The 144179-nt window shown below is 39.8% G+C and overlaps 1 protein-coding gene and 1 long non-coding RNA gene across 2 annotated transcripts; one reads left to right on the plus strand and one right to left on the minus strand.

Moving 5' to 3' along the window:
• Window positions 1-28639: 28639 nt before the first annotated feature.
• LOC144589165 (uncharacterized) lies at window positions 28640-36885 on the minus strand. Its single transcript, XR_013545105.1, has 2 exons — window positions 36674-36885; window positions 28640-35375 (listed from the first exon to the last, which is right to left on the minus strand). It is a non-coding gene; the product is annotated as an uncharacterized LOC144589165 (long non-coding RNA).
• A 34-nt stretch (window positions 36886-36919) lies between these two features.
• NGF (nerve growth factor) lies at window positions 36920-99618 on the plus strand. Its single transcript, XM_072997143.2, has 2 exons — window positions 36920-37421; window positions 98719-99618. The coding sequence occupies exon 2, from the start codon at window positions 98731-98733 to the stop codon at window positions 99460-99462; it is 732 nt and encodes a 243-aa protein (XP_072853244.2). The 5' UTR covers window positions 36920-37421; window positions 98719-98730; the 3' UTR covers window positions 99463-99618.
• Window positions 99619-144179: the final 44561 nt, after the last annotated feature.

The raw sequence follows: 144179 nt of genomic DNA on the forward strand, positions 1-144179 counted from the left end.
GGCATGAACTAACTTATACCATGTGACACTAGCATATTCAGCTACGGAGTAGCACAGGGGCAAAGTTGTTTTCCTTTGTTTGGTTTGGTTGTTCATGGGTGAGCACCTCAGTAAGACCCAGCCAATGTGCACTCCATTAGGGCCTAGCCAGTTATTTCTGGTGGCAATATTCTGTTTGGCATTCAGACAATGTTTTTTGTAGGTCAGAGTTTGAGCCAGAGTGACGCCCAAATACTTTGGGGTTGGACAATGTTCCAAACCTTGCCTTCCCAGCTTTCTTGCAGCTTCCTCTCCGCTTCTCTGTTCTTTAAGACCTATGTTTTAAAAGGGTTTGGTTTTACCTGGTTGTTTTTATAATGTAAGGAAATATCTTCTAATGCAGAGGTTGGTTGGTGCTCTATGGCCTCAAAGTTTTCCACTGGATTGTCAAAGCAAGATTATCAGCATAGATGAAATTCCTGGAGTATGGGATTATTGCTTGATCATTTATGTAAATATTAAAAAATAATGATACTGGACACTTCCCTATGGGAGAGTCCAAGAAATCAATTCCCTTTGATTTCTCCAGTGTTTGTCCCTCCCTTGAAATTCAACAATGGATCTTTGGTTTTGAAGTGGAACAGTGAGAATTTCTGTTAGTACATGATCTTTAGAAAGGAGCTAGAATTTTTTGAGCAGCAATTGATGATGGAGAGTATCATATGCCGCTGTAAGATCAACAAATGTTACTCCAGTTATTTTATGTGATTCAAAACTGTCTTCTATATGCTGGTTTAGATTTAAATGCTTGCCAGTTCTAAAGCCTGCCTGTTTGAAATTAGAAAAGTTTCAAATTTAGGGGCTAAACAATTTAATATCATTTGTTTAAACATTTTGTATACTGTAAGTGGTATGGTAGGGAAATTAGCCTGTAGCTTTTGGGATCTGATCGTTCTTTACCTGGTTCCTATATAGCAATTATTTTCATCTTCTGCCACATATTTTGAATTTGTTTGCTCAAGCAACAGTTATTAAAGAGTTGAAGGAGCCATTCCATTGTGTTTTGCCTAACATGTTTAATTTGCTCAATCCGGATTCATCAAGTATCGCTGCTTTGCCATACCTACATCTTCTTATGGCTTCCTCTAGTTCTGCTAATATGAAGGCAACAGAAAGTTCATTGGATTCACTCTGTAGATCTCTTTGATTTTTTTTTTTTATTATACATTGTTTGATCTTCCCCATCAGGAGCAGTTGGTGTGCTATTTGGTTGGGGGTTATATTTGCATACAGTGTCCTTTTGTTTCGATTGTTGTTCAGTCTTTTCAGAAGTCTTCAAGTTTTCTAGCAGCTTATTGCCATGCCAAGCTCTTTTATGGACTCTATATTGCAAAGAGTTTGTTTGTTTGTTTGTTTGTTTGTTTGTTTGTTTCTGCAAGGGCCAAGACCAAATTTCTCCCAGCATTTATTGCACATTCAGTAAAAGGATTTTCTTCAATGTGTGAAATATAATCTAAGTTATTGGACACGTGTTTCCGGAGTGAGACCTGGGATGTAATTGGCCTGCCACCCTCTTGGAATGGAGGTATGAGAACATTCCAAAATGGAAGTTTCAAATTTATCATAATTCTCTGACTGAGGGGCAAATTTGAAGCACAGCTAGATCTGGCATGGTCAACTTTTTCCAGTTGGCTCTCTGAAACTATTTCTCCTACAGAATGATATAGACTGAAGTCAGATGGCTGAGTAGATTCTGACACAGAACATGTCAGTACTGACTGCTTGGGACTGGATCACCTCTGTTCTCAATGTACTGCTGAGTTATAGGCTAACAAAACCTAGATCTGGATTGTAGCCTTTCTGCAACCTTCCACTGTTAAATGAACTGGATAGTTTAGATTCAGATATAAAGCACATTTAATGAGATCCAGCCCATTTTATAATGGCTTCATCATTGTGTTCATAGCCCCAAATGTTCCTATGGCTACATTATTGTGTAATATATGGGGGAGATAGAAGGACCCTCCCTAAAGAGTGGAAAGCATTGCTAGTACACTCAAGTGTATCCTGGGCAACTATTTTGCATCCAGCTAATCCATCTTGTCCAGAAACATTGCACTGTAAACCTTCATGTGATATGGATTTTAGCCATGACATTGCATGACCTTTTCTAAAGATTTCTACCACCACCAGAGGATTGCTGAAATTATTCTAACTACATAGATATCAATTGGAGCACATGGCTGTATTAGAAGTGTGACTACTGTGTTTACTAGAGATGGACACAAACCTGAAAAATGCTGATTGATGATAGTTTGCAGTTTGAGGATAGTCACGAACCGTGAACCACCATGAAACAGCTGGAAAACCAATTCAATTCACAGTTTGGTTTTTGGTTCATGCTCAGTATGGGGGGCCTACCTGCTTCTGTCATGCCACTTCATCGCCACCACAATACTGCCAACGCCAAAATGATGAGGAGTCCAGGCAATGCTTCTGCACTGACCCCTGCTGATCACCCTGATCAACTGGGTGAGGAGCACATGCACAGAAGGCAGCAACTGGCTTCCCTTCTAGGAGCCCAGGGCTGCCTGTGTGCACATGCCTAATCCCCAACTGATTGCCTTGATCACCTGGACTATGGGCACATGCACGGAAGCAACAGGCCTGGCTCCTCGAAGGGAAGCTGGCTCACTTTCTCTGATGATGGCAACAAAGGTGAAGGTGGCAGAGGTGATGGAACCAGGTAAGGAGACAACAGTGAAAAGGGGGCGAGTGGGCATTCATTTTGCCAAAGCAAAATGAAGTGCAAAGGGGGAAAAATTAGACGTTTTGTTTTGTTTTGTCAAAACAGGATCCCTGAATTGGGTTGCAAACTGAACCATGAACCAGCCCGTTTCATAGTTTTTTCTGGTTTGTAGTTCAGTTCATGCCAATCTCTAACGCTCATTATATGTATGAATTAAGTTGTAATTGCCAAAGACGAGAAAAACTACCTTTTTCAGACAACGGCTCCTTGAATCCCCATCCACATTAGCCATTCCTAGTCCAAAAAAGTAAATTTTCTTATCTTCTTGCTTGGAGCAACTCTGAGGCAGAATTGCCATCAGGGCATTGTTTTGTACTACCATCTCACTATCTTGGGCTACCACTTATTTCACTTCATAGGCAAAAGTGATGTTTTAATTATAGACGAGTCAGAGATATTTACAGAGGTCACTTAGTCCAAGTACAAAGAAGGATTTTGGAATAGTTAAAAATGGTCCTAACACAAGATCTTCAATCAGTTTCTAGTTTTCAGATTACTCAATTTGGCTGGAACGTGGTCAGTATCAAATTTCATTTAGCAAAATACTTGACTTTTTGTCATTACATTAAGCACTTACTCTGCTTTTTAGCAAATCTGTGCAGAATTTTGATGCATGGCACAGATGTTCACACATTTATTCCTATGTCTTCTCTATGGTTTCCCCACCCCCACCCCAAGGTTTGCTTTCCTCTCCTGACAGCAAATGCCATACATGAGGTCACGGCATAAAAGAAGTATTCTACTTGGATTAATTTCCCAGATATCTCTTTGCCAATTTAAACAAACTGTCTAGCTCGGTTTCTGATCTGCACTAGCTCCATCTAGGGCTCTGCCCACATGGGAGCTTGCCAAGCAGCCAGTTTTTTTACTCAACTGTAATTTTGGGAAACAGTCCATAAATAGGAGGTACTAGGATGGACAGGGTCTGTACAATAGACTTCCATGAGAACTGTGCTACCTGTGTGACTCCATCAAATTGCCCTCACTTGCCCTTAGGCTAGCCATTAGTACTGCTGGCATTTGGTCTGCATGAAGCAAGTGTTCTGAACAGAGGCAGGGGAGTTTTTTTCTGGACTACACACCAAGGAAACCCAAGAAAACATGGACAGAATTAAGCATCTAAATGCTTGCACTTCCCAAAAACACTATCCATATGGGTTTGTGGTTCTAGATAAGGTAATGTTGTTCTGTACCATCACATTGCTTCCAACTTATCGTGCCCTATTAATTAGCAATCTCCAAGAGATCCTATTATCAGCAGTCTTGCTCAGGTCTTGCAAACACAGGTCATGGCTTCCTGTATTGACCTTGTTCCTTTACTGATCATGTCCTTGCATGATATGCCTGTAGAACAGGGGTCTCCAAACTTTTCAGTATGAGGGCCACAAGAGAGAAGTCTGGGGAAGGGTAGGAGCTTCGTTGTTTCCCCATGGCGGATACGCTGAGGGAGAGAGTTTGTGTGCATTAGGGCAGGGGACAAGCAAGAGACCAATCCTGTTGCCAGGTACTGTTAGGGAAGGCAGAGAGGCGGGGGCAGGGTGGGAAACGTCCTAGAATTGGGAAGACTCACCATTTTGGTGAGACGTCCCGCTTCGTGAGTCATCAAAAGTTCACAACTCACAAAACACAAAGTTGCCCCCATAAATTTGTGGGGGGGTTATTAAGAAAACACCTCCCCCCTGCAGCCACCACCACCCCATGCTGCCACCCCCACCCCCGCTGACACCCCTTATCGTAATTGTCACCACCGCTGCTGAGGTCTCCATCAGGCCTCCGCAGCTACAGCGTGTGAAAAGGGAAACTGCCTGCCCTTTGCAAAGATGGTGGCTGCAGCTTCATTTAGGGTAGGGAAGCTGCAGCTGCCTTCTTTGCAGAGGGCAGCCTGGACTCCCTTAAGGCAGGCTAAGGGAATGACGAAGGTTCTAGAAAATGATTGAAGGTTCTAGATGAAGGTTCTAGAAAAGGGCTGGGGGTGACCTCATTCTGTTCTATTTTCTCTTTTACTGACCAAGGGTTACTGTGACCATCCTTGCACCAGCGACTCCCACACCATTGGCTTTGTATTTCCTGCCTGCATATTCTCTGCTGGCAAAATTAAGACCATTTTATTCTTTCCTAGATAGTTCCAGAAAAGGGTGGGAAAATCTAATTTTTGCTTAAATTTGCAGACAATGCTGGGTTGTGGACAGTAAGAAATGCCAGATAAACAACCAGTACAAAATACATTATAACAAGATAAGTTTATACTCTTGAAATCCACCTGAAACAAAACGTCTTAATCAAATCAGCTGGATTTCTGTTTAAAAAAACTATTAACCCAGAAGGAGACAGGGCAGGAGGAGTCTGTGTTGATGTGATTATGACCCTGAAATGATCAGTAGATAGAATAAACTGTTTATTGCAATCCTTTAAATAGTTTTGGCCTTTTGAGCATATTATTATAGCAGAGGACAGCACATGCATTTTCATATGAATTTCTATTCACTTCTATAAACATAGGTTGGAGTCCAAACAGTCTGACAAGCATGCCTAAAACACTTCTGCTTTGCACAGAAGGTTTTCCCTGGGTTTGCCAATTTTCTTATTTTCCTGCTCCTTCTCCAGCTTCTTTTGATATATTGGATGCAGTTCTGGACAGGAGTATAGCAGGAACTGAAAGAAATCCTTATGTGCATAAGGAAGGTATTAGTAAATTAATGGACCCTTAATTATTACTGCATCGTTATTTTTTTAACTCATAATCTATTGTGCTTTTAATGTCACTTGTTTCAACATTGTGAGCCGCCTCAAGTGTTGTCACCAGGAGAAAGGCAGTGTACAAATAATATGAAATAAATAAAAATAAACAAATAAGGTAAGATCCAATATTAGATCCCATCCATAGGCTGAAATCTTGCTTAGTATTGAACTAGAATAGGCCCATTGAATCAGTGGAGATTTGGTGATTCAACTCCTCCATAAAGTCTATTAATTTGATAGGCCTACCATAGTTGCTACTCACTTTAGCAACCAGAGTAGACCCATTTGAAACAGTAGAACTTAGAAAGGAGTTGACACACCAAATCCCCACTGAATCAATGGGCCTTGTGAACCTGGTGCAACTTACTACACTAAGCAACAGGATTTCAGAGACGGTGAGTTAAATTCGTCTCAGATGAAGGATGTTGTACATTTAAAGAGGGAGCAAGTGTGGTGTGTAGTGAACAGAGTGTTGGACCAGAACTCAGAAGACCTATTCAGAAAGAAAAACTTATTAGGAGTGGCAGTGGTAAGCTATTCCATGAACACTGAGATTACCTCAAAAATCCTTTTAGTGCTGACATAATTTGGAAGCAACCCGATGGCGTATAACAATGTTTAAAGTACATATTCTGACTTTCGAAGCAATTAGTGAGTGGTCTTCAATCTTTGAGTCTCAAAATGTATTTGGACTTCAACTCCCAGAATGTCTGACCATTGGCCATACTGACTAGACATGCAGGAAACTGAAGTCCAACACCATCTGGAGGGCCAAAACTTGAGAACCATTGCTCTAAATTGTTTGTTCTTTGGATATTTAAAGCCTAGATCCTCCAATATGAATCTGCCTGCAGTATACACTGCACTCATCAAAAGATGTCTTGCTTTATTCCAACCAAAGGGCAAAGAGTAGGAGTGTGAGCCTTTGTCAGAATCTGAAAAACTTCCTTTTTTGGACTACAATATCCATATTTCCCTAGCAAGGTAATTCTTGATATTGTAAGTAGGACCCCTATATCCACAGGGGATCAGTTCCAAACCCCCCATTATTCAAAAACCTATAAATAATAATGAACACTCCACACAGCATGGCCTCTGGTGCCCTCTAGTAGCCAGTTCTGGTAACTATATTTTAGAAATAATATTTCTGGGATTTTTCTTTTAATATTTTCAATATTTTCCAACCACAGATAAGTGAAATCAAAAAACACTGACTGATGTCATGAATGTGTGTGTGTGTCCTACAAAACAATGGTCATGTTGGTTGGGATATTCTGTTGTCATCCAAAAATATTTTGCACTCTTTGACTGAAGTCCTGGAATATAATCAATCCCCCATAAGGTCAGTGAACATCTCTTTGAACATTTTATTTTATAAAGGCATTTTATCAGGATGCCTTTTGATGCAAAATATTGACTATGTTATTATTTTTATTGGGTTTTTAAATTATTGTTTGTCACTTCCAGGGTCTCCCTTGTGGATAGGCAGGATATTAGTTTTCAAAAAGTTTTTTTAATTGAATCTATTCTTTTTTTAAAAAATGCAAGAGCATCTAAGCCTATAGCAAGCCTCTTATTTATCTAGACTGAAATCCATGTTCCCATGACTAAAAGACAAGGGTCATAATGGAGCTTTTATTAGTGTTTGGAAGATATTTTGAGAGAAGTAATTAAATTATTCCTGAAGTTGCTATTAATGTTTCCCAGATTTATTGTAGATGAAGGACTTCTATGTCTTTGAATGCATCTTGTCAGGTCTAGTTTGAGACACTTTTATTGCTTGTTGCGCAAAAGGTTTGTCCTGAAAAGTAAGTGGCCTAACAGAATGCAAGGCACACATTTGAAATTATGCTTTGCTTAATAGCAAAAATTCTGGACGCGGCAGAAATGGATAAATTATCAGAATGGCTAGATCCAACAAGAAAGATGAACCATGAGGGTTGTTGGCATACATTTTATGACTGGCTCAGAAACAGAATGCAAATTAATTGAAAGCCTATGATCAATTTAGAAATAGAATGTATATCATAACTAAGTTGTATCAGGAACTTATGTATCTATGAAATGTAACAGATGATAATGAGTATTTTAAAATGTTTATGTTGATTTTCACCCCCTGTTTATCCTATGTCCCTTTTCTCTCATCCCTACACCCAACCCTTAAAATAAAATAATTAAAAGAAGAAGATGATGAAAGAAACAGTGCTAGTATAATTGCTGGTATCACAAACACATGATTTTTTGTAACTAAGATCAACTAATGCATTTTCAGTGTAGATATTCTCAGTTTGCCTATTAGGGCTTTTCTGATTTCAGAGGTAGATAGAATCAGTCTGATTTTAAAATCTTTGGATGAGGTGGTCTATGACCAACAGCTTGTTCTGATAGCCTTGTTGATAGTCTTGTGGAATGTGAAGGAACATGGGCATCAGCTTCTACATTGGTTGCTTCCACATTGCTTTTCATATTTTCCTTATTTTCACTTGCCAAAATATTATCACAAGATAACTAGTTTGTCCCTCACATTTTTAATCCACAGCTTGCCAGCATGTCATGGAAATATGTGTGTCTTCCTCATCTAGGTTTTTGTTTTGTTTTGTTTTGTAAAGTCTGAAAACAATTAAAAGGAAAAATTGACTGTGGGGGGCTAAAACATTGAGTTGAAATTGAATTATCATTATGTACTTTTGGCTCTTGGTTTGTTTGTCTATAAACAGAAGGGTAGAAATTGAACCTATTGCCCAGAGAACTATTTTCCAGATAATCTAGAAAGAAGTACAAATGTGAGCCGTTGCCATACATTCACACAACTAGATTACTGAATTCATTTTAACTGCTCTGACAAAAAGACACTGGTGTTTTTAAAACTATCGGTAAATTTGTGTTCAGACAGAATGATGGGCTAGAATTCCCTGACCTGGATTGCAAAGATGTGACATTCTTTATCCTAATTCCCCTTTTTCCTGCTCTTTCTACAGCCTCTGTTTCCTACATCTTGAAGGGAGAGCACTGAAAAGGCTGAAAGTGAAAACAGTTTAGCAATCAAAGCAAACCATTACAGTGGTGCCTCGCATAGCGAGGTTAATCCGTTCCGGATTAACCTTCGCTATGCTGAAGCATCGCTGAACGGGGCAGGGATTTCCATTAAACATGGTTTAATGCGTTCCAAATGGGCCAAATACTCACCGTTCAGCGATGCTTCAGGATGGGCGGCAGCCATTTTCGCGCCCTCGCCTCGCTTAACGAGGGCGCGAAAAGCTGCGCGCGGCCATTTTGGGCCATTTCCAGGCTTCCGGTGGCCATTTTGGCCGCCGAACAGCTGATCGTCGGGGGTCGTTTTGCGAAGATCGGTAAGCGAAACGCTTACCGGTCTTCGCAAAGCGAATTTTCCCCTATTGGAAAAACGCTGAGCGATCGCATTAGCGATCCGAAAAAACGGATCGCTATGCGATTTCATCGTTATACGATGCACTCATTAAGCGAGGCACCACTGTACTTGCAAGTTTCTCTTAACATCAGCCTCCCCCTTTGTCTTTGCTTCTACCCCTATTATGGCTATGCATTTAACAGTGCATACCCTGTCCCAGGATGAAGAAAAGAAAAGAAGAAGAAAAAGGTTGCTGCTCTTCCATATTGTCTATACCCTTTTCCTTTTGTGGCATCTTATTGGAACCCCTCTTTTTCTCTGTCTCTGTGGGGCTTTGCCATATATCTAGCCACATATGCTGCCTGATGATGTACAATTCAGGAGTTCAGGGGAGGATGATTTCCCCCATGACCACACCTCAGAACAATGAAGCTAATGACTTGACTAGATAGGGAATTTATATTTGCTTGAATACTTGATAAAGCCAGCAAAAAAATCTTTCATGTGTTTGTTTTTCCTCTAGGTTTTTCTTCTTAGGGCTAATTTTGAATACATCTGTCAATGTATGAATGTTTCACCAGGATGCACTACAAGAAAGTCAAATTCAAGAGTTTTGGGGCCAGGATTCTGTGGTGGACTTCCACTGGGAGAACAATGGAATCCTCCCCCCCCCCAACAGAAGATTTAAAAATATAGATATATAGCACAATGCACATTTAAACAGTAAACATAAAGTGTAAGAATCTCTAATCATCGAACAATAAACAAAGATAATCTAAATGCAAAAAAGAAAAAAAGCCTAAGGCTCAACATAGAAGCAATCTTGTATATTTGAACAATTCTTCTGATGAGATCCTATTCACAACATCCCTTTTAAAATTCATTTTCTGTTCCTTTACTGCAGGATTTTTACTTTCCACCAATTATAAAATAAATTCCAGCTTAAATAAAAAGATAATTATTCTTGTCCCTTTAGCCTCCTAGTTAATCTATCCATTTCTGCACTTTCTAGTATTTTTTTAATGATCATATCATTATTTGGTGGACTTTCATCTTTCCAAACCTGTGCCCATAATAACCAAGCTGCTGTCAAAACATGTAGTATTAAATAATAGCTTTCTATATCTACAGTATTTGGAAGTAATCCTAACAAAAATATTTCCAGTTTTAATTATACTTCCTGTTTTGACATTTGCTTAATGTGGATTTTAGACCAATAATTTTTGGCTCTATCACAAGAACAAGAACAATGGAATCTGTAGTGGAACCAGGAGGTTAATCCTGGCCACCATACTGTAGTTCCCTAAGTGCCTCTAAAACTGGCTTTGGAGGGATGCGAACACTTCCAGACTTGTTGTTGTTTTGTTTTTGTTTGTTTTTTGTTTTATTTTTGGAAACACAGAGACTGCGGGAGGAGAAAAAAGTTCTGTGGTGGCTACTAGTCATAGATGGCTTTTGACCAGACCATGGGTGCCCCCCTGCAGAATACATAAGCCACCTAAGCTATCAGCACAATACTGAGATAGTACTTTTGCACTTGATACTGAGAACTAGCCCTGCAAGAGATGAGATTGCCAGACTCAGGATCTGTCAAAGAGAAAAAAATTCTCATTCTTCTGGTAAGGAAAACCATTGAATGAGACCAGGGAATATGATGTTGGCTTTGTGGTTATAAATACTCCGCTGAGATCCATTGCTCCACCTAATGCGGGTAATGAAAGAATCCTGTCCCTGAAGCTCCACTCATCAGCGGGACCACTCACCCTCATTAGTGCATATGCACCAACACTGTCATCTACAACAGAAGTCAAAGACATATTCTCTGACGATCTGGCATCTGCTATCAAAAAAGTCCCTGAGAGAGAGAGCTGCTGTTCATTCTCGGAGACTTTCATGCTAGAGTTGGTGCTGATCACAATTTTTGGCCCACTTCTCTAGGCTGTTTTGGCATTGAAAAGATGAATGAAAATGGCCAACGACTCGCTGGAGTTTTGCTGTTATTGTGGTCTTTGTGTCAGCAACATGTTGTTTAGTACAACGCTTCAACACAGTTTCCTGGAGACATCCAACATCCAAGCATTAGCATCAGCTCGATTTGATCCTCACTAGGCACTGTAGCCTTCCTAATATTATGATCACATGCAGTTATCAGGGTGCTGATTGCACTAATGATCACTTTCTGATGGGTAGTAGAGGAAAACTGTGAACAAAGAGATTGTACCACATGAAAAAGGAAGGAAGACCACATATTGACATCAGCAAAACTCGCAATCAAAGAAAAGTGGAGGAATTTGCCCAAGTGTTTGAGGAAACCCTTCCAGGCCGAGCTGATGCAAATCCACCTGAACAATGGAAACATTTCAAGAACACTGTTTATAACACCACCTTGTACACATTTGGCAAGAAGACCAAAAAGACGGCCGACTGGTTTGAAGCCCATTCGGAGGAGCTCAGGCCAGCCATTGAGGAAGAGGAAAGCTTTAGCAGCATACAAAGCCTGTCCTAGTGAGTACAACTTGCAGGCTCTTCAAGTTGCTCATAGAAAAGTTCAACAGACCACCAGGAGATGTTCTAACGATTGTTGGCTTCAGCTGTGCTTTCAGATACAGATAGCAGTATCTGATGTTACACAGGTAACATCAAGGGAATGTATGATGGTATCAAGCAGGCTTTAGTACCAATACAAAAGAAATCTTCTCCTTTGAAGACTGCTACAGGTGTGATCATCCAGGACCGAATACAGCAGATGGAATGCTGGGTGCAGCACTACTCTGAGCTATATTCTAAAGAGAATGCAGTAACCGAAGAGGCATGAAATAACATTGAGTGCCTGCCTGTCTTGGAAGAGTTAGACAGTGAACCAACTTTAGAAGAAATAAAAGTGTCCTTGGATTCCCTTGTCTCCAGCAAGGCACCTGGGTAGGAAAACATCCCTGTTGAAGTGCTTAAGTGCTGTAAATAGATCATCACCACTGAGCTGTATGAAATCTTTTCTCTCTGCTGGAGGGAAGGTGGCGTACCACAGGACATGAAGGATGCAAACATCATCACGTTGTATAAGAACAAAAGAGACAGGGGTGACTGCAATAACTACTGTGGCATCTCTCTTCTCAGTGTTATAGGGAAGCTGCTTGCCCATGTTCTGCTGCAGAGACTCCAGATGCTTGCAGACAGCGTTTATCCAAAATCACAGTGTGGATTTCGAGCTAATAGATCCACCACTGACATAGTATTTTCCCTCAGACAGTTTGGGAACTTTTTAGCTGTCATGCTGAAGCACATCTTTGGAACTGCAACAGAATATGTCTATCTCCAGACTAGAATAAATGGAAAGCTCTTTAATCTCTCTAGATTGAGAGCAAAGACAAAAGTCCAGCTGAAATGCATGTGGGACTTCCTGTTTGCCAGTGATGCAGCTGTTGTTGCCCATTCTGCTGAAGAGCTCCAACAACTTATGAATTGTTTTAGTAAGGCCTACCAAGACTTTGTATTAACAATCAGCCTGAAGAAAACACAAGTCATGGGCCAGGGCATGGATTCAGTTTCCTCTATTACCATCTCCACTCAAGAATTGGAGGTTGCTCATGACTTTGGGTACCTTGGCTCAACTACCTCTGATATTCTGTCCCTATCAAGCTGGATAAATGCACTGGCAAAGCAGCTACCATGTTTTCTAAACTCTCAAAGAGAGTATGCTTAATAAGAAGCTGATGGCATATACCAAGATAGAGCCTGTGTCCTGAATACACTTCTGTACTGCAGTGGGTCCTGGACCCTTTGTGCATGGCAGGAGAGGAAGCTGAACACGTTCCATATGCGTTGTCTCCAATGCATTTTTTGTATCACCTGGCAGGACAAAGTTCCAAATAAAGTAGTCCTAGAATGAGCTGGAATTTTTAGCACGTATACGTTACTGAAACAGTGACGTCTACATTGGCTCAGGCATGTCATGAGAATGGCTGACGGCTGGATTCCAAAAGATCTCCTGTATGGAGAATTAGTGCAGGGAAAGTGCCCCAGAGGGAGACCACAGCTGCGATACAGGGATATCTGCAAGCGGGATCTGAAAGCCTTAGGAATGGACCTCAACAGATAGGAAACCTTGACATCTGAGTATTCAGCCTGAAGGCAGGCAGTGTATCATGGCCTCTCCCAATTTGAAGAGACACTTGTTCAGCAGGCCAAGGCGAAAAGGCAATCCCGAAAGCAGCAAAATCAGGGAGCTGGACAGGGGACAGATTGTATTTGTCTTCAGTGTGGAAGGGATTGTCGCTCTCAAATTGGCCTTCTCAGCCACACTAGACATTTTCCAAATCCTCTATTCAGAGCATGTTACCATAGTCTCTTGAGACTGAAGGATGCTTACCTAAAAACTGAGATACAAATGTGGTCTTGTTGTTATTGTTTTGAAGTAATGCCAATGTGCATTTTAAAAATATGGAAAATGTTGAAAGCTTAAGTTCAGGCATCACAGTTACATTATTGCACTCATACTTGTTGAGAAGTAGCCCTGACAATTGCTTTATGTTTGGGTGAGAAGGAGTTCGCTTCTGGGATTTTCCCTTGTGTGGTGTCACTTTGTGAATGGTAGTGAGCACAATTTTATCTTCCTGGGCTCCATGATTACTTCAGATGGAGACAGCAGCCCTGAAATTAAAAGGCGCCTTCTTCTTGGGAGGAAAGCGATGACAAATCTTGACAGCATCTTGAAAAGCAGAGACATCACCTTGCCAACAAAAGTCCGAATAGTCAAAGCTATGGTTTTTCCTGTCGTGATGTATGGAAGTGAGAGCTGGACCATAAAGAAAGCAGACCGCCGAAGAATTGATGCCTTTGAATTGTGGTGCTGGAGGAGGCTCTTGAGAATCCCCTGGACTGCAAGGAGAACAAACCTATCAGTTCTAAAGGAAATCAACCCTGAAGGCTCACTTGAAGGACAGATCCTGAAGCTGAGGCTCCAGTACTTTGGCCATCTCATGAGAAGAAAAGAGTCCTTGGAAAAAACCTTGATGTTAGGAAGGTGTGATGGCAAGAGGAGAAGGGGACGACCAAGGATGAGATGGCTGGACAGTGTCTGCGAAGCAACCAACATGAACCTGACACAACTCCGGGAGGCAGTAGAAGACAGGAGGGCCTGGCGTGCTCTGGTCCATGGGGTCACGAAGAGTCGGACACGACTAAACGACTAAACACACACACACAAGAGGGTATCCCGTAGACCATCTTGACTGCTGTCATTGCTGTTGTCAACATTCAGACTGCCCTTTGCTATGTAAAGCTTGGCATCATTTTCCCAGCTGGCAACACAGGCCCAATACAGTGGTGCCCTACATAGCGTCGATAATCCGTTCCGGATAAATCGTCGCTATCCGGAAACGTCGCTATACAGGGCAAAAGACCCCATAGGAACGCATTAAATCCTGTTTAATGCATTCCTATGGGGGGAAACTCACCGTTATCCGAAGATCCTCCATAGGGCTGCCATTTTCGCCACCTCGGTAAGCAAGGAATCAGTGTGAAAACGCTGCGCGTGGCCATTTTGTTGATGCGGTGTCCATTTTGGAACCGCTGATCAGCTGTTTTAAAACATCGCAATGCGAAGATCGGTAAGAGAAACGCTTACTGATCATCGCAATGCGATTTTTGCCCATTAGAATCATCGCAATGCGATCACTTTTGTGGTCGCTAAATCTGCATCGCTATGCGGATTCGTCGTTAAACGGGGTGCTCGTTATGCGAGGCACCACTCTATTGTGCAGCAATATTGGACCATTTCCTGGCGTTCTGAAATGTGAATATAGAAATACAGTATCCTGCATTCATAAACCAGATTTAAAAAAAAAAATGAATTAATGCTGAAGCTACAGGAAAAAAAGAGCTATGTAGATAAAGCTCTCCACATGATATTAGGCCCACTTCAGCAGAAGGGTTACATGAGTACCTTCTTCATATATCACCCTTTTCCTCGTGTACCCTGTACCAATACACATTTATAATTTATGGTATATTACATATAAAGACAGAGATGGAATGGTGGCTTCCAGCACCTTGGTTTTATAAAATATTCAAGTGTCCATCATGTAGTCCTAGAGCTGCAAATATAAATGAAGTTCAGGGCCAGCCCAAGGCACCTAAGGTAGAGCAGCAAATTCTTCTCCCCACCCCCCAAAAAAGTGCATAGCATTCAAGGACAGTCAAGTTACTCTGCCACTTCAGGCAGAAAATCCCAGAGTGCAAATCTTGTTTTTGAACTGTATATCCCAGGATCCATTACTCATGTGATGTAGGATGTTTGGGAACCCATAATTTAAAAAAGAGAGGAACTTTTCCAAACTCTGGACACAAGTGTGTCTCCTTGATAGTAAAGATGGAAGAAGCCAACACACTCTGCCTAATTGTAGAGTATGTTGTGGTTTGTGATTCACAGGCAGACTTGCCAACCACAGGGGACAGCATAAGAAAAGTGGTTCCATGGCATGGCTATGTGAGTGTTTCAGATGGTCCTGGATTCATATGGAGGTACAGTGAGATATATACCAACAAACTGTGATACAGACATTTGGATGCAGACATGTGTGAATCCCTTGTAAAGAGCCTCATGGTGCAGTGGTTAAATTGCTGTACTGCAGCCAAAACTGTGCTCACGACCTGGGGTTCAATCCCAGGTAGCCGGCTCAAGGTTGACTCAGCATTCTATCCTTCTGAGGTCGGTAAAATGAGTACCCAGCTTGCTGGGGGGGGGGGCAATGTGTAGCCTGCATAACTGGCTTGTAAAATGCCCAGAGAGTGCTTGAAGCACTATGGGACGGTATATAAGCAGCACGCTTTGCTTTGCTTTTTGCTTTGCTTTTAAAAGACCCCCTCCCCAATCCTCCAAGTGTCCAGTGCTTACATAATTATGTTAAAACAAAGTCACAGTATGTTTCAGCAAACAACCATAGCAGACATATATAACCCATCAATTAACTGTTAAATTTAATCTACCTTGACTAACTTTGAAAAAATGTACCAAATGCGTAGTTTTCTACATAGAAAACAAACAAAACTATCCAGAATCCATTACTGCTGGTCTTGTCTGACATGGCTGAATTATGCAAAGTGCCAGCTAGAAATATCAAAGCATATTAGAAGTTTTAACTAATACAATGTGTTTAAAAGGAATTTGCTTTCTTTGGAGCAGGAATGTCCCCATAAAAAGGCATGATCTGTGTTACATGGCACACAGTCCAGTGATTTGAAAGCTGTACTACACATGTCCTGAAATAAACTCTGCTTTCCTGTAAACCAAACAAGTTGGGATTCATCCATAGAATGTAGAGTACATTTTGGAAAGATAAAGCTATGTGCAACTAACCTGAGTTTTGATTCATAATGTTCATTTAACTTCTTCCTCACTAAAGACAGCCTAATAGAAATGAAAAACTATATTCTCTACCTCATCCTATTTTTCAGAGTATTCAAGCATCAAACTAAATGGTTCAGGCATCTGGTTGCAGAGCCAGATATTGGGAGTTTGGTTCCCTGCTGTGCCTTCTTGACAGAAGCTGGACTTGATGATCCATAGGATCCTTTACAGCTCTACAGATCTAAGACGATGATTATGATTATGTTCTTCCTGTCTTCACTATTATGAAGCACACTGGAAATGGTTTGACTGCGTCTTAAAATGTTTTACATGATGAAATGGTAGATCTCCATAAATTTGGGGCTATTATTTATATAGAGATTATTTCAACAGTAGATAAAAAACGAGACTATCACGCAATCATACAAAATCCTGTTCTTATGAAACAATTCCTTCTCCTAAGAAAACACTGATGCTTCAGGAAAGAACCAGAAAATATCCACACATTTTCTCATTCTATTCTCTCTCTCTCTCTCTCTCTCTCTCTCTCTCTCTCTCTCTCTCTCTCTCTCTCTCTCTCTCTCTCTCTCTCACACACACACACACACACACACACACACACACACACACACACACACACACACACACACACACACACACACACACACACACACACACACACACACACACACACACAGAGGGAGTGGAGGAGAGAGGGAGGGAGGGAAAGAGTCAGCTGCTGTGGGATTTTTTATCATTATTATTATTATTATTATTATTATTATTATTATTAGTAGTAGTAGTAGTAGTAGTAGTAGTAGTAGTAGTAGTAGTTGTTGTTGTTGTTGTTGTTGTTGTTGTTGTTGTTGTTGTTGTTGTTGTTGTTGTTTTATAGGCCTCATTTCTCCCAACAAGGGACCCAAAGCTGCTCACAACATTAAAATTCACACCATTTAAAAACAAAATAAGTTACATATAAAAGATAAATTAAACAATTTATTGTTTTACATTTATTGAATTAATGTATTCTCAAAGGCTTTCACAGCTGGGATATGATAGTTGTGGGTTTTTTGGGCTCTTTGGCCATGCTCTGAACACTGCCAAAGAGCCCGAAAAACCCACAACAACCATTATTAAATTCAATTTATCAGTCCTTTGTAAAACCAAACATGTTAGCAAATTTTTAAAAAGTCTTATATTTTGCACAAACCCCTTGTATTTATTCTTTTAAAAACCCTTATATATGAACATAATAAAAAGGTTTTGCACAAAACACAACTGCATCCTTCTTAACGGTGAGCACAAAATAAGCAAAATTTTACTTCCATGCTCCATAGAAATGCACTACAACTAACCATTTCCAGAAGGGTGTACATTTTTCTTTTTTGATTATACGTAACTCCCAGAATTCTCCAGGTAGCATAGTACAGCATAAATACACACACACACACACACACACACAAAGAGAGAGAGAGAGATTATAGTATACTGAATGTGTACCCATGCACCTCTTCCTAAAAGTTATCAAAAACTGTTTATTATCATGGATTAAACATAAACCCACTTGTGGTTTCCTAGTTGTATTAAATCATTGGACTCACTCTGTTGGATTCCAACTGCAGGGAGGATCAGCAGCAAGGAAGTGTAAATTGTTCATTGTGGGGCCTGAGATAATTATTAGACATCAACAATGCTCCTTTGGAGGTACAAACTAAGAAAAAGGATTAAACAAATTACTGTATATTTGAGAATGCCAAGATATTGAACTACTCTACCCATTAACTACTCTAACCATCATAAGACATCAATAATAACATTCTCCATGTCATAATCTAAAAGCAATAAAGATGGAGGGTGAAAAACACGGGACAAAAGGACAACGTTGGTAATGTCCCAACTGGTGACAAGATTTAACATCAGGAAACAATTTCAACCATCCTAACAACAGTAAGGAGCTGGCTGCATAGCTCAGTGGTTTAGCTACCTGACTGTGGAGCTGGGATATCTGGGAGTTGCAGTCCAAGAACACTTGGGTTACCCAAGGTTGAGAACTACTGTTTTAGAGCACTGGTTCTTAACCTTGGGTTACTCAGGAGTTTTGGACTGCAACTCCCAGAAGCCTTCACCACCTGCTGTGCTGACTGAGGTTTCTGGGAGTTGCAGTTCAAAAACACCTGAGTAACAAAGGTTAAGAACCACTGTTTTAGAGGAAGAGTCAGCCTCTGTAGCCATGGGCAGCTTCACAGTCCCAGAATAAGGGAATGGTAAACCACGTCTGAATATTCTCTACCTAAGTATTTGATGGCACGCAAGTACAGTATTATTATTAACAATAGGAAGAAGGTAAATGGGAAGCTATTGCACTGCAGCTCATCTTGTACAATTCAATGACAGTCTGGATAAGGATTTTGAGATATTAATATATATACATTTGTAAACATTTGTTAACTGCCAGCAGTGTGTGAAATATATAAAGCACCAAGAAAGAAATGTAACCTATTATTTATCAGAACACTTGCATCTGGAAGCATCCTGTAACTCTGAACAATTAAATAGCAACGGGGATGTGTTTAACATGTAACTGCACCAGCAGATGCTGCGTAGAGAAATAATGAAAGCAGAACATGAAGTAGTTTTTTTCAGTGAATGGGGAAAAAATTGAACGTTTCTAACATCCATTTACAGGATTTATATAAAACCTTTAATATTGCACTAAAGCCTGGATCACATATATAAACAAGGTTTTGTTGCTGCCGCTGCCATTGCCTTTCTTTTGTTGGACTAAACAGCAGCAATGTAACTAACTGTCTAACATAATGGTACTCTACTTTGGGTCCCAAGATGTTCTTCGATTAAAACTCCCAGAAGCATTCATCACAAGCTGTGCTGGCCAGGATTTCTGGGAATTGTAGTCTAAGAACATCTAGGGACTCAAGATTGGGAAGAACTGGTCCAAGGCAAAAACTGCTGTTTAGGACAGCTTCTACATTGGCATCTGTCATACAGCATAGATGCCCATTGTTTGCATGTGAGATAAATCAGGCCTAATTATTTTTCTGTGTGACAAAGTCATATTCTGAAATCGCCAAAAGAAGCTTTTAGTTGGCAGTGATTTGCTGCTGTCATTCCTATTGTGCATGCCAAGTTGCACAAAAGGGCTTCAGGCAATGATTGTTGGTGGAGATGTAATCTCTTGTTTCAGCTCCTTACAGCTCTCTTGCTGGGGCGGAGATACACGGCACATTTTGTTTCACTTCCCACTTGTAAACAAAGTCTAATGTTTTAGACTGCCAAGTATCTTGCTGCAGAGCCAGAGGTTGTACTTCCCTGACAGGGGCTGGACTCGATGATCCATAGGGTCCCTTCTAGCTCTGCAGTTCTAAGATGATGATGATGATAGCCAAATAATAAATAATTACTGAAGTCCTGGATGCCACATGAAAGATGAACCCACCTCCTTTTAGTCTCTGAGATGAGAACTACTCGCTTGGATGATCATCTTGAAGGAATAGACTTTGCTCGTGGGCTTCTTATAGATTTCCAACTTTAATTAAAATAACATTTTGATAACGAAATTGCTCTGTGCAGAGAATGCACAGCAGAACAACAGCTGTCATGATTAGCCTGCCAGAGACTTGCATAACAGAATGCTAATGAGAGGAACTAAACTCATGGTGAATATCAAAATGAGGGGAATTGTGAGTAACATTTGGAAAAGTTATTCTCTACTGTCTTTAATTCTAACACTAACTAGGGAACCACGGTGTCTGACTTTTGAGATGCTGACCTTCACCTTACTTAAATCATGGACAAAGAATTAAAAATGTATTCAGAAGATCTTACTACTTAGGGCTTGATCAGAGTGGCATTTGCCATACTGTTTGGTGCACTGCAGGGACAGCTACTACAGATTGGTTTGCTTTCCCCCCCCCTCCCCAGCAATTACACAACATAATCGATAGAGTGGACCACTTTTTCCCCAGATCACTCCTAGGTGTATATTTATGAGACACTATCAGGGTCTTTTATCTTTTTGGTATGGGTTGTTATACTTTAATTTGGTCTGCTCCCAACATGTGCAATAACTGTGAACAGAGCAAAAGCAAGTCTTCCAGGTGTCAAAGCCGCCAAGGCTCCTCCCAGTGTTGCTTTCCAGTATTGTGAAGTGGCTTAATAAAACTAGCCACTTCAGGATATCAGCAAACTGAACACTTCCCTGCTCTTCTATAGAGGGGCAAAGGAAGTGAAATTAATTAAATTTTGCATCTGCTAGATCATCACTGATTATTTTTTTAAAATATTTTCTTTGCATTTGTGTGAAGTGCCAATCCAAACCATGGCTATGGGCAGTTTCTCAATTAGCACTACACACAAAGCAAAGAAAAATATATACCTTTGACAGGTCTCAAAGTCAACCTAGGGAATTGTTCATTGCAATTCAGTGAATAAGTTGTAACAGGATCAGGATTTAGAGAGCAACATGTTACAAAGGAGCACAGCTGAGTTAATTGAGGCAGCTGTGTGACAACCAATTTGATTGGTTCATCCAAGAATAAAACTAGCCAAGCTTACAGAGACAAACTGTTTGGGTAGTTTGGATAGTTGGGTAGTTTGGGTAGTTGGGTTGTTGGATAGTGTTTGGTTGTTGTGTTGCTGGTGATTGTGTTGCTGAGAACTGTATTTACTGCATCGCTGGATGAAGACTTGCCATATTGCAAGGAGAAGATCCTGGAAGAAGACTATCTCTGTGGTGAGAGGAGAAGACTTCGTGGATGCTGGACTATTTATATTGGTAACAATCTTTGGTTATTGAAAACTGTAATTTACCATTGCTAACTGAAGAACTACTGTGAATGACCAGGACTGTATAAAGACCAAGAGAAGCTGTATTTACCCCTGTATATATGGACTTTAATGTAAATAATACTTTCAACACTACAACAGTGTCTGTTTGGTTTAATCTCTGAGCAGTTCACTTCACCATTACGCCCCCTGGCGTAGTCTGGTAACGCAGCACCTCTGTCAATTGGTTATGGGCCCAGACAGCGCACCAGACTGCATCCAGGTATAAATTTAAGAAGTTATTGAAGAAACTGCTGAACAGAGAGAGCCAAAGTAGTGTGGCTACAGTCTGTGGTAAAGATGGCCAACGAAATGTCTATGGCTGGACTGTGCATAAAAAAGTTGAATGGGGAGAATTATGCAACTTGGCAGCAGAAGGTTCAGTTGCTATTACAAAAGGAAGCATTGTGGGACATTGTTGAAAATCCCCCAGCAGTCCTAAATGAGAGGAAAAAGAAACTAAATGCAAAAGCTCTGGCTATTATTGGGTTAACTCTAGAAGACCGTCTTCTTATCCACCTGAGAGGCCAAAACTCAGCAAAGAAGGCATGGGAGGATTTAAGGAGACTCTTCGTAAGAGATAACGTTGGAAGCCAGATTCAAATTGCCAGAAAACTTTTCCGAACTAGACTGCAAGCTGGAGGGTGTATGCTTCAACATTTAGAGGCAATGAAGTCAATGTTGATGGATTTAAGGGAAAAGAACATCACATTTACAGAAATACAAGAAGCATTTATTATCCTGTCTTCATTAGATGAGTCATATGATCAGCTGGTGACCAATTTAGAAATTCTTCCTCAAGCAGAGCTAACAGTAATTAATATAACTAGCAAACTGTTGGAAGAAGAACAAAAGAGAAAAGATAACAAACAGCTCCGAGACTCCAAACTCACTAATCACCGTGATAAGCTGAAGGAAAGTGAGGAGGAGGGGGACACAGCTGCAAGCATTCATTCTGGAAAACGCTGTTTTTCCTGTGGCTCAAGAAAACATCTGATGAAAGACTGTAAATTTAAGAAAGGAAAAGAAAAACAAACCAGACGCAAGAGAGAAACACTAAGCCTGACTGAGGAGATTTATAACTCTGAACAGGGAGAAGAGTGGATTGTCGACTCTGGAGCAACTGCCAGCATGTGTAAGAGCAAACAGCTAATATTTAACTACCAACCTGTATCCAACCAACAAGTATGCTTAGCAAATGGTGTTAGTGCTAAGGTACTGGGAAAAGGTAAAGTGAAATTACCTTATATTGCTAGACCAATAGATGTTTTACATATTCCAAATTTGAAGCATAATTTACTTTCTGTGAGTTCATTAGCAAAGAATGGGTTTGTTAGCACTTTCTATGAGGAGAAATGTATAATAACTAGCAAGAACAATGAAAAATTGAATTGCTATGCTAGAAATAATTTATATAGACTAAACTGTACTAAGGCTAACAATGTCTATGAAAACAAATGTATACACAAAGATTGTATTCATTTATGGCATCAAAGGCTAGGACATGCAAACTACAAAACATTGAGAAAAACAATTGAAAACTCAGTAGGAGTTAATTTAAAGCAATGCAATGAATATGTGAATTGTCAAGCTTGCCAATTAGCCAAAAGTAAGAAAGCTCCTATAATGAAACATAGTGATGTACAAGTGAAAAATATATTAGATTTGGTGTCAGTTGATGTAATTGGACCCAAAAGTGCATCATTAGGAGGAGCCAGATACATTCTCTCTATCCAAGACCAAAAGTCCAGGTTTGGATACTGCTATCTCATGAAGGATAAAAGTGCAGTACATGTAGAGTTTGAAAAATGGCTCAAATTTGTAGAGCGCAAAACAGGGAAAAAGGTTAAGGTGGTACAAACTGACAATGGAACAGAGTTTACAAATGCCAAATTTCAAGCAATATTAAAGAAAAATGGTATTACTCACAGGAGAGCCGCTCCCTATACACCTACTCAGAATGCCTTTATTGAAAGAAGGGGCCAAACTCTGCAGAATATGGCTGAGGCAATGATTAGGGGGAGTAATCTATCAGAGAAATATTGGGGGAAAGCTACACTTTGTGCGAATTTTTATATTAATATCCTTTGGCACAGTGGAATAAACAACATACCCTACACAGTTTGGACTGGGAGAAAACCAAATTTAAAATTTTTACATGTATTTGGATCTCCTGCTTGGGTTCACATCCCAAAAGAAATAAGGAGAAAGGGAGAGAAGAAAGCCAGGTTGATGTATTTTCTTGGATACCAACAAAATAGGAGAGCATTTAGGTTTGGGTTGCCAAATACCAACAAACTTGTAATAAGTAGCAGTGCTTCTTTCAATGAGCACAGTAACTGGGACAAAATATGTAAACCCCCAGAAACAATAATTAAATTGCATGAAAGGAATGAAAGTAGTGAAGATAGTGCAGATGAAAGTGACTCTCAACCAGAGCAAGAAATTAAAAGAGAGGTAGAACCTGAGGAAATGCAAACTGATAAAGAAATTCCATCCAACTCAGAAAGGAGGGAAACTCTAGAGGAGGACAGAGAATTACCTAGGAGGTCTAGCAGAGAGAGAAAAACTCCTGACAGGTACAAGCCTGAGACCTATTATTGTCTCAATGTGGCTGAACCAGAGACATATAATGACATATGTAATATGCCTGAGAAAGAACAAATAAAATGGAAAGAGGCAATGGATAAGGAGTTAAATTCATTAAAACAACTGAAAGTCTATGAGGAGGTAAAACTGCCTGAAAAATCAAAAGTAATTGGTTCCAGATGGGTATTTAAAAGAAAGGTGGATGCCGATGGTAATGTGAGGTATAGAGCAAGGTTAGTGGCAAAAGGGTATGCACAAACTTCAAACGACTATGATCAAGTTTTTGCACCGGCTCTAAGACCAGAGACATTGAGATTTGCTTTAACCTATGCAGCCAAGCATAATCTCATGACCAGGCATGTTGATATAGAAACAGCCTATTTATATGCTGACCTGAAACACACCATTTATATGGAAATTCCACCAGGAATTGAAAATGAAGGTAAATGTTGGATATTGAAAAAAAGTCTATATGGTCTCAGACAAAGTGGCCATGAATGGAACCAACACTTAACTAAAACTTTAAAGGATAATGGTTTTGTGCAAGGAAAGGCTGACCCTTGTTTATTTATAAATGAGAGAACACAAGCTATAGTGTTAGTATTTGTGGACGATTTAGCCATATTTACCAAGGATAAGAAAGAGGCTGAAGTAATAATCCAAATGTTAAAGAAACATTACAAATTGAGAGATTTGGGAGAAATAAGTAACTACTTGGGAGTAGAAATAGAAAGAAGCGAGAAAGGATTTAAAATAGCCCAAAAGAGCAAAATATTAAAACTCCTAAAACAATATAAAATGGAGGATTGTAAAGGTGCAGCAACTCCAATGAACATAGAGTTCGAGAAAGAAGATATGAATGGCCCTGAATGTGATATTGATGTATATAGATCACTGGTAGGCAGCTTACTATATTTAAGCAGATGGTCAAGGCCAGACATCTCTGTAGCTGTAAACCTGCTATCTAGGAATGTGAGCAAGCCGAATGAAAGGCACATGCAATCAGCAAAAAGAGTACTTAGGTATTTAAAGGAGGCACAAAATAAAAAGCTAAATTTAGAACCAGTGGGAGAACTGTCTGTTACTGCTTATGCCGATGCTAATTATGGTAGTGATTTAACAACCAGAAGATCAACATCAGGCATGACTGTGCATTTGGGAGGAAGTTTGATAAGCTGGAAGACAGCTAGACAGAAATTTATATCGTTGTCTTCTGCCGAATCTGAGTATGCAGCATTATCTGAATTGTGTACAGATCTAGTATTCTATAAACAATTAGCACAAGATCTGGGTGTGAATATAAAATCACAAATAAAGGTTTTTGAAGATAATCAAGCTGTCATACAGATGGCAAACTCACCAAATGTAAAAGGCAGATCTAAACACACAGATATCAGGTACCAAAATGTAAAGCAAAGTATAGAAAATGGGTTAATTGAACTGGTATACTGTGGAACAGAAAATAATAAAGCTGATTGTTTAACAAAAGTATTGGGGCCAACTAAACATGACAAAGCATGTGAAATGTTGGGAATGATATAATGTGTATGTGGATGAAAAAAGGAACTCTGTATATGTTCAAGGCAATGTACTATGTAAGATACATATGTTACAGAATTGCTATAAACAATTGGAGGAGATTGACAGGTCTCAAAGTCAACCTAGGGAATTGTTCATTGCAATTCAGTGAATAAGTTGTAACAGGATCAGGATTTAGAGAGCAACATGTTACAAAGGAGCACAGCTGAGTTAATTGAGGCAGCTGTGTGACAACCAATTTGATTGGTTCATCCAAGAATAAAACTAGCCAAGCTTACAGAGACAAACTGTTTGGGTAGTTTGGATAGTTGGGTAGTTTGGGTAGTTGGGTTGTTGGATAGTGTTTGGTTGTTGTGTTGCTGGTGATTGTGTTGCTGAGAACTGTATTTACTGCATCGCTGGATGAAGACTTGCCATATTGCAAGGAGAAGATCCTGGAAGAAGACTATCTCTGTGGTGAGAGGAGAAGACTTCGTGGATGCTGGACTATTTATATTGGTAACAATCTTTGGTTATTGAAAACTGTAATTTACCATTGCTAACTGAAGAACTACTGTGAATGACCAGGACTGTATAAAGACCAAGAGAAGCTGTATTTACCCCTGTATATATGGACTTTAATGTAAATAATACTTTCAACACTACAACAGTGTCTGTTTGGTTTAATCTCTGAGCAGTTCACTTCACCATTACGCCCCCTGGCGTAGTCTGGTAACGCAGCACCTCTGTCAACCTTTAATTTAATCTAAGTGATTCAGCACACTAGCAATGGTTACCAGAGCCAAAAAAATAATTTCACTTTATTTCACCTTATTTTCATTTTATTTCACACAGCAGCGGAAGAAGTGTTCAGTTTCCTGATATCCTGAAGAGTATATCGTTTAACCATTTCACAATTCCAGAATTGTTTGAGGTTATTTGGACATAAGACTCACACGAAATGGCATATCACTCCTCCTCTAACATTTAGTCTGCACCAGCCCACACCAAAAGGTGTAGTGTGGTCATGCCCTTAGTTTATAGTAGAACACCTTCACTATCCAAGGATATAAGCGCTGTTTTGAAATACAGTGAAAACATGGGATCATCTGCCTATCTCTGCCAGCATCCTGCTGTTTAGTTTCCAGTTTCACAGCATGGTTCATGGTTTAAATAGATTTTGCTGCTCCAGCCACTACTAGTAGTTAACAGCCAGTAGCTGAGTGATAAACTATTGCTGCTGACAAGGACCTATATGGCTTCAGGCCTTTCAGAAGTACAATTGTCATAGGTCAGGTCACTGGATACTTTGCTGGCTAATTATTTTGAGACTGTTCCAATTAAGAAGAGTCAATCCCCTCCCCCCATTTTTATCTTGCATGCTCTAAAAACAAGGTTACTTACTTTCATGGCATCAACAGTTTGAAAGCAAATATGAATGGCATATCATATAACTTTAGTACAGTTTTCCTCCGCTAAGTAGGATGCCTCACCCTGCAAAAGTTACTGAATATATGCATCTTTCTTTGTACCTTCCATTTAAGTTCAAATGGTGGTGGCCTGATTCATCCAGTCTCGGTGTTTCCTAGCATGGCTTTGTCTGGATCAAGTAAGGGAGAATCAATGTTCTGATTGTGCCCCAGTTTGTCTGGGTGCATATTGATCTTCATGGAGATTCACATGGCAGAAATAGATAAGACAGGGGAATGAATTCTGTTGCAATTTAAATAATGAGTTGGTCGATATGACCTATTTATTTGTAATGTGAGAACTGATACTTAACTTTTCAGTTACTAATTTTAACCATGAAACAAAATTAATGGGAAAAAATAAATGATCACTCAAGGAAAGAAAACTGGAAAGGAAAGGACCATTGCCACATCAGTGCAACCACACCTTTTTCTTACACTAAATACAGATTTTTTTAAGTTACAGAATTTACCAAGTCAGATCAAAAATTACCTCAGAGTGCCTGAAGACCTGTGGATGGAGGCTTGTAACACTGTACAGCAGGCAGCAACAAAACCATCCCAAAGAAAAGGAAATGCAAGAAAGCAAAGTTGCTGTCCAACGAGGCCTTACAAATAGCAGAGAAGAGAAGGGAAGGGAAACTAAATGCAGGGAAGATAGGGAAAGTTACAGAAAATTGAATGCAGACTTCCAAAGAACAGCAAGGAGAGAGAGGAGGGCCTTCTTAAACAAACAGTGCAAATAAATAGAGGAAAATAATAGAAAGGGAAAAGACAGAGATCTGTATATTGTCCCCCTGCTTATTTAACTTATATGCAGAATACATTATGCGAAAGGCTAGACTGGAGAAATCCCAAACCGGAATTAAGATTTCCAGGAGAAATATCAGTAACCTCAGATATGCAGATGATACCACTCTGATGGAAAAAAGTGAGGAGGAATTAAAGAACCTCTTAATGAGGGTCAACGAGGAGAGCACAAAAAATGGTCTGAAGCTCAACATAAAAAAACTAAGATCATGGCTACTGGTCCCGTCACCTCCTGGAAAATAGAAGGGGAAGATATGGATACAATGACAGATTTTACTTTCTTGGCTTCCAAAGCAATGACAAACCTAGATGGCATCTGAAAAAGCAGAGATATCACCTTGCCAACAAAGGTCCGCATAGTCAAAGCTATGGTTTTTCCAGTAATGATGTATGGAAGTGAGAGCTGGACCATAAAGAAGGCTGACCACTGAAGAATTGATGCTTTTGAATTGTGGTGCTGGAGGAGACTCTTGAGAGTCCCCTGGACTGCAGGGAGAACAAACCTATCCATTTTTAAAGGAAATCAACCCTGAGTGCTCACTGGAAGGACAGATCCTGAAACTGAGGCTCCAGTACTTTGGCCATCTCATGAGAAAAGAAGACTCCCTGGAAAAGACCCTGATGTTGGGAAAGTGTGAAGGCAAGAGGAGGAGATTGCAAAGGATGAGAGGGTTGGACAGTGTCATCGAAGCTACCAACATAAATTTGACCAAACTCCGGGAGGCAGTGGATGACAAGAGGGCCTGGCGGACTCTGGTCCATGGGGATATGAAGAGTTGGGCACAACTTAATGACTAAACAACAAGAAGTTTTGATTTGCAGTGCTTTTGGACAGTAAAGGGGGAGAGGGGTAGTCAATGGATGGTCCTCCTGGGAAAGATGGCTCCCAGAATTTCCAAAGCTACCCATCCTGGTATATGGGATTGTATAACACCTCGGAGACCCAGGACTAACTAGGCATCTTGTTCAAACATACAGATGATGGTGAAGTAGGGTTCTCTGCTTAGCAATGTGTAACCCAAATCCTCTACGATCCCTATCTGGTCTCATTTCTAACTCCCTATACATACATACTTACATTTATTGTACTTATTTGTTACATTTGTATCTCAAATGTATCTTACAGAAAGATACATTTGTATGCTTTTTTGAGAAGCCCAAGCAGTGCATAGATGTGGAAGATCTGAAGATATTCTTAAGTACATCGATTTGGATTTTACTAATTATGGAAATAGAAAGTGATGGGATATTGAATGTTACTTATTATCATGTAATGATCTAGTTTTCATTCTGCTGAAAAATTGCTGAGAATGCAGATAGTGGATACAGTGAATAAAGGAAACTAGTGTTCAAACTGCTAATTCATATTAGCAGTATTACGCAATTCCCAACTGTGGGCAAGAAGACATCTTAGTTCACTGCTGATGTTACATACTACATATAGTTATACTTTTCTAAAGCAGGGTAAGTTTCACATGGAAGAAGAAGTATATTATATGTGCTGCATGTTACATTAGATGCAAATACTCTTTCTATTCCTAAATTATGCAGTTGCTCATGGCACCTCGCATCATATCATAGCTTGCATTTCACTTTATTCAATATATCTCTCCATTGCTACTTATCAACGTTTCATAAGAGCTGTAGTATCTGTGAGAAAAAGAATCTTTGTGCCAGGTACTTTATTTTCCTTTCAACATGGCCTCCTCCCTACTCTTCTGAAGTCAAAATGCATAGCTATCCACCAAGGCCAAAGTCCAGCAACAATCCAGAGGAAAGCCAACAAGGCTGAAGCCAGCCAAGTTATTTTGGCATCTGAAGCAGAAAATCCTGTGAGCATTTCTCCCTGCTCTTGGCAGTCAAAAATACAATAATAAAAGAATAAATAACTAATAATTTACTGGCCTTTTATAACAGACAAAATCTGCTGCCTGAGATTGTCATCTCATTCTGTTTGATATTATGGTCAGTTCTGACTTGTATCATACTCCAGATTAGATAGAATGCACCTCTCTCTCTCTCCCCTCCCCCTTCTCTTTTTTCTAAACAGATAAGGACTCTGTGTAGGAAAACTCTAAATCTGTGAAGGAGTTGCTAGTTGTATACTATGGGCAAACAGATTGGCAATCAGGCATTTAATGCATTTTATCTAAGAAATGACGACAGTCTACTTTATTTCCCTCCAACTCAAACAGTGCAAGCTAAGATTCAGTCACTAGGTGCAATTACAAATCAGCATCTTCATACTTATAGGTTGGTCTTGTTGTTTAGTTGTTAAGTTGTGTCCGACTCTTCGTGACCCCATGGACCAGAGCACGCTAGGCCATCCTGTCTTCCACTGCCTCCCAGAGCTGTGTCAAATTCATGTTGGTTGCTTTGATGACACTGTCCAACCATCTCATCCTCTGTCGTCCCCTTCTCCTCTTGCCTTCACACTTTCCCAACATCAGGGTCTTTTCTAGGGAGTCTTCTCTTCTCATGAGATGGTCAAAGTATTGGAGCCTCAGCTTCAGGATCTGTCCTTCCACTGAGCACTCAGGGTTAATTTCCTTTAGAATGGATAGTTTGGTTCTCCTTGCAGTCCAGGGGACTCTCAAGAGTCTCCTCCAGCACCACAGTTCAAAAACATAAATTCTTCAGTGGTCAGCCTTCTTTATGGTCCAGCTCTCACTTCCATACATCGCTACTGGAAATAGCTTTGTATATGCAGAACTTTGTTGACAAGGTGATGTCTCTGTTGTTTAAGATGCTGTCTAGGTTAGTCATCGCTTTCCTCCCAAGAAGCAGGCATCTTTTAATTTCGTGGCTGCTGTCACCATCTGCAGTGATCATGGAGCCCAGGAAAGTAAAATGTGTCACTACCTCCATATCTTCCTCTTCTATTTGCCAGGAGCTTTTTTTTTTAATGTTGAGCTTCAGACCATTTTTGTGCTCACTCTTTCACCCTCATTAAGAGGTTCTTTAATTCCTCACTTTCTGCCGTCAGAGTGGTATCATCTGCATATCTGAGGTTGTTCTGGCAATCTTAATTCCTGCTTGGTTTTCATCCAGTCCAGCCTTTCGCATGACGTATTCTGCATATGAGTTAAATAAGCAGGGAGACAATATGCAGCCTTGTCGTATTCTTTTCCCAATTTTGAACCAATCAGTTGTTCCATATCCAGTTCTAATTGTTGCTTCCTGTCCCACATAGAGATTTCTCAGGTCCAATTTGCATGAGACTCCATTCTGGAACTCTCTTCCTGTGGAGGTGCAACTGGCCCCCACTGTCCTGATCGTCCACAAGCAAATTAAAACCTGGCTTTTTACCCAGGCCTTCCCAAGTACCACCCTTTCATAAAATTATGCTGGCCTGTTGTCTGCCATCCTATGTCCCAGACAGGTGATTTTATAGGGATGCGGGGTAGGGTTTGTTTGTTTTCTTTTAATATGTTTTAAACAGTTTATATGGTTTTAATAATATTTTCTAAGCTGCCCAGAGTAGTGGCATGTTCACTAAATGGGCAGCGTATAAACAAACAAACAAACAAATAAATTTCAGAAAATTCCATTTGGATGATTTTACTGGCAGTGGTGATTTTCAAACAATAGAGACTGCTCACAGCATCCAATGGCCCCAAGAAGCTTCCTCAGGACAAAAGGAATCTCAAGGGAGTCTTGGAGGTTTAAGGGATGGGGGGGATAGGAAACTGAATTCCCCCCCCCAAAAAATGGCTGTGACTGATGACATCCTCAGCCTTACATGATGTAAAATCCTGCAACAGGATTTCAGCCACTGTACTTGATTTCATTTAGCTTCCCCCAAAAAAACAGTTAACAATTAACATAAGAAAACTTAGACAAGAACAAACTGTGCTTTGTCCTTCTTGCAAGCATATCATTTGAGCAGATTTTTTTAAAAAAATCCTAAAATTACTTTAATCATCCCCTTTCTTGAAAAGCAAAGTAATTTTAAATGGATTTTTAACTGTAATATTTCAGCTCTGCATATAATAAGAACATCCTTGCACCATACATAATACAGGCACTAAGAGGACAGGAAGAAGCTACCAGCTGTTTTTCTCAGATGACTTCAGATCACCTTTAAAAATGGCAGTCCACTTGGAATTCAACTCAAACCTTGCAGCAAGCTACAAAAATGTCCCCCAAGATGTGAATCAAGGTATAGTTACTGTGAATGTGGAGTCTAGAAATTTACGGTACAGCATTTGATGCTTCTACACAAACAAGAACAGAGAAAAGCAATCCTGGAAAGAATTTGACTCCATACTACAAGCGTGGTTGCACTACACATTTTAATGAGAATATCATGAGATCAGCCATTTGGTTTCAACCTTTTTGGTTAGGATAACTAACACAGAATTCACCTGTTTTCGCAGCTGCCACACACTGTGTCAGCATTGTGACATTGTCAACTTTGTTTTAGCAAACTTGTTACTACTGCACTGACTGTTGTCTAGCTGCACAAGAACAAGAATATATGTGTACGTACCCACAATTATGTTTATGATAATAATCAATAGTTTAGCCTTTTGCATTTCTGAACCCAGAGTTTCTTTAATAACCTAATTCAGGATTTTTTGAACAAAGAATCCTTAGTTATTATTCAAGTAATTTGTTGATTACAGTATTTCAAATTTTTTTCAGTTTCCTACTGAATCCTCATTTTCGTATGTTATCCATGAATGCACACTTAATTCATTGTAACTTCAATTCAATTCACAACTCTTTGTTTCTGGTGTTCCTTGGCCACTTATTTTCTAATTCTTTAATCAGTTATCAGTCTTCAAGAATCCTGGTCTGGGGAATGGACTTGTCCACAAAAGCTCACGCTAAAATATAGAAGTAAATACTTACTAACTGCTTTTTAAAGCCATGCCAAAGGAAGGGATGGAAGGGAGGGAAATGGAAGGCCAGAGGAGGGGAAACCTTGTTTCTGACAAGTGCAAATACAGCCACTCTTCCTTAAAGATATGGACGCTGTAATTAATCACAGGGGATTATTTCTGACTCCATCCACCAGCAGTGTGGACACATTTTAGTAAATGGATTCCTCCCTCTTGTAAGGCTGCACACAGCCATGGATCTTTCCCAGAGTGTTGGAAGACCCTGGGACAGATTTGGAAGCACATGAAGGGGACTGTGCGTACAATAGGGGAAGCGGATGGAGCCCACAGATTGCCAGGCCTAGCACTGTATCTTAAGGCTTTAAAGCAGTTAGTGAAACAAAAAAAAGATACTAGAAACATATAACAAAATGAAGCATAAATTGCCATTATGCTCTCTAACATTATGCAGATACATTTTTTATTTCTTCTAGATTCTGAGAACTCTCCTGATATCCTTCACACAGACATTAAACATCTGTCCAGCTGTCTAGCAGTGTTTGTAAACCAACCAGCATATATTTGTCTCTTATATCTGTTCAGATTAGCAAAAATTTGAGTGTATATGCAATTCATACTTTAAGCAAGAACATATTCTGAAAACAGGTAGTTTACCTTTGGTTGGCTGGCTAGACAGCTCAGTGGTTTCGGTATCTGACTATGGAGCCAGACATTGGGAGTTCGATTACCCACTGAGTCTCCTGGGGAAGAGCCAGCCTGCGTGGCTTTGGGCAAGCTAAACAGCCCCAGAGTGCCCCCAGAAGAAGGGAATAGTAAACCACTGCTGAGTATTGTCTTCATGGAAAAGGGTCACCATAAGTCAAAATTATATACTACAGTTCCATGAAATTTAGGTAAGAAGGGAAAATGTGCTTGCTGGGAATCCTTTTCTAAAGAATTCTGAATGAGCATTGCTCTAAAAGTTGAAATGGGGGTTGATTCTAATCTTACCAGGAATACTAATCTGTTTATCAGTGTATTGTTATACATGTCTACTCAGGTTAAAGTCCATTGAGTTCAACAGGGCACATTTCCAGGTATGTTAATAATGCAGTTACTGTTTTAAATTTTGTGCAGAGTAAAGTAAGTGGCATATTCTTGCAACAGTGCTCTCTAATGGATGGAATCAGAAATGTTCCGTCGTGTCAGATATGCTTAGGATGCCTGACTAAGGCATGTTTGCTCTAAAGCAGCTGAACAAAATGATCTGGGTCTATTGAAAGAACTCTTACAATCATGCATTCTATTTTTGCATGATTGCCATTTTGTGGAATAGTTGGCATAGAAAACTGCCATGGATCTTAGCCTTGACACAAATTCAGTACTATCTGGAATCTGGATTCAACTTCCTACATGGTTGAGAGCAATCTCAAAGTATATTTAGAGTGGTGTGATGGTTGGAATATAATGATTAGAGTGTTGGGTTGGGAGTTGAGACATCTGGGTTCAAATTCCCACTCAGCCAAGTATCTCAAACATAGGCTGACCTACCTACCTCACAGGGCTGTGAGGGTAAAGTGGGGAGGAGAAAAACAGAGAAAAAATTGGAAGAAAATAGGACATACATGTAACGAACAAACATAAACAAATGTACTAGTATCATGCCAATTTGGGACCTATCAACACTGCCATGGGTAGTGCAATCTCATACAGAAAGCCACTCTAACCACATGGAGTGGATCAACTGGAAGCAGATTATTCCAAAAAATGTTTAAATGAGGTCTAAAAGACACTCACTGGTCAAATCTCTCTTGTGCAGCTAAACAAATGGTGTAACACTTGGAAGCAAATTGCACCAAATCAAGAAATCACCATAAACGTTATCAGTTCCATGCCGAGTCATATACTGTAACTCAGCAATTTGGGACAATTTACCTCCAAAAGTTATTGTGTTTGTGCTACACTAGTGAATTAGGTGAGAGTTGGAAGGGGCCCTATGGATCATCAAGTCCAGCACCTGTCAAGGAGGCACAGTGGGTAACTGAATTTGCAACCTCTGACTCCGCATCCAGATACCTAAGCCACTCAGCTATCCAGCAGTCTATATTCTATGAAAAGATGGTGCCAGCTTTACAAAGTTTGCTTTTTTCTTGCCTTTTTTTTTTTGGGGGGGGGGAGTCAGATTCACAAACCTTTCAGTGCCTGCTGTTACTATTCGTTCTATATTTTAATCCAGGGTTTGAAGGAATTATTTATTACTTTGTTATTGATAAATTATGCAGTTCAGTATTGCTTATAGTACACACAGTTATTAAGATTTGGGAGACAGCTGATATACTGTAGCATAACAGGTTTATTCTGGCATATCTTTATATTTCTCCACTTTCTCTGGTGCCTAAAGTAAATTTAATTTTTAGAATAAAAATTAGATGTTTAGTTTACATTGTAACTTTATGAACAACCTTCACTGATCAAAATAAAGGTCCACTTATTTCACCATACCATTCAGAATTTCTAAATTGGACATTTGTATATTTTGACTAGTTAATTGTGATTAATAATTTGTGAATAATAATTTATAAATTTGAAGTTTGTATCTTTTGGCTAGTTAATTCTGATTACTGATTTGTCCACCTCTTCCAATTTTCCTTTAGCAAACCTGTTACTGCTGCATTCAGTGTAGGGGACACAATATAGAATTCCTGCATTCCAAAAGTAATTTATTATAATTATTTGCAATTTAGCATTTCCACTTCTGTATCCACAGTCTCTTTTGGTAATTCAGCATTCATCAGCAAAGATTCTTCAGTTTCCACTTGCTTAATTTGCTGATAGCCATAACCATCGCTGTCCAAGACTTTCAGCCAGAAAATGGCAATGGAATCCTTCCAGGAGGAAGAGCAGTGCAATCTGCTGCTCCTGCCATTCTCCTGCCAACAACGGCCACTTCTTTACCTAAGGATTAGGCTGTTTGATGATTAGTTCAGATTTTCAGTTTCCTTGAAAATCTGATTGTTTGTATGTATATAAAGCCACTTCATCAATTAGATTTCTCTGGATCGCCAGGCAAATACCAGGGGAGCTGTACCAGAGGTGGAGAAAAAAGCCGGCTGTGAGCTAGTTCAGAGCAAAGTTAGCCCACCCAACTCCAAGAGCAAGGCCAGGGGAATGCTCTGTGGATACCTGCACTTGAACCCATCATGCTATTTGGGGCAAGGCAAGGAGTGGCATACTATTGCCGTTCTCTGTGACCTGTGTTGCTGCACAAGCAGCAGCACAGCAATTAGAAAAACCCTCCCTGTGAGCTGGTTCTGAGCCTTTCACAACCCATATATTTATTATAGGGCCTGGGAAAACCCCTGGCATCTCATCTGTGATGTATTCAAGTCCAAACAGGAATGCCAGCAAATTTACTGGATGCATTTTGCCCCCTGCCCATCTCTGTGTTGTGACATTACTTGGTTAACCTGCTTTACTCTAAGACTTGCCTCCTTATTCAAAGTCTCTCTCTCTCTCTGCCCATTTTCAAGACCAGCAGGACCAGAAATAGAGTCCAATTCTTTCTGGCCTATACTTCTCCTAGGATATTGCAAGGGGCTTCCCTCGCTCTCTGATTCCAGCCCAAAATCTCAGAGAAAGGGTTGTTTCTGAATTTCCAATTCCATTCTGCCCTTTTTGCCACTTACACCCCTGCTGCCTTGCCTCATTTCCCTCATGCCCAGGGCTTGTCACCTTCTTTCCTCTCCTTCCCTCCTTCCCTCCTTCCCTCCTTCCCTCCTTCCTTCCTTCCTTCCTTCCTTCCTTCCTTCCTTCCTTCCTTCCTTCCTTCTCTAGACAGCCACCTGTGAGGAGTGATTTAAGCTATGGCTCTTCTTGTTTCGGTGGAAGGTGAGACTCGATGACCATGGGGAGGGGTACCATCCAACTTTGCACTTCTAGGATTCTGCCACTCTCAAACCACTGCGCGCCTGCATACTTTCTGTGGCAACCCGCACCTCAGCAGGACTTTGCACAGAGCGCAGGAAGGGAGGAGGCTGGCAGGGAAGGAACGCAAGCTCGGGAGGGGAGGTGAAGGTGGACCAACAACTGGGCGCTCTCCTCCCGGAGGCGTTTGTTCTCCTGCTTCAGGCAGCAGCAGAGTTGAGGCTATAACTGGATACGCGTTGCGCGTGAATTCACTCCTTTCTTTGGACGGGGATTTATTGCTTTTGCAAAATCGCCTTTTTCCTTATACTGGCTCTCCTATAATACGTCCCGACAGTTGTTTTGTAACTTGCTCGAGGGCCGTGCACTGGTAATGGACTGCCTTTGCCGGGCAATTGGACGGGGCACTTTCTGAAGCGAATTAACTGACCACTCTCGGTCTCTCCGGCTACGAACCTGCATCTGCTCGTCATCCTGATTCAATGCTTCCACCGCGATCGGTGCACCACAACCACCCCCGAATCGCCCGCTGGCTCTCCCCACACACACACACACACACACACCGCCCACGCCGTCGGCCTCCCCTTATGTATGGGGAGTGGACTGGAGGTGGTGGTAGGAGGGGCTGCTTCTGGCGGCTGGCTCGGGTGCGCGCCGTCGAACCGCCTCCTCTCAGAAGTCGGGAAGGCCCCCGAGGGCGCTCGCCTCCGTTGCTCTTCACCCGCCGCCGGCTTCGCGAGTTGAGCGGCGCGTGCCTCCCGGGAGCCATTCCGAGGGGCCGCGAGTTGCAGGGCGGCCTCCGACGGCCACTTTCCCCGGCGCGCGTTCCTCGGGAGTCAGTCAGCGCCCTTCCCGTCAACGTCGGTGCGAGTCTGTGCAGGTTCCCCGGGAGCGGGTCATGTGGCGCTAGGACCCAGGCGGAGCGCGAGCCGAGCGCCGCAAGAGAGAGAGAGAGAGTCTCCCTTGCGAGCGAGCCAGTCAGTCAGTCAGTCAGTCAGTGCAGCTCCGGCGGAGTTGAGGGAGAGCGCTGTGAATGAGGCTGCGGCGCGCGCGGGAAGTGGATGGCTCGCGTGCGTCGGGAAAGCGGCCACGGAGCAAGGCGCTCGAGGATTCCCTGCAGCCCGGGCGACGGCGCCTATAGCGGCACCAGCAGCGGTAACTCCTAGGAGGTCTCTCTCCACCTGCCCGCGGCCGCAGCGCTGAGGTGAGTGAGCCAAACTCTGGCCACAGCAGGACGCCAGGGAGGGGCGGGAGTTCGCGCGCGCCCTCGCGCGGGGGGGGGGGGGGAGAGAACTTTGAGTGCCAAGCACGGTGCAGCTGTGCCCTGGCATGAAGCTCCAGGCTGCAGCATTTCCGCCTCGGGGACTGTTATCATCCGCTTTTTTGGGCACCAGCAAACTCCGAAGCCCGTGGTTTTATCAAGAGTCCTTGTCTGTGGAAGCAGAAAGTCCAGTCTCAGGGGAACGTCTCGGGCTGGCATTGCAGCATGCATTTTCCTCATGCAATTCGTCGTTTTTTTCCCCCAACCCACATTTTATACAACCTTATGAAACTACATATGGATGGCATTCTGGTGTGAATCAGGGCCAGAGCTGGGCTCCCCCTTCCCCATCCCTACAGCCACGAACTCCCCACAGTTTGCCTCGCAGAGATGGAAACTGATGGTGCTCATTGATTTATGTGAGGTGATTAAGCTGTAGCTTTTGAAGGGAAGCACCAGACAGGCGCGGGGAGAGCGCGCGCGCAGATGAGAGGGGCTGTCTTGTGTTTGTAGGCTGCTGGGAGTTTATGTACTTGTTTCTTCCTCCTCTTAACTTGCCAGCATTCCCGTGTCTGCTCAGAAACTTGTGAGGAGAAATCAAAGTCTAAGGAGGAGTGTGTTTGCTTGTCAGGCTGGTTTTTCCAAATTGTTGCAACTTAGGAAGGTTGCAGGCATCGCCGTGTATTAGCTTAAAACCTTCTGTGGGTAAGCTAGAGTTCTGCGTGGGCCTGCTAATGCCTCCTGTGATGCAGTGTAATGTCTCCTGTGTTAGTGAACATTGCACTGAGATCTTCTTTTTCCAAACTGTTCTTGACAGCTTCACTTTCTCTGATGACTTATCACTTGGTTCTAGGGATATCCTCCCTGTAGGGTTCTTTGAGGAACAATTGTGTTATTAAATAACACACTCATGTGATGCTAGCGTAGTACAGAGCTATGCTGTATTATCAAATGGGAAACATGTTGTTGTGGTCCATGAAACTACTGTCTGGAAAAGGGACTGGACAGAAACTCTTATCTCTCTTCCATGACAAAAGCATGATACGGTACAAGAGCCAGATTAATTGGATGAGTTGCATGCTCAGGCAAAGAGGATCCTTAAAGTTGAGGGTCTGAATCATTGCATAGCAATCTCAGGAACATCTGGAGACATTGTTCAGCAGTACAGTCACTTTCAAAGGAGTATGTGAAGTTGGGATAATGACTGAGAAATGCAGGGAACTCACCCTAGAGGGACAGAGTCAGTTTCATAGTAGAAGTCCTGATGTCTGACTATATTGCTCATTACTTTCTCCAAGCATTAGGTAAGCAAGAAGTTAACAGTTTTGCTTACAAGCATCTTTGTTCTTCTTCTAGGTGAGTTGTTTTCCTGTACATTTTTTCCTGTTCAATGTCAGTTTACATTGGTTTGCTGCACATTAAAATTGTGTGTATTCATTTACATGGATTCCAAGGGAAGTGGGGTTGGTTTTAAGAGTCGGTACAGAGTTTTGTTAGTTCTATTTATTTTCATTTGACACAGTGAAATCATGTTGTAATTGTTTAAAAGAGAAAAAAAATCTTTTTTTGCCCAAATGTCATGAAATGGAGCATATACATAGATTCTGTCACATAAAGTTCATGTAACATGGGGAGTGTGTATCTGTCCCAGACATTGCTGAAAGATTGCTGTAAAAGAGAGAGGTCACTATCCCTCATGCCATTTAAAGCAATGGTGACCTCTGCTGGCAATTTGCATCAAACAAATACATGATATATAATCTGATAAAGCTGAATTGTTCCTCATCGATGTAATAGCCTTCTTTAAAGTGGATTACAAAACCCAAGCAAACCTACAGAGAAATAAGCTGTATTTATGATAATGCAGTTTGCTTCAGAGTGCACAGACATAGGATTAGGCTATGGGGAAAAAAGCCAGATGTGTGCTTTACTTTTGTATCGAGTTGTGAGTGAGATTACACACAGATCCGATTTTTCTCTTTTACTGTGTCTGCCAAAAACTTGTGTGATTCTGTCATCGAAGTGGAAGAGTAATTTTAATAATAAAATAGATTTTCAGAGGGAAAATCGTTCCACATGAATATCTGGCATTTCAGATGGAAATAGTTGTCTTTGTTATAGGTTAGACATTAAACAATTTGTGGTCTGGTTTTAATTCACCTATAGAAATGTTCTGGTTTATGTGCATTTTTCTGTTTTTGGCCTTTGCACAACTACGTAGAAACAAAAGAGATAGATATACAATTGTCACAGGTAGATAAAAGAGAACTAACTTTCTCTTGTGTGTGCATGCAGCTGCTTTGAAGTTAATAATGCTTGCCCAGTCATTTGCTTTTGTCCTGCTGATCAAGTGGAACTTGAGTGGAAAAAGTAGACCACCCATAAGATTCTAAGTTGTGGTCTATGGAACTGATAGATAGCCAGTAAGCAAGAATGTTAACCACAACAACGTATTTGAGAACATAAAGGAGATCTGTATGCATGTAAATAAGTAAAAACTATATATCAAAATTATTTTTTGTCTACCACTATGACAATTTACTCTTGGCTAAGAATGTGAAATCTGGATTTGATAAAAACAGCTGTGCTTAGAACATTAGTTTCTGAGTAATAAAAAAAACTGCCAAATAGTGCTATGAAAGATATTTTGCTAAAGCTGTATTCAAATGGTGGTGTCCTTAGTACTGAGGAAGCTAAACTGTGTTGTTAAACTGGAATCAATAGACTGAAGGATTGGCACGTGTGAAGTATGTAAGGAAGAAATATTTCAACCATTTATTGTTTTTTTTTAAAAAAAGAAAACTACAGTATGCCCTAAGCTAATTACTATTATTACACTTGTTCTTTAAATCATATGAACTAGCAGGATCAACATACAGGTCAGCATCCAATCCCTGTCAGATAAAAAGTATCAGATGTAATGAGAAATTATGATTATTTGATTATAAAAAACATACCACAGAGAGCCTTTTTATGCATGATTCCACTTCCCAGCCTTCTTGCAAGAAAAGAATTGATGTATAAAGTTTCTGATTTCAGCTTTGAACAAATCACTGTTCTCATTATCTCCATATTTAGGAGAATGTAGTTTGATCTGACCATAGTTTAAACAAACCAGGATCAAAGTATGGTTTCATATCCTTTAGAAAAAACCTACTGTATTTGCCGTATAAGACTACTTTTTTTGCCCTGAAAAACATGCCTCCAAGTGGGGGGTCATCTTATACGCCGGGTGCACTTCAGTTGAGATAGACATAGCTGCCCATAGTGGCCTTCCAATGCTCGTTCGGTGCCCATAGTAGCCTCCCGATGCCTGCCCACCTCATTCTACATACCGCTCAGTATCACATGGTATCCAGTGCAGCTGCGGCGAGCATCAGCAGTGAGACAGGGTGCCAGCCTTTTCAACGTGACCGGCCTGTTCTGCTTAGTGGGAAGCAGTGGTGCTCCGCCCCACCCCCTTGTCTATGCAGAGCTCACACATGTGCACTTGCACACTAGTGCTGGTCACAGGGAGATGCAGGGGCGGGCCAGAGGCGCTGCGGTCGTGCTGCGGCTGTACAATGGTGACAATGAATAGCACCTTTTATTTGGTGTGTGGAAGGTGTGCGGAAGAGGGGGTAGTCTTATACGGTGAGTATATAACAAACTCTATATTTTGAGTGGAAATGTTGGGGGTCGTCTTATACGCCCAGTCGTCTTATACGCCGGCAAATAGTACCTGTTAAAACACACGCTAGTTTTTTGTATTTCATTGTAATAGGAAACTAGAGTTTCTTTGAAAGAGTAAGTAGAAATCTTACACCCTCCCATCCTCATATGAAAGGGAGGGCCAACAGAAATCTGAAGTCAGCTGCAGTATGTTTTCATAATAGTGGACCTCATTTCCTCATTACATTTGCATGAGATATACAGCTAGAATGAAAGTATGCTTAGCAAGCAGAACGCCTAACTGTGGTTATTATAAGTGATGTGCCCTACTTAGGTGTGGAGTGTAACAACAATTTTACATTGAAGTTACAATAAATGCTTGTATTATGGTTGTTGTTTAATCATATTAAAATTCAGTTTATCAGTTCTTTGAAAGAGATTAAAGCTCTTGATTTTTATTGGAAGCTTAATATCATTAGCTACTTATCCAAGATCCTTGTACGGTGTAAGCTTACTCATAGGAGACATAAAATGACATATCCATATATACAGTTTCATATTAAGTAGTGTTACGTTGTCATTTAGGTCAGTTGTTCTGAACTCGGTACCTAGCTGATTGTACTACAGCTCCAAGAATCCTCAAGACAGCATAGCTGAGGCGTTGCATCTGAGATACTGGAAGGCACAAGTTTTAAGAAGTCTGATCTTGATCAATATCTGCATGACAGACTCTAGAAACCGATTATGCTAGAGTTATCTGCTTCAGCTACTAGGAATCATTTAGAAAGAAGTATATATCCAATACTGCTTCATTTCTATTTATTAGTTTACTGAGTGGCTCCAACCCTCTTGAGTTTTAGGAGGCAACTGAAGACCTGGTTGTTCTCCCAAGCCTTTCTATAGTCCACCTGCAATTAAGTAAAATTATGAATCCCTCTTGACTGTCTGCCTACCATTAACTTTTTTGCGTTTTATGTGGTTCCTTCAGTTAAGATTTGGAACCTTTCTTTCTCTTGTTGTTGTTTTTATTCTTGCTGCTATTGATTATGACTTTGTTATTCTTGTTAGCCACTCAGAGTACAGCCTAGCTACTAACTGAATGGGATAAACAAACAAAGAAAGAAATATTCATGTCTGCATTTACCCGTATTTTTCGCTCCATAAGACGCACCTTTCCATAAGATGCACCAATTTTTTAGGAGAAGAAAACAGGAAAATATAATCTGTTTTCTTTGCTCCATAAGACGCACAGACTTTCCACACCCCTGTTTTGTGGGAAAAAAGTGAGTCTTATGGTGCAAAAAATACAGTATATGATGACCTTCTAATATTCATGAAGATTTGCAATGAAAATAAAATAAGGATAATAACAATAAAAGTAGTAAAATAAACGCTAAAATGGAATCTGTGTTGCTTTAAAGACCAAAGCCAGTATCCTGTTATCTAAATGCAGAGCAGAAAGTCAAACACGTATGCCCCCTGCTTCACCCTCAGCTGCAGAAGACTTCCTGTCACATGACCAATTGAAGTGATCAATCTCATGATAAATATGCACACAAGAAGAAGCCTGCTAAAGTTGGCTGCTTACTTCATTGCTCTCCCACTCTGCACTTGAAAAACAGGATACTAGCCTAAAGTTTTTATTATAGCACTAGTTAGAATGATAAGTATATATTGTACCTGGGGCAGAGGGTAGGTTTGCACTCAAATAAAGCTGTAAGGAAAATATATACAGAAGGCATAGACAGTGACAATTACATTATTATCACTGTCCACTCACAAAATGTTTATTAATAATACAGAATATTCTGAGATTAGGTAAATCAAGCAGCACATATACTGTAACTAAAAAAAGTAATCCCATTTCAGAATTTTGGTGAGCAATTGGACTTTTAAGTTGAATCTCAGCAGCTTATCAAATAACAGCTCTCAGCCATAGTACAGTACTTTCTATCAAGAAGGTCAAAATCAGCATCTTGAAACAAAATGACAGGCAGCAAAGCTGGTACAGAGCTGGTTTTATATAGTTTCATTGATTGACTGCTGTCACAAATTTGGAAACTGTATTTGAAATCCATGGATTCATTGAAACTGTTTTCAAGGGAAAGATCACATAGAACACATTACAGTAATGTATTCTAATGATGACAGGAGCATGAAAAACTGAGACCAGGTCTAGATGATTTAAGAAGAAATGGTACCAAACAAATGGTGCCATCTATAACTATTACATACTCCAAGAAAAAGGAGAATCACAACTCACATTCTGACTTTTTTCCCAGTTTTGTTCTATCTTCCATTTTCTAAACTTCGCTGACATTCTTTTTCTTTTTGGAACTTCTAGTGGAAAGTATTAACACCACTTCCAAAAGATTCAGAAACACTTCCAAACATTTTAGGGGAAAGTGTGTGGGTTACTGTAAAGGCTTTCTGCCTTCTAGACTGATATGGTTGTGTAGAAATCTTTTTCTGTGGCAATATTCGTTTTACTTTAACGAACACAGCTTGGCACTGCGTTCTGCTTCACATGAAGGTGTGATGAGGACCAGAGAGGAGTTTAAGAATTTCAGTCTTCATTGGAAAGACAATAGACACAGTTTAGATCAAATACTGTATTGGAGTTCTGTTTTTGTGATACCCGATGTATCTCTTTTTTGCACACTCAAGCAGTTTATCAAAAAATTTGACTCAAAGGACTCATCGGAAAGTTACCATTGTATGAATATATTTGTTTGTCTTTCTCACTCTGATCAGAATTTCATTATTCTCAATCTACTACAATTAATGGGTCTGCTGTGAGTGTTCACTTTAGATAGCTTGGTGTCCAATCCTCTGTTGTATTACTAGACCATTTATCTATAGTGTTTATTCGTATGGAAAGATGACAAGCAATTATTCTTTTTTTGCTATTATTTTTAATAGAAAGCTCAATGCTGCCAAACATCCACCAAAACTCTAAACATTAAACTGACAACTTTTTTTTATTTGCCAACTTTTGAATTGGCTCTTGTTCTATTGTCTTAAATAGCAAAACCACCATATCCATGAAGCAACCATCTCATTTAAATGAAGTCCTTAGCTGTGTACAGAGAACATGGCAACTACTCAGAACAAGAGTTTTCTATATGCTACTCAGTAAGAAGCAGGAATTGACATTTCTCAGGAGGAGATAGTAGAAATTGAAATGTATCAGCATGATTCAAGGATGGGATTGTAATCTGGTTGTCTTTGTTCCGTGGTATCTGCCATCCAGTCTGCAGACTATCTGTAATGATACACATGCACATTGCAGATTGAAGTGTCCCCAGCCTCTACAGCTACACACCTCTATCAGAAGCGTGAAATTCTACAGGTTCATTTTTGTTACATTTCTTAGAATCCCATCAGCATTCTTATCCCATATTACTGATTTTGTGCATATTTTAGTATGAATTTTTGTATGCTTTTCTAAAAATGGTAGCATTTCTTTCCATTTTTCTCCCTTTGATTAAAGTATTCTTGTTTACATTTTAGAAACTTTCACCACTATCCTGTTGCATATCTCCATCTGCACAACAGGAGTTATGTCACCACCTATGATTTATTGCCATTAATTAAAGTGTCCCTTTTTTAATTTCAGGATGTGGACGATTCACACACAATAATACAAAGTTATGCATGCACCAAAATTGGAAAAGGAGCCACAGACAGTGACATTGCTCCCATTGTGCAGGCAGAACTATGTGACAGGATGCTGTTTATGCATGTTTTTCTTTGCCTAAATGCATCACAAACCTTTAAAGTGTACAGATTTCAGAGGCAAGAAATGCTTCACTCCCTCACCAATCTTGAAAGGTAATTTAAAAGGGAAATGTTAACCCGGCTAATTTATTTACCAATAAATACATTTATTGGTTCAGAAACAAACCACATCACTGATTTCTGCTTATGCCGGTAATACCATTCATTGGCAAGATATCCTCATTTAAAAATGGAATCTGTTTCATAGTTCCCTATGTAAATCTGTTTTTGTTACATTATGTTTCTTCGCACCACATTCATTTTTGGCCCTTTGAAATTAGTGGGACCTACTTCACAGTACTCATCCTTGAAATCAAGCTTAATGTTTATCTTATCTTGTCTTATGAAAGACTCAATGATTAAATTGTGTCCATGCTTGGAATCAGACTAACCAAACCAGATTTGAGGCTAGGAGGAAACTTCATGATTTAATAAAATTGTCTGCGTAGGCATGTATAATCTTGTCTTATCAATTTTCATATCATATAAATGTAAAGGCCATAATATCAAGATACAATTAAAGTGTTCATTTTCCCTACATATTAATTTTCTTAGATACCATAAGGTCTTCCCTATACTTTTGTAGAACTGAAAAGTTTACTTCAGCTGATAAAAGTAGTTAATTCATTCATAAAATTATTGCATTTCTAGATTGTGTGATTTATCACTGGATGATTTGTAATCTGCATTTAGCATGTTTTGAGATTAACTACAGAGAAGAAAGATGTTCTTCTCATTCTAGGGGACTGGAATGCTAAATTAGGGAGTAGAGATAAAAGGAACAACAGGAAAATTTGGCCTTGGCATTCAGAACGAAGCAGGGCAAAGGCTAATAGAGATTTGTCAAGAAAACAAGCTGGTCATCACAAACACTCTTTTCCAACAATACAAGAGGCAACTCTACACATGGACATCACCAAATGGGTAATACCAAAATCAGATTGATTATATTCTCTGGACCCAAATATGGAGAAGCTCTATACAGTCAGCAAAAACAAGACCTGGAGCTGATTGTGGCTCTGATCATCAGCTTCTTATAGCAAAACCCAAGCTTAAACTAAAGAAAGTTGGAAGAACCACCAGGGTAGTCAGGTATAATCTAAACCAAATCCCTTATGAATACTCAGTGGAAGTGAAGAACAGATTTAAGGAACTAGATTTGGTGGACAGAGTGCCTGAAGAACTGTGGATTGAGGCTCATAACATTGTACAGCAAGCAGCAACAAAAACCATCCCAAAGAAAAGGAAATGCGAGAAAGCAAAGTGGCTGTCCAATGAGGCCTTAGAATTAGCAGAAAAGAGAAGGGAAACAAAATCAAGGGGGATAGGGAAAGCTATAGAAAATTGAATGCAGACATCCAAAAAATGGCAAGGAGAGACAAAAGGGCGTTCTTAAATGAACAGTTCAAAGATATACAGGAAAATAATAGAAAGGGAAAAACCAGAGATCTATTCAAGAAAATCTGAACTATTAAAGAAATCTTTTGTGCAAAGAGGAACATGATAAAGGACAAAAATAGTGGGGACCTAACAGAAGCAGAAGACATCAAGAAGACGTGGCAAGAATACACAAAGGAATTATACCAGAAAGATCTGGATGTCCTGGACAACCCAGATAGTGTGGTTGCTGACCTTGAGCAAGACATCCTGGAGAGTGAAGTCAAGTGGGCCTTAGAAAGCATGGCTAACAACAAGGCCAGTGGAGGTGATGGCATTCCAGTTGAACTATTTAAAATCTTAAAAGATGACACTCTTATGCTACTACACTCAATATGCCAGCAAGTTTGGAAAACTCAGCAGTGGCCAGAGGATTGGAAGAGATCAGTCTACATCCCATTCCAAATGAAGGGCAGTGGAAAAGAACACTCCAACTATCGTACAATTGCACTAATTTCACACACTAGCAAAGTTATGCTCAAAATCCTACAAGGTAGGCTTCAGCAGTATGTGGACAGAGAATTCCCAGAAGTACAAGCTGAATTTCAAAGGGGCAGAGGAAGTAAAGACCAAATTGCTAACGTGCTAGATTATGGAGAAAGCTGGAGAGTTCCAGAAAAACATCTAGTTTCATTGACTATGCAAAAGCCTTTGACTGTGTGGACCACAGCAAACTATGGCAAGTTCTTAAGGAAATGGTAATGCCTGACCACCTTATCTGTCTCCTGAGAAACCTATATGTGGGACAGGAAGCAACAGTTAGAACTGGATATGGAACTACTGATTGGTTCAAAATTGGGAAAGGAGTACGACAAGGCTATACAGTGGTGCCTCGCATAGCGAGGTTAATCCGTTCCGGATTAACCTTCGCTATGCTGAAGCATCGCTGAACGGGGCAGCGATTTCTATTGGAACGCATTAAACATCGTTTAATGCGTTCCAAATAGGCCAAATACTCACCGTTCAGCGAAGCTTCAGGATGGCCGGCAGCCATTTTCGCGCCCTCGCCTCGCTTAACGAGGGCGCGAAAACGCTGCGCGCGGCCATTTTAGGCCATTTCCTGGCTTCCGGCGGCCATTTTGGCCGCCGAACAGCTGATCGTCGGGGGTCGTTTTGCGAAGATCGGTAAGCGAAACGCTTACCAGTCTTCGCAAAGCGAATTTTTCCCTATGGGAACAACGTTGTGCGATCACATTAGCGATCCGAAAAAACGGATCGCTATGCGATTTAATCGTTATACGGTGCGCTCGTTAAGCGAGGCACCACTGTATATTGTCTCCGTGCTTATTTAACTTAAATGCAGAATACATCATGCGAAAGGCTGGACTGTAGGAATCCCAAGCCGCATTTAAGATTGCCACAAGAAATATCAACAACTTCAGATATGCAGATGATACCACTCTGATGGCAGAAAGTGAGGAGGAATTAAACAACCTCTTAATGAGGGTGAAAGAGGAGAGCACAAAAAATGGTCTGAAGCTCAACATAAAAAAAACACCAGGGTAATGGCCACTGGTCCCATCACCTCCTGGCAAATAGAAGGGGAAGATATGGAGGCAGTAACAGATTTTACTTTCTTGGATTCCATGATCACTGCAGATGGTGACAGCAGCCACAAAATTAAAAGACTCCTGCTTCTTGGGAGAAAAGCCATGATAAACCTAGACAGCATCTTAAAAAGCAGAGACATCGCCTTGCCAACAAAGGTCCGTATAGTCAAAGCTATGGTTTTTCCTGTTGTGATGTATGGAAGTGAGAGCTGGACCATAGAGAAGGCTCACTGCCGAAGAATTGATGCTTTTGAATTGTGGTGCTGGAGGAGACTCTTGAGAGTCCCCTGGACTGCAAAGAGAAGAAACTTATCAATTCTAAAGGCAATCAACCCTAAGTGTTCACTGGAAGGACAGATCCTGAAGCTGAGGCTCCAGTACTTTGGCCATCTCATGAGAAGTGAAGACTCCTTGGAAAAGACCTTGATGCTGGGAAAGTGTGAAGGCAAGAGGAGACAGGGACAACAGAGGATGAGATGGTTGGACAGTGTCATTGAAGCTACCATCATGAATTTGACTAAACTCCAGGAGGCAGTGTTAGACAGGAAGGTCTGTCGTGTTCTGGTCCATGGGGTCATGAAGAGTCGGACACGACTTAACGACTAAATGACAACAAGAGAGAAGATTAATATCCTTTTCTCTGGAGAGTGAAATGAAAGTCACGAGGTGTAACTATGAATGTTTGATTGTAGGCAGTCATGGACATAATATATCTTTATATTTATGTCTTTTACTGGTTATAAATGAGAAAACACATTAAAATTCTGGAATAATTTTACACTGTGTTAAGCAAAATCAAGAAGTGTTGTTAAGAATAAAAATATGTGAAACTCTTGGATGTTCAGTCTTCAGAGTACTATAATACGCTTCTTGCTCTATAACTAAAAAGTAACAATGGATTATTTGAAAGTGGATTTCAAGAATGTTTTATTGTCATAGAATTGTTTTGGCTTGCAAAACCTGATATTTGAAACAGACTAGTTGTGATCCCTTTTAGACAAATGTATCAAAGCCTTTCTTTTAGAAACTTGTCAAGAGGTGTATTTAAGATGTGAGATATCAGATAGTAATTGCCACTTAGTTTGATGGGACTATGTTTACTTTTTAAAAAAAAAAAGTTGTATAGGACATGTGTGCAGTGTAGATTAGCCCCTGCAGCCTGTAAGGATTTTATCCAAGAACAGAAGGTATACCCTAAGTTGTCACAGCATATGTGAAGCATGCACCCAGTTGTGCTTCTGATTGTGTGCTGGGCTAGTATCCAGAACTTGCCAGTCACCTCATTAATTAGCTGAGGTAACTTATGTGATTCCTCTTACATGTGTGTAAAACTCCAACAGACGTTTTAGCCAATGTGTTTTGGCTTCATGTCTCTCCTTTAGGACTTAAAATTACAAATATAATAAATTTAGAGGCAAGTAATATTAACCTCACATCTGCTGTAGCAAATACAAGATTATGTCTTTTCAAGTTAATACCGTTTGATTTATACGTATTTCACAGTGAGACATAAATAAGGTTTGTATTTGTGTGTGGTTAAACTAAAGTGGAACAGAAGGATGTATTGGCTTGAAGCTTACTGCCTTACACAGAAGCTTGTGGTTCCTGTGGGTGGCTTAAAATGTGAAGCAAAGCTGCATTCCCTATGCGCACAACATGTGACTTCTGTTCTTCCAAATGTACTGGAATCAGTGTGGCTATTTCAGTACAGTTGAAAGGAATATTAAAGAGAAGCACTGCATTATAGGACTGAAGGTGAGCTCATAGGCCATAAGGTGCTTTCCATATGTTTTGTATTACAATTTTCATCAGCCATAGGTAACATAGCCAATGAAAGTTGATATCCAAAACCCCTGGAACACACCATGTTGGAAAGACTGTATTCCGACCTCCTGAGTTCAGATATGCCTAACAAATAAAACTAATAAATTTATTAAAAACAGAGGGTTGCCTATCTTCTCCCTGAAGATCTCCGGTGAAGAAAAAGACTTAGTCCCTTCAGGTAATTAAGAAACACATCCTAAAGTTCATCTGGAATCTCTACTGCTGCAATTAAGACCATGAGATCTAGTTCTGCCCTGTAGAGAAGACAAATCTTTGCCCTCTTTCATAAAAGATGTTGTTCAGTTTCCTCTCAGTTTCCTTTTTTTCCAGTACAAGCTAAGCATTTCCATGTTCGTGGGTGCTTGTGGAACTACCCACCTCTCAGTTTTGAGGGAAGCATCCCTACTCGGTCCATACTGTAAGGACCCAACTCATTCAACCTTTCCTTGCAAGATTTGGTTTCTATTCTGCTCATCATTGGCTTTCTCTGAAGCTATTCTAGTTTGTCTGCATCCATAAAGTGTAGTATGCAGAAGCGAAAACAAAATTATGTGTCTTTACTGTTTACCTTCTTCGAGTTACATTGCCTTGTAAGTTTATGAAAATAAAAGAGTTCAAAATTAAAGCCTTTAGAAACTCACTCAGTATTCATTTATGTTAAGTATAAGCCGTTTCATTCTTAAAGCATTGAGGTTTTTCTCCTGAGGACACAATAAACTTGAGATGGTGGTGACTGTCTAGTGTTTTTAAAATGAAGGATGTAATGCATATGTTGCTCTAATGTAAGTGACCTTTCGTATTCCTGCTTATGATTCAATTTAAAATTATCAGTCTGATGTAATAATAGTTTGAGCAAGGAGTGCTTACATTTGTAACCTTTCTCATAAATCTAGATTGGATTTGCAAACCACATGGAACTGGAAGTTTAGATTAGGTAGTCTAGTGCAGATTCTGTTCCTGTAGTAATAAAGAGAAGACATGTTTATCTACTGGGTAAAGCTGGTGCCCAGGAGCTTTCAATATATATAATCTCTGCACATTGACACTGAAAAATCTGAAGCTGAATTCTAATGATTTTATAATTAGATTAATCTTTTTATATCAAATTATTAGAAGATTGCTTTAAAAGTAATTCAGTAGATGAACCATTAAACTAACCTATTCTATTAATTCAGATTAGCCTGAAATGTGCATCCTGATGCCTAATCATTAAAATTTAATTATTACCACTGGAAATATATTTTCAGAAAAATGTGGCATTAAAATAGATCACTCAGCTTTCAGTGGTGCATGTTGGCCTTTTTTTTATCCTAATGGCATACACTTTTCAAGTGAACCTATTTGATCCAGTTTTGTTGTCAGTTTCTCATATTGTGAAGTAGCTTAAAAAGAGAACCACTTCAGGATATAATCAAATTAAATACTTCCTCTGCACATGCATGGAGGTGCAGAAGAAGCAACTTTTGTAAAGATTCTACACTATTAGGGCAGCACAGCTGTGCTGTGTTACCTGTAAAAAAAATAAAATAAAAATAAAATCCTGCTGAACGTGGTAGGAGACAGTAGGGTTTTTTCATTTTTTTTTTTTAAAGTTCTGGTTAAGAACCTGACAACAGCAGGATCCATGGTTCTTGACCCAGACATTTAAGATAAATTTGGAAAAAAAGAGAGAAAAGGCCTCATTGCCCCCTTCTGCTTCCTCCTACTTATGGGAGGAAGTTTTCGTATATATGAATTACAGATGGGGATGAATATAAAAACAGATTTTTTTTGACGAAAATAGCCAATTTGTTAAATATTTGTCAATCCGTATTCGTCAAATTTTAAGTTCCAATGAATATGGATTAATGAATATTTTCCTGTTTTTATTCGTCCATCATAATTAAAAAAATTTTTGTCTACCAGCCGCCAATGAACTGATTGGCAGGCCGATAGGCAGCCACCCACCCCCACAGCCACCCACCCCCATAGTCTACCCCCACTCCCTCTCCCTACCTTAGCCCCCCACACTCCTGCTGACATCCCTTACCATAATTGTCACCGCCAAGGTCTTCATCTGGCTTCCTCAGCCACAGTGTGTAAAAAGAGAATCTGGCTGTCCTTTGCAAAGATGGCATCTGTGGCTTCATTTTGGGTAGGGAAGCTGCAGCTGCCATCTTTGCAAGGGGCAGCGATTCTCTTTTTACATGTCATGGCTGCGGAGGCCAGGTGGAGACCTTGGCGGCGGTGGCAATTACAGTAAGAGAGTGTTCACAGGGATGGGGGTGGCAGTGTGTTGGTGAGGAGGTGGCAGCAGGGTGGTGGTGGTGGCAGCGGGAAGGTGGTGGTGGCAATGGGGGGAGCAGGCCAGATGGGTTTTAATAAACCCCCCCCCAACAAATTGACTAATAATTTCATTAGTCATCACTTCCTGGGGCAATTCTGTGCTTCGTGAGTTGTCAACTTTGTGAGTCATTATCGCTAAGATGAATCATAGGCACAGAGGAAGTGTTTAATTTGTCAATATCGTGAGATGGCTTTCTTCTTAGGCCACTTCACAATATGACAAACTGATAGCAGCAGGCTGTGTGATAGCCAGAAGGCTCACTTTGGTTCATGTTCAGTTATCACATGGGCTGGAAATGAACCAAAGGGGAATAATTCTACCTGCGCCCCTCACAGGGGCCCAGGAAGGTGCAGGTAGGAATGCTGTGGGTATAATTTGGTTCACTCCAAGGATTACATAATGTGATCATCAGAAAAAGGTGTGAAGCAACCTAACCCCACAGCAGGCCAAACAGCAGACTATTGTCATGCAGACTCACCCAATGTTATGGAAAAGCATCACCTGCTTTATTCTTGTTTGTGCCCCTGATGTTAAAGACACAGAAGAAGTTGGAAGCCCTAACTATATGATACATATGATTTAAAGTATGCATGTTGAAAGAAATCTACTTTTCCTATATACTTGAAGAACCCTTATCTTTCATTGCTGAATAGCTAGAGTGCCTGAACCAAAAGAGCCATGCCAGACAAGGTCAGGTCTCACATGTAAAGCCGGAGGGAAAGTTTTTGTAATAAACCAAAGTTTCTGAAAGAATCTCAGTCCATATTGATTTCTTTAAGCAATCAGGTACAAATGTGCCTGTATTCACTTTAAAAAATACCTTGGAATCTTTAAGAGGCGAGAAATATTTGCTTCCCAGGAAACTTCCTTTTTTCTTTTTCCAAGGGTTCTGAATTCATGGTATTACAGAATTTATAGAAAAGAGGGCTCTTTGGCATGTAACCATTATCAGACCATATCAAATTTCAGTTTAGCAGACATGGGAATAGTAACAACATATGATAACACTTTCCAACTTATTCAGTTGAACCTACTTTGGTCAATGATGAGAGGGACAAGGGTTAAGAAAAAGGACATAGTGGTACAAATTATCAGAATAGTGTCTGTTTTATATGAAACCTTGCACTTTTGAAATGTGTTTGTTAATCCATTTATATGTTTAAAATGTTTATATAGCACCCAGATAGCAATGCCCTGGAAAAGATTTGCAAATATAAAAAAATTATAAATGTAATAGTGAAGTTTTCCCTGATTTTCAGAGTGGAAACTATTATACCATCAGTAGTGGTTCCCAGCCTTGGGTCCGGAAATGTTCTTGGACTACAATTCCCAGAAATTCTGTCCAGCACAGCTAGTATTGAAAGCTTCTGAGAATTTTAGTCCAAGAATATTTGGGGACCCAAGGCTCGGAACCACTGATCTGCACAATGAACAAGCAAGAATTATCCATGACATTCAGACCACAATTTTTGGTTATGGTTCTACCCACAAATGTTGTGAAGGAAAAAAAGTGATAATAGGGACTTTTTCTGCTTTAGCACCTATTAATCTTCTGATGACATTTCTTGCTAAATAGCAACAAATTTAACATAGACATAAAGGTCTTTATAACCCTGTGCAAAATTATGCAATGGAATTAACTGTTGCAGAAGTTATAAAGTTAAGACACTACTACAGTTAAAACCCAGACTCCCTTGAGATGCGTATGCCATTTGGATTAAAAAAAAGTTAAGTCCCACATTGTTGGGGGACATTCATTTCCTGTGTTTCTACTCTAGTCTTTTATCCAACATGAACAGTCTCTTCCATACACAGAGTAGTAGCTACCAATGTGTCTGAGGAAGAATATGTAATCTATAAAAGCTCATGCTGAGATAAATCTTCTAGTCTCTAATGCTCCATGTAAAGATTTTATTCAGCTCTTCTGCACCCTCATTCACCTCTGGGATAAATAGAAATCCTTTGGTTTCTGTGGATCCAACTCTGTCCCTAAATTGTTGCCTGGTTCTGACATATTCAAGGATTTTTTTAAAAAAATATTGGTCTGATTCCTTCTGGTGATATCAGCTAATTCCTCCTGTTGGTGTGCTTTTCAAAAACAGATCTGTGCTCTTCTGCTGCCCTCATTTTAGCAAATCCCCATTTTCTGAAGGAAACCTTTTTGCTTTTTACATATTTATGTCCATATAAATCAACCTTTTAAAGCTTCTCGCCTAATATAAATATGCACATGTGTAACTAAATATACACTGGATGTGTCAAATGCAAGAATGTTAATGTCAGTAGTGGATCCTGTGAAGCTGATAATATTGAGCAAATGACTGGTAAATTCCTGCCTTCTCTCCCAGTTCAGCTCTTGTTTTGTTGATAGATACATATTAATGTATCAAAGACAGCTCTGACTTCTAGTGGAACAGGTTCAGGCACAGATAAAGGAATTCACCCAACAGCAGGTATGGTGATTTATTCGGCTGCGCTTTGGGGGATTTTCCTGTCTTGGTTAAATGTGACAACTGTTGTCAAAAACTATAATTGCAGGTCTTGCCTCTAACTCTGAGGTGCAATAAACATGACTGTAAAATTTGCAGCTTAGCAGTAGGTAATTTATTTTGTTTTTGAATAGCTGTGTGTGTAAGGCAGGGTGCATAAGACGTTTAAAGGTACTGTGCTTAAGGCTTGCTTAGCTTCCCTGCAAGGTGATGACTAGTTCAAGGAAACTAATAAAAAAGAAGAAGAAAATTAATTCCTAGTATGGTGTAGTGGATAGAGTGATGGATTAGGATTCTGGAGAAGAGGTTTCGAATACTCACTTGGCCATGGAAACTTACTGGGGGAGTGGAAATGGTAAAACCACTGCTTAAATATCTAATTTATATTGAATTAGGTGTTCTGTTAGGGTCGCCTTCTTGTGGAAAAAAAATAATGGATAACAGCAACTATGTTGTTGTTTTTTAATTCTAAACTATGTGAAATTGTATTTACTTTCAAATAACAAAAAAGTATGCTTTGAACAACACATAACAGCAAAAACATAAAGCATAAATAAATGACAGTCATAACTCAAGTTCACAGTGTAGCCCACCCCCCAATTTTTAATTATGTGGTGCCTCGGCTTACGAACTTAATCCGTTCCAGAAGATGGTCGTAACTCCCATAAGAATGCATTGAAATGCAATTAATCCATTCCGACCGGAAAAACAAATCACCAAAAAGAAAAAAGGAAAAAAAAGGAAAAAACCCACTGCAAGACCCATCGGAAACACAATTAATCCATTAAGGGGGAAAAAAACAAAAAGCAAACAAACCCTGCAAGACTCATCAGAAATGCGGGAACCCCCCCCCAAAGAAAAAAGACTGCAAGACCCATCACAGCACAGAAACATAACCAAAACCACGCTGCAAAGCCCACTAAGAACAGGCAGTTTTTAAAAAGCAAAAAGCAGCACCTTACCAGGCAGTCCGAAGCCTCCTCCAAATGCACACTTTCTAACCACTGGGGCAAAAGAGCTACAAAGAACCAGCCTCTTTGCCACCAATGGTTACCAGTTTGAATTCCCTGCCTTTTCCCCTGCCTTTTTTCCGATCGTAACTCGAAGCTCTGGTTGCAAATCAAAGCAAAATTTTGCAGCTGGAGTTGGTCATAACGTGAATTGCTTGTAAATTGGGATGTTCGTATCAACTTATTTTGTTTTAAATTGTTTTCCCCAGATCTCTCCAGAAATATGATGATTCTTGTGTTCAGGTATAACCCTGAACACAAGAATCTTCTGAGTGGAAAATTATGCCTCAGAATTAAGGGACACTTGTTAAATAAGTGTGCCCTTTTCGTTTATATGTTGTGGTTTGTTGCCAGAAGTACTAATTGAAATAAAGATTAAAGAAAATAAAGAACAGCATTTAGTGGGTCCTTGTTCCAGGAAGAAGGGATAGATGTATATACCAGCCCTATCTGATGACATACCATAACAGATAGTAAGTGCTGTGTAGCGAAGTATGATAGGATAGGACTCAGATAAGAGGAATGTGTTTTGAGTGTCATCCTTTCCTTCTTTTTCTTCATAGATTTGGATCTAAAGGGAGAACTCTGGGAACCAGTGCCAATATGATATTATCTGCTTTGTCAGAGTCTTACTCGAGTGATATGACATAGACATGTTCCCGCAATTCACCCTGTGAGCCACAGTTATTTATATGGCTTGAGTTATGCCCCCAGACAGACAATTAAGTAGTGCAACTGTTGTAACAATGAATTTGTGTGCCCCCTCTAACTAGCCTTAGCCAGCAATCAGGATCAGCTGAGCACTCTGAACTTGTTGAAAGCAGAGTTACACGAGTATGTTACTGCAATCCATGCATCATGTAATTAAGGCATGATCAGACGTTGGACACTCAGTTATGACCTGAACGATTATATTTGCTGGCATATACAGATGAAATGAAGATATTATTCAGATCTTGGTATAAAATTTGGGACTTTTGGGAAGTCCATAAACATGTCGCCTATAATAACTGATATCAGAATCCAGTGAGACAAAGAACTCAGAGTATATTAAAATAAAAGTAAAGCTCTTTTGGAATTCTGAAACAAGCAGATGGTACAAAGGTGCAAGACTCATATGGAGAAATGCCGGCTTTCCCTCTGCATTGTAGAAAATGATAGAGGGAGACCTGTGTTATACACACAAACATGTACTTCTGCAACTAAAGTTCTATTTTGTACCAGCAAAGCCATGTCGCTTTTCCTCTTAAGGTTGTGACCTTTAGGAACTTTAATTCAAGCATTTAAAGTCACATCCTAATTCCTTTCCAACAGAGACATATTTATGAACAAAGCCTACTGTCGCTTAATTTGTAGCCTCCTTCATTTTTCACTTGGGTCCACAAATTCTAAACCTAGCTGTTTAGTAAAAGTTGTTAAAAGGCAGCTGAACCTGAAACAGACTTAAAGTAGAACACAGAAATATTTTGCATGTTACTAATAAAATGAGCAGTTCCCAAGAAGTCAAATGTTGACATAAGGGGAAGAAATTAGAGCATGGAAGTATGGGGGGGGGGGGGCTAAATGGATTATCTGATTAAGAAAACAAATATGTCAAAGTCAATAAACACATAGCATTTGATCATGTGACAAAATTTAAAAGCAGTGTACAAGACTAGACTGCTTGTGTCCTGTTGAAGTCAATGAGATTTAAGAGTAGCAAGTGTGTCACATAACAGAAATAGAAAGTTTTAAAAACATGTATGGAAAATCTTGCTCCTTGGGCGTTCTTAATCCTTCTCAGAAGTACGTAATTTATTCTGATAAAATCTATTTCAGCATAATGTGCTTTAGAGAATAAAGTGTTAGTATCAGTACACAGTTAACTCTATTAAAATATCATGTAATCGCATTTGAAGGGTCTTGTGCTTTGCATTGCAATATACTGCTTTTAACAACTGAACCTAGTGATCAAAAGATAGTATTTTCTGCCTTTAAAAACATAGAGGTTGGTTAGCATATGTGCATCAAGGTTTTCAGAGAGTGAAAGGCTGCTTCTTCAGAATAAGAGATAAGGCATTTGGCTCACTAAAATTACAATTGTAAGAGCCAATTTAAGGAAGTTTCAGATACAAGAAGCAGAAACAAAATATTTTTCAGTTACTTGTGATACTTCTCTTCTGTGGGATCTAGACAGCATTCAAACTGATTGGAAAGGAATTGTGCAAATTAAAAGTAAATGCCTAGGTATATCAAGTTATAAGTTTTTTAACCTTTAGATTTATAAATAAATACATGTAGGCATTCCTTGGGAAGCAAAAGTGTCTTGTTGTCCAGTCCTTCCATTCCAGAAGCATCATTGGATTGCTTCTGACATGAACAAAGATGTTTTAATTAGATCATGATTAACTTATACAGTTTCTTGTAATATGTTGGTAGACAGTAACTGAATCCAAATTAATTATCTGAAGAGAGAGAACAGCATACTGGGTTGTTAAAGGCTGAAATCCTGTTTGCATAGCTGTGTCATGTAAGGCTTATGGTGTCATCAACTACATTGATTTTTTGGAAAGAAAACATTTCCAGTCTCCCCACACCTCAAAGATTCCATGGCTTCCATTTTGGGGGAAATGTTATGGACCATGGGACATGGAGTCTACTTTCTAAAAATCAATGCTACCAGTAAAGTCATAGGTGGGGGTTCAAATTCAGCAGTGGCAACATTTGGAAATTAAAGATTTCCCTTGTCCTATGGACCCCGAGTGGCTTTCCTACAATAAAAGGGATTCCACAGGATCCTTCAGAAATGGAGGCAAGGTTGAGAACCAGAAATGTTTTCTTTCCAAAACATTGCCAGGCACATTGATGCTGTCAGCCTTAGGCAGTGTAGCTGTGTGAACAGGATGTCAGCCAATAAATATAAAGAGTCAAAATAATACTTCTGTCAATAAGTCAGTAAGACAGAATCCCTTATCTCAAGACTACCTATGAACCAAAGCACAAATTATTTCCAATTGTGTCTTCAGCTGTCCAAGGCAAAAATGTGTCCATAGATGTTAAAAATCTTAAGTAACACATCAAAGTGCTCAGCAATATTAGCAAAATAAATTCCCAGCTAGATTTCTGCTCTTTCATGGTTAGACTGAACACATATTGTACCAGTAAAACGTTTCAGTAAAGAGACAAATTAACAGAATAGTATATTTACTTGGGCCTCCTGCTATTTATTCCATCTAGAAGTACCATGCTTTGATTATTGCTTGCTTGCTTGCTTGCTTGCTTGCTTGCTTGCTTGCTTGCTTATTTATTTATTTATTTATTTATTTATTTATTTATTTATTTATTTATTTATTTATTTATTTATTTATTTATTTATTTATTTATTTGCCACCCATCTGACAGCCAAGACAACTCTGGGCAGTTTACAACAAGTAACACAAAACAACAAAGTAGCAAAATAACAAATAACAACATGAATACATTAGGGGCACAAATCAAAGTCATAAAGTGCAGTCAGGATAACATTAAAACACAATAGATACAATTAAAGGCGAAGAAAAATATAACATGGAGCATGGCAGTATGATAGGTGTTATATTATTGGCCACTATTGTATCATGGTGTTGTTTGTTCAGAGAAGGCCTGTGAAAATAGCCAGGTTTTTAGTAGCTTTTTGAATGTGCCCAGTGGAAGGGACCAGGCAGATTTAGGAAACATGCTTGTGTATCTGCCTCTAATATTAATTCATTTCACTCTTGAAATCCCAAATTACAGTTTTGTGTATGTAAAATCTAACTTTCTGTGGATTTCTTGTAAAGCACATCTGACAGGGCAGTTAGGGCCACAATTGTATACATACTTTAGTTATCTGATAGTAAGCACCACAAATTCAGGGTGTTTTACTTCTAATTAGTTGTATATTGAATTGCATAGTAAGCAATACTTGTCCAGAATATTGGAAAAAGTTCTGAAGTATTATTTTTTGCACTGATATAATTTCACTGGGATAATTCAAGGGCCCCATTAATACTAATGCAGTCCTGTTGGTTAGAATTTCATCAATGCAAGTTATCATCATCTCTTTCCTAATAAAATATAGGAGGATAGCCCTGTTTGTCCTGTCTTGTCAAATTGTTCTTCCACTAATGAAAAAAGTAGTGTCACGATTTTATATTGCTGTAATACTTATGTGTACTCTATATTCATGTTGACTAACTGATGAGCTGTTGCTTTTTATCAGGACAACTAAATTAAGACTAGGTGGCTCATTAAGAACATTCTTGGAATGATTCTCTTCCATTGGGGGTGTGGGAGTATGTTTGTTTTGGATTTGCAACAAATACAACATATTTGCCTGACAAGGAGAAGTTGGCTGAAAAATACAGCTAAGAGGAAAGAGGCTGTTCATAATTAATGATGATACTTTGTCAACACACTTAATCTGCTTTCCTATAGAGCAGTGGTCCCCAACCTTGGGCCTCCAGATGTTCTTGGACTTCAACTCCCAGAAATTCTGGCCAGCAGAGGTGGTGATGAAGGCTTCTGGGAGCTGTAGTCCAAGAACATCTGGAGGCCCAAGGTTGAGGATCACTGCTATAGAGTATGACTAAGAACAGAAATATTCACATTGAACATGGCAGAATAAATTCTTTAAAGTTTTCCTTGAAGTCTCCATGGCATGTAAATTTGCACTTTAATAGTATCAAGAACCACCTCCATACATTTAGACAGAAACTTGACATTAAAAATTAGCCAAAGCTTTTCTTGCTAGTAAAATAAATGGCAGAAGAAGCTATTTTTTCTTACTCTTGCCTGTGAAGCTGTTAGAGATAGTGGAGTGGATCTAGTACAAAAGATGGCTGTTCTAACAGTTTGAGTACATAAAAAACATCCAATCTAACTTGACAGCATTTGATATAGCAGCTGAGATAGTTTAATGTGTAGACATTTTGCAACTAGTATGAGTTCAAGGCAGGATAGGCCCAAAGAGCCAAATCTACAAATAACTAAGTAATAACCAGCAATACTCCCACAAGAACTACTGCAGATAATTTAATCATGTTTACAAACATTCCTCTTTCCTAATTCTATGGCTTTTTATAGCTAGGATGCTGTTACTTTGCATTTTAAGGGATTATTTCATCTTTCCACTGTTAGAAAATCTTAAATAATGTTACTTGTTTCAGCGGAAGGAGAAAGGAATATGTTAATCTTCACATATGGCACTATTGATAGATAAATAGCAAATTTTATTAGGTTCTCCAAGTTTTTGTGGCTATTCTTGCTAATATTTACTGTAGGAGCTATCAATAATTTTGTCTGATGATGTCTAGGTTCTTTGGCATGTCAACCAGACATTTTGTTTGGCATCACCAAATGGAAAACCATCTTCTGTTTAAGTGGCCACCTCACTGGAGAACAGAGGAAGTCATGTGTAACACAAAGCACTTTCTCTTAATTAACCAACTCGGCATATGACAGTGATCCATCAGTAAAGGGCAGCATACTGCACACAGCATGTATACATGTGACTCTGCTTTAGGGGAGGTATTTCTCATACCTTGCTGCCCTGTTGCAGGCAGCTTCTATCATTTTTGGTCAGTTTTACTCCAAAGAAGAGCAGCCCAGAGATGTGGCTACTTTTTCTGAAGTCTGATCAAAACCTTTCTTTATTACTGTTCAGTCAGAGACCCAAGTTAATGCAATAATAAGAACAGAATAATAAAATATAATAATTTAGGCCTACGTATATTTAAGGGAATGCAGTCATTCCCTTCATGGATTGCTGCCTTGTCGTGGCGAAGGGGCTTGAGTAACTCAGAGAAACTATGGGCTATGCCGTGCAGGGACACCCAAGACGGACAGGACATAGTGGAGAGTTCCGACTAAACGCAATCCACCTGGAGTAGGAAATGGCAAGCCACTCCAGTATCTTTGCCAAGAACGCCCCATGATCAGAAACAAAAGGCTAAAAGATATGACGCTGGAAGATGGGCCCCTCAGGTCGGAAGGCGTCCAACATGCTACTGAGGAAGAGCGGAGGACAAGTACAAGTAGCTCCAGAGCTAATGAAGTGGTTGGGCCAAAGCCGAAAGGACGCTCAGCTGTGGACGTGCCTGGAAGTGAAAGGAAAATCCAATGCTGCAAAGAAAAATACTGCATAGGAACCTGGAATGTAAGATCTATGAACCTTGGGAAGCTGGAGGTGGTCAAACAGGAGATGGCAAGAATAAACATCGACATCCTGGGCATCAGTGAACTAAAATGGACAGGAATGGGCGAATTCAGCTCAGATGATTATCATATCTACTATTGTGGGCAAGAATCCCGTAGAAGGAATGGAGTAGCCCTCATAGTCAACAAAAGAGTGGGAAAAGCTGTAATGGGATACAATCTCAAAAATGATAGAATGATGTCAATACGAATCCAAGGCAGACCATTCAACATCACAATAATCCAAGTTTATTCACCAACCAGCATTGCTGAGGAGACTGAAATTGAACAATTCTATGAAGATTTACAACACCTTCTAGAACTGACACCAAAGAAAGATGTTCTTCTCATTCTAGGGGACTGGAATGCTAAAGTAGGGAGCCAAGAGATAAAAGGAACAACAGGGAAGTTTGGCCTTGGAGTTCAGAACGAAGCAGGACAAAGGCTAATAGAGTTTTGTCAAGAGAATAAGCTGGTCATCACAAACACTCTTTTCCAACAACACAAGAGGCGACTCTATACATGGAAATCACCAGATGGGCAATATCGAAATCAGATTGATTATATTCTCTGCAGCCAAAGATGGAGAAGCTCTATACAGTCAGCAAAAACAAGACCTGGAGCTGACTGCGGTTCTGATCATCAGCTTCTCATAGCAAAATTCAAGCTTAGACTGAAGAGATTAGGAAAAACCACTGGGTCACTCAGGTATAATCTAAACCAAATCCCTTATGAATACACAGTGGAAGTAAAGAACAGATTTAAGGAACTAGATTTTGTGGACAGAGTGCCTGAAGAACTTTGGATAGAGGCTCGTAACATTGTCCAGGAGGCAGCAACGAAAACCATCCCAAAGAAAAGGAAATGCAAGAAAGCAAAGTGGCTGTCCAACGAGGCCTTAGAAATAGCAGAGAGGAGAAGGGAAGCAAAATGCAAGGGAGATAGGGAAAGTTACAGAAACTTGAATTCAGACTTCCAAAGAATAGCAAGGAGAGACAAGAGGGCCTTCTTAAATGAACAATGCAAAGAAATAGAGGAAGATAACAGAAAAGGAAAGACCAGAGATCTGTTCAGGAAAATTGGACATATTAGAGGAACATTTTGCGCAAAGATGAACATGATAAAAGACAAAAATGGGAGGGACCTAACAGAAGCAGAAGACGTCAAGAAGAGGTGGCAAGAATACACAGAGGAATTATATCAGAAAGATTTGGATATCCTGGACAACCCAGACAATTAGTTGCTGACCTTGAGCCAGACATCCTGGAGAGCGAAGTCAAGTGGGCCTTAGAAAGCCTGGCTAACAACAAGGCCAGTGGAGGTGATGGCATTCCAGTTGAACTATTTAAAATCTTGAAAGATGATGCTGTTAAGGTGCTACATTCAATATGCCAGCAAGTTTGGAAAACTCAACAGTGGCCAGAGGATTGGAAAAGATCAGTCTACATCCCAATCCCAAAGAAAGGCAGTGCCAAAGAATGCTCCAACTACCGTACAATTGCACTCATTTCGCACGCTAGCAAAATATGCTCAAAATCCTCCAAGGTAGGCTTCAGCAGTATGTGGACCGAGAACTCCCAGAAGTACAAGCTGGATTCCGAAGAGGCAGAGGAACTTGAGACCAAATTGCTAACTTGCGCTGGATTATGGAGAAAGCCAGAGAGTTCCAGAAAAATATCTACTTCTGCTTCATTGACTATGCGAAAGCCTTTGACTGTGTGGACCACAGCAAACTATGGCAAGTTCTTAAAGAAATGGGAGTGCCTGACCACTTTATCTGTCTCCTGAGAAACCTATATGTGGGACAGGAAGCAACAGTTAGAACTGGTCATGGAACAACTGAGTGGTTCAAAATTGGGAAAGGAGTACGGCAAGGCTGTATATTGTCCCCCAGCTTATTTAACTTATATGCAGAATACATCATGCGGAAGGCTGGACTGGAAGAAACCCAAGCCGGAATTAAGATTGCCGGAAGAAATATCAACAACCTCCGATATGCAGATGATACCACTCTGATGGCAGAAAGTGAGGAGGAATTAAAGAACCTTGTAATGAGAGTGAAAGAGGAGAGTGCAAAAAACGGTCTGAAACTCAACATCAAAAAAACTAAGATCATGGCCACTGGTCCCATCACCTCCTGGCAAATAGAAGGGGAAGATATGGAGGCAGTGTCAAATTTTATCTTCCTGGGCGCCATGATTACTTCAGATGGAGACAGCAGCCCTGAAATTAAAAGGCGCCTTCTTCTTGGGAGGAAAGCGATGACAAATCTTGACAGCATCTTGAAAAGCAGAGACATCACCTTGCCAACAAAAGTCCGAATAGTCAAAGCTATGGTTTTTCCTGTCGTGATGTATGGAAGTGAGAGCTGGACCATAAAGAAAGCAGACCGCCGAAGAATTGATGCCTTTGAATTGTGGTGCTGGAGGAGGCTCTTGAGAATCCCCTGGACTGCAAGGAGAACAAACCTATCAGTTCTAAAGGAAATCAACCCTGAATGCTCACTTGAAGGACAGATCCTGAAGCTGAGGCTCCAGTACTTTGGCCATCTCATGAGAAGAAAAGAGTCCTTGGAAAAAACCTTGATGTTAGGAAGGTGTGATGGCAAGAGGAGAAGGGGACGACCAAGGATGAGATGGCTGGACAGTGTCTGCGAAGCAACCAACATGAACCTGACACAACTCCGGGAGGCAGTAGAAGACAGGAGGGCCTGGCGTGCTCTGGTCCATGGGGTCACGAAGAGTCGGACACGACTAAACGACTAAACACACAGTCAGTTAAAATGATTGTGTCATTTTATGACATCTTGACAACAGAAAAAAGGGACATACAGATGATTTTACCAGCAATACTGGTTTTGAGAAATTAAAGAACCCCCCATCTCACAGCCTCCAATGGCTTCCCCATGACAAAAGGGACCCCTAAGACCTGCACAGGGAAAGGTCAGAAATTTTTTATTTCTGAAAAACCTCCATAGCTGATGAGGCCAGCCAGAGTACGTAGTATAGTTTGCTTAGCAAAACAAAATTTGAACAGCGAAAATTGAACAATAATTCTGCTTGGTTTTAGTGTTGGTGTGAACCATCCAATTTATTTCCCAGTCTGAGTTAGCATTGGAAGGAAATTTTCAGAAAGACTCAAAGGCTACTCTTGGATTTATTATTATTATTATTATTTATTGGACTTATATACCGCCCCATAGCGCTACAAGCATTCTCCGGGCGGTTTACAATTTTAATTATACAGGCTACACATTGCCCCCCCAGCAAGCTGGGTACTCATTTTACCGACCTCGGAAGGATGGAAGGCTGAGTCAACCTTGAGCCGGCTACCTGGGATTTGAACCCCAGGTCGTGAGCACAGTTTTAGCTGCAGTACAGCGTTTTAACCACTGCGCCACGAGGCTCAGTGGCGATTTATTCATTTATGTCCTGCTTTTCCTTTAAACACTCACACAAGTACATATCAGAGTGCTCCGCATAATGATATCAGAACAAATTACAGTGTCCTAAATGAGTATAACACTCAGGGGAGCACTGAGATTTTCAGCCCCCATCCAGTCCTTTCTGTCAGGAAAAAAAGTACTTTAGAAGCCCTTCAGAGCATGGTTTTTCCATACTGGGAGGAAGTGCAGAAGGGAGTGAAGGTTGTACCTTTATGCTGGATGTTGTGCTTGAGGAGCTAACTCCAGCTTTGTATCTAGCTTAATAAAGCCAATGAATAAAATAAAACAAAGACATAGTTAATTAAAATAGCAAATTAAAATGATGGGTAAGAAAAAAAAACCCAGCAACACTCATGATCAAGCAAACAAATACATTTTCAGATTTTGGCAGAAACAAGGAGCCCTCCTCACAAGGAGCCTTCCTCATCTCAAGAGATCGGTAGATATAGTGTAGCAGCAATCTTCCCCTCGTAGAGAATGAGAATTCTGTCCACTTAAATAACCTCATAAGGACAATCCCACAGGCATCCCACCTGCCCCCCCCCCCAAAGCAGGCTCTTCATTGTGTGACTGGCCATGTACTAGTTCCAGAACTGTTCAAGTGAAGGGCAGTGGGCTGAAGATCTATACAATTTCCCTTTCCCCTTTTTCCACCCAGCTGGATTTGGGCCAAATATTATGTGGTAAAATATATGTGCAGTGCTATCCAGAGTAGGTGTTACATGTTCAAAAATATGTTCAAATAGCCAGATGTACCTGGGACAAACGGTGAAAAAGGAACCAGGAAAGAACTTTTTTTTAAAAAAAAGGAGGAGGAGGAATTGGCTCTCAGTCTTTAGGAAGCAGCAACTGGTTTATTAAAACTTGAATTGTGCAGATGTAATTTTGCTCCCCAGGGCACTTTTAACTGTATATAGGACTTTATTATTTATTTATTGAAGTATTTGTCGCTTTTTTGCTCACTAGGACTCCCAAAGCAATGTACAATAATATAGATAAAAGGTTCTTTAAATTGGATTAAAAATAATTCAAAAATCAATTTGACAACTCATTTAAAAATTGAACAAAGCCCTTATGGAATAAAATATTCTGATTGCTTGCCAGAATCTCAACAGTGATAGAGTCAGACTGACTTTGGACAGAGTTCCACAACGGAGATGTAGCTCCAGAATGCTTCAGTTAGAACCAGAGTCTTACGTCACCCACTCACAATAAAAAGAGAAAATCTTTAGAAAGTTTATGGTGGTCTTCCTTTTGCTGGCTGTGTGTCAACATTTCAGTCTCTTGGAAGAGAACAGTACTACTTCCCCAGCAATATAACCCCCTTTTTTTTCATTCAACAGAAATAGTTGCACTTACATTTTTGTAAAGAAAGTTCTTCTGGTTATGCTCCTAATCAGATTTCAGGAATCTAATAAAAGCAAGTAATAAAGTCTAACTTTAGCTGCTGTGCTATGAAAGTATGGAAGTACAGGCATGGGAAGTCACAGACCATGAAACTTTTTTATCCTTTGATTATTATTTGACAATACACAGTGACATAGAAGATTCAAAGATCTTTTTTTGCCTATTTGCTTTTTTCCCTAAAATTTAGCCAGAAGGGTCACATAGACAAATGAGGTCTTCTTGCTGTTGCAAGTTGTTTCAAAAGCCAGAGCTTGGCTGGCTATTTTTAACTTTTGGCTAAAACTAACCTTTCAACCAATTGGACTGACTTCACTGGTATTACAGGATAATCATCAGTCACCTTGGAAGAGAGCAATATACCATAAAATCAACAGATACGGCTATTTGGTAGAAAGTATCCAACAAATGGGATACGTTAAGGCCAAGAGTAATCTTAGGCAGTGTATTATTGAGACAAAAAGGCAGCAGGACCTTGGTACTATTAGAAATAGGTTTATACTTGACAACGCACTGCTTCCACCCAAACCGGCAAAATATCTCTACTTACCCTTAACACCTAAACAACGCAAAGCTCTTATTCTGGCCCGCTTCAATGCACTTCCGTCAGCAGTCCAGGATGGGAAGTATAACAACACCCCTTACACCAGGGGTTTTAAACTCAATTTACCTGGGGGCCGCTAGAGGCAGAGTCTGGGTGAGGCTGGGCTGCATCAGATTTTCCGCCAAGCGGAGCAAGAGCCCGAGGAAGCCACCCAGGAGTTTCCTTAGCCAGCAGACAGGTGGGCTGGTTGGCAGGCTGCAGTTATGGATGGAGGGTGCAAGAGGTGCTGTCTTGGGAGAGAGCCAGCGAGTGAGGCAAGGCTTTTTTTTTTTTTTTACTCTTGACAGCAGAGGATGTGTGCGCGCTTTGGGGGGGCAGGCAAGGCAAGGGCCACAAACTATCATCTGGGGGGCTGCAAATGGCCCCCGGGCCGCATGTTTGAGACCCCTGCCTTACACTAAGCGTTTATGCCCCTGTAACTCTGGTGAGATCGAATCTATCTCCCATGTGTTACTTCACTGTGCTTTTTACTCTGACATTCGAGAAGTCCATGTTGACCCTTACATAAGGGCATTTCCTGGACGATCAGAGGCACACTACACACAGCTTTTGCTGACAGGGCGATGCCCTGGCAGATATATTGGGCTAAATTCAGATATGCTGACAAAAGTTGCTAAGTTCTGTGCTACTGCAATAAAAATCCATGAAGGAAAGGTTCCACCTAAAGCGCAGCTATAGAATCTGTAAATTGGTGTATACCAATTTGGTATAATGATCACACGGGCTCTATGAGCTTCAAAGTAAAAATTTTGGCATTCTATGCAAGCTGTAATAGCCCATAGATAAGGCCTATGATAGGGAGGTAGGAGATATTTAGTAAGATGTATATATGTATATAGATGTTTTTAGTGCTTTGGTGTTTTTAGTGTTTTTAATGCTTTTATATTGTTTTTATGTCTCCTAATTCAAAAACGTATCTTACTTTTGCTGGTCAATGACCGTAATAAACATTTATTATTAGTTGTTTCAAAGGCGCTATTTCAGAAGTGATCCGGAACCCAATTACTGAGTAGTCCTGAAATCAGATGGGACATATTTCAGACCATCCTCCTGCTCTACCTCTAAATTAAGGGTAGCATTCTTTTCTGGTTAGAGTGCTGTTTATCCATGTGGGAAAGTGGTAGAGGACTGAACATTGCTTCCAGTGAGTGGGACCAAAGCCAAGAATTGGCAGGTCCAAAGCTAAAGGTGAGGAAACCAGAAGCAAGAGGTTGCTTGAACATACTTAACGTAGGAAGTTGCAACTAGAGTAGGCCCATTTGAATCAATTGAAGTTACAGATGAGTTGATCCACCAAATCTACACTGATTCAGAGAACCTACTTTAGTGCAACTTACTATGCTAAGCAACAGGATCTCAGGCATTCAGTAATCTTCCATGTATTCTTAGCATATGCATGCACACTCACTCACACATTAAGGAATACTGCTCCCCAGAATCCTGATACAGTCAAGAAACAATGCAGCAACTGCCATCTTGGCTGCATTGGGATTGTTGGGAAGCAGGGAGATTCTGGATAACTGATTTATATTTCTGGCCAGAGATGACACTTTAGTGCATGTCTCCAGAGGAGAGCTAAACTATTATTCTAATATATTTTTAGCTTGTTGTGAATCAGCAGCACTGTTTCCCACTGCCCTTGGTATGATGCTTTGTCTCTCTCACATTCTCCTGCTTATAAATAGTGAACTCTGGAATAGGTAATTGTTCAGAGAGCATGTCACGGGAAAAGCATAAACATGTGCTCTTCAAGCTACAGGTTCTAGTCTAATAGTCTAAGGAAGACATTCTGTTCTATACTGTGTCTTGAGACTGGAATAAATAATGCTTCTGTTTGGCCACAACAGATCTCATAAGTTCTGAACTGAGTGTAATTTGAGAGGGGGGGGAAGTAAGTTTGATCTACAGTTTAGCTCATTATTTTCTCTCATGATAAGGTAGTTGGAGCCTGGACTACAAATTCTGTCCTCCCAAATAGCTGTTCCCCAGTAAAGAGCAGATAGGGTGGAACAGATTCTCTATAAATAACAGTGTGTGTTTGCTATTGTTGTTTGAAAAAGTATAAGTACATATCAGAAGTGTAGAAAAGAATACATGTTGTGAGAAAGTGAATAGGAGTAAAAACAGAATATTTCTCACCCTCATAACATGGAGCATGAACCTGAATTGGGGAAGATTACTGACACTGAAAAGAAATACTTTTTCACACATAGTTAATGGATGGAATTCACTGTTGCAGTGAATGATGGTAATAACAATAGCTGCCAATGGATTTGAACGGGAATTTGAGAAATTGGTAAAGGATAAGTGAAATTAGTAAAGGATAAATTTACCGGTTTTTGCTAGTTACGATGGCAATATTTTATATCCTGTGTGGTATATTTCTGAATATCAGTTGCGGGGGCAACATGAACTGGAAGAGAGCACTGCACTAATGTGCTGCATTAGGCTTCCCATCAGCTTTTGGTTGGCTTCTGTTTGAAGAGAATGAAGGACAGATGCCGTAAGACTATGCTGTATCTCTCCCTTCCCCACGCTTGGGAGCTGAGTATGAATGTCTTCCAACTATGTTAGATACAGTTGGAAGTTGTCATGAGAACTTAAGTGGAAACCTTTGAACAATAATTATTATCGTAAAACTGGAGGGCTGGAGGGTACCCTGTGGATCACTGAGTCCACTGCTAGTCCCAGCAACAGTAGACCCACTGATTTATAGGTATTGACTCATCATTCAGCAGTTGATTCAGCATGTCTATGCTAGTTAGCAATTGGATTTATGTCTTTGAATAGTAGCTTTGTAAAATAAGAATGTGAACTAGAATCACAGCATTTTTCAGGGCTCACCTGGTGTGAACCAGTTTTAGTATCTATTAATTCTGACAAGTCCATGCGTAACAGGAAGATTTATTTTAGGCAAAAAATTGTGGCTTTTCAGTATTGTGTCATTTATTCAGAAATACTGTGGGAAATATGCTTTAATGCTTCACTAATGCTGGATTAAACGTTCTTTAAATCGCACGTAAAATGACCAGGCAAAGGACAAGTGTTTATGAACCTTTAACTAGTGTTATGATATAATGATGGCAAACTGTAACCATGTCCATCTCTTTTGCTGTCTGATCAGTACTGACTCACAGTAGATTAGAATATGGATTTTCTATCTGATTTTTTGTCTCACTGCTGCTGTGTAGCTCAGTGATTTAGGTCTCTGGCTGCAGAGCCAGAAGTTGGGAGTTTGATCCCTCACTGTGCCTCCTTGACAGGGCTTGATTGAATGATCCATTGGATTCCTTCTCGCTCTGTAGTTTTAAGATAAATACAGAAATTTGTGTAGTCTTGGTATTTTATTGGTGTACATGCTTGCTAAGTTGTAACCATGATCTGAGTCCCAATCGGACCAGTCACCGACATTGACAGTAGAGATAGTGTTTTATATCTTTTTACACAAAGTTAACCATAGGTGTCCTGCTGCTTAAAGTAGCCAGCTAAGGTTGGCTCCAGTTCTGTTTTATTACTCACCTGAACGGAAGACCAGTGTTACTACTTGAATCAGGGCCAGCCCTGATTTTGTAGCAGAAGGGACATAATTTCATGCACCAGAAGGGAGATAGTTTGTGGTGGCTATGTGATTAAAAGGAAAATGTAACCAAATTGTTACCAATTTGGTACCAAACCACTCTGAAGATGCTGTTAGTGTGTCCAAAACCTAAATTCTGTCTCCAGCCCTTTCCCACCTCTAAACACCAATTCAGAATGTCATCAACATCATTCAGAATATCTGCAGCAGTACATGAGTTATACGTATGCCTTTTGTAAATAATATAGAATTCACTTTCCTGTTATTTTAGATATGGCATCTGTAATTCATTTCAGTAGAACCAAAAGGCCTGTTCAATAGAAATTAGTTCTAGATATGAAAGTTTCATAATTTGCCATACATTCTTTTCACTTGTGATTTCATCAGTGGAAATGTGCCTGCAACTCTACCATCAGCTGTCATAACACAGAATATTTAAGACTTGGAATGTTTCTTGCTGCATTATAATCAAAGATGTGTCCAGAAGATACATAGCACCATTGCTCCAGCACCACGGAGAGTACCAGCATGTTTTGAGACAGATATTCTCTCATTTTGTCTATGTATATAAGCTTCTAACATTAACTCTTACAAGTCTGTAAGGTAGGATTGAACAAAAACTCTTTTTCATTTAATCTGTTTGGGTACTGGGACTTGATAGTATGGATCTGGGAGACTCCTGTCCTTTAGTGGGTCTGGTTTCTCTTGGTGCTTTGGGACTGCTGTTCAATATCTTGGTACATGGGATTCTTCAAGGGTCCATACTGTACCAAAGTTATTCAAAATTTTCATGAAACTGCTCTGCAGAGTCAGAGCTTTGTGAGACTGATAAGTCTATCTATATATTTATTGCTGAGGCTGGAGAAAGATCAGCCCTAAAGTACTGCTTGAAGGTTAATAGTAGACTGCGGGCAAACAAGATGAAACTTAACCTTGGTGAAACAGAAGTACAGATGGTTAGGGTTTTTGTGTACAACTGGTTAGAGTTTCTGCTGATCTATGAATGTGTATATAGACTGTTTTGTTGCATTCCTGCTTAAAATGCAGACTTGGAGTTCCTTTTAAATGGCAAAGACAGATGCACCTTGCATCAGCTTCAGATGTTGCACCAACTGAGCAACCCAATCTGATGAATGAAGGAAGACGTAGCCAGTGTTGCTTTTGCCTTAGGATGGAATATTGTAACACGCTTTACATGGTGTTGCATTTCAGAAGTCCCTGAAAACTGCAGTTGGTGCAAAAAGCAAGAGCCGGATTATGATCAGCTGTTACCATATAGAGCACATTGCATCCTCTTTCTGCCATCATCACTGATATTGAATTTAAAGCCCTGAACACTTTGGGCCCTGGAGGAGTTGTGCACTCAGCTCACCATCTGAGGTTCTGGTCTGTGTTTCTATGCTGTCAGAAGGCGATACTAGGCACAAGGTTTTTTAGATGCAGAAAAAGCGTTGTGGTACGAATGGCAAAATGAATGTATTTCTGCAAGCATTTGGCTACATAAAAGGTGGAGCTCTTTAGCTGTTCAGCCTTTATGCATTTGTTGATATTTGTAATTTATTGAACCATTAGGGCTGTTTCAAACTTTCTAACATAAGCAGCCTTGGTGGTCCCCAGTCTGAAAGGAAGAGTAGAAAACATTCTTAAATAAATAATCAAAATCACTCGTTGAGAATATATTGTTTAACAGGTATCATAAGTAAGCACTGAATATAATCTGGAAGTTGGGGAAGAAACACATTGAAAATCAGAGAGTGTTTGACTGCTGGAAGTGGGAGCAGGGTCGGGGGACTAGTGTCTTTATCCAGATATAGTAGAATTCCAAGGGAGTATATATTTTAGGGTAGAACCCAAACTGCTGCCTTCAGGAATACCTAAAAACTTGCATATGTTCCATGAGCTTTTTACTTTTTTACTTTTTACTTTTTAAACAATGAAACACTGTGAGATGTCATAAATTGCTTTTTAAAAATCATCTCAGTTCCAAAGATAATGAAGATGAATGCTTGGAATAATTCTTAAAACAGAGGTTCCTGTTGGTGAAGATCAGCCAACAACAACAACAGTAATAGTAATAGTAGTAGTAGTAATAATAATAATAATCACATACAAAAAGATTGCTTTATTTTAAATGTTCTTATTTTTTTATGACCAATCTGTAAAAACTGTTTTTATTGCCTTTTATTGTTTTGATATTACCTGTTCTGAGGAGTTCAGTTCCTATACATGGTGACTGGGAGCATTGTTCTCATGTACACTATTTTTTATATAGAGAAATAAGTAGGTAGTTTTCTGCAGGATTGGTCAATTCACTTTGGTAGGTTGATTTGCATTCTTTTCTTTTCTTTTCTTTTCTTTTCTTTCTTTCTTTCTTTCTTTCTTTCTTTCTTTCTTTCTTTTTCTTTTTCTTTTCTTTTCTTTTTTTTTGGCTCTTGGGAAGTCAGTTTAGAACACTTGTTTGCTGCCTCTGCTTGCTAACTGAATACCTAACAGGCACAGACCAAATTGCAAGTAGTATTCTGCGACATTAAACTCTTAAGTCTGACAAATTCAATGTATGATGTCAAATCCTGCTGCCAGCCATGTAGAACCTTTGCCCTCTTGGGACAAGTTCTAGGCTTCCCTTTTGATAACAGATAATCTCCAGTTTCAGATTTCTGGGCACAGCCCAGTTCTATATGGAAGAGAACTGTTCTTCAAATAAAATAAATGAGAGTGTCAGCTATTATGTGTGTATTATGTCTTTTGATTTGAAGGTCCTGTCTACAAATCATTGTTATAACATATCCTCATTCATACATGTATGCAAACTTGTATATGTATGCATGTGTCCAGCAAACCTAGAAATGCAGGGATCTAAATCTATTCTTTAACTGATCTCTCTCCCCATCACCATCATTTTCTTTAATTAAGCTTTGTGGGTAATTTCCAATATTGTGTCTGTTGTTGTGTTATATGGATTTTTGTGTCCTTTTCATAATGTGTACATTTTTATGTTCATTGGCTTGACTACAAAGCTGTATTGCAAGATCCAGAGAAATATGGATTTCAATACACAACTGTGTTTCGTTTTCCTTATTGCTCTGAGAGATAGTAATAGATTTCTCACCCACTTGCACTTGTGGGAGGTGCTTTGATTTGTTTGATGATTCTCAGGCTGAATGTCACAATCTCTAGATAGTTCTCCCCACTCACTAAGATAAACTGGGATGAAAGGGAGTATCTGACAGATGGAGTGGAAGAGTGACCACCATACAGGAGAGTCCAGCCCCAGAGGTCTGTAATTTCCACCTTTCTTTCTTATTCTTCTTAGTTCTTTCTAGGATTCACTTAGTCTATGGGGAAGAAGATGGACAGTTTTGTGATGTATAAAACAGCTGTTTTCACTCCAACATTGTTTAACAGAAAACCAGAACACCCACTCATGCCTGAGTCCCAGTTTCATTCCCAGGAACAGAGGTGCTTATGCCAAGACATGAATTCAGTTTGAGCTGCCCTTCCTTTCTACCTCCCTGTTTGAGAGGGAATGAGCAGCAGCGTGTGGCCTGTGGTGGGGCTGACACCTTGACACAGATTCCAGTGTGTAACTGGAGGTATTTCTGGCTTGATTGGGGTCCCTCTTGGTTTTTGATTAGACTTCAGCTAACACAGCTGGAAGCCTTTGTGAATGAATGAACTGTGCTGGAAAAACAAAGGAGTTTTTATGGGTTATGTTATCACTTTGCAGCAGAGGAGTTATTACTTAACATGAACCCACCTTTTTATTGCACCTCCCTCTCTTCTGCCTTGGAGAGGAGATTCTTGAAGAAAGACCCTGTAGAGAACATCACAAGATGCCAAAGCTCCTTGAGTATTTTACATGGAAAAGTAGGAAAAAGCATGTCAAGCATGAAATCAAGTTGCAGGCAGGCAGAAAGGAAGGAAATGTCTTGGAGCTGTGCCACTGAAAACTTGTAATACAACTGAGTGGAGCACGGATGCTGTTGCAAATACGCACTACAAATTCAAACATCCCTGCAGTTTTAAAATGTACATGAAAACACATGCTCAAAGTAGTACTGTACTTTTAAATGAAACAAAATAGTGCTAGTGTCTTATTCACCAATATTCATAGGACCTAGTGGCTAAAAACTTGTTGCATTGTTACACATACAGAAGGCAAAAACCACACCATTCAGTCACTTCTAACTAGTTGCCACTGAGATTAATCTTAGAACTGCAGACCTGGAAGGGACCTTATATAGAGATGGGGGTATTTGTATTTGTATATGAATACAGATACCCCCACACAGCTGGACTTAACAAGGGGCTGGCCCCTGCAGCCAGCCCATCCACTCACGCATCTGCCAGCAGTGACAGCCTCACTCATCCTTCCAATCACTCCTGGAGCTCCACTCTGTTCCTGCTCTCCTGGCCACTCCAGGCAATGAGAGGGGAGATGAGTCTCCCTGCATGGTCAGCCCCTCATTAAGTCCAGCTGTGCGGGGATATTTGTATTCGTATATGAATACCCTCATCTCTATGTATGGACCATTGGGTCCAGCCACTGTCAAGGAGACACAGTGAGATATTGAGCTCTCAACTTCTGGCTCTGTAGCCAGATGCCTAAACCATTGAGCTATCCAGATTCTCAGATGTGCGTACACCTGATGGATTGGTGCATGTGGAAAAATCTTAGCAGGGACACATTAATTGCCAGCCAGACTAAATGTTATGCCCATTTGCCTTCCACATGCTTAACTGGATTTGCCTTCCACATGCTTAACAGAGGCAACAGGGTTTCAGCCATATAAGAAATCTAGTACTTTAACTGTAGGATCTCTAAGGTTTAAGTATATGTACTTGAAATGTCAGGTTAATGTTTCTCAACAGATTTCAAGATTAGTTGTAGCTTCATACTTACTGAAATTATCTTGGTGAACAAAGGAAGGTTGCATTCTATTAATTGAGGTTGCATTTTGATAATTTAAATTCCAAGGAATAGGACTGAACAGATCAATAAAAAGATTGGCCTTCTGGTTGTACGGCCTAGTACAGTGGTTCTTAACCTTTGTTACTCGGATGCTTTTGAACTGCAACTCCCAGAAACCCCAGTCAGGACAGCTGGTGGTGAAGGCTTCTGGGAGTTGCAGTCCAAAACTCCTGAGTAACCCAAGGTTAAGAACCAGTGGCCTAGTATATTCTGACTCTGCTTGACAAATCCTTATTCAGTTGTTGCCAATGATAAAACTCCAGGAGGCAGTGGAAGACAGGAGGGCCTGGCGTGCTCTGGTCCATGGGGTCATGAAGAGTCGGACACGACTAAACGACTAAACAACAACAACAAATGATAAAACAGTGCCTCTGATAACATTATTTCTAATTAAAGAAAGGTGGGATGAAAATAAAATGAAATTTTAAAAATCTATATTAATAATGTGACCAAAGCAAAGCCCAATATGGTGATGTGCCTTTATTGCAAAGACTTAATGCTACTGAGATTTCAGCTTCTTTAGTTGTTTTGATACATACAATGACTTAAATGCAAGATAACATGTAACATAAGTTTTTATTAGACTTCCTTGTACCTTTTTTCCAACAAGTGTATTTTCAGAGTTGTAACATGAGGCAACAAAGAGAGAATTCATAGGGAAGAAATAGCAAATCCCTAAGGTCTCATATGGGTAACAGGCCTTGCTCATTTAGAAACAGGAAATAATCTCCTTGAAGAAACCAGAAAGGAAAGAAGGAATACATCTCATCTGAAGGAGAGACACACCTTGTCATGAGGTGATGTTCCAAAGGGTTTCTGCCTGGCTACCCTTGTTTGTTATCAAAATTTGGTATAGGGTGGGTTTAATGAATTTGTCCATGTTTATGAATTGATGTCTTTGAATTAAAATTAGTGTCAGTGCAGAGAGATATTTTTACCAACTTTTGTTTAAAATTGTACAATCCTAAAACAATCCTATTATCCTAAAACATGGCAAGCACTGTAAAGGAAATCCACATATAGAATTTGTATATTTACAGGATTTCCAAACTTAACAATCTTGCTTTTAATTCCTGTCATATTGATTGCAGACATGCCACAAAAACAGATCACCCCTCGAGCTCCTTCTGATCTCTTCTGTCTACTTTTACTTCTGCCTTTTCTTTTTAATAATAATAATAAGGTGCTGTCAAGTCAATTCTGATTCAGGCAACCCTTTCTAGAATTTTCTAGGTGTGTAATAGTCGGAAATGGTTCACCATTTCCTTTTTCTGAAGCACTCTGGGACCATGTATTTTGTCCAAAACTAAAGAAACTACATGATCTCAGAGGAGAACACAGGCTCATTTTTCTACAGGATATGGTGGGGAATCGAACTCTGAACCACTGGCTCCACAATCAAATACCTATATAATTGAGCTATCCAGCTAGACGTTATCTTTCTTGGACAGGTGAATTTGGCCAAGCTTCTTTATGTGCTGCTTTGTGGGCATAAGGATGCTCGCCTGCTGACGCGCAGAGCGTTACATAAGATACTTCAGTTACAGACTGAACTATTCAGGAATACATCCCTGCTTTTGCTGCCCTTTTTCTCCTTTGCTCTGGGAAACGTACATGGTGACATGACACTAATCCATTAATCTGTCCTTTCTGTCATTCAGCTGTGCTACTAGAAGGTATTATTTGGTAGCAGAGATGGGCTCCATTTGGCCTACAGGTGTAATGTGGGTGCCTTGGATTCCTTGCTGCACCCTGCCTTTTCCCATGGGCACCCACCCAAAGAAGGAGATGGGACAGGGAAGCCCGTGGAGCTGCTTCTGCCAGGACACCCACCAGAGGAGGCAGGGCATGGAATCCAGGGTACTCGGGCAAGAGGTGTGGGCCTGATCCACCAAATCATGCCAAACTGCCAGTCTCTATTTGGTAGTAATATTTTCTTCTGCCCTGGAATATGCCTTTGAAAAATTAGTTTCCTGAGACAACAGGTACCAGGTACCCCCATGGCATTTGCACATGATGTCCGTATATTTCAACTCTAGCCCCTTGCTTTGTGATTGTCACCTTCATGTCCCATGCCTGTACCAAAGATAGAAATACACCGGGCCTATAGTAGCAGGAATGATGGATTCAAACTCGCATCAGTGAATTGCTGGGCATTTCTTTACAACTGTTTGGCAAATCTACCTGTAACATCCAGAAGTAATTGCAAAATGGTATGAGTCCTTCCTTCAAAGAAAATCCTCTTAATGGCTTATGATTCTGAAGAACCTGGTTTTGCTTTGCAGATATGTCAGCTGTAGAAGATTACAAATCTTTTGTGATGACATTCACAACTAAGGCCTAGAGCTGATGAATATCTTCAAGGGTAGCACAATTGTTGCCATGTCCCATTGCTTACAAGATGCCAGTGGAGGCACTCATTGTTGAATGTGGTGCCTGACTCTGGATTGATGAAATGAGACTAGCTGAGATTACCAAAACCTCACCGTTCAAGATTTCTGAAATATTACAACCTTCCTTAGAGCAACATAAAATGCATGATTCCACCTCTGTGAAGGAGCACATTGTCATCTCTGTAAAATAGCTCTCATGATAACGTCAGTGCGTATACACAGGACAAGTAGGGGACAAGTCAGGGACCAAATTGTCATGGAACTGTGTATCACTAATGATCATGTTATGTGGTGAAAGATTATGAACATGGGTAACTGTAGTCATGTACATGCAACACTACCTTTGAGAACTTATATTCATTGCATAACTCAACATGGTGAAGAGCTAGAAGGTGTTGGGTGTGTTATGAGGCAGGCACCTACTAATACGACCAGTTCGTTAGCTGCAATTCACCATGGTGAGTTACATAATTTAACTTACATGTGTGTAAATCACCAGCAGGATTCCCACCTGTTTTACGTACATTCTAGTCTTTCAGGATACCTACTTGCTCCTGAGATCCTGAAAATGATTTATTTGGTTGGATTCTGAACTTATTTTAGCCATTATTTCCAAGATGCATTCTTCATGAAGGATGATTGCCCAACTGGTTTCTAGTTATGAGAGACAGGGGAAAATACTTTTATATATATGTATCAATTTAGCATTAGCTAAATGGAACCACATAAAAGGGCTCTGGGAGCCATATGCAACCCGCAGGCTGTGAAATGCTTTGCTGTAGGCTAAGGCAAGGCAATTTTTATAACTTCATGCTTATATATAATTTTTATAAGCTGAAAGGGGGGAAGTGGTTAGAAATAACAGCTATGTTACCACAATTTCAACCCCACCCTGGTGTTTCATGGAATTTGCCATTTGACTAAGACTTACCTTTCCTAATTGAGTATCATTTACCCATACTACAATGTTTCAATGACTCCTTGGTCTTAGAGTATTTTATATACAGGCCTTTCCTGTAATATGATTTGCAGATATTAACTAATTAGAATTGCCAGCTCTTACATGGAATCGAACACTTTTATATTTAAATGGTGAGTATGCAAAAATTTTGTTCCAGATTTTGCTGACCTGCAACTCTTATATCTGCTGAGATTCATTGTTGCATCTACTGTTGATCAGAGTTGTAATCTAACAACACTTGAAGAGTTACACACTATGTTATTATGATGTATTTATGCGATTTCTTTCAATGTTTATTTTGCTAGCATTCTTGTAGAAAGGCAAGAGAGAAATTAATAAGAGAAAGTTATGCCCTTCCTTTTAATTATTTATTTATCCCACACAATATTACATCTCATTTTTAAAAGGCTGGATAAATAGTCGTGTGCGTGCATGTGTTATATAATTCTACATAGACATTATGAATAAAACACTGATATATAAATGTCTAAGAATTTTTAATCTGCACACACACACACACTAAGTCAGATATTTAAGAATAGGCTTCCAACCCTTTCATTCCTGTATATGTTCTCCTTTGCTCTGTCAGTTGGCCTAGAGGATATTTTAGATGTATAGAGTTGGAAAACCTACCTATTGGACTTCAGATCCACCCAGAATCCACCAATCAACATGGCTAGGCTAATTGGAGAAATTTCCAATATCTAATTCAGTGGTTTAAGTCTCTGGATGTGGAGCCAGAGATTGGGAGTCTGATTCCCCACTGTGTCTCCTTGACAGGGGCTGGACTCAAAGATCTATAGGGTTCCTTGCAGCTCTACAGTTCCAAGATGATGATGAAGATGATATAATGATGTGGTATAATACCTTGGATTCCTCTCTCTCAATTTGATCTTAAATGATCTCACTATATTCATAGCTCCTATGTTCTGATGACCCTTTCAAACTAATCCATGTTAAAGGTGGATCTCAGAAGGTGATAAATTATGTATATTGAATATCCTGTGGTATTGGCAGCTATCTTGTGCTTTGTTGCCTTGGAATAACCTTCTTTGAACTGAACAGTGCTTTCTTTTGAATAGACATGTTTACAAGTGCGCTTTCAGGATCTTACAATATTCTAGTAGATATTCACATCATATACCCTACTACATGTCTACAACTACAGTAGTACCTCGGTTTGCAAACATCTTGGTTAACATAATTTTTGGTTTACGAATGGAAATCCATTGAAAATAATGTCTTGGTTTACGATTTTTATTTTTTATTTTTTGCAGTACAAAGCAAGTTTCCCCAGCATGCATTGTGCCTGGAGATTTATAGCACCACCCCCATTCCTATCGCAAATCGTGTTTCAGTTTACGAATTTTCACATTATGTAACATTCCAGAGAATGCATTAAATTCATAAACCGAGGTATGCCTGTAGTCATATAGAAAACAGATCTGTTTTGGGCCTGTGTTTCAGGAAATGATCTTTTTTATGTCTTTCAAATTGCTTTTAAATAAAATAGATAAATAATTGCCCTGTGGTTTGAAATGCTGCTAACCATTTAAAATACTATAGTGGTAGTAGTGGCCATAAGTTGGTTCAGATTTACCAGTGACTCTTTTACATGGGATGGAAGAGCAGTTCTTTATTGCAATTTCATAACAGCATATTAAATTGCTTTTAAACTGTTAAATATTTTAATAAACTGATCAAATGAATGCACTCTGTGGCTCATCTTCATACTGTTCATGCTCTCACTTTATATGATTGTGAATGTGGAGCATCTATGTGTCTGAGTTCAGAACAGAAGAAAAGTTGCTTTTTTTCTTGTTAGCTTTGTGGCTTCATTTAATGCAGTGTATTTACCAAAATGATCTGGCTACACGCCCAGCTCTCTAAATGTATTCTGCCTTCTGTTATTACAGGTACACAGTCTTGGTTTGCTTGAAGAATAATGGACAACTCTATAGCCCTTTGCTGCAAAAGGGCTATAGGGTTTTGCAGCAAAACCAGGGAGCTGGACAGGGAACAGATTGGATTTGTCTTCAGTGTGGAAGAGATTGTCACTCTTGAATTGGCCTCCTCAGCCACACTAGACGCTGTTCCAAGTCCCCCATACAGAGCACGTTACCATAGTCTTTCGAGACTGAAGGATGCCTAACTAATAGCCCTTAATTTAAGAAGTGTAGTCAGACAAATTTTAAATTGTATATAACCATAGGTATTTGCTGATATTTAATAAAGCCTCTTTAACAAGTCCGGAGTTTGGCCATTCAGTCATTCCCCATTACTATTCTGATAGGCCTCTTAGCATGTTTGGCATTAGCAGTGCTAATTTTAGAATTGTTTCTCTGTGGAGAGGATTTTGCCTTACATATCTAATTTGGGTTGCACTATCTCTTCTGTTAGAGTAACTCAACAGTGGCTGTGTCACCCTGTTAGCACTTAGCCTTGTCAAAAGAATAGCTTGACCCTGTGGTAAAAGGCTGGCGGAACAGCTGTGTCCTTAAAGTGATAGGTGGCTTGCCATAGAGCATTTCTGGCCATTAGCGATGTGTATACTTTTTCTGAAAGGAATGGAAAAGGAGCGGACTGTCAGATTTAGAAACCTTATTAATGAGAACTGAAAAATCAGTTTGCTTCCACACTGCCGTTGCACAGGCTTGAGATTGCCAAGGTCATTATTTCCATTTTACTGCTCACTTTCTGAGAGTCAAGTTTTATGACCACCTCATTTCATCTTCATGGGTGTTTCTCTGTGCCATAGTTTTCTCACCAGATGAACTTGTCTTTCAGTGTCAGCAAAGTCCCAATAATGCTTGCAGCGTGATTTTTAATCTGATTCTTGGGAACTCAGAATGCTCCCTGCCAAGCAGGCTGCTAACAGTTGTTGCTATATTATGAAAATGAAGAGGTGGATAGCTTTGTATCTTAATTATCCACACCCAGTCTTCTGTAGAGCAATAAAATACAGCCACCCTTGATATTGTAGTGCCGCTCTTACAAATAACAAATGCTTGCATAGAAACACTTTACTACAGGTGGCATCACAGTGGTAAAAAAGGAACATGCTGAGGACAAGCTATAGCTGTCCAGCTTTAGCTATGAACAAAGGGCACTACAAAAGATATGGCTTTTTTACCTTTATGTGACAATTTCCTGTGGCCCTGTCAGAAAGAAGGTAGGGGGGATTATCACACGTAAGAGAATCAATAAAGCAGGCATTAACATCTGTGCCATGTGATAGTGTTTATGAGCAGAACAAGGTAGAGTTGCCAGCTAAGTCATTCAGCCTTTGAAATGTAATTTTACCACTGTTAAGTTACAAGCCCTGTTTACATGCTTTGATTTGGGGAGTACTGTATATGTTTCTGATTGTCATGCAACTGTGCACAGAAGAGATATATAACAGTGGTTTGCTAAATGTCCTCAGTGTTCAGAAGTTGGTTAGGAATCTACTTTCACAACCCCTGAATTCTTTCATGGGTGTTCTCTCCCACTACTTCAGCTGTCTTTTCTTCATCTAAGGTTTTATTTCTCAAATAATTCCAGGCAATTATGGGTCATGTTCTAGATATAATAATGACGCCATAGTGCAATGTTGCCAATCCAAGGGCAAATTCAGGCTATTAGACCAAGGGCTGTGCTTCCTGTATTTATCAGAGACTAAATTTGGTGGGTGTCTGTTTCATATATCACAAACTTTAAAACTTCCTCTGCCATCTACAAGTAGGCTTTTTTCCCCCCAACCCCTAGAAAATTCTGTGGGGAAAAATAAATAATTACTTTGGGGTTAAGGTAATTGTAGCACTCCAGATGTTGATGAGTGGCCCCTGTTACTGGTCTGCCTCACTGACTGATGCTAATTAGTTCCAGTGCAACATCTGGGAGGGCTCCATGTTCACTGTTTTTGGGATAGAGATAGTGTCTTTTTTTATTAAGCAATATTTAATGTTACCTTTTTTATATAAAATAACCTACTATTCCAATAATTATTGAATTATCACTTCCTTCCACTATTTGTTTGTTTGTTTGTTTGTTTTGTTTGTTTATTTATTTAGTATATTTCTATCCTTCTTTGTGTCAAAAATGATAGTATAGGTTTTCACTTACATACTCCTTTCCCAGCAGACATTACTAGTGCCCTTACTACTCTCTCCATTCTTCTCACATATTATTTATTTATTTATTTATTTATTTATTTATTTATTTATTCATTCATTCATTCATTCATTCATTCATTCATTCAATTTATACACCACCCATCTGGCCGAGGGCTGCTCTAAAGCATTTATTTATTTATATTTATTTATTTAACTTATATGCCACCCACACTACCCAAAGGTCTTTCATTTGATGACAAGCTACCAGTATATGACAGTGAATGTAGAAATCTTTGTTTATATCATAGACAATTCTGATTTTCAATTCAGAATTGAATTTTGATTCTGAAAAGGCATTCGTGAAGTTGTTTCTCTATCTATATCCTACTTCAGTACAAGCATACAATTTGTTCAACAGGGATTAGATCTATGTCCTCAAAGATAAACAGGGTTATTTCCAGACCCTGGAGAAGTTGATTTTTCAGGCTCAGGTTTTTAAAGGAAATCAGGGAAACTGGTGTTTTATCTTACTTGTTTCTCAAGAAAGATATAGTTACTGTATCGAATAGCTATTATTTTTTCATGATGCACATATTCATGACTTGCATGGATACAACAGTGTCCTGAAACTTTATACTGTACAAATAACACATATATACGAATGGAGCTCCTTCCCCATAAAATGTCAGGCAAAACCAGTACAATTTTTTTAAAAAAAGAAGACAAAAACATTGTGGCACCTTAAAGACTAAAGACTAAATACTAATCTTAATGTAAGTTTTCATGGATAAGGCTACTTCTTCTCCATAAAATGTTACATTTGCAAAGTTGTATTATATACACCTTTGTGTGTCTGTGTGTGCGCGCGTGTGTGCGTATGTTTATTTACATCAGATGTTTACATATCACCACATTGACTCTGTGTGTGTGTGTGTGTCTCTGTGTGTGTGTGTGTGTGTGTGTGTATTTACATCAGATGTTTACATATCACCTCTCTCTCTCTCTCTCTCTCTCTCTGTGTTTGTGTGTGTGTGTGTGTGTGTGTATTTACATCAGATGTTTACATATCACCACACTGACAATATTCTTGGTATTGTGTACATATAGAGAACCAAGGATAGACAATAAAATCCAAATAATAATTTATCAATAACAGCAAGCCCAAATGGAGTCAGCACGTTAAAGGATTAAAGAATTAAGATATTAAAATGAATCTACGAGCAAAGAATTTTTTAAAAAATCAAAACTGTAACACCAGCTAATTAAATGAATGCCTACTCAAAGAGGAAGGTCTTAGCTTGGTGTCTAAGTTCTGCCAATTAGGAAACCAGGCAGATATCTCTTCCATAGGCGGTAGCCACTGTGGTAAATGCAACTTGTTGTAAGGGATCTTTTCTCCCATTTCTAGTAGAGAAGGATACAGAACACATAAATAACCAGATAAATAAGAACAAAAATGTTCTCATTTCAGAAATTATCACAAGTTTTGTAATGGCAATGAGTGGTAACATTTAGTGTAATGGAACTGGTTTGATCTCAAGAAGCCTGCACCCTCTCCTACCTCATTTTCGTCTTTCCAGAAAAATGTCACCTCACATGTCTATTTTAGGTGACCAGGTGTGCCTATAGCAAACAGATGTTCTGCTGTAAAATCTTTTCAGTTGAAGATCAGGATTGATGCCATAATGGAAGTACTTTGCTCTGTATTGGGCAGGAAATTGGTGGTAAGCATTTTGGTTCACTTGCTAGAATGTCCTGAATTCCAGGCACCAAAAGGGAGAGCTGAGTACCCAATATGATACAAAGTTTAGAGGCCTGGGTCTGTTCTAGGGATATGTTCCTAGAAATGGGAACTGCTTCAGTCAGCATATTCCTTATTCACCCTCGCAGTCAGAACACACAAATACAAGAAACATATTTTGTTTAAACAATATTGCATATTGTACATAAAAGGAAGATGAAAAAGAAAAGGTTTCTTTCAACCCCAGCAAAATATATATATTAAAGCACCTGCTATCATAAAAGGCATGTATTGGGCATGATTATCTCTGTTAATTAGATCCAGAAGAGAACTGCTGATACTTTATGCAATGCAGGAGAAAAGGGGTGCAGATGCTGTTGTTGAAAGATCTTCTCATTTGTTTCCAATAAAAGCTTACTGTATTCTCGCTGATGTTTCTTATGCCTGTTAGGGACTGTGCCATCAATTACATGCACGTTTCAGGGCTGTCCTTATATAAACTCAAGACCTTAGTTTTCGTACTGCTCTAAAAGCCACACCGCCCAACTGTATGGCTTTAATTACTGATTGCACAACCCAGATTTTAATCTATTTTCCTAGTCTTTCATGTTTTATATGATGACCTATGACAAAACAAAGAAACGACCTTCTATATGGAACTGCAAAATGATGGGAGTAAGTCCTCAGAAGGGAAAATAGAACATGTGCAAGCTATGAGGAGAATATTGATTGTGTAGATGCATTTCAACCATGCTCAGTGAGAATTATGAGCTGTTAATTATTTGAGCATGCTTTGGTTGTATCATGTTGACTTTTACTTGACTTTTACTTTCTACTTAATCTTTCGTTTCATATTTTCCATCTTGATTAATACTAATATTGTCAATGTAAATCATTGTTTTAATTGTTTTTATGAATAATTTTATTGTGAGTTGGCCTGAGTAGACATATGTCTAGAAGGGTGAGATAATAAATCTAATAAATAAATAAATAAATAAATAAATAAATAAATAAATAAATAAATAAATAAATAAATAAATGTTATTAATATGATCATTTTATGACTCATGTTTGCAGAGGAATTAGCAGTTTATCACCGTTCATATGATATAATTAACAAAAAGCAAAACATGTAGCAGCTTACACATGCATGAATCTGAAAATGTGTTGATATTATTTTTTCCCTTTAGAAACAAAAAATGAAAATAAAGTTTTTTTGCATGAAAGGTGATCCATCAGAATGGCATGACTATTCAGTGCCAAAAATTTTAAAGAAACACAAAAGCAGCTTGCTACAAAACATTGTCTTCTGTTTTGCAAAGTGGGTTTTCCAAGTCCATTTCTTTACTCATTTTGCTTCAGAACCATTTAAAAATTTTTAACAGTCCTTCTTTCTGTATCACTACCACATCCAAGCAGAGCGTCATCGAGGGAATGTGGTGACATCACTCTGACTGCAGAATTTTTTTTCCTGTTCTTATACTTTCATGGTCTATATCAAGAGGGGGAGAGATACCATGCCACCACTGCTAATTAGTATCTCTACCACTAAGAAACAATTAGAAAAATTCTCCCCTCCCTGGTGAAAATGGGTTAAGTCTCTCTCACACACACACGGCTTGCATTTTTCTGCCCACAAACTGAGGAACAGATTTCAAAATATTATATAGGAGGCTCTGAAAGGAATATAATTTAAACAATTTCCACATGTTTTAAAATGAGAGCTTGGAGGGCCTTCTCTGTTGCTGCTCCCAAACTTTGGAACTCCTTCCCACAGAAGGCCAGATTCACCCCATCTTTGCTGTCCTTCCTCCAGCAGGCAAAGACCTTTATTTCAGGCAAACTTTCCCTGAGTGAGTTAGTGACTGGCTTCCTGAGTGGAGTTTTTAAATAGATTGTTGTACTTTACTGCTTTGAATGTGTATTGGTGTTGCTTATTATTTTGTGGTATGATAATTGTTTGATTCTTTTTAGTATTTGTATACTCACTGTTGTTAGATTTAAATATTGTCTTTTAATGATGTAAGCTGCCTTAGGTCCTTTTAAGGAGAAAGGCAGGGTAAAAATATTTTAAATAAATAAACTGAAGAGAAAGAAGTATGCCATTTCCTGCATCATATTAAAGCCCATGATGATTGCAAGAGAATGAAAACACAACAAAACTAGACTTCTGTTACCACATAAATTTTCCACATCAAAGTTGGGTCAGCAACATCATGCTTAATTAAGAATTTAAAGCTGATTTTCCTTTACACAAGTGGATGACTATGATCTGAGCATTGATGATAATTGAAACAAGAAAGTGCAGAGGGGCAAGGAGAGAGACATCAGCTTCTGCTGGGAATTCTCTGAATTCATGTTCCTTTGAGTCTTAAATATCTAAATTGCAAGGAGTCAGTGGTAAGATAGATAGTGCCTGGTTTCCTTCATTCTATAGGTGTGGGAAAAAGAGAAATCTGTTCTTAATCTCAAGGATTCTTTTACTCAAATAAACCAAGTCTCTGGAGGCCAATGGGTTGTATGGAGCTCTTGTTAACCCTGAACCAGTTCCCTGGATGGAGAGTTGTCCTTTGTTCATGATGTCATGGTCAAATGGAAAAAGAAACATGAAACACTAGAAGATTCTGAGGGTTTTTTGTGGGGGCAGGGGAGTGTTTTGAAATGTAATTATGTGTGTAACATAGAGATTTGGGATAGCAGGTTTTCATGTCTTCCCACTGTCCTGACCTTTGCTGCCAAGGTTAGATGAATCCACTTTAAATTGAACTTCAAAATACCCTTGACAAACCCAGACAGTCTTATAGCCATCATGTTGTCAACGTTTTGTCAAATACCAACTGTCATTGTCTTTACACTTAACATTGTATTATTTACCTATGTAAAATAATTATATGCTGCCTCTTTGGGGCTAGGAGTGTTGAAAAATGTATACTGTATGAGAGTTTGCGCACAGAGGTTTAAAGTGTTACATGAAAAATCATACAGACTAAAATGCCATTCTACCTTTTCTGTGTGTGCCAGTAGTTGAAAATAAATGATCATTTAGTTCGATTTAAAATGTTAAAGAACTTCTACTGTATACAATGGTGCCTCAATTTACGAACTTAAACCGTTCCAGAAGAATGGTCATAACTCAAAATGGTCATAAGTCGAAGCACCATTTCCCATTGAAATGCACTGAAAACCCATTAATCCATTCCAGCCAAGGGGAAAAAACATATACACACAGCAAACCCCATTGGAACGTGATGGGGCCAAAAAATGATAATTAAAAAAAAACACCCACACACACCAAGCCCCATCGGAACATGATGGAGGCTGGAAAAAAAATCAAAAACACCACACACACACACACACACACACACACACACAGCCAACCCCATCGGAACATGATGGCACTGAAAAAAAATAACACCCCCCCTCACACAGCTAGCCCCATCAGAACGCAATGGGGCTGAAAAGAAAATTTAAAAAACCCCAAAAAACAGACCAAGCCCCATCAAAATGCAATGGGGCTGGGGGAAAACACACTAAACACACAAAAAAACATCACAGCACAGAAACATAACCCTCCCTCTCAAACCCACCCTGCAAAACAAAGTACAGTGGTGCCCCGCATAGCGATGTTAATCTGTTCCAGGAAAAACGTTGCTATCCGGAAACATCGCTAAACGGAATGTAAAACCCCATAGGAACGCATTAAACTCCGTTTAATGCGTTCCTGTGGGGGGGAAATTCAGCAGTAAGCAAAGATTACCCATCTGGCCGCCATTTTCGCCGCCTCGGTAAGCGAGGGCAGGGCGCGAAAATGCTGCGGGTGGCTATTTTCTTGATCCAGTGACCATTTTGGAACCGCCGATCAGCTGTTTCCCTAACATCGCAATGCAAAGATCGGTAAGCGAAACGCTTACCGATCATCGCAATGCGATGTTTAGCCTATTAAAACATTGCAATGCGATCGTAAAAACGATAGCAAAAAACGTGTCGCTATGCGGATTCGTTGTTAAACGGTGCACTCATTATGCGAGGCACCACTGTAAATGTACTTACTCAGGAGCAAAAAGCAGCACCAGGCAGTCCAAAGCCTCTCTGCAAACACACACTCTCTAACTGTTGGAGCAAAAAACTGCAAAGAAGCTCTTCGCCATCCAACGTTAGTCCTGTAATTTGAATTTCCTGCCTTTCCCCCCGGCCTCTTTTGTTTGCAACTCGAAGCTGTGGTTGCAAGCTGAACCAAAATTGTGCTGCCAGAGCTGGTTGCAACTCGAAATGGTCATATGTTGAGACAGTCATAAGTCGAGGCACCACTGTAGCACGTAAAAAGGAATTAAAAAATGCTTTGATATTTGGAACTTTGTACATAGACTCAAGCCCCTTCGCCACGATAAGGCAGCAATCCGTGAAGGCGGATGCACAAAGATGCCATATTCAAAGCAATGGTTTTACCAGTAGCAATGTATGGAAGTCAGAGATGGACCATAAAGAAGGCTTGACCACCAAAGAATTGATGCTTTTGAATTATAGTGCTGGAGGAGAATCTTGAGAGTCCCCTGGACTGCAAGGAGATGAAACCTATCCATTCTGAAGGAAATCAACTCTGAGTGCTCACTGGAAAGACAGATTGTGAAGCTGAGGCTCCAGTACTTTGGCCATCTCATGAGAAGAGAAGACTCCCTGGAAAAGACCCTGATGTTGGGAAAGAGTGAAGGCAAGAAGAGAAGGGGACAACAGAGGACAAGATGGTTGGACAGTGTCATTGAAACTACCAACATGAATTTGACCCAACTCCAGGAGGCAGTGGAAAACAGGAGGGCCTGGTGCACTCTGGTCCATGGAGTCACGAAGAGTCAGACACGACTTAACGACTAAACAACAACAACAAAATAAACATGTTTCACTCATTTATACTGGTATATTATCTTTAAACTTAACAAACATGGTTACTCCTTATATAGATCTCTAAGTAACATAACTTCCAGATTATTTAACAGAAATTCTTGCTTACAGAAAACTAACAACCTAACTGACAGACATCCAACTGCCAATTGCTTTATATATCTGTCTGAAAGTTAGCCTTCCCAGCTTCTGTTGGTTAACACCAGACAGATTTTTATCGGTTAGAATGTTCTAACATGCAAATATCACATTCCATTCTTTCCCATATAAACACATACATATATCTATAGATATGTTGCATAATAACATTTTCCCAGAAGCTTTTATTATGTAGTGCCAATAAAGTATGATGGCCAATATCCAATTGCTTAATGTATCTAATCACAGAAGGGTAGTCCCATTGAACTACTGTGGATTTAGTGAATTAACTCCTTTGTAGTTTCCATTGATTCAAATGGGTCTACTTTAACTGCAACTTACTGTGCTAAAGGAAGTTTCATTTAGAGTACGGTAGGTCTGTTCAAATCAATGGAACTCAGGGAAGAGCTGACTTGCCATATTCACATTGATTCAGTGGGCCTACTGCAGTGTAATTTATGCTAAGCAACAGACTTGTGAAGTAACCATCTCAACATAAGCAACAGCCACTGAAAAGAATGCATTATATAACAGTGGTACAACAGGACCACCAGAACATTGACTCCAAAGTTATAGGGAAGCTCTTTGTGTACTTTCTCGAGAGCCCCAAAGAAAAGGTGACACAAATCCTGCTCTTTGACACTAGTAATCCTCTCCTCATGAGGCATAGGGCAACATCAAAACTACTTTGTTGAAATTTGATGGCTGTGTGCCCTCCATTTGAAAGTCCACCAGAGGACAGTTCAAGGTTTTTTGGAAAGTGTCCCATATCTGAAGGACAGTGTGTCTAATTTAAAGGTAAGAAGAAAAACCAGAGACCTTAAAACTGCTCTTACCTATCCACAGTGAGAGCAGTGTGCTTACTGAACTAGATCAGCAGCCACATTGGTTAGCTGTTATTCTGTTTAAATTCTAAAATTCATTTCTATTAGCACATCAAATGTAATACTAATCAGTGTCCTGTTTTGCCCTCATTTTTGGTGTTAGATTTTCCCCCCCCTTATTTTTTTTTTAACAATGTTTTTGCACTAATGATCACTAGAGTTCCTCAAAAGTGCATTGTGGAGGTCTGCTAACCAAAAAAAAACAGGCTGCCATGTGAGACAGCTACTTATTCTGAACTTTGTCCACAACTCTAGACAGGGAATGGTCAAGAGTGAGGCCCATCAGTTAATTGTCCTTTATAACTCTTGTCTAGATATATGAATAATTATCAACATTTACAGTTGTTTTAAATATGGTAATAAAGTAAGAAAAAGAATACCAAGAATTTAGTAGGCATTTTAGCCACTTTCCTTCCTTTGTGTGTGAAAATGTTGAGAAGTGTTCTGCCAAAGCAATTAGGTTTTTATTTTTAATATCCTTAAATTACAGACTTCCTCTGGCTCTTAATTTGTCTGGTGACCTCTAAAGTAAGAACAACATTATTGAAGAAAAGAAAGTGTAGTCACTTGTCATTTAACCTACCAATTTCAATTAGTTCAAAGAAGCAAAGGGAAAGAGAATTTATATTTGTGTTGACAAATTGCAATGGAAGTTTTCATTTCAGTGTGTGATGTTAATCCTTGAGAATTGGATAGACAATGGAAACACTGACAGATGCTGTCCTTAGCATCATTTGTTTGACACTGCTTCATTTACTGGATTTAGCATTGATGGTGAATCCAAAAATGTAGAGAAAGAGAACATTGAAATTACTGCTGAAATGGGAACTTCATTCTTGTGGTTGAAACAAGCCGCCAGTTGAAACATAGGTTGTGTTTTCTTAGAATGGCAGTGCTTGGAAATGCTGTTGAATTATTTTTGGCATAAGCCAGTAGTAGTAGCTATGTGATTAACATTGTTTTAAGTGGTGGGCTTCATAGCAAAAGAGTTATTATTTTAATAAGGTATTTGTACAAAGATGTAGTCCTGTACATTCTGTGGCATGATGCTTTTATGTTTTGTGGGAGGAGGAGCCCATTTTTATTTTGGCACATGTGTGGAATAGAATCAGCATTATTCTGAAACAATTCTGTTAGTATGAATGTGGGTTTTAGTATAATTGGCTACAACATAATGAACACAGCTCGGAAATGCTGCTTTTTTATTATTACAATTCTCAGAATATCCCAGTCAGTACAATCAACAGAGGAGGAAGAATATACTGCAAATAAACATACATTTAATTATTCTGGTGTCTGTGGTGATGGGCTGATTTTTGGAGTAGTGGTCTAAAAAGGAACCTTTCCCATACCATGATAATTGGTCATAGAGTAATAGAGCTTATCTAGAAATCTCGAAGATTTTGAGCAATCTGTTGAGATGATAGCCTTTATACCTCCACCTTTATTTAAGCTGTATATTTATAAATAAATTTGATTAAGACAATAATAAGCCTTTTTCTGAAGAACACTGGATGCAGGTAAGTGCTGAACCTCTGAAACTTCTCACTACTTAGCTAAGCATCAATTCTATCATATTTCAGCTAGTGTTCTACTAGTGTTGGAGATCACATGAGATTTTCTGTCTGCATGATTTATAGGTTAAGCAATCAATAGACATGTTGGCTGCGTGGGAGCTTAGCCAAGAAGCACCAGTCATTCTGTCCCTGTTTTAAAAGAATATGCAGTTGCTTGAAAAGTTTTTATTGTAAAGATTATTGTCAATAGAGATATTTATTTCTTAAGCAGCACCTAGTGCAGCCCCCCTAGAATGGATTTCCTTTCCATCTCTTTTTGCTGCACAGTCAGTTTGGTATGAGAGCATATCGCATTTTTTCTTAATTCTATATCTCACTGCAATAAAGATCTTGCAGCAACTTTCTGGTTAACACCCTTATGTAAATGATTGCCAATATATCATAGTTTCAGACTTAGTTTTCCAAATAAGTGCAGAAAAAAATATCAATGTATATAATGATAAACTGTTAATGCAAAACGGGAGCATGATTTGAAACCTGAGGACAAAAGACATGGGTTATTTTTGTCTCTATCAATTTATTTGCCCTTTAGCTTCTTTTCTGGTACTTAATATGGGCTGAGAAGTAGGCAAGACAACACACACACAGCCATTATGAAACTGTTGGCTATATATAGGAGGAAGAGTTAAGTTATTATTAAAAAAATGTACTCCCAGCAATTGGTTACAAGAATTTTCCTGCTATGCACTTGGTCCACAGATTAAACAAGTCTTGTATGTGATACATCTATATTAACATACAGTCGCTGTTCCTGGCGATTCTAGATATCTTACTTGGAGCCAGCCCTGATCTGAAGTAGGCAGGTTGATGCTGCCTACTTGGGCTGATGGATTGGGGGAAAGGACTGATTTCATATTGTCTGTTGGGTAGCAAAGGGTCTCACAGCAAAGGGTCAGCCAGAGGCTGGAGTTACATTGCCCTTCCACTAGCCACAAGGTCTCATGAAAGCCTAGAATTAGTTTTAACTTTGTGCATGATGGATGCAGCCCTCAGCACCTGATCAGCTGTCTGAATGCTCAACAGGTTCAGGCCCAATGCAAGCCTAAATAATCCTTTTACTCTTGCTTTTTGGATTGGTCAACATCCCCACACAAGCCCAATGCTTGGAGTATCCCAGAGGAACAGGGTATTTCCCCTGACTTTCTGCTTTGTTTCAGAAGCCTGAGAGTAAAGCACATTGGAGGAGCCTTCTCACAACAATGTTTTAGGTGTATCAAAATGAAATATATGGGTAAAGAGGAAATTATGCACATTGTCTTGACAGCTTGGGAGATAATGAGTGGGGTTCCCCCTCCCAATTATGTTTAGAAGTTTATTTGCCATTTCAAAAACAAAACAAAACATTAGTAGCCTTTGCAGACGTGAGTGGAAGTGCACAATTATAGTGGTGGTTACCTGACGTAGTGGATCCCAGCTGAAAAAATGAAATGGTGGGCAGAGTTGAAGAGAATGGAGGAACAGCAGTGGATGGATCTCAGTAGCATGAGAAACAGTTCTGAGGCCATCACACACACCCTTTTATGTCTTTATCTTAACAGAAAGACTGTGTGAGAGAATGGCTGTGTGACCATGTCCCATTTTTTGTGGGGTTGAGGGGAAGAGAGAAAATCTCTCTCTTCACAACAGTATGTGTGTGTAAGAGAGAGAGAGAGAGAGAGAGAGAGAGAGGCAAGAGTAAGAATGATTCTGTGAATGTGTTTGAAAGATGTTTGATACCACGGGGTGTAACTCCACGCAGAGCTGTGTGGGACGTTGGGTCTATTTTCTTGACAATAAATGTGACAATCAGACAGCTCTGTTGGATTTCAAAGATATATCAGCATTGGCAGTATGGACTGTGATAAGATCTTGACAACAGGCAGTCTGTTTTTCAGATTCAGACTTTTGGAGATACACTGAAACATAGCCATTTTTAGTATTTTAAGTCTTTTATATAGTATTTTTAAAACTATTGTTTGTTTTACATTTGTAGTCATTGAGAGCCAGATTTGGTCCCTTGTGAGGAGAAAGGTGGCATATAAATAAATAATATAAATAATTAACTAAAATTTTGAGGTCAGCAATAAAAATGTCCTGAAGTACAGAATAAAATTTTGAAATGCAGGTGCTCATCAGAACAGTCATAATAGCTTTTCCCCCTACCTCTGCCATGAGGAGAGAACAAAAGTGCAGGCAGCTGGACCATACTTTGGATTATAGGAGGAAAAGTTTACAACAGCGTATTGTTTCTAGAAAAATCCATCTCTCCCAGATACTGTGACAATTGCAGCTAGCAGAAGAAGAAACAGGGAGGCAGGAGGACAATGATATCATAGTCCCCTCCATTCAAAAAGTCCTGTACCTTTGACCCTGCAGTCTTACACGATTGACGTATTCTCCACTATTTTTGTGTATTGCCTTTTCTATTGTCAGCTTTATATCTATTTAATGTTTTGTCTAAAGATTGTCCAATTTACTGTGTGTAGAATGACCAAAGGATAGCATATATCACAATAGAAGATGAACTCGTGAATGAACCCGTGATTTTGTGGTGAAACTCTTAGGTCCTTTAATGGTGTTGCTAGAGTAGAGGTGGAAGCAGAACTGACACTGGAATTTTGCTGTCACTGTACTTAATTTTCCCCTCTTCTCTTGATTAATGTCCCACACCAACCAGGTCCTTCAGGAAAACTGAACCTCTAGGGTAACAATGAATGAGCAAGTGCTCCGAAAGTTTCATGTTGCAGTAAATCTGTTAGTCTTGAAAGTATAGCGCATCTCATCGTTGTTTTAATGCAATGTATTATAATATGGCTGTTATGTTATGTTAGATGCTGTTACGTTGGAACCAATGTATAGTGAGTCTAATAGGGCTTTTAAGGTAAGTGACACATTTAAGGTTTTACTAGTTCCACACCCCCAGTGAGATTCCATGGCTGAACAGAGATTTGAGCCCAGGTCTCCTGAGTCCTCATTCTTCATTCTGTCCACTAGACTACATGATATGACTGCCCCTTTGTAAATGTTAATGCAAAATAAAGATGTTCACTGAAATTGTTTCATTTAATAATTTTGTGTTTGAAATCTACAGGGTTGTTAATTTCACTGGCCACAAGCAGTTGGCTGTTTATTTGAGTAAAGGAAATTGTGCAAGTCGCAGTTGCAAATTGCCTCTCATTAATGAGGTGCTAGTTGCATTCCTAGATTTATGGCCCAGGCAGGATGTCATTAATGAGTAGCAATTTGTCATTACCACTTAAATGATTTCTCTCATGCGGGTGTAGATTTCCTCCCACTAATTCTGGCTAATGTTGATTTGGGGAAACTGATTCTTTCATTTAAGAATTCAAGTGTATGTTTCCTGGAAAGGAAACTCCTGCATTTTTATATTATAATAATAATACGCAGCATGCACTATATTTAGGATGTCTTTTCTGACCTTTTTTTCCCAATGTTCCTGAGGTCATCTTCTCTAGCAAAGCATTGAATGCTGCTTTTAAAACAAACCCAAATCTGTTCTACATTTACTCATCTGAAATAGCTACTGTCATCCGTTCCATGAGGTCACTACAAAACAGAATATCTATTTTACTAAGGATGAATTATGAGAGGTTTATATTTATCACTGTTTAACTTTTGTTTGTGAGTACAACAGGGTCATTAAATTAAGGCCAAGGGTGTACAAGTCATTAAATGATTTTAATCATTTGATCAATCACAAAATGATTAGAAAGAGTGTTAAAAGGGATAACTAGCTTGGTCCAGTGCACTGATCCATGTGCCCTTGAATTATAGAAAAGAGACCATCACTGATTGCAACATCATTGCCCCTTTATAAGAGCCTTCAAAAGCTCGAAAATTAAAGCTAATTTTTGACCATAGGAAAGTGTTACAGAAACGGAAGAGGGTGGAGTGAATGCAGAACGAGAGGTAACAGAAAAGAATCTTGTTGTGGAAAAGTATCTTGGATTCTGGAACAAGACAGAGTTTCTCAGAAATGGGCGGGGAAGGGCATAACTTGTTCTATCTCAGATAACAAAATGCCTGGAGACAGCGGGGATCACATTGCATTATATACAGAGACAATTTGGTAAGTGTTACAGCAATGGAGACCAATCCAGTTTGCATTCCCATCTGTCAGACCATATTTTCTCCTTAGTAACACAACAGTAACATTTTTAGTGTTGAAACTGTTGTGAACATTCTTGACTTAATTTGCAAGGACCTATGTTTACACTGTTCACCCACCTTTGGTAGTATTACTTCCCCTTAAAGGTATATTCTCTGAGTATTTATAGCGTTCCTTACTGTGAATCAAGCTGAAATAATGTGCAGTCCATTCTCCATGTTTGCATGTTAATTGCACATATTGTATAGAATCTAGACCTGCATGGATTTGCACGTGCAAAAGGCAGCATCTGACTTGTGTTCCTTGGTATTTAATTCTTCCTTTTCATTACTAGTTGGACTCCATGTTACAGGCAGATTGCAAAGTCACATGTATTAGTTAACTGAGTAATAAAATGAGCAGTGTAGCTTCATGCAGCAAATTCACTCTTCGGCACTATCTTTAACATACTTTTATTACCTGCTCTCATTTCCTATTCGCTCAGAATTTGAACCAAGTAACTATGTGAAACACCAAATGTGGAGGCTACTGATGGATTTCAATAAGTTGTATCTTGATTTTACTGTATAAACCTTTCAAGAAAACTTAGTGAACCAATCCTAAGACATCTGCAATCCTGTTGTGTAGTGTAGCAAGTTGCAACTAAAAATTAGTCCCATTGAATCAGTGTTTTTTTTTTAAGTAGCCATGTTAGTCTGTGGAAGTAGAGACTTGGAGTATCGGCTTTTCAGTAAATTCCATTTATTCAGTGGGCCTATTGTCGCAACTTTTTATGCCATTGAATTCTTAGGTTTATGGGATTGGCAGATTGCTACAATTCTATCCTTGGAAAAAGCAGCAGCATACCTTGCCACTTTGTTCTAACAGAACACAGAGAAAAAAATGAGCTCAGTGCCATTCTTGAGTCTACACTTTGTTTGCGGACTGCTTTTTCTCCCTCATCTTCAGGATCTGTCTTTCTATCTCTCAAGCTTCTCTAATGAGATTTGCCCCAATGAGGTTTGCTAGATTGTCTCTTGCATTTTTCCCCTTACTTCTAAGTGCTGTACCAATCAGGAATGCTCACTGATTGGTACTTTGTGCCTGCGCCTCATCTATTTGTATCCTTAAAGTCAGCCTTAGATTAAAAACAAAAAAGAATCAACTGCATAGAAACTATTGGACCTGCAATAGCCACAGTCACAGCAAATGGCAGAAAGAGGACCTAAGATGTGTTGGACATCACACTTGTTGCTCTTCTTTGTTGGCAAGCATTTCAAAACTGATTTTAGAGATAAACATCAGGCTCCGAATAGCAAGCTACACTAAATAAGTTATAAAGCAGATAATTGTCTGAACATTTGTCCTGATGATACCACAGGCAGAGCAAGTGCACCTTGACATTATTGTCCATAAGCCAAGTTAACTTTGTGTTGGACAGTATCTCTAGTTTTACTGTATTGTTCCTTCTCTGGGGAAGCTTATAGTTCTGCATTTAACGACCTGTCAGCTTCAAGGCAGTACGTGGAGTCTTTTATTACAGTATGCCAGCTTTTTATTGATTACCATCTTATTATCTAAATAGGCTCTTAGGAAGCTGAAGTTGGAGAAGTTTTTTTTGGAAGTTATTTTCCCCCTGCCCACCCAAGTGCCTGCATTTAGTCTGGAGACATATTTGTTCAGAGATATATTTGAGTGGCCTTTCTGGCTAGAGACACATTTGGATAGCCTTTCTGTACTCTTTAGACATGCTTGTGAACCTTCAACAGACTAGAAGAGAGGGTGTATTTAATATACTCTATTTCTTTTTTGCACCACATACTGTCTCAGAGATTTCTATGTCACCAGCCCTTGGAGGCTTTTTTCTGGGGTTTGCTTTCACCTTAGAAACTCTAAAGAACTGCTTCATGTATAAACCCTTTGCTAGTAAGAAGTACCAAAGGAATTAACTATAATCCAGCTATTATTTGCTAGTATTCCTTCTTTATGAATCCACTATTCCTGTTTGAATGACTCTTTCTGCAAGGGGATGGGGAGGAAATCTACATCTGGTGTCCACATGCCAGGGCCCCATAAAGAAGATGACATACTTTCATAGTAATGTTTACTGCGGTGGTTGTGTCAGCAGAACATCTCTACTAGATTTGAAATGGACCCTTTTGTGTGTCATCTTTGCTCACTTAATGTTCCTGGTCTGTTCTCTCCTAGGTGCATAGCGTAATGTCCATGCTGTGCTACACTCTGATTATAGCGTTTCTGATCGGCATATGGGCAGCACCAAAAGCTGAAGATAATGCACCACTGGGGTCTCCTGCCACATCTGACATTTCTGAAAGCAGACGGACTAAACCACACCACATTGTGAAAACAACTCGGCACAGAGACCAAAACCAGCCTGTTGTTGGGAAGGTAGAGGACAGAGAAACTGGGCAATATGCAAACGTCTTTGTGGATCCAAAGCTTTTTCAGAAGAGGCGGTTCCAGTCCCCCCGGGTTTTGTTCAGCACTCAGCCACCACCTTTGTCCAGGGATGGGCAGAGCATGGAGTTCTTAGACAGTACAGATGGTCTCAGTAGGAATATCCGGACCAAGCGTGCAACTCATCCTGTACATAACCGAGGAGAGTACTCTGTATGTGACAGTGTTAGTGTGTGGGTCAGCAACAAAACCACAGCAACTGACATCAAAGGCAAAGAGGTGACTGTGATGTTGGAAGTAGACTATAACAACGCTGCTTACAAGCAGTACTTCTTTGAGACCAAGTGCAGAGACCCTAAGCCAGTGTCCAGTGGGTGCAGAGGCATTGATGCCAGGCATTGGAATTCCTACTGCACCACTACACATACCTTTGTCAGGGCACTTACCATGGAGGGCAAGCAGGCTGCCTGGCGCTTCATTCGGATTGACACTGCCTGCGTGTGTGTCATCAGCAGGAAAACTGAGAACCTCTGAGACTGACCAACACACATACCCATACACCCCTCTTCCCAGCCCCCTACCTCAGCCTGTAAATTATTTTAAGTTATGAGGACTCTATGGTATATTTATAGTTTATATAGGAAAGAAACAAATCCTCATTATTTATTAAAATCATTTGAAAACTGCCGATATGTTGTGTACTTTAATGACTCTCTTTTAAGCAGAAATTTCTCACAGTGTTGTTAGCTATAATCTTCCCTGGAAATATTATGATGATAATCATGCCAAAGATTTTGGAAATGAATGCATGATTTTCTACCCACTGTCCTCCACATCCTTACTTTACAAAAACGAGGTCCAGTTTCCAGATCACTCTCCATTGATCTGAAATAGACGAAAGCAAAAATGCCTCTTGATCCAATAAAAAAACTCCACCTAGGAAATGTAAAACTTTCAGAAGCCTTCAGCCATTCACTTAGGGTAAATTAATCTTTGTACTTCAGTATTTTAGAATTTGCATTAAATTAGGCCACATATCTGAAGTCATCATGAGATGCAGTATGTTGTCATTTATTTTAATTAATGTTACATCATCTCACTGTCTATGCATTCCAGTACGTTTGCAGTTGATTTCTTGTGATGTCAGTTTAACTTTGTCAATTTTCTCTTTCTCAGTTTGTATATTTATCTTTCCTATTTAAAAGAAACCTCTCAACAAACTTTTAAAAGGTATTATCTCTGTTAATAATATGTAGCAACAGTCCTTTCTATATGACTTCATAGTTGTGAGTTGTTTCTAAAGTTTAACTAGCCCTCAATCCAACTAAATTTAAATCATACAGATCCATTTTAAACCATTAGAACAAATGAGCCACAATTAACTTGTGTCTTGTTTTCAGTGGGACATGCAGCTCAATCCTATGGTCAAAATCCTGTTGAGTAGATTACACTTGCAAAGGATTGACAACACCATCAGAGGGAGATTCCTGGCAACTAAAGAGTTCCTGCTTCAACTTCAGGGGTCACCCACAATCACTCTCATTGCAGGGGAGCCCTGGGATCAATGCAGGAACTCATTAACTACTGGTAATTTGCCACTGCCAGTCATATAGGAGAGGTGAGGTTTTTTTGTAATTAAAGATTTCCTGTTCTGATTCCATTTGATCAAATTTCATTCAGATGATGAATTAGCAAAAATGCTTTATTGAGAGCAGCCAGCAGCTGGAATACTGGAGAACAGAAAAAGATTGTTGTGTGGGCATGTCCATAGAATATTTATGAATTGGATCACAAAATAGTTAACTGTGATTAATAATCCATTTTTAAAGAATTAGCTTGGAAGCGTTTTCCTTTCTACCTTGTTCATAAACTATAGCACTGTTGTAAAATAATTTTCTTACTAATATTCATGATGGAAGTGAGTATGTTTACATAGCATTTAACAAAGAAATCATTTTAGCCATTTTTGAGAGGATGTAATCCAAGAGCAACTCTTCTTTCTCCTTGTCTTCCTCTGCTCCCACGCCGGAAAAAAAAACTTTTTTCAACTTAGAGACCTCCATGGTGTAGCCCTTGGGCTGAGACCTATGATGTGTGTTCCAGCCCATGCAGACTGCATAAAATAAAAATTTTCATAGCTCCATTGTTTTCTTTTTAAAAAAGCAATAGCCGTCTGTCCAAGAAACTAGTTCAAGAAAAATATCACAGAAATTCTAAGTTATAATACTTTTCTCGACTTGGCATGGGAAAGTAGTTTTAGCTCCTGTTTTGCTAACTAAACACTTACTGGCTTTCCCTGGCCACACATACTTCATTTTGTGCTAATTAAAGGAAAGCATGAGGCACGGCCACCATGATCTACATAGCAAACAATTATACATTTAGAACCACATTACTATTTATTTATTTTTTCAAAAAAAATATTTTATAGGCACAGTCAAAAAATTCCATGGCTAAATCTTTTAAAAATAGCTGTAACTTGCATTTCAGCTTGTTATATTGCTAGCTTTTGGAGGTGAGAATTTGATATGTTTATTTCTAATCAAGATTTACCAAAACTCCAATGTGTGAAAGAGCAAAACTTGAAAGATTTGTCAATCCTTAGATTCCTGATCAGGTGATGGTTTTATCAGAAGGCTGCTTTGCAAAAGGGGCTCCATCTCCTGGTCTCCGAGGTTGTCTGAAGAATTGAATTTCAGTCTATAATTCAAAGGGTTTGTCACATCCATCATCTCCATCTTTTTCAGACTGGACGCAGCTTTCAGTTCTTGAATATTGAACAACTGTGGACACTTTCAAAAAGAAATGTGCGTATTTGAAAGACAAGCATAGAAAAATCTGCACATTCCAAATACAACTAAAATGTGCTTTAGTCAAAGAGAAAATGTGCTCAAGCAATGCATACCATTAAAAAAAATACCACCATAAAGATGAAATTACACTTTCAATCCTGAAAAGGTCCAGGGGCATAGGCCAAACATGGATGTGAGAAAAGAAGGAAATCCACATAAGTGCAAATTCTGTCATCAAGTCCTATTCCTACAATCCCTTTTGTGTCTCTTTCATCACACATCATCTGTCAACTGATCACATTTGGGCAAGAATATTGTTACCTGAAGTTTGGACAGTGTTGGAGTGGGAGGACATGCTGGAGTTCTTTAAAGGTGCAGTTTATATATGCAATGATATGTATTTATTTGTGGATAATGCTATTTGGTGATACTCCAGATACAGGACAAGCTGAAGATTTTCTTCACCAGTGAATCCTGGTAGTAGTCCTACTTTATTCCATCTATGGTTTTGGTAATCTCACTCCCAACAATCAAAGAAAATTCATTGTAGGAGAATGAAATGTTGCTTTTAGTGGCTTTGCTGACATGCTTATTCATGGATAGGTTGTTAGCATCAAGTCTAAAGAAATGCTTAACTAGAATGCATTACTTCACATGGATCTACTTGCAAATATATGGTTGATCCCAACATTTAAAGCAGCAGTCTTTACATCCTTGTGCCTATGGAATAAGCAACAAATATCTTATTATAAAACCCTGAAGATGAGTAGCAATTAGAGTCACTGCCAGGACATAGCCTGGTAAAATGGCTGGACTCAGTACCCAACAGCATCTGCACACCAATGCCAGCCAGAGTAACTTAAAGCATACCAGTTGGCTGAAGCACGTATCAATGGTTTTCCAAATGTTATACTGACCACATGAAATATAGTTTTAATGGGAATGCCTCTCAAGAGTAAAACAAACTCCAAATCTGACATGTGGGCAACACTTTTATTAGAATAAACTGCTGCCTAATTAAGAGTTATGCTTTTATTAGGATCAGCTGTAAATCACAAAGCACACATATTCTCAAGTTCTTCGGAAATCTTGAGGCTAAATAAATGGGAAGAGAGAGGATGGGCTTAGATAGTTTAAATCCTTGTGAGCCACAGTTAAACTCAGTCCCAAAATGGAAATTAGGAGCTTGGTGAACTACAAAACAATGCAGGTATTATATCTGTGAAGATTATCAGTCATCCAGGTGAGGTTATCTGGAAGTTGAGTCATGGTAACTGGGCTTCTTTATTTGGTTGAATCTCTTGAGAGGCTCTTGAGAGTCCCCTGGACTGCAAGGAGAACAAACCTATCAATTCTAAAGGAAGTCAACCCTGAGTGCTCACTGGAAGGACAGATCCTGAAGCTGAAGCTCCAGTACTTTGGCCATCTCATGAGAAGAGAAGACTCCTTGGAAAAGACCTTGATGTTAGGAAAGTGTGATGGCAAGAGGAGAAGGGGACGACAGAGGATGAGATGGCTGGACAGTGTCCGCGAAGCAACCAACATGAAATTGACAGAACTACAGGAGGCAGTGGAAGATAGGAGGGCCTGGTGTGCTCTGGTCCATGGGGTCACGAAGAGTTGGACATGACTAAACGACAACGAATAAGAATGAGGTCCAGTTGCCTCGACTCATCTTCCAGATAATGCAGGTATTACAATTCCTTTTGAAAAGTCCACTACAGGAAGATAATATGGCAATTCCTGGAAACAGAAAAATAACAACTAAGGCATTCTCATGTAAGCCTTAGGCAAAACACGGGTTTATTTGGTTATAAAAGTGGTGTACTGTATTATATATAGTGGTGTATTACACACCACAAAGTGGAATATTATATACTGTATATATATATAGAGAGAGAGAGTAGATCCTAGTGAAACGTACTGGCCTTTATTTTGTTTCTATGCATCTTTTTCTTTTATAGCCTCCACACTGAAGCTATAAAGAAGTTCCTCCAATTTAGTCATTAGAGGTGTTTTCTGGCTTGGGAAACTCACATCACACAGTGACTGCTTTTCAGCTCCCTCTAGTGTCAGATAATGGTGTGAGAAAGACAGAAAACCTGGCACTGCTTCTGCTATGGCAGCAGCCCATTCAATCAAGCAAATGTATGTGAGACACATTGTTATCTTATGCAATTGTTGGCAGCTCTTTGTTAAATTATCTCAGCCTGGATTTTCCAGAGGGGAAAAATGCCCACAAAGTGCTAGATAAAAGAGAACATTAGCTAAGAATTCTAGGGCAGTCACACTGGGAATGGGTTCTAAAAATGTAGTCAATGTGTGGATTTAAGTAGAGAAAGGAAAAGCAGAATTCTCTTGTGTAGCAGATACAAATGGAAACACCACCTTAGTTGTTGTTTATTAATTATTAATATACATGACATGAATGTTCCAAAGTGATGGAACTTGGAACTTCGAAATCGTTACTCCCAGAATCTCACAGCCAGTATGGCCATCAGCCATGCTCCTGGACATGGCAACCTCTACCCCTACCCTCAAAAAGAACTTTTTCCAAACTTTGGAGGGAAGTGGTACGGATCAGTTGACATTACCTCTGCAGGTTCTCAGCTGGCTATGTTGCAGTTAGGGAAGACATGTAGTCTTGGCATGGCTTGAGCTTTTCTGGTTTATTGAATCTCAGCTATTTTGTTACCACTGATACAATGAAACTGCAGCTCCAGTTCTGTCTCCGGGTTGTATTAATCAGAAACATTTGTGAGGCCTGGCGTCTCTTCAAAGAACTTTGGAACTCTGACACAGGCATGCTCTCCAGATTGCTATTGAACGCTGGCGGGCTGGCATGTGTGGTGCATCAAGCCGACTTATGATTGCCTGCAGTTACGCCTCCACATGAGAGTTCCCCTGCCAGAGAGCGATAGCTGCCAGTCAAGATCATTTGCAGAAGATGTGGTGTCTGTTAAAATCACCAGCTGTCCTTTTTGGGCCAGCTGGTCTGTAGTATTAATATTAAGGAATTATGCTTTCAAACAACAACAACATCAACACCAGACACATGTGCTTCGTATGTGCACCCATGGCAATGAGAGTAAGACACATCCTGCTTATACAGCTGCAGTAAATCATAAAGTTCAGAGAAAAAGAAAAATGTAAAACAGTTGCATCTTCTTCATACTCTTATAACAGTAGTACAACTCTAAATCGCAAATTTAACGACTTGGTATGAACCTCATTTGCATGTTGCTCCAAGATAATGAGAGAACAGGTAAATAAATTACAGTGATTTTTGTTTTATTGGGCCAGTCTTTGTGATACAAGTGGCTGGATCCAAGAGAATTCCCCATCAGTTCACCTGAAGGATAGTTAGCATTATTTGTAATATAAAGTTCAAATATCTTGGTTATACAGTATTTCTCTGAAAAGACAGTATTTCTCTGACTATAGTTATGCAGTTTGATATACTAGCACAGTAGTCAGTTATATAGTATCATAATCAACCAGGAAGCCAGGATTTGCATTCAATCCAGTGTTCTTTGCATTTTAAAAAGCCATAAAGTTTCACTTCCAGACAGGTAAATTAGTTCTTGCAAAGATGCCTTGAGGCCACAGATGATCTTGTAAGCAAGGATAAAAGATGAGAGATTATAGAACTTTATATTAAATATCCAATACAAGAATGCCCACATTCTGTATTTGAAATCATGGAAATTGACATTTTTAAAATAAAACTATGAAGAAAAGGTAGTCTGTCTGAACAAAGAGGATCCAACAACATGATATGGCATCTGTATGGATCTGTATGTTGAAGAGCATCTGTCCATGCCCTGAAGAAAAATGGGGAAACTGAAATAAGAAATGTGACTGATTCGTGTTGTGCCATCAGCATGAGGTTTTCAAATTAAAGGTTGTACATAGGTTGTAAAGGTAAAGGTAAAGGTTCCCTTTGACATTTTTAGTCCAGTCGTGTCCGACTCTATGGGGCAGTGCTCATCCCGTTTTTCAAGCCATAGAGCCAGCGCTTGTCCGAAGACAGTTTCCGTTGTCACGTGGCTAGGGAACGCCATTTTACCTTCCCACCGAGGTGGTACCTATTTATCTACTCGCATTTACATGCTTTTGAACAGCTAGGTTGGCGAGGAGCTGGGACAAAGTAACGGGAGCTCACTCCGTCACGTGGATTCGATCTTACGACTGCTGGTCTTCTGACCCTGCAGCACAGAGGCTTCTGCGGTTTAGGCAAAGGAGCCCTAAGGTGACAAATGTTAGGGGCAGCAGTTTACTCATGTAGGATTTCACAACTGTATCTCTCTGTTCTGATTTCTCTTAATTAGGCTGATGCCTCAGACATGGTGGAGGATATTCCCATCACACATGTTGACACAAATTGGCAATACTATCCACATCTTTGTAGGGAATGAGAGGTGGATATCATTTTGTCTTTCAGCTCAAACAGCAAAATGTATGGGGACAGTCTTAACCAAAAAGCTGATGGAGTTCTGTGTTTTGTGTGGTTCAGATAAAAGAGGTGCAGGGATTTGGGTTCAAGGTAGGACAATAATGCTGAGAAAACACCCACTGGCAATAGCAAATGTGGAAGGCAGTTTGAAAAGAGGAAGACCAATATGTAATGGGTTGGCTCCATAAAGGAAACCACAGCCTTGAGTTTGCAAGACTTGAGCAGGGCTTCTAATGATAGAAACTTTTTGGAGTTCACTAATTAATCAAGTGACTTGATGACATATAGCAGCATAACAGGCTAAACATGATTTGCATAGAAATTAGGCTGGTATTTAAGATTTCTGTTCAACTGAAAAATTTGACTTATATTTTCCTCCTGTTATAATGATTAGCAGGAAATTCAGCAGGAAGAAAGTGCTTCTTGACACAGTGTGTAAAACATTCAATGGAATGTGCTGCTACAAGATCTAATAATGTACACTATCACAGGGTGAAACTAACAGATATGCTTAGGCCATTTTTAGAAGCAGGTCCTTCAAGTGATGAAAAGATTTTGTCATAGCATATGATTTCCCTCAATTACTATCTTGCATTTAGCCAGCTGTGTTCTGTGACTGATCATTAGAAGGTTAACACAGGATTAATTGACAAGTTTGATTGTTGAGGCAACACCTCTAGAGAAATCTCATTGTTGTAGGGAAAATGGAGGAAATACCCCTTTCCATTAGCAACATAGTTTGATCCTTAAGTAGCTTTAAAAACTAATTTGACAAATGTGTGAACCCAATACAGGCATCAAGCCTGAAAGTATGAGCAAGTGTAATCATCATAGATGATGGAGGTGGGCACCTAACCCCTTCCCTTTATAATTACCAACATCAACTTTTTGTGTGTTTACCATAAAGGTATGCAGATATACTCATAAGTGCATGCAGTGGAATGCGCTTACAGATCTTATGTGAATTGAGAGCCCTGATAAGTATGTTCAGCTTAACTTGTACAAGCACTTTATAGTCAGAGCTGTAACTAGCACTGAGGGCAAGCAGCACAAAATATGCCCGCAAATCAACTTGGTAATTCACAAGGCAAAAAAAAAAAGTATTAATTTAAACAAAAAATAACCTCAACAGTTGCATGTTTAATTTGCTTTTACTTTTTTTGTATCTTAAACATTTATTTAGAAGGTGCTATTAAAGTCAGTATCCAGAAATTTTTATTTCTCCCTTGTGCATTGTGTAAATCAACAAATGGAAGCAGCTGAAAACAATGTTGCAGCTGAATGAAGACATCAGTTTTGAGAAGTTGACAGCTACTGGGAAACATGACCTTTTTTAAAAGAAAAAAAAGTATAAATATCTTGGCTCTACCCACAGATGTTTTTATACAAGATTGGAGTCATATTGGAAAAAAAATCACACACATAAGCACTAATTTCTAATATCTCAATGGATTTCCTGCTTTATTACATTTTCCTAAATATTGGATGCCTCGATCCTCTCCTTGTCCACCCCCAAAAGCACAGTAGATCTGCATACTGAAAGATGCAACAGACAAGACTTTCCATATTGAGCTAACCTGCTGTATTAATTGGAGTTCTCACTGTACATACTGGAGTTCAGAAGCTTCTTCAGCCTCATAGTAAGTTAAGTAACATTTGGGAAACTTCTTGAATCCTGCATGCATGAGGCAGAGACAGGCACAAGATAGACTAAAGCAAGAGAGAAGCAGTCATTTGTACCTTCCTGTGTTTACAAGTTTTCAATGTGGTCACCAAAGCACAGATTGTTTCAGATTTCTAGCTCCTGTGAAACAAGTGTTGTTGTGTTTTTTTTTTCTGGCACAAGACTGCTGAATGCCTGGAGGAGAAAAGAAGGTGGCAGGGGCGGGGGAACGGACCCTGTGGCACACATTGCCACAAATAAAATAAAAAGACGAGGCAACCTACCTCACTTCCTGAATCACAGAGATCTGTCACTCTTTGCAGGGCTAGCTCCTTTCCTTGAATGCTGTGCTGGACTTGGTTCCAAGAGGAGATTCTCAGAACTGCCTTAAGGCATGATGATAGGGGAGGATAGTCTTAGAGGTCAGCTGTTCCAGATAGGCCCCTTGCCAGCACATGTATTGGTTTCAATGCCAACAGCAACCTCCTTGATAAAGGAAATACCGCTGTTGCCCATTCTTTCTCTGGCACATTGTGCTGAAGGATTGCCTTTTCCCCCTTTTTCAAGCGGGGAGGGGAGCCGCTGTACAGTGCCACATGGCATTCGGCTTCTGTAGGTGATGGGCAAGTGTGTAGCTGCCCCCTGTCTTTGCTGCTGGAAGAGATGGATCAACACAGGGCAATCACTGAGGCTTCATGGTGCCTTCTACACTTGGCACTCTGGAGCACAGGCCAGGTTGCCCCTGCCTCATCTGAAGGCCTGACTTCCCTCCAGGTGGGGTGAAGGCAAATCTATGTGGTGGTGGCATCCCTATGTCACCACCACATGTTGTTGTTGTTTAGTCGTTAAGCCGTGTCCAACTCTTCGTGACCCCATGGACCAGAGCGTGCCAGGCCCTCCTGTCTTCCACTGCCTCCCGGAGTTGGGTCAAATTCATGTTGGTAGCTTTGATGACATCTCATCCTCTGTCATTCCCTTCTCCTCATGCCTTCACACTTTCCCAACATCATGGTCTTTTCCAGGGAATCTTCTCTTCTCATGAGATGGCCAAAGGACTGGAGCCTTCAGGATCTGTCTTTCCAGTGAGCACTCGGGGTTGATTTCCTTCCACCATCACATAATTAACTTTAAAAGCTTTCAAGCTCAATATCTACTTGGAGTTAAAATTTTGTCAGAGCCTGGAAATAAGCTAAATACAACCAATGAGTTATGTGTAATTAATTCCTTTTTCAAATTATAAACATGTAACTACATTGCACACCTTATAGTTGTAACAATGTGGGATAACTTGACTCCTTTTCTGGCGTAAGTGTAGCTTTTATTTGCTTTTATAGTTCCTTGATGTATGCAGAGAGGAGGAGAAATATATAGTTGCAATGATGGCTTGTGCTGTATACCTTGTGCTCTGTTGTAACTACTGAGGGCACAAGTGTTGTGCACCAACCCAAAGACTTGCATACTTTAGTTTTTGTTCAAGTCACTAAAAGTAAGTATTATGAATTATATACTAATCTAAGGACTTGCACAATTCAGTTCTTGTTCAAGTAACTCTTATTAGTTGATTTGGATAAATAAACATTTATTCGCACAGCTCAGATATCTGATTCGGATAGCAGGTACATCTTAAGAGAAAACAATAACCAAGAAAACTGTGTAGGCTTGTAGTATTTTCACAAGGGCTTCAGCATGATGTTCCAAATAAATCAGTGAGCTTAGCCAATGAAAGGTGGCCTGCTTTGTGCCTTGCCTGCTTCAAATATCAGGCCCCTTTCTCCTAAGGCTTCTGAGAATCAGTGCACATGACAGTGTTCCAGGGTCATGTCCCCTGGAGGATTCTGGGAGTTCAAGTCCCAAAAAAGGAACTTTTCCAAGCCTGGGTGAAGCAATCTATATCCTTCAACAGAAGCTTGATCCTCCCTGTGCATCTCCTTCACTTGCTGGTGCAGAATGCTGCAACACTTGAAATGCTACCATGCAGGAGTCTCCAGCTCCTCTCTGACTTTAGCAGCTCACAGATACCATCCTCTTGACTTTTCAAGTTCTTTATTCTAGCTGCCTAGAGTGGACGAGTCGCCCAGATAGGCGGGTATAAATCAAATTAATAATAATAATAATAATAATAATAATAATAATAATAATAATAATAATAATAATAATAATAATAATAATAATAATAATAATAATAATAATAATAATAATAATAATAATAATAATAATAATGTCCTACACTTCAATGCCTTCCACACAGGCTGTATCCAAATTGCTGAGAAGAGAAAGAGCAGTACTTCACAGCTTCATCTGGAAGTTGAGTCATGGCAACTGGGCTTCTTTCATATTAGGTTAAAGTGCTTCGCTACTCATCCAAGTAGCTTCTTCAGTCTGAGGAGAGTTGGTAGGAGACCCCGATATATCCTCCATGTTGGTTTCACTCCCCCCTGGTCTGAATAGGCTCATGATCGACAAAGGACTGGGGGTGAGTGAAAATCACACTTCTGCAGTACTTCTCCACCCATTGTCATGGGTCATTAGCAGTCATTAACAGTGATCTTTCTGGTAGGTGTGGTCCTGATCTTTCTGGGGACAGGTGAAAGGGCAGCATGATAAAGATGAGACAAATGGTATCTAAGGCCTCCACTCCTGTTGAGTGAGGGACCTACCAATTCTCCTCAGACTGAAGAAACTACTTGGATGAGTAGCAAAACATTTCAACGTAATAAGAAAGAAGTCCAGTTGCCATGACTTCACTTCCAGATAACCTCACCTGGATGACTGAAAATCTTCACAAATATATTCACAGCTTCATGTTCTTTAGAAGTTAATAGTCTTTGTCAGCAGAAGAAATAACCAATACTATACCCTACAGTCAGAAGCATTCCTAAAATAAATAGGAAGTTGGTATGCTCAGAATTTTTAGTTACCTCAGAAAGCCACATTCTCTTATCTTCCCACAATGTTGTATGCCAGTATTAAGGTCTCATGCTTCAAGCTTAGATGCAAATGTTCCATTTTATTGTTCTTACATGCGTCGATTGTGTTCAATTTATGGAAACCATAGGAATTATTCCATCTCCAAAAGATCCTATCATTAACAACTTTTACTCTTGCAAACTGTGGCTTCTTTTATTGTGAGTTCATCTCATGGTCCATCTTTCTGTTTTCCTTCTGTCTTCAAATTTCCCCACTATTATTGTATTTTCCTATGAGTCTTCCCTTCTCATGATGTGCCCACAGCATGTACTGTAGCTTCAATTTAGTAATTTTTCCATCTAGACTTTATTTGATCTATCTGCCACTGATTTGTCTTTCCATAAAGCTCTCTTCCATCACCACATTTGAGATGAATCCATTTTTTTCCTGCTGGTTTTCTTCATAGTCCAGTTTTTACATCCATACATGGCAATCTGAAATACTAGTACAGATGATCTTGGCATTGGTTTAGAGCAACACATCCTTATAGTTGATCTACATAGCTGCCCTTCATTTGCATTGACCGTTGAACCAAGATTTAACAAATCTTCAACAATTTTGATTTCTTCATTGCCAAAAATGAAGTTATGTAGTTCTTCTGTAGTCATGATTTTTATCTTAATATTGTTCAAAAATGTGCATGTTTTCTTTAACTTTCCTCAGTAGTCATTTCAAGCTTTTGCTCTTCTCTCTGTAATATTGTGTTATCTGCATATCTCGAATTTGTGATGTTTCTTCCATCATTTTTTATTCCTTCTGAATCTTATTCAGCTTTCCATATAATGCGTTCTTTATTTAAATAAATCAGTTAGAGAAATAAAATATTTCATTAGTAAACTAAAATTGAAGCTTGGTGAGAACTACCTTCAGTTTTTTTTTCTCCCTACAAACAACAAGTTGTATTTGCTTTAGCAGGCTTCCTACTTTTGTGTTGAATGATGCCCGTGTTGATGAATGTCATATCTTGTCTTTCCCCTCTTTTTATTTAAAAGCAGTAGCTTAAGGGTCTAAAGCCGTCTCCCTCACATACTGCTGCCAAACACAAATGCTTACCATTCTGCTAGAAATGAAAATACCTGAAGGAGGAGAGTTGTTTGCTTTTCAGGCAAGAATCCAAAGACATATCTTTACAAGAAAGGCACTTCCACAAAAAGTAACTCCAGTGTTTTGATCTTACATATCAAGGACATTCAAGTATATTTGAACCCATGTGTTCAGTCCCCATGTGTACAAAATCTTTTTTATGTCTGCTTTACAAACATCTATTCCTCCAAATACTTAGAACTGAAAAGCTGCAGGAAAGACCTCCCCCACCACCTTGTCAGGCTTCAGGTTCCTGGAGGATAAAAAAGCATCCCAGCTAGGTAGCTGCTGCACTGGAATTGCACAATTATCACATCTGATTGCAGGTAGAGATCAAGAGAGGATGGCTGCAAGGAAATACACTATTCTTCAATACAATATTACTTTGAACACACTGGATTTCATCCAATTTCAGAAATTAAGCAGAGTTGGAACTGGTTACTACTTTGATGGGAGACCATTAGGGTCTCCAAGTAGTACTAGAAAAGTTAGTGTCTGAAACCCAGAGTTCACAATATCAGGGTAGACAGACCAGTGATCTGATTCAATATAAGACAGCTTTCCATGTTCCTACATATCTGCTATTGAACACACACACTCTGTGCCCATGTAAGCCATCTTGCTTTTTAGTTCCCCCTTTCCTGGAGAGCCTGAACACAAACATTTGACTAGGAACAGAGGTTGGTTTGGAAGTTCTGCCTAAAAGCTCAACTATTTGCAGAGCCTACAAGGAAAACAGAAGAGCCAAGATCCTAAACCTTTGCAGATGATGTGAATGTCTGACTTCTTTTCTCTGGAAATGGAAAGTTTCAGCGTAGGAGAAGTTAGATATGAACTCCCGCAAAGCTGTGTTAAGTACACATGGTGATAATTACTGCAGCAGTCTTACAAGTGTATCTTCTGGCTACATCACTGATTTTTTTAGATAGATTTTGAATTTTTGACCTTTGAGTAAGCCGACAACAATAACAACTTTCAGTATTGGCAAAGAATAATATGAATATCCCTTCTGGCAGAAAGGTAAGGGGATAAAGAAAACAGGCTGAAATCTTTCATTTAGTGTAGTAAGTCATGCTCAAGGAGGCCATTGAATCAGTGGGGATTTGGAAAGTCTATTCATCCATTAGTTCCATTGATTCAAATGGGCCTACTCTAGTTCAAGCTGCTATAGTAAGTAATGGGATTTCAGCCAGAGTAAAACAATAGCATGTTTGGATTGCCTTCTTTTTGCTGATGATGACTGATGGTTTATTTGAGTTAACAACTGACCATTAAAAGCTGATTTTAGTTATTTTTATTTGCTGGTCTTATGACCTTTCAATTTATTTCCAATTTTCATACTGTAATCATGGTAAGAGGCAACCATGTGATAAGAATCATGAATGAATGTCTTGGAAGAATTTTCCTAGTAGGTCTGAAGCTAATAAAAACTTTAATTGTATGTTATAACTCTTATATTACAATGAGGAAGAGACAATAATGAAATGATCCATACCATGCAATTCAGGAAATTATATGTTCTTATATAGGTATTAGTTACATGTATATTCCAACTTTCTGCCAATGAGCTCAGGGTGGCATACCTGATTTCCTTCTTCCTCACTGCATCTTCAAAAGGACCCTGTGAGTTAGTGATTGGTCAAAGGTCATCCAACGTGTTCCAGTTGGACACTGGGGAGGGTGCTTCAGAGGGACAAAGAGATCTAAGCTCCCAAGATTTTGAAAAATGGTAATTACAACAAGAATTTAAATTGAAGGAACTAGAAATTAGAGAAAAAGCCAGGTCTGAGGAGAAAGCTAAGGAGCTAGAGCTCAGGGAACTAGAAATCAGAGAAAAAGCCAGAGCTGAGCAAGAGGCCACACAAACGGCATTTGAGCAAGAAAACATACAAAAGTAAATAGATTTTGAAATGGAGAGAGGAAGGGCTAGAGAAAAAGCTGAGGCTGAAGCCAGACAATTAGAACTAAGGCAAAAAGAAATGGCATTAAGACAAAAAGAGATGGAATTTCAAATGCAGATGAAACAATTGGAATTGGCTTCTCAAAATAACAATAATAACAGCCTTAGTGAGGGAAACCTATCAAAGATTGATCTAAAGAAATTTCCCCAATATAGAAAAGGTGACTGCCCAGAATCTTTCCTCATTTCTTTTGAACGTGCTTGCTGGGACTTTAATGTGAAGGCTGATGAAAGGATGATGGGTTTGAGATCCAAATAAGTGGAGATTTAGCTGAGCTGTATTCACAGATGCCTTTGGAGCAGGCCAGATATTTTGAGGCCTATAGAAAAATGGTTTATTCTAGATTTGGTATCAATGCAGAACACCTGAGGTGAAAAATTCATTCTCTTACCAAAAAGCCTGAGGAATCTTATTCTCAGCTAGGGGATAAACTGCTGCAATGTCTGGAGAAATGGATGGAATGTGAAAATGTCACTGTCATGCATCCCCAGTGACCCCAGTGTGTTTTCTCACACACACAAGTTTACCTTCGGGCATGACTTGTTCTTCTTCCCTTTTTCGCTGCCACCAGAGGATATTATCCTCACTATATCAATTATGAGTCTCACACTCTTGCTGCCGAACAAAACAAGGTTTATTTAAGGACAAATAAGCGAATCACAGAAGGAAAAACATGGCTGTTCTATTATCATTCATTCATTAAATGTGGATTTGATTACTTACAAGCTTGCTTGTACTCATTTAATCAAGATCTCAATATATTTTCTGACTGTCAATGTACTTCTAATTCCTTTTAACACTTTAATATTCTCTAACTAACCAACGGTCCAATATCTTTTCTAAACACTTCACGGGCTTCTCTGTCTAAATGCTTCACCATCTTTTTCCTAACTCTCTCTCTGTCACACTCTAACTGCCTCTCTGACATTCCCAGTTCTGTTGACTCCATCCTTCCCATCCTATCATAGGCTCCTGCACTAGAGCTCTAAAATGACTCACAGGAGTGACATGTAGGCTGTCTGCCACAGTCACTTCTCTAGAATATATGAAAAGTGTGATTGGATTAGAGCAATTTTACTCTATTTTGCCTGGGAAATTGCATTATTTAGTCAGGGACAAAAATCCCAAAAATCTATTAGAAGCAGGTGAAACAGCGGATTACCTTGGAGATTTTGGACCACAGGTTCTCTGAGTTAAATTTTAACAAACAGACCTGGGACAACAATAAGAAACCCTTTAATAAAAATTACCTCAGCAAAACAACAGGAAAAGGTCAGGGTAGTACTTCACCTAAATTAGCACAGCCTACTTCTCAGACCCAAATGAACCCTGAGGAAAAGTTAAAGTTGAACAGGTCTCCTCAGAGTGAGTGAAGAAGACAGTGTTATAACTGTGTGGCGTTTGGTCACTTAGAATTCAATTGTATGAAAACTATACTTAGGAATGAGAAGGATGATAATCAGACCAAGAAGGTGTACTGTTTAAAACCAGTTGAGGCCACAGAGGGAGGCTGTAACAATGGTAGTTGTGTCTCCATGGCAACTGGCAGACAGAAAATTCTGATCTGCCACTAGCCCAGGTTGTTCATTGTTTTCTAGTAAAGGCAGCAGATATTTTAGTTCATAACCTTGGTGAGAGGATTCTTATTAATGAAAAGTCTTATACAGGAGTGGTTGATACTTGTTCTAACATAACCCTGTGTCATCCTGATGTGATTCCTAAAGAACAAATTCATCCAAACCAGACTGTTACCATCAAGAGAATAAGTTCTACTCCAGTGATTTTACCCATGGCTAAAGTGAAAATAAACTATATAGATTGGGTTGGAATTTGGGATGTGGCAATCTCTGATCAAATTCCTGTACCTTGTTTGATTGGGTTAGACCTCACTAAACATGTGCAGAGTGCTTGTGAAGTAACAGGTTCCCTGGGAGAGCAGTTAACAATCCCTGAGGGAAAAATGGAATCCCATTTCTCTGAATCAAACCAGGGATGCCCCAAGTTAGAAAAGAACCATGAGGTAACCAAAATGAATGATGTGGTTATGTTGAAAATCCCTAATAATCCAAGATTGTGCTACAAAGGTTAGAGAGAATCCCATTCCTCTGACCCCTGAACACCCAGAGAGATCTATGACTGATAAAGACCTGACAGATAGAGCGGGTTTACATCTGACAGAGCATGTTAAGAGTGCTTTTGTACTTACACACTCACAAGGGGGCCAGGAATCACCCACTGCTGCAGGAATGGTTATAGTAGCAGAGGGACACCTGGAGAGGGAAAGTCTCTTAGAAACTAATCTCATGCTTTCAAAAACTCCAAATAAAATTAGTTTGGCTCAGGAGCAGAAGGAGGATATTAGTTTGGGAGGTTGCTTTGAACCAGCCACCAGTACACCCACTTTATCATCTCCTGAATGCCCTGAAAGGTCTTGCCTGGATAAGGAACTTTTATATAGAAAGAAGTCCTTAGAAGTGGCAGAGCCAAGCTTGGTAAGTACTCCTGAAAAAGAGAAAGGCTTGTATGAGACCCAGGAAAGAGTATTCTGTCCTGAGGACCAAATAGTAGAACTGAGAACTATAGAGGGGAGAAAATTGCTTTTGGCAGGGGTGGAACAAGTAGACCTTAAAACCTTGCAAGGCAACCCCCTATCTCGCGTATCACTGAATAAAGAAATAGAATCAGCTAACATGCTCAGTGCATCTAAAACAAGCCAATTGTTAAGAGAAACTTGCATGAGAATATTAAAGTGACCCATGACAGTGGTCCCCACATAGGGAAAACTTTGTAATAAAAATACCTCTGAGTGAATGAGGAGGAAGGCGTAAATCCTGACGACTTGAAGAGGGATGCATCCAGAGATGTTCGGGAGGAGGACAGGGAACTGCCTACCCTTTCCCCAGCTGAGAAGGTGAAGCCCCAAGCCAGAAAGAAAGCAGGCTTCATTGGGAAACGGCCAGCAAAGGACGTCCAGTGAACATCAGAGGGTCTGATGACCGCCAGTCGATGGAAGAGAATGTGGAAGAAGGAGCCAGTGATCATCAGAGGGACCCCTGAGTGCCAACAGACTTGTGTCCAGCTAAAAGAGGCAATAGCAGCCAGACCAATCCACGGTGCACCTTACTACAATGGGAAGGTGAAAGACTTGGACTTTGCAAAAGAGTCTCAGATCATGCCTCAAAAGCCAAATGACGGATGGAGGGGGATAAACAAAATTAGTAATGTTAAAATTAATGTTTTGTTTGTGTAAAGTGATGACAAATTGAATGTTGATGGACTGAAACGTGAAGGATGTGAGGACTTTTCAAATAAACTGGAATGGACTATTGATTTATTGGTTAATTATCTATGTAAAAGTTTCCTGATTGTGATATATTTCTGTAAGGTTGAAAATGTTAAATGTAGTAAGTGTAAATGATAAGATAAAGTATATTATTGAATTGTAGTGGAATGTTTAGTGTAAAAAGGTATTGTGATTGTTATAGTAAATGTGGTATTGCTTACAGACTTGTGCCAGATGGTAAGTAGAGGTTCACGCAATTGTGCCTGTTTGTGTAGGAGGGAAAACACGTTTCCCCTCCCAAACAAACATATTTAAGGGGGGAGGTATGTGGCGTTCACCCTTATTATGTTAAATAAGTCATGCATTATTCATGTTTTATGCTGATGTGGTTGAGAGGTGGGGCCACTAGAGATGTTAAAAGGCGGAGCCAGAGAGAGGGAGAGAGGGAGAGATAGTTGGGAGATCTGGAGTAGTAGTTAGCCTGAGGAGTGTATAGTAACCTGTGATTTAATATAGAAGATTGCGATAGATGATTGATGAACCTGAAGAAAATACTTATGAATTATTAATGAAACATCTGTAATCAATAAACCTGTTTTATTCAAAAGACAGTGATGAATGGACCTTCATCTTTCCTTAAGAAAAGTGTTGATTTAGTGATCAACTGGTCACAGACATTTTTGGGTCAAAAACCATTCTTGAACATTTTAATACCAATTATTGTTCATAAGAGCACCAGGAATAAGATGATGAAGTCATTGAAGATTAATGTAATCCTGCAAGGGATATATAATTGATATCCACTCATTAGAATACCTCCCATTCATATTGCAAAGATCCAATAACCCTTTACAAACAGGAGTGATGAGAAATCAAGTCCTCTGATTTTGGAAGTTATTTTGGAGTCAAATTGCCACAAGTTATAAAATCAGCATAGATGTTATCTTTACACATTGTCAGTGCTGATTTTGTAACTTGTAGCAATTCACCACTAAAAGTTACGTCATTTGTGTTATGCTGACAAAAGCGGCAACAGGATTTTGGTCATTATATTAAACAGAGAGGGCGGAGAATATCACTGACTACTTAAAGGCTACTTCACCTGCTGAAGTCTTTGGAAATAGAGAACTGAGGCTGGGCCTAATGAAAAAATTCTCAACCCTCAAAATCTGGGACTGTTTTGGTGCTCTCAGTGTGTCACCTGATTGTCTCCTTCCCTCCTTTGTTCATGAAAAAGTTCTCTCTCTCTTTTTTTAACTGGAGAAAGGTTGGCCCTAAGAGAAAAAATGTTCATTTATGCCAAGAGACAGTAAACTCAACGACATTCATATGCACAGATGACAAGACCTAGTGATGTAGGATTCATAGAATTCATCTTAGACAAAGCTCAGCCTTAATTATATAATGTAAGGACTCAGGAAGAGGAGGGATTGGCCTGCTGTGGGAATTGTAATCAGCTAGCCACATAATTTTTCCTTTGCACTGCTATGAAAATATAGTGTTACCCATTCTTTTATTGAAGGGACCAAACTGGCCATTTATCTCAAATGTTTAAAACTTCAACTGCTTTTGTTTGTGATTGGGTTCAATAAATGATCTGTCCTGTAGTGTTCAGTGTTATGCTGAATTTCTTTCATACATATGGGAAAAAAACATTTTATTTCAATTTGACAAAAGCAAAAACAGAAGTTTACAAGAGGAGTTATCATGAGGGAGTGAGGGAGATAAGTTTTCAGCCTTCAACTTCATGACCAAAATACAATATGAATCCATTCAAAATTCTGCCCCCTCAGGTAAGAATGCTCACTTAGATGAGTCAAGACTGAGTGACCTGGAAGCCTTTATAGCCCTATGAAATCAACAGTTGCTAATGGGCTGCCACAGTGAGTAGAGTCATCCTGTAGTCTAAAACAATGTTAGTCTGTAACAGTGGAACATACTAAGCCCTGGAGCCCTGGATAGATAACTAGATGGAGCACGTAGATCTGATATGTCCCAGCCTGGCCATATTGGTTCCTAAAATCAAAGCCATGGTAAAGCTGGAATACGAAGAGACTCTTAAAATATGTATTATCTGGGGATCATTTTATATGACCAGTATTAAGAAGAAAAACAGATTTAATCCTCCTTCCTAGTTTGCTTGTCTCACCAGGTTAAACTGCCTCTGCAGCAACAAGTGTTTGTTTTTGATTAAGGCAGAAAAAAGGCCTGTTTCCAAGGGATACAACTTACTTTCTTCTTTTTCAAAACAATTTAATTAGTGATCGGATTTGCTCAGTGGAGTTTTTTAGACCTCATTGTGCCTGGTATAGCTTAAAGGCATGAAATGCTATATAATGTTTAACAAGTTATTCCCTTGCAAAATCTGCTGCCATTCCCGCCTATCAACACAATGCTGTTTATGTATAAATCATTCCTCTTTGCGGACTCTTTTCATACAATTTTCAACAGCAGAAATGCAAGTAAACACAGGCCTGCACTTCATTAATCACATATAACTTTCCTTGAGGTACAGCGAAAGGGCTCAAATGACTCTGTCCACATAAGAAGCAGCGGTTTTCCAGCAGTGTCATCTGATTGTGCAAAACTAGAGTAACCCAAGTCTTTCTCCTCAAATGACTCTATCAAAGCTTGGAAGTAACTCATTCTAAATAACACTAGTTATAATGCATTACTCTTAGTTTGTTGCTAAGAACTGCACAAATACCTGAAATTCTAAAACATAGCTAACTACAAAATGCAAATATAGTATTTACTGTTGGTAAGCAGAACTTAATAATGTCATCCACAGGATCATAATTTCCACATATCTGCTTGTCTGCTAATGTGTTGTGCTTTTTACCCCTCAGAGGCTCTTTTGTTCCTTTTTGACCATTCTCCAGTATTCTCTAGCTCTGTCAACCATCATCACCAGCTTTTCCTCCCCCACTATCAATATTCTGTGGAGCCTCTTTCACCTTCTGTGCCTTTACAGGAATTCTAAGGAGCCTGTGGTGCTTCATGTTCCAGTGATGTAGAGAATCTTCACACTCTCACCACGAAATCAATTTGGATATTTAGCACACAAAGCATTTCTAAGTTCTTCATTGTGGCTTTGGGATGTCTTTGCTGCCTGCTGTTGTATGGTAACATTGTTCCAAATAAGCTTTCTGTACCTAATCTCCATGACCAAAGCAAAGACTGACTGCACTGTGTTTTCCTAGTCTTCAAACAAATGTGACTTCCCTGGGAATTAAAAGGCAGAAGCGAATTATGCCCCTCTTTTGCTGAGCTGTGTAAGAATGGTAGAAGACAATATCACATAGCAACGTTAGCTAACACTGCTGGCTTTGTGAATCCAGCACATCAGTGAAGTGTGAACCCTTTGCTTCACTACTAGCCTATTTAGCAACAAGAGCAACACGGAGGTCTGAGAAAAGCCAACTGGAGAATGGTGGCTGGGTTCCCAGTTAAGACAGTGAGAAAGGCGAGATGAGAACATAGAGGCTCTCGTTGGAGTGCCGTCCGTCTGCAGGGTGTCTCAAGAGGTTCAGACCACCCCTCCGCCAACCTCTTGAGAGATTAAGCATCGGGGAATAGACACCCAGGAACTGGAGGAAAACTTATTGATATTAACAGTGGCTACACAGACAGAAGGGGAATTGGCGAGAAGGGAAGAAAGGGGGAGGTCCGTAATAGAGGCGGGAATGGGAGAGATAAAAAGGGACAGAGACAGCATACCGAGGGGTTGGGAACTGATCTGGGTTGAGGACCCTTGGACTGGGAGATGGGAAAAGGTAAAGGTGCCATGAGAGGAGGCTGACTACCGCCGGAGGAAGGGACTACCTCAGCGACCATCTTACTGGGGTGAGTCAGAGGCTCGAGAGTGGAGAAGGAGGCTAAGGGAGGAGACGGAGGCAGTAGCCAGAGAAGCGGAAGAACGTCAGGCATGGCGTGTGGAGGAAGCGTGGAGGGTGGCATACCTCCAGGGCCCGGGGGGTCCCTACGAGAGAGAAGGGGAGCCGGTATGGAGAGAGACCAGAGATGAGGAGACCCTATCGTTACTAGGGGAAGCAGAAGACGAGCACCCCATTGTAGACAGTGATCCCTTCTTACCTGGTCCATGGGAGACAAAGTCGTTAAACCCCTTTGAACCTGATCACTGGTTGCCTTTGTGGTACCCGTTGGTGCCGCAAGAGAAGTTACAAGATGAACAGTTGCATGACGTTTTGCGGTTCAATGAAACAATAAACCCCAGTTTGGATTTGACTTTGAAAACGACTCCTGTTTTATTCAATTAAAAAAAAAGGAGGCTAGGTATGAACCCTCACAGACAGGGACTGGGGTGAATAACTGTGGCCTATGCTACTACATTGAGTAACTGTGACCTACCGCTGCTGTTGCCTGCATCTTTCCTGACTTACATCTCAGAAAGATGTGCCTGACGAAATCCATCTTGTCATGAACTTTTGGACTTTAAGTTCTTCACATTGGTACAAGTCTGATAAAGTGGTGTTGATCCATGAAAGCTATCTATTTTGCTAGCTTTTTAGTGGTCTATAAAGGTACTGCCTACTCTTGCATTTATATTTTGTATTGACCACACAGCTCCCTTTTATAACATGTGGCCTTCCAGATGTTATTGCACCACAGTTCCCATAATCCACTGCAGGTTCTATATCCCTATAGTTTCCTGGCATGGGCTGATGATGGAAATTGTAGTCCAAAAAAACCTTGAGGGCAATAGTGGCCCATTACTGACATAAACCATTCTCTTGTGGGGAGGAAAAAGGTGGGGATTATCAGGGATTTCCAGCAGTAACCAGAGGACTCGCTTTCTCATCACTGCTGTTAGTAATGGGTTGCAGGGGCTTTGCAATGTGAACGGGAGATGTTCTAATGGGTGGGTAATAATTACATAGCTGAGGACATTCCTGAAAGGCTCTTTCCAGCAGTTTCAGCCCTGCAGTAAAGGATGTAGGTTATAAGACCATGGCTAATGCTTTAATGTTTATTGGTGCTTAAAGGAAGCTGGGTGTCATCACTGACTCAGCTTACAAGGCAAGAATCCCATGCAGGAAACATGCTGCGTTTTCACCCCGCAGTTACCCGCTCAACTGGGTGATTAAACAAAAGGGAGACACCCTGCTCTGTCTCCTCTAGCGGCACTTTGCACATTGCGTAACTTGCCCGATGGCTTCCTGGAACCACATCTGAAATTAGTGTGATGGTTATTATTTTATTAATGTTTCTCCCTCTATTTGCATATCTTGGCTGCCAGGGGATTTTCCTAATGCAAGTAAAAAAACAAAACAAAATGTAACAGCAGACAAGCTGGCCAGGATTTGTTAATGAATGTGTCTAGCTCCTGTCTTCTTAGCCAAGCAGAATAAGAAATACCTGCATCAGCCATGAGACACCAATATTGACTTCATTCTTGCAAGAGGACTGCATTCTCTTTGCCCAATGTGACACCGCAAACCAGCCACAGGCATTTTTATGTGCAGCACATGTATATTAATGGGCTGCCAGATACAAAAAAGGATGGGATCCTTCCTTTAATAGTCATGTCAGGGAGGACATTTCTATACAACTGTCTTTGCTGCCTAGCCACCCTAGCCCACCTATGAATATATTAGGAATCATGACTGAGGGTATAAAGAATCTCCCTGCATTTTCAAACTCCATCTGCATTTTCTTCTCATCTTGTTTTTTAACTGGGCTGCAAAGCAACTTCTTCCCACACTGAAATTTGTACAGATTTCTGTGAGTTTTTCCTAATGCATGCATTTATTTGCCTGTTTCAGCTCACTTGTGCTCTTTTCCCCATTGACTAAAGTATAATTATGCAATTTTTTTTCAATTCTATGTATGTTACTTGTTCAGTTTTAAAATGTTCTTTTTCCCAAATGTCTCACAAACCATGTAAATGGGCAAATTCTTGACGTGAGGTACATATCTTCTCTCAGTAAGGCAGGAGATACAAAAAGGCTACTTCTGTCCAGACTGTCAAATTCAACCAGATTGTTTTTCATCCCTGTGGAAAGCTTTAGAATAGCATTGACAAATGCACTCTGTATACGAAATAAATTGCCATGAGTACTGTAGCACATTACTTGGTTTTGTGCTTCAGGCCAAACACCTGTGGATGAGGAAGGGACAAGGATGATCTGCTAAAATGCTATTTGGCTTTGGTGGAAAAAATGCTCAGCAGATGTAAGAGGAGCAGCTTATTTAAGATGTAGCAATGTCTTGATCAGTTGTGTCCGTGAGCTCAAAAATCAGGAAAATTAACAGAGGAGATTATGAAAGCATCACTATATCATTGATTGTAATCCTAAATGGCTCAGTGGGACATCTGCGTAAACATTTTCAAGACTCTGTTTCACAAAATGTTCACAGTAGGGTCAGTTCTGCTTAGCACTTGTCATATCTCTAGTATTGGAATTGTCTCTGAACAAAGTTTCAGCAAACTTAATCAAAAATAATTTGAGGCATTTCCATTTTCTGTTATGGCCATTATTACCACAAGGAATGCTATATTTCTTGCATCAAAAAGCTAAGTATTCTTGCAGTAGCAACAAAATGAGTATTTTGTGTAGTATATTTTGAAAGAGACAGGATATTATCTTCACAAGAGAAGAGGCTAAAAAATTATATTTTTGACTATCGTTCCCAGAATTCTCCAGCCTGGTAACTACCTTGTTGGCTGTAGAACTCTGGGAGTTGTAATCCAAAAGAATAGCTATGTCTGTTCCAGATCTATGGTGCAACTGCAGTCAAAAATAAGACCTGCTGAGCTAGACCAACTTATTTCCAGGTAAGTGAATATACAGTAGAATTGCAGCTCTATTGGCTTGCAAAACTTTAAATAACAGTATTGATTTTTGCTTCAGTGAACTTCCCAAATGATTTAATGCAATATTTGTTGTACTAAACTGTTTCCTTGGAGGCTGGCTGGCTGTCTGTCTGTCTGTCTGTCTGTCTGTCTGTCTGTCTGTCTGTCTGTGGCACCCTGATCCCTGCTTGACCAAATTTAATGCTAAGAAGAGGCTAAATGTGACCAACAGAGAAGAACTGAAACAACTGGTATTCTCAGAAGCCAGAGGCTTGGAGTGGTCTCACTGCTCCTCCGATCTCCTTTTTGTCTCTGGATTTGACTACTTGGAAGGCAAGGAGTTAAATCTGTTGACTGGGAAATGTGCCCACAATTCTTGTCATCTCTCACCATTTGGGAAGTTGCGGCTCAACAACATCTGAAGGGCCACATGTTTTTCCCAAGCCCTTGATCTAAGTAATTCCAAAAAAAAGAAAAATCCTGCTCCTGAGGATCTGAGTGGAGAAAAGACTTGAAAGTACCTAATGAATGCATGTATAGTAGAAAACATGGTTGCATTAGAGCTGTGATCCCCAACCTTGGGTCTCCAGATGTTCTTGGACTACAACTCCCAGAAGCCTTCACCACCACCTCTGCTGGCCAGGATTTCTGGGAGTTGAAGTCCAAGAACATCTGGAGGCCCAAGGTTGGGGACCACTGCATTAGAGGACCTAAATTGGTTTCAGATGTGGAAGGGGGGAATAGACTCTTCTCCTATTTCAATTTAGACATGTGAGAATGGTTCCTTCCTCTATTAGCTGTACTTCTGTGTTTTGAAATAGGATTTCATATCCAGTTTGTTTCAGGACATGTTTAGCTATTGTCGATTTTTCGGTTGTTTTAGTCTGCAGTGTCTTTCATGTTCTTTGATTCTGGTGTGGATGCTGTGTTTTGTGGTCTCAATATATACCTGGCCACAGAAATACTGGACAAAACCAGCAATCATTATGTTAGACTACACAGAGAAGCGATTGAAATCCACAAACATCAGCAAAGCTTCAACAACAAAAAAAAGTCTAAAACTCAACAAAACCTGCCTCCCAGCACTGAAAAATACAGGCTGCAAAAAGGTCAATGAACTCTACCCAGCCACAAGGACCAGTGATCACTGCACACAAAAACTAGCTAACAACACCCATCAATCACAGTAACAGATCATCTCCCCCCTGTCACAACAATACACCCATAACAAAAAACACCCTGATCACCATAATCACCCAATCTCCTGAAAAGGACAAAAAGCTGATCCCACAGCTACAAATACTCAACTATCCCAACACTACACCAGAACACAGGCAGAGTTGTAACTCCTGTCCTCTGAAGATGCTGGCCACAGAAACTAGTAAAACATTAGGAAGAAAAACCTCCAGAACATGGCCAAACAGCCTGAAAAACCTACAGTTTTTTAAAATTCAAATCTACAACAATTAATTAATATTCAATTAAAGTCAATCAACCAATCAATCTAATGAAATTAAGATTACACAGAAAGAATAGTTTCAAAGGGTTGTGAAATACCAGGAAGGGTATCCAACAAAGTATAAAATCCACATCATGTTTTCTCCATTGTTTCAAAGTAAGGCACAGGGATCTGTTGCCATTCTAACCCTTTCAGCTTTGGCTACAGCAGACTAACAGATAAGGAACAGATTATAGCAACTCTGCAGCCCTTTTCTGTTGGCAGGGAGTGTTTGTGGAAGGAGGCTAACTAGACAATACATTTTCCATGTCTGTTTTTCAGACATGCTCCCTCAAATGGTGAAATTTATTTGCCACAGATCATCATTTTTTTTCACCTTCATACCTAATGAGAGCCACTGAGGTATAGCAGATACGGTGTCAGACTAAGACCAAATAGACCTGGGTTCACATCTCTGCTTCACAGTGGAAACTCACCAAAGTCTGGGAATGGTAAGGAACTCCTTGAAGATCTCAAATACCTTATTACAGTTGTCATAAGTTAGAAGCAACTTGGCACATAGAAACATTGTGTTTACTGTGCCTTGTTTTGTGATTGGTCATTGGAATATAAGCATGGGTTTAATTTATAAATCCAGTCGCTGAGGCATATTGTCTCTGAGATACAGTACTTTCATTGTGGAAGGGAAACAAGTCAGTTGCCTTAAATGTAGGAAAAACACTTTCCCCTTAACATCTGGTTTGAACCTCTGTGGCTGCCTTTTCAGGTAGCCATTTCATGAATGATACTGTATGAAAGGCCTGATTTTTGATGGGGAATGGAACTGAGCTTGTAGTTCTAGAAAATGAAGGTATCTGTGTTGTTTCAAAATAGCAATAGGCACAGGTCTAAAGGCTGTGCTTGAAGACAGAAAACACAGGGTCCTCGCATCAGATGTATCAGAGGCATGATAGAATGATGAGAACAACTATAAGAGGGCAATCAAACTCTAAATATATATCATGTGGAAATGGAGCGTGCACTCATTACAAGCATCTTTTCCCTTCTGTTGCTACTGCCAATATTGAGCAAGCCAACAAAATGAGCCAGGATCTGGAGGGAGTATTTTCCAAGAGTTAACAGCCCAGATGTTTTGGAAATTTAAACAAGCTGTCAAATGTAACAATTTAGAAACAAAAAAAAGTTGTTTGTGTTTAAAGTAATAATAACACACACCCCTTCGTTCCATTACTTGCTGTGAGGTGCGGAGAACTCTCATTCCAATCTGCATGGAAGGCTTTCATTCTACAGCTCTCCCCATTAAGTAAACATAACGTGTGCACAGATTGTTTTGTAATGTCCATCTTCTTTTTTGATAATGTATGGTTACATCCATGTGAACTATGATTTGCTTGGTTTTTTTTAAGTTTCTGAGACTTTTTTTAAAAAGAAAAAACAATACATTTGTAGTCCTCCAGAACTGTGTAGACCAGGCAAAATACGCTGGTACGTCTGCCCGATTCTTCAAAATTTCACATCCTGAAACAGTGTATGCAGGATATCATCTGAGATAGGTGAGCAGTGTCTGTGTGAAGACACCATTATATTTCCAACAGATGTAAATATTTCAGAATTCAGCCATATAGTATAGATGGAATAATGGAATGGAAATTCTCGAATGCTTTGCTCTGCCTTTCACATACCATAAATGTGACATTTGTTAAGATTCTACATCCAAGTCTGTAACTATTATCAGTATTGTTGATAGTATTTGTTTCTAATAGAGATTAGCATGAACCAAACCACGAACCGGAAAAACCAACAAACCAGGCTAATTCATGGTTCAGTTCATGACCCAGTTCAGGGATCCCATTTTGCTGAAGCAAAATGAAGCACCAAACTCCACCCCCCGTGCTTCATTTTGCTTCAGCCCATGCCCTTCCCACTGTCCCTGATGCTTCATTACCTCATCCTGCCATTGCCACTTTCTTCACCATTGCTGCCACCATCCTCAGAGACACTGGGCCCAGATTCCATCCCAGCTGATAGCCAGACACATGTGCAGAGGCAGCAGCTGGCTCCAGGAAGGGAACCACGTACCATCACTAGTATCTATCTACTGTCTGATATAATACAATACAGTGCTGAATGGTTTACCTTAGAACATACCACAATGCAATACTTTAACTACAGACCATTTTAAAAGTGCAAATAATAATTTTAAATACCACACGAAGTCAGAAAGAGAACAGTTATTATGAACTGAGTAAGGCCAATGTTCAGAAGTATGTTGTTTCTAGGCATTTCAAACTACTGGGGTCTGATGTACACAGAGGAGAGTGTTCCAGAGAGTGAGTACGGTGCCACCATGGAGCAGGCTTGCTTTTCTGGTGTTGTGTGATGGCATGTGATTGCTTTCAGAACAGTCAGTACGATCTCTGGTGAGGATCTCAGAGTTTGACTGGACACGATAGTGAGCACAAGTGCAATAATTTTAGTATGAACAGGAAAAATGTTCTGTTCCCTCCTCTCAAAATAAGTTGTAGATTATTGCAATGTTCTTTATGTGGGGCTGCCTTGGAAAGTGTTTGGAATCTTCAGCATGTCTGAAAGGCAGCAGGCAACCTGGTGACCGGAGCCAGTAACAGCGAGAATAGAAATTATTTCCTGTAATAAGGCTACCACTGTGTTTCCTGGAAAAGTTCAAACCACTATTCAGTTTGGGTCCAAGGCTATCAGATCTTAAGAGCTTCAGCAGAGAACGCTTTGTCTTCCGTACCACCCTCACTTACACATTTGGAGAGGACACTAGGGGAGGTCTTTTAAGGGACTTCCCTTCATTCTCTTCTGAGAAAGGTTAAGCTACCCCTCTCCCACTGCCCTTTAACTGGCAAACAAAGACCTCTTTATTTAGAGTGGATACTGAAATGCTGTTCCTGTGGGCATTTGGGGTCTGATTGAGTCGAACCCCGCTAGTTGGATGGGAAGCATGAATTTGGTGGGGTGGTCCTACTCATAAATCAGCATTTGTATTTCATAAAAACAAATTTTTGTCTGGAACAAGTACTGAACTATTGTTTCTGAGGATGATTTATGGCATGCTGCATCTGTCTTATTGAGACGCACATGTGTTAAATTTGGTTTCAGAGCACTTGTGTTGTGTTCTGGCAGAGTTTGGTGCAATAAAGGGTTAATAATTTTTAGGTTTGAGGTCTAAACTATTCTTCTGATATTTGTCCATTGCAATCCACTGTTTTTGGCACCAGTTTTAATTAAGAAGTTCACGTTCTGGCCCGTTCCATTCTGTTCTGGCTTTTACCTAGTCTCCTTTTAAACTACATTAATTCAGTACTTGTTTGGCTGTGATAATACTGCTTTAATGCTGTAATTTATTATATTTATCACTGTTTTATATATATATTTTTAAATGTCTATGTTAACACACCTTGGGTCCTGTAATGGAAAAAGGCAGTTCATAAATTAAATAGCAGTTGTTCAAGCTTCCCTTTGTAGAGAAAAATAAATAGACAACCTTAGTAGTTTTTTCCCCCTTGCTAAGACAAGATGGTAGGATAAACTAAAGAAAAATTAACATTTCAACATTAAATATGTTCCTGTCTCTCCACACTCTATGCCATATCACCCCTCTGCTTTGCAAAAGAAATTTAGTCCTTATTCCTAGAGATGGGCACGAACTGCTGGTTTGGCTGGAACAGGTGTTCGGTGCTTCAAAGCCCTTCCTCCTCCAGTGGGTAACCACTCAGAGGCAGCATCTGGAGGAGGCAGGGCAGGGAAGCCAGGCCACGACCTCTGAGTGGGCACCTACTGGAGGAGGTGGGGGTTTGAACCGCTGTTCAGACAATAAATCAACCAGTTTGTGCCCATCTCTACTTACTTCTCTGATCTCTTACAAATATTCTTTACTTTGTTTATTTTAAACATTTTAACCCCATCTTTCTCCTTAAAAAGGACCCAAGGCAGCTTACATCATTGAAAGACAACATTTAAAGCTGAAAACAATGAGTATAAAACAGTGGTTTGCATCATTAAAAGGCAATATTTAAAGCTAAGAACACTGAGTATAAAGAGGCAACTTACATAATTAAAAGGGCTCTATGGCTTGAAGAGCGGGATGAGCGCCGCCCCCTAGAGTCGAACACGACTGGACAAAAATTGTCAAGGGGAACCTTTACCTTTTTATTAAAGCTAAAGATGAATTATACAAATACTAAAAAAAGAACCAAAAAAACCACACTCTGAGTGTAATCCCATCCAGCACTGGCTGCATCCCTGTTCCTTGATCTGCCTTTCAATTGACCAGAAGCACCTTTGTCTTCTCTGGATTAAGTTTATTCACCCTCATCCAGTCCATTATTGATACCAGGCACTGATCTAGAGCCGAAACAGCTTCTTTGGATTTAGGTGGAAAGGACAGGTACAGTTGTCTATCATCGGCATACTGGTGACACCGAACCCCAAAACTCCAAATAATCTCTCCCAGCAGTTTCGTGTAGATGTTAAATAACATAGGAGACTAAAGATAACCCAGAGGGACCACACAGGTCAGCAGCCAGGTTGTCAGAAAGGAATCCTCCAGCATCACCTTCTGAATTCTCTCCTCCAGGAAGGACCGGAGCCACCATAAAACAGTGCCCCTAAGTCCCATGTCAGAGAGATGGATCAAGAGGATACTATGGTCAATCTCTGTTCCATAATCAGGCCTGAAGCCAGATTGAAATGGGTCTAAATAATCCAGGAACCTCTGGAGCCGAGAGGCCAAGACCATCTTGGTTTCATGACAACTCAGATGCAGTCTTGTACTACTTATTGTTTTGAGCTACTTAGTAGCTTGAAATATTACCTTCCTGTTCTGTATATAGATTACAAACATATGGAGTTTTTATCTAAGGTATTTCTCAGTCTGTTTTCTAAGTGCTGCGTGAACTTTATTTTTTTTTCCTTATCAACAGTCCTGTGATGCTAAGCCTCCATTATTCTCATTTATAGGTGGCCTACCTCCAGTGTTGAAATTGAGAAAGGAACTTATATTTTCTATCTAACAAAAATATTTGTGACACAGACTAGAAGTGTTCTGACTTGAATTCATGTCCCCTGGTTGATCCGTCCACAGTTGCCACTCTGTGGCCAAAGGTCTCATCTGTTGTACTCAGATTCTGATGTCATGTAATTGTCCTCTTCTAGGGGTGTCCCCTGCACATGGATGGGTTGGTGGTTTACTGCCATCTTGTCATTATGGGTAGTAGAGCCCCAGGCAAGCATATAAGCTTTAGTTTGGTTTGAATTGTGACCAGTAGCCAGCAGGAGTCAAGGCCATTAATGTTATGTGAGTAAGCATCAGTGCCTTTTGAGGTAACATTGACTCCACATTGCAAATGAAGTATGTCATTCCCACTACATTTAATGATATGCTAGTGACACTGTGGTAGGTTCAGTTAGTTTTTGGCAGTCCACAAACTGGGTGAACCTCTTTCCTTCACATTGCTGCTGCTTGCTCCTGACCACATGAATGAAGAAGAGGGTTTCCCCTCCTGTACTGAGGCAATCTTTCTCTCACACCCTCAGGACAAACAACTGGGATATTTCAAAAGCTGTGGTGACAAACTAAGTAGTGGAAAAGGGGAAAGAATGTGCTTCATCCCCCAAACCCAAATCACTTTTTATGGAAGATGCACTAACCAGTACAAATAGATATGTGAATTATTCAACAGTGATTGTGGCAGAATAAATATCTTATGGGAATATGATCATATACAAATTCCAAGAGAAATCAGTGCTACACACAATGCAGCATTCTACAGTATATCACAGGAGTACACTCCCTCACATTTCATAAATATTTTAGCATATCTTTTCATGTGACAACACTGAAGAAATGACACTTGGCTACAATGTAAAGCAGTGAGTATACAGCTTGTATAACAGTGTAGATGTGCTGTCCCCTCAAAATAATGTGAGAATGTGGAATATGACAAAATGATTAAAGAATTGATAACTAATTTATTAACAGCAGCTAGACTGATTAATGCTAGGCAATGGAAATCAAAAGTTAAATGGCAAATCAAAGAATGGTACAAAGAAATATGGAATATAGCAATAAATGATAAATTAACTTGTAATTTAAAGATTAAGAAAGGAGAGTTGAAAAAGAATAATTTTTATGAAATATGGGGTAAATTTTTGGAATATGTGTTAATAAGGGGGAAAGGGAAAGCTCCAAATCAAGAATCGATGCAATTTTGGAGAAGAGGACCCATACATGGTGGTGGGAAACACAGTTAAATTGTATTTGAGTTTATATGTTATATGTTTTTGTTATAGTTATAGAAAATAAAAAAAATTAAAAATAATATGGTTTGCTTGCTTTTCAAAAATATTTCATCCCACATTTTAGGGTACATTGGAAAGCATATCCCTCAGAGCTTTTAAAAGTGAAATCAATAAATATCAGAATGCAGGAATGACAGTGAAAATAATAAAACAGACCACACAACCCCCAAACAGTCGCTGTCAGGTCTATAAATTCTAGAAGGATCTGCCAAACAATATCTTGTTGAGGCCCTTGATGAAGTTGTGAAAGTTTCCGTGGCTGTTTCTAAGAACCTGGTGCAAGCTTGCTTTATTCATTCCTGAGAAAATTCCTCCTTCATTAAGACATTTTAAAGAAAGCCATTGTTTCACCAGAATTGTATTGGGAAAAACAGACACTTAATTCATAATACTTCACACATTATAATTGTCCACATTCTCCACACATGATGATGGTACACACATTGTTCTATCCGACATCACAGTAGAGCTTTGCAAAGTTAATTTTTAGAGCATAGGTCCCAGAATCCCATAGCCAAGATAATGATTGGTCACTGTGGCGCTCGCCCTTGTGGCCCCTGTATTATTTCTTCCTCACAAAGGCTCACACTCCTTCCTCCTTGTCATGCTGCCACCAGATGTTATTTTGTTAACATCAATTAAGTACTGGACACTTATGCTGCCAAACACAATCAGTTTATTGAGCAGGGTGGGGTTAATGATCAGTTGGAAATTGCAGTATAAATCACAGGAAGTGAATCACATATATTAAACAAGGTTTGGTTCATTCAATCACTCTTTTAACTCTATGTATCTATCTCTGATCCTCCTGGTCCAATTTCCAAGCCTCTGGCTCTCTCACCCTTTTTTTTTCCAGCCTTCTCTCTCCTCCTTCCTGACTCCTCAAACTCCTCTGGCCCCGCCTTCCGGTCTCTCTATTGACTCCCCCGTCAAGGTTCTGCAGTGATGGACAGGTGACATCTGGGCTATCCACTACAGTCATGAGTCATGGATCAAAAAATACTTTTTAAATTTATTTATATTTATTTGATTTATACCCTGCACCATCTGGCAGCCAGGCCAGGGTGGGCGGCTAAGGACAACAAGACAAACAACACAATATTAAAATACAATAAGAATAAAATAATACAAGCATTCAACAGATACAATAACTAGTAGGAGAAATTAAAAGAGATGGCTATAAAGATGGTAGAAAGGATGATGAAAGGATGGCCAAAAGGATGATAAAAGGGAAGCAGAGATATTAGCAACTTAATGCTCATATTGGGAAAGTCTGACAGAAGAGCCAAGTTTTCAATGCTCATTTAAACCCATCCAATGACGGTGCCAGGCATATCTCCATGGTCAGATTGTTCTTTCCCTCCAGGCCTCCTTCAAGGCCCTCAACTGCCCTGCCTGTGAAGAATGGGTATTACGGACATATCTGGCTGGGAGCAGGCGTTATGCTAGGTACTGAGGTCCTAAACTGTTTAGGGCCTTGAATGTTATCACCATAACCTTGAAGTCGATGCGGAAATGAACTGGTAGCCAACGAAGTATGGCCAGAATGGGGGAGATGTGCTGAAATTTTTTCACACCAGTTATTAATCTGTCCACCGAATTCTGGACCAGTTGTAGTCTCCGCATCAACCTCAAGGGTAGCCCTACATAGAGAGCACTGCAGTAGTCTATTCTTGAGATTACGAGGGCATGAATCAAAGTTGTGGGTGCCCCAATGTCTAGATAGGGACGCAGCTGGGCAATCCTCTAAAGATGGAAATGGGGTGCCCGGACCACAGATGTCACCTGAGTTTCCATGGTGAGGTCCGGGTCCAGACAGATGCTCAAGCTGCGAACCTCATTCTTCATGGGAAGAGTCACTCCCACAAAGGAAAGGGAGTTTCCCAACCCACTGACACCGGGGCCACCCACGCACAAGATTTCCATCTTGTCTGGATTCAGGCTCAGTCTATTTGCCCTCATCCACCCCAGAATGGTCCCCAAGCAGCATTCAAGGAATGGAACAGCATCCACTGCAGTTGGAGAAAAGGAGAGGTAGAGCTGGGTGTCATCAGCGTACTGATGACACTGAGCCCCACAACTCCGGATGACCTCACCCAGTGGCCTCATATAGATATTAAATAGCATTGGCGAGATGTTCAATCCCTGTGGAACCCCACAATTGAGGATCCCCAGGGTGGAAGTTATCTCACCAAGCTGCACTCTCTGGGGGTGGTCTCCCAAGAAGGATCGGAGCCATGCCAAAGCGAGGCCACTGATCCCCAGCTCAGAGAGCTACCCCAGGAGGACACCATGGTCAATCAACACTATCAAAGGCCACTGAGATATCGAGGAGGACCAACAAGGACATATTGCCCCTGTCAGCCTCCCGCAGGAGTTGTGTAGGATTTCCTGAAAGCCTCTTCAGATGAGGCTATTTGTAATGGATTCAAACTGAGAAGGCAATCCAGCCAGCCACCTTCTCCTAAAATTCATGTGAAAATAACTGTCGTAAATAATTTTGGTGGCTGCAATTTTCTCAGCACCAGTTTGATAACAATAACTGCCAGTAGCTGAAACTGATCCAAAGAAAATTGCAAGAACAGGTTGTTTGATAGCACCTTCATTGACTCTGACAGAAATTGGTCATGTGAGTTTACAAAGTAATTAGCAAATGAGTCACAGTTAGCTAGAATGGCTTCTAATTTCTAATAAAGACCTTTATGGATAATCAAACCTATTAGCATCTGGAAAATTTAACATGTATTTGCATATCCCATGGTGGCTAAAAAGAATATTTCTACCATTTTGGAAAAAAATGTCACCCACCAATGCGAACAAGAAGATGAAGTGATCTACAGCCTACAGAAAACCTTCAAAATCAATTTCTCAGCACTCTTCCATTTGCTTTATGACATCCTGTTGAGGACCCAAATACGTGTATTTACTGGAAATTAAAAGGCAGAGAGTACAGATATTCTTTGGCTAAACTTTCAGTACCTCCCTGAGAACCACTCTGTCAAATTTGCTTTTTGGAGGGAAAGACCACATATCACTGGGTTATACTGTACGAAAGGGCAATATTGAATGTAATCTAATATATTTAAATACTCTTCAAATTTAGATCTAGCAAGCATTCAAAACACATTGCTGTTCATGATGGTTTTATCTATAAGACAAATCGCTAAGGACAGAACATATTTGTTGAAATAAATTTGTCCAGCATGCGGTATTATAAGTCCCACTAGTCCCCCCTCCTGGGGGCCTGGCAGCCAAAGAGTCCCCCAGAAAAAATCCCATGGGTTCCAGCCTGAGTTAGTTACTCACAGCAGCTTTTATTAAAGGCATAGAATCAGCCCCCACTGCCCATTGCCCCATGTTCCCAGGGGGTTGAGCTTCCAGCACTAAACCTCTAGAGTGAGTCCAGTTGGGGCCCAGGTGATTTTCCTTGGGTCCCTGAAAGTCCAGGCCTGGAGAAGAGGGTGGGAAGTATGAGTCCTGGTCTGGGATACAATCCTTTTAGGGAGGGCTGGTAAAGGTGGGTGAGGGGAATTGGGCTTCATAGCACTGCTCCTTCCCAAGTCCCCTTTTCCATATCTGTTGCTACTTGCATCTCCTGCAGTGAAGCTGGTTGCGGTAGGCTCTGTGACTTCCATTGGGTGGCAAGGACACCAAGGCTCAGGTGACTCTGCATTGCCAGAGTCTCAAGTCCCTGAAACATCCATTGCTGAACAGGCTAAGTAGGGGAGGTAGCTGCCTTTGTCCTCTATCCCTGTTTGCACCTCATGCAGGTGAAGTCCCCATACTCAACTGTCCCCTTATGTGTCTCCCCTTCATCTGATGTAGTTGATGACCACTCTGAGCCCTACAACTCTTACCCCCACCATAGTGCCATCCTCCAGCTGGCCCTTCCTCCACCTCCTCTGGTACATCCCTGCTGGCTAGGGGCCTGAAGACGCACTCTTTCCCAGGGGGCCCCTGAGCTTGTTGGGCAAGGCCTGCTCAAGCTGACCTCCTCACAAATATTAATCTGATTACTTTCAGGGTTTGTTTAATGAAAAGGTAGTGAAGGTGCTAGTGAATCTACACAGATGGAATCCAAGTACTACTCTTTATTCTGTTGTATTTTGTTGAATTTTGTGATAAGTTTTTTCATTAGCTGCACATTTTCTGTTGCTTTTTCTTCTGTTGGTTCCAAACAGATCAACACTCCCCCCGCCCCATGGTTCTCTTTCAGCTGCATTCACTGAAAGAAATGCAAACTCAAACATGGAAGGGGAAATCTGACCAAAATAGAATGAAAAGACTCATCTGTCACAAAAATAAACATACCCACTTCCACGCTGCAGCATTCTGGCAAACTGATGTTGATCCATTTCAGAAAGGATGAAAAGTCCCATGCTCTTTTCTAACTCTGGATCTTACTGTTATTTTAAGCATGTAAAACTACCACTTTGTCATAGAATTTTTGAATTTTATGTCAAAATAAGGTTATACCACTAAGATGATGAAGCAGTATGTCCTCTAGTAGTAAAGCAAGGTGCCTCTTGTCTAAATGCTAAACCCTACTCTAGCCGCCTAGAGTGGTCCTGAGTTGACTAGATAGGCGGGATATAAATAAAATAAAATAAAATAAAAAATAATAAATAAATAAATAAATAAATAAATAAATAAATAAATAAATAAATAAATAAATAAATAAATAAATACATAAATAAATACATAAATACATAAATACATAAATAAATACATAAATAAATAACAAATTATTTATGGCCTGTAAGCTTTGTGCCCTGCCAGATGTCTTAGCCCATTAGAAGTCCTCCCAAGAAGGTGGGACATCAATGTAAGTCACATGATCCCCCTCCTTTGTGCACATGGCACTATTGTGGACCAATAGCAATGGATCCACATAGAGCACTACTTGCTTTCAAATTCAGAAGACATCATTCTTGCTTGTCGATGGCTTTCTACAATCTCCTCCCTCATCCAACACACAGAGAAAGGATCAATCATTGAAAAGATCTTCACATCCCTTCCTTCCATCCAGAGCTCCATATGAAAATTTAAAGTACATACTGCTGAGCCTTTTTATCTCGCTCTGTCCCATACTTTGAAAGTATGAATGTGTGAAAAACACTGTGGTTTCCAGCTAGAACAGTCTAGAAATCATTTGCCAGAGTATTTCTGTAACAACATTCCACTGGAGCCACATGTTAGCTGCAAGATGTTTTAGCCTCAAAACTAATTAGAAGTGAAAATTCTATAAAATAAATTATCCAAGAAGAAAATGTGGTATCACTTCTCACTAGGTTAAATCATGTTTAAGATAAGTAACAGTGGGAAGCAAACGTTTTACAAAAACGGGGGAAAGTCTTCAGCAGATTGAAAAAAAATGGAAGAGGAACATCAGCTTTAAAGAAAACACAGTTGACTGGTGTTGTCGAACCATCAGTATGTGGGGAATCCAGTGCAGTCCATGGAAAAATTTTGCTCTGGAGTGGGATGTTTATTGACTTTATGGCACCAAACCTTCATTTTTTGAGCTGATGTAGACTGACGCTTGCCCCACTTCCTTCAAAGTAAGAAGTCCAGAACCAAACATAAGAAATCCCACAGGGATTGCTCTCCTTCTTTCATGGTAGCAATGGAGCAGCCAACTGAACTTTCATGTTGGATTTCACCATTTCTGAGAAATAAGAATTTAGAATAAATTCAGAGCAGATCTACTTATACTTTTGTCCATAAAATGCTTTAGTCATGCCCAGAAATGCACAAGATACATAGTAAAAACTTTGGAAGAAACATTTGAGCTCATTGAACTGCAGATGAGCTAAACATACACAGCGAAGCTCAACTCCATCAAATTTAAAGTTTGACTGGCAGAAATCCAAACTCCTTGGATTTTGTTGGTTTTGCAAATGCTGCAAGCACATTTATCAGAAGCTGAATAAATGGTATGGATACCTTTATTTCCTCATCTTTTGTGAAAATAGATTCGTTGCACCCTTTCAGTGGCCAAAAGATTTATTCTGCAACATTGGAAAGATAAATACCAACCCTTTATTACACAATGAATTCAAGACCTTGTAACACTTTGAGCACTTAAACACTTGACATCTAGACATCAACAAAACATAATTATATTCAGAACTTTGCTCATCTTTTCCTGAAGTTTGTTGCTCATTTATGTATTAAAATATTCCTAACCTGTGCTATATTAATTGGTTTCAGGGCAAGGTACAATCAGTAAAAGAAAATCATAACATTTAAATACTATCAAACAGCCATGTGTTATGTACAATCAAATAAAAACTGACTTACAATAACCCTAATAGGGCTTTCAAGGGATGTGAGATATTTAAGGATTGCTTTATTCATATTGTGAGGAAGAATATTCAGAAAAGACTTTAGTTTTGACTTGAGCAAATGAAGACCACATTAATGGAGCTACTGATCTGAAAAACTTTGTAATTTAAGGGAAAGAGAGGGAAAGAGACAACTGAGATTTATGGGGGGGGCAAGGGGAGGAACACAGCAAAAACAATGACATGGATTCAAAATTATGCTGTTTACTGTAGTCCCTGGCCAATGGAAGGAGAGGAATTTTAGGAAAGAAATGGGAGTGTTTCTAGCACAGCATGAGAAGTACCACAAAGCAGCTCAGCCCAGCATGCAGGAAACAAGGTACTCAGTGGTAAGTTCAACAGCGATAGTGTGCTGAAATCAGGAAATGGGGGGAGAGTGAGTTTCTTTTGCTTTTGCTTTCAAGATAAATACTGTACTGTGAAGGAAGGGCGGTACTGCTGTGCCTTCCTACTCCCTCAGTAGCTATGATGACAATTTTAACTGAAATAACAATGGGCAGCCACTTTAGCTATGCTTTAGCTATGCTTTGTGAAAAAAAAATCAAACAGTGGAGCCAATGCTGGTGTGATCTGCAGTGCTGTCCCATATAGAAGTAGGTGTAAAGTCCACTGGATGTTTTATCCTCCTCTTAACATGGCACAGACCATGTGGGCGCGTGCACACAAAAAGCATGACTTTGGAAGCTGCCTTGAGCAAAGACAGATCTTTGGCCAGTCATGTTCATTGATTTGCAGCATTTCTTTGGTTTTTCAGATGGAAGTCCTTCCCAGACTTACAGGGTGTGAGGAAGGCAGTGAGGACACTCCTTGAACCCCACAAGAAGCTTCTCTACCTCAGGCTCACCTGTGAATGAGGGTGTGGAGTCAGAAGAAGGGGAATAGAAGGGAACAGAAGAGACAGGGAAAATGTGAGAAAAGAAAGGAGACCTCCTGGAGTTGACAGGGGAGGGAGACAATAAAAAGGAGGAGGAAGGGGTAGAAGAGGAGGATGGTTGGTAGGATTCTAGAGAGGAAACTAGTTGAAGGCTTGTCAGGCAGAAGTAGAGAAGATTTGACAAACAAGTGTCTGACCTGTGGGAGGATTGGGAGTTTGAGGAGAGTCCCCTGGACAAAGGATCTAGTTCAGTTAAGGGTACCCAAAGCTGAAGTGAAGTGGCTGCAGAATTCCAAGCCTCTCAGGAAATTTCCCTTTGGGGAGAACATGAGCGGGAGCAATACTGGAAGGCCAGAGAGTGCGAGGAGAAAACGACTTCCCCCAGCATCCCAACACCATGCCAGATACCACAGGAAAGTGTCACAGAGAGAAAAGGGGAAGGAAAAAAAGGGAGAAATGGGGAAAGCTTCATTAAGGTATGAGTAAACATTGCTTTAAGCCATTTTTGCTGCTGCATTCCCTGCTTAGCCTACCTCCAAGGAGTGTTTCAAGTTATGGAGAAACAGGGGATTAGCTCCCTTGAAGTAAGGCCTAGAGGGGTTGGAATTGAGAGAACAGAGTTAGATGTTGAAGTTAAGCAATCTGAGATAATGTTGGTTTCTGTTTCACCCCAGTCCAAGTTGATAAATCCATTTGTTACAAAGCATCCTCTGCTTTCTGTTATGAATTCAAACATGGATGAAGGGAATGTAGGAGTTCCTAGGGCCACTGGGACAATTACCAATGGAGACGTTAGGGACTGAATCTGGGCTTTTCTGCCTGCAGAGGATAAAATCTACTTCTGACGAATGGCTGCTGCCCATGGATGTTCCTGTAGTCAAAGGGCAGGGAACACACCATTAATGCATGGTAGTATACTTGTCTTGTGTTTTAGCTACATAAAGTCATGTTGAATATTTTTAATGGAGGCAGTCTCAAAATATTTTAAATATCAACCAGTTAAGCAATAACAGGCAAAGACCTGACTAGTTACATTGGCACACAATAGAAAAGAAACATTACACAATCTGGTCACATCGTGTCCTGTGCTATTTTAGTGAAGGCAGCAACTACACAAATCATCAGCCTACAGATGAAGAAGTTCAGTTCCTGTGTTTGGCATGTGTGGTGGGGGACTCATCTTGTTTATTCTATTATTTCAGGATGGCAGCATGAATGTAGTGGACGAGCCATTAGTTATTTTTGCCATAGGAAACCCTTTTTCCTGTATATTCAGAGTACACACACCATCATTTCCCCCAAAGTGTCCTCAGTGCCCTCCGGGTTATGAATTAAAGCATACAAAAGAAAGGGTACATTTTGCATTTACCACATCAACTCAGTCACAGACCTGGGAATGAAGCCTAAGGTTTCCAGCTTGTCTTTTGTCCATTCAAGCCCTAAAGCCACAAGGTATTTATATTTCAAAATGCCCTTTGTTTGTTCTTTAGTGCTTTTTCCTTCAAAGTCCACTGAGGCTCAGCCACTGTCTTTCTAGTCTAGCCATGTTTCCCCATAGACATTAAACTCTCTTGCAACCAATGTGTGTCTGGAAGAAAGCACATCAGAGTCAAGGTCACAGAGTATGTGGTCTCAGCCATCTGATTTTCTTTTCCATGCTTATTTATTTATGGGCCCTGCCCATGTATCCTGGAGCCAAAGTGCTTTTGGAACAATCCACTCTCCCGCCCGCACACTTGCTATATATTTTGATCCATGATTAATAAATAAATATCATACTAAAATTGACATTCGGACAGCCGTATGTTGGTCCAACCCAGGGCCAATTTTATCATCACTTTATCAAATATTAAAGATTAGTTCCAGTACAACCATAAATAAAAGAGGGTTCCAAGTAATGCCTCCCAGAAAAAAAGAATGAACTCAGAAATGCAGCCAGATCAGGAACTAAGATGAAATAGTTTTGTTGGCACTTTCGTACTTCAGAAGATTTTAATTAAATCTGACAACCTTTGAAGCAACTGTGGAGGCTGCTCACGAGAAAGTTGAATCAAAGAGAGTGCTGGTCATGAACTGCTGGTAGCCATTGTGAGGGTGTGTTCTCTTGGGATCAGTTGGAAACATTTCTAGCAAAAACAACGAAGAATGCTGTGGGGCCTTAAAGACTCATATTGCAACATTATCTATTATAGTCCACTTCTTTTAGTAATGTGAAGCATTCAGAATTTTAGGTATACATGAAGTACATGTAGATAGAATTATATTGCATTAATTCTGATGATGATGTGCCATCAAGGCAACCTTTTTCGGGGGGGGGGGTTAGGCAGAGAGTATTCAGCAGTGATTTGCCATTCCCTTCTTCTGGGGGCATCCTTCGACCACACCAGACAGACTAGTTCTACTCCTTCGAGGGACAGTGAGAAATCAAACACCCAACCTCTGGCTCCACAACCAAATTCTTAAATCACTGAGCTATCCAGCCATATCTTCACAAAATTGTTGCTCCTAACACGAACATCCTGTTACCAAGTAACCTGATAAACACACATGAATTGCCAAACCTAATCATCCTAATTTAAACCTCTTGCAATTCCTTAATGATCTCTACCGTAAGAAAGAGAAGAAGCTGCCATCACTGCCTGTTCTGTTCAGGATGCACTGCAAAAACCTCTATTTTTGTTGCTGTTGCTTTGATGAATGTATAGAAAATGAAGGTTTCATGTTGTTCCTATAATCAAATGAAGAAAAATGAATGAAATCTTCAAAACATTCTGCTTCGAAGGGGACCAAGGGGATAATTTAAAGGCACAGTCCATTCTCATTAAACCTATAATCTGTCGCAATGCAAACTGTACTCCAGCCATGTTGCTTCTTAGCTTGGCAAACACACCCTAACTATGACTTCTGTATCTACTGTATACCAAGTGCTGAAAACAACAGCTGCTGCTGAGTTTGGGAAAGTAACCTTACGAACAACAATTGCAGAGCTTGAGAAACTTGGCAAAACCTGGGAAAGGGATAGAATCTCTTAGCTTTGGTTTGGGATTCTGGCAGTCAACAAAGTAACTTTTCCAAGCTCTGAGGTGCTATGAAATGGTGATTACAGGCCAAGAAGCAGAATGAGCCTCTTTTAATGTTTTTGTTCTAAATAACACTATCATACCTGGTAGGAGAGGTTGAGAGGGATGAGCTTATTAGCACCCACACTACAACATACTTAGCAGAATGATGAATGTGCAGCATTTTTAACTGTCATATGGAAATGGATTTGCTTCCCAGGCCTATTGATCAAAGACATTTTTTAAAATCCTTTCTGCTTTGTGGAAAAAGGAGTCTCCATAGCAGCTTTGCCTGTTGCCTGTCCTGGCAAGCTGCGACATTACCACATATGCAAGAGTCCCAAACCTTTGGCACTGCTCTACAGAGCTCTCCCCACTCACAAAAATGATGCCACGCAATTTGCTAATCTAACTTGCAGGATGTAAAATGTACAAAATGTATCTCCTGCCCCTTAAATCTCTGAGGCAAAGCAGCAAGGAATATTCAAGCACTTCCTTGTAAGGCAACGGACTGTGCTCAATTTTTTTACAATTTCAGGTACTAGAAAACAATAAGGGTGACATATGAATAACAGCTGAGTTGAACTCACTGTTTTTCAGTTTTCTTCATACTTGAATTGCACCTGAAAGAAGCAGTTTTGCACCCAGTAACTTGGCATGCAATGGGTGGGGATGCGTACGCTTGCACACATTCCTGTTCCTTTGGCCCTCAAAAATGTTGAAAATATCCACTGTGGCCCTCACGGTCAAAAGGTTGGTGAGCCCTGTTCTAGGACCATGATTTTCCTCTGAAACTACCGCAGAAATAGAGGGCAGGGGAGGAAACACTAAATTCAGAGTTGCAGAGGCTCTGAGATACATTTTTTAAAATGGCCATGACCATTCTGGGGTAGGCAGAAGTACCCCCTCCCCATCTTTAGGGGAAAAAAATCCTAAGGTGCAAACTTACAAACCTCACTAAGCATCCTTAATCACCACAAAACATTAGCAGCTAGGGGAAGAACAGAAAACTGTGCAGGCCAAATGAAGTGAAATATCTTGAGATCCTGAACAGTAGCACTTTATATTACATTTCCCATTAAAACTCTGGTAAATACTGACCAAATACAATCCAATTAGCTGACTGTTATCTCACATGTTCTGTTTATAAACTCATTCATTTCAGAGGGCACAGTTAATCAAAATTATAAAAACATTGACTGCCTCATGAGGAGATGGGAAACTAAGGAAAGGCACAGGTTTTGTCACAGCTCTAACCAAGACAGGGCAACTGTACTGTGGATCATGGGGAAAATACATATCAACACAGAATCATGTACACTGTAGAAAATAAATACTCCATCTCTAAGAGCCGTCTATCAGCTAAACATGTAAGGAAGAGAAACTGTGAAAAAAGAAACCCATCTTTAATTCACAACATGAGGCAAAACCAAGCCTTTTTCAAGGGGGGGGAGGAAAGATTTTCTTCTTTTCTGAAAAAAAGTAGTTAAATCCTTTCCCTTCATCCATCAATTTTTCCTTAAAATTGATTTCTATATTTCCAATCCATTATGCAACAATGTGCCCAAAATATTTTAACAAAAATGTTTAAATATCATTTAAGAATGCTTACATTAAAAACAAAACAGCAGTCTTAAAAACAAAACAGCATTAAAAACAAAACAGCATAAATAAATTATGTGTAAAATCATCTTTATTTCAACTGTGCATGCAATAGTCTGTTGCACTAATAGCTGTGTTGTCTCAGAATATGTGAAAGGGCATATTCACTGTTCCCAGTGCCGGGAATTTTATTTGTTTTAAACAAGGTGATTTCTGCTAGTGCCCACTGCAAGTCAGAGACTACAGAACCCTAATCTGGTGAGGAGTTGTAATCAGTGATTCTCAATAGGATTCTACCCTTTTAATATACATAATGGTTTGGATCCAGGCCGGTTATGAATAGCATAAAGCCATTTATATTAGCGGTCAAGTTTGTTGTGACTAATTTATGCTATAAGTATTTAAGTTAATGGAACATGCTAGTCATGATGTACTTAAGTCCCCATAATATCAGTGGCTTAATGCTGGATGCATGTACATCTGACTCCAAGCCAGTGTCTATTATACTTTTATTTATATGCCTGATTCTAAAAGGTGAAAGGCAACATATCTGAGTCTATT

The sequence above is a fragment of the Pogona vitticeps genome, chromosome 4 (genome assembly GCF_051106095.1).
Source record: "Pogona vitticeps strain Pit_001003342236 chromosome 4, PviZW2.1, whole genome shotgun sequence".
NCBI lineage: Eukaryota > Metazoa > Chordata > Lepidosauria > Squamata > Agamidae > Pogona > Pogona vitticeps.

Excerpts from the sequence above, each read along its gene's own strand:
- NGF (XM_072997143.2), top strand. The coding sequence starts at position 98,731 with ATGTCCATGCTGTGCTACACTCTGATTATAGCGTTTCTGATCGGCATA.